The 144,179-nt window shown below is 39.6% G+C and overlaps 7 protein-coding genes across 10 annotated transcripts in view; 5 read left to right on the plus strand and 2 right to left on the minus strand.

Annotated features, from left to right (window-relative positions):
* The first annotated feature begins 1,315 nt into the window (after positions 1-1,315).
* Positions 1,316-31,127, plus strand: atosb (atos homolog b). Of its 3 annotated transcripts, XM_085367467.1 has the most exons (11): positions 14,572-15,154; positions 19,145-19,287; positions 21,751-21,929; positions 22,177-22,407; positions 22,835-24,143; positions 25,349-25,407; positions 26,110-26,209; positions 27,884-28,042; positions 28,792-28,860; positions 29,165-29,370; positions 29,633-31,127. In XM_085367467.1, exons 5-11 carry the CDS (start codon positions 22,989-22,991, stop codon positions 29,784-29,786), a joined length of 1,902 nt encoding a protein of 633 aa, XP_085223593.1. In that variant the 5' UTR covers positions 14,572-15,154; positions 19,145-19,287; positions 21,751-21,929; positions 22,177-22,407; positions 22,835-22,988; the 3' UTR covers positions 29,787-31,127. The 3 variants fall into 3 exon arrangements, with proteins under 3 accessions (XP_085223594.1, XP_085223593.1, XP_085223592.1); XM_085367468.1 differs by lacking the exons at positions 14,572-15,154; positions 19,145-19,287 and adding an exon at positions 1,316-1,662; XM_085367466.1 differs by lacking the exon at positions 19,145-19,287.
* Positions 31,128-32,896: 1,769 nt separating this feature from the next.
* Positions 32,897-41,983, minus strand: naaladl1 (N-acetylated alpha-linked acidic dipeptidase like 1). Its single transcript, XM_085368636.1, has 19 exons — positions 41,574-41,983; positions 41,250-41,422; positions 40,710-40,831; positions 39,125-39,244; positions 38,511-38,703; positions 38,281-38,374; positions 38,082-38,186; positions 37,728-37,813; positions 37,522-37,641; positions 37,359-37,444; positions 37,164-37,227; positions 36,840-36,907; positions 36,380-36,468; positions 35,721-35,814; positions 35,319-35,400; positions 34,875-35,048; positions 34,570-34,657; positions 34,374-34,466; positions 32,897-33,739 (listed from the first exon to the last, which is right to left on the minus strand). Exons 1-19 carry the CDS (start codon positions 41,981-41,983, stop codon positions 33,541-33,543), a joined length of 2,460 nt encoding a protein of 819 aa, XP_085224762.1. The 3' UTR covers positions 32,897-33,540.
* A 3,468-nt stretch (positions 41,984-45,451) lies between these two features.
* On the plus strand, positions 45,452-54,889 carry erap1b (endoplasmic reticulum aminopeptidase 1b). Its single transcript, XM_085368638.1, has 19 exons — positions 45,452-45,489; positions 45,800-46,310; positions 46,658-46,796; positions 46,982-47,116; positions 47,303-47,423; positions 47,758-47,912; positions 48,355-48,468; positions 48,680-48,811; positions 49,034-49,165; positions 49,292-49,375; positions 49,510-49,667; positions 50,457-50,536; positions 50,649-50,832; positions 51,094-51,250; positions 52,686-52,870; positions 52,964-53,125; positions 53,229-53,369; positions 53,668-53,749; positions 53,881-54,889. Exons 1-19 carry the CDS (start codon positions 45,453-45,455, stop codon positions 54,049-54,051), a joined length of 2,880 nt encoding a protein of 959 aa, XP_085224764.1. The 5' UTR covers position 45,452; the 3' UTR covers positions 54,052-54,889.
* Positions 54,890-59,073: 4,184 nt separating this feature from the next.
* Positions 59,074-61,746, plus strand: LOC146621589 (uncharacterized). The gene is made up of 4 exons (XM_085368639.1): positions 59,074-59,111; positions 60,502-60,598; positions 60,840-61,104; positions 61,218-61,746. Exons 2-4 carry the CDS (start codon positions 60,570-60,572, stop codon positions 61,329-61,331), a joined length of 408 nt encoding a protein of 135 aa, XP_085224765.1. The 5' UTR covers positions 59,074-59,111; positions 60,502-60,569; the 3' UTR covers positions 61,332-61,746.
* A 9,164-nt stretch (positions 61,747-70,910) lies between these two features.
* LOC146621590 (uncharacterized) lies at positions 70,911-83,943 on the plus strand. The gene is made up of 12 exons (XM_085368640.1): positions 70,911-71,107; positions 73,436-73,867; positions 79,169-79,216; positions 80,526-80,570; positions 80,767-81,141; positions 81,387-81,419; positions 81,571-81,621; positions 81,744-81,848; positions 82,694-82,792; positions 82,904-83,017; positions 83,180-83,279; positions 83,379-83,943. Exons 1-11 carry the CDS (start codon positions 71,063-71,065, stop codon positions 83,240-83,242), a joined length of 1,410 nt encoding a protein of 469 aa, XP_085224766.1. The 5' UTR covers positions 70,911-71,062; the 3' UTR covers positions 83,243-83,279; positions 83,379-83,943.
* A 1,705-nt stretch (positions 83,944-85,648) lies between these two features.
* Positions 85,649-117,003, minus strand: gak (cyclin G associated kinase). Of its 2 annotated transcripts, none has more exons than XM_085367470.1 (29): positions 116,682-117,003; positions 112,325-112,386; positions 111,397-111,456; positions 110,874-110,988; positions 110,310-110,452; positions 109,971-110,096; positions 106,872-106,961; positions 106,572-106,707; positions 106,007-106,119; positions 104,167-104,245; positions 102,091-102,208; positions 93,479-93,528; positions 93,191-93,339; positions 92,837-92,959; positions 92,594-92,727; positions 92,294-92,488; positions 92,066-92,183; positions 91,896-91,975; positions 91,528-91,721; positions 91,181-91,342; positions 90,892-91,058; positions 90,488-90,749; positions 90,197-90,391; positions 89,941-90,078; positions 89,739-89,825; positions 89,372-89,638; positions 88,832-88,980; positions 87,483-87,659; positions 85,649-87,298 (listed from the first exon to the last, which is right to left on the minus strand). In XM_085367470.1, exons 1-29 carry the CDS (start codon positions 116,821-116,823, stop codon positions 87,197-87,199), a joined length of 3,933 nt encoding a protein of 1,310 aa, XP_085223596.1. In that variant the 5' UTR covers positions 116,824-117,003; the 3' UTR covers positions 85,649-87,196. The 2 variants fall into 2 exon arrangements, with proteins under 2 accessions (XP_085223596.1, XP_085223595.1); XM_085367469.1 differs by having other exon boundaries at positions 89,727-89,825.
* Positions 117,004-121,318: 4,315 nt separating this feature from the next.
* The window catches only part of aacs (acetoacetyl-CoA synthetase), a 45,124-nt gene continuing 22,263 nt past the window's right edge, over positions 121,319-144,179 (plus strand). Inside the window, exons 1-10 of the mRNA XM_085368642.1 lie at positions 121,319-121,611; positions 122,613-122,716; positions 123,371-123,491; positions 124,460-124,573; positions 132,024-132,121; positions 132,710-132,824; positions 134,622-134,703; positions 134,784-134,937; positions 137,326-137,406; positions 138,136-138,260. Coding sequence (XP_085224768.1) covers positions 121,473-121,611; positions 122,613-122,716; positions 123,371-123,491; positions 124,460-124,573; positions 132,024-132,121; positions 132,710-132,824; positions 134,622-134,703; positions 134,784-134,937; positions 137,326-137,406; positions 138,136-138,260 — 1,133 coding nt within the window. The 5' untranslated portion in view covers positions 121,319-121,472. The remainder of the gene's footprint in view (positions 121,612-122,612; positions 122,717-123,370; positions 123,492-124,459; positions 124,574-132,023; positions 132,122-132,709; positions 132,825-134,621; positions 134,704-134,783; positions 134,938-137,325; positions 137,407-138,135; positions 138,261-144,179) is intronic.

Consider the following 144,179-nt stretch of genomic DNA (forward strand, 5'->3'; position numbering starts at 1 on the left):
TTTGCAGACACCGCATGCAAATTTTGTCGCTTTTGGATAAATGTCTTTAAAAAAAATCTGTCATGACCCCACCTTTGTGGTCCCACGGCCAAAACTAAAAATAATCATGCACCAAAGATATTCTGTTAATGGGAAATTTCAAAAAGAAGTTGAACAAATGATTGATACAGCAGCACTTCCTCTTGCAGTGCATTATAAATACACCAATGTTAAATATCACCTTTATTAACGCAGAACAGAGAGCACTGTGACGGTATCATAACATTAGTTGTTATGTGGTTACCACCATAATACCCATCAAGTGTACGCTGGATCTGAGAGTAATATATGAACAATAACACATCTCTATTGTGTGCCTGTGCATAAAGTTCAGATAACTTTTAAAGAACATAGGAACGCTGATATGATACTCGGAAAAGGACATTTTCTCTTTGCCATGCACAAAGGGGAGTAATCCACTTTTCCTCAACACGTGTGATTATGTGGTACACGCTTTTTAAACTCGTGCATTAATTATTTTTTGACAGATTAGAATTGTGTGGTAATTAAAATAAGAATAAATGACTCATTGACTGATTTAGTAATTTTGAGTTTATTCAGTAACAGACACTGGGTTTATTACTAAGAGATAAAGTACTGAGAAGTAACAGCCAAGAGCATCAAACTCAGTATCCCATAGTCCAGGCGCAGAGCTTAAACGCAGTCTTTTTTATCTTTTTAGGCTGCATCGTCGTCACAGAACAGTATAATCAGGCCCCAGTGTACTCTGGGTAGATGGGCGTGGAGTTCAGTGCAGCTGCAAGGGGATACATGTTGCTGAGCTATTCTTAGCTCTGTGACAACATGCTGATTTAGAGCAAATGGAAGGAAAAGAAGGGGGTTACCTACAGTACTGTGAATTTAACCAGTGCATAAATACAAAAATAACTAAATGAATTACCACGCATCCGTGACAGTAATTATTAAAGTCTTATTTTTTAACTTTAATTTCGTGTCATGTATTATTTTAAACACTAATGGATAAAACAACTGTCGGAGCTCCAGCACAAAAAGCTATCCTTGGCACTGAAGACTAGGAGGGAAGAAAATGCACGTGTACTGGGCGGCTCTTGGGGTAATCCTTAGGCCAATCAGAGAACAGTATGTTTGAATAAATCTGCATAGTTTAAAAAACTACAAGTGATGATTGGTTAAGGGAAATCCAAGCGGCGAATCGCTTAAATGACAGGCGCTCAGCTGGTGAATAAGCCCCGCCTTTGGTATTTTTACACGCAAACCCCGGAAATCCTGTTACTTAAAGGGACAGAGGAGGAATTTAAGGCAAAGGCTGAAACAACGAAAACAGCTGGGAGTGCACGAAAAAGACTGGCACAGAGAGGAAGGGAGTTAGCTTTGTTAGCTAACAAACTATTTGGACTATAGAGTGAGAGGACGAGTTCAAGACTGTCCGAATATTTTACCTATTTGATATACGGTTAATGTTGCTAACGTCTTTTAGCTTCGAAGTCGATTTTCGGCCCATAACATCAGCTACCTAGAAACCGACAACGCAGCAGTCAACACGGCAGACAGACAGTAGAAAGGCCAAACTCCCAGACTGCACGGACGTCACTTCAGACTGCCTGGCTGTGTTTGATAATCTGAGTCTATATTTTTCGTGAGGTGAGTAGACTTCGAAATCTTGAAATGTGGCTGGTTGCCTTCCCTTTAATCTTCTGCATTGTGTGTACTTTAAAGGTAGGGGTGTGTTGAAATGGGTTAAGTTATATCCTTTGCATTGTGATCATGCATAGAGATTCCTTATCATAATTGGGAGTCTAGCAGAAGAATGAGCGAAATCCAGCCTGATCCAGCTGATGACCTGACAGTAGCTTGCATGATGTAGGGGGCGTTCCCCTGCTTTGTCTGCCTTCCTCACACTTTCTTTATGTGTGCACAGTCTGCATTGGTTGGGGACAAAGTGCTAGAATTTCCCAGTGAAATCCCAATGCATAAATCAAAATTAATAGTGTGCGTGGCATTAAAATGATTATGAGATAAAACGGTTTTTATTTTTTTAAATTATTGTAACTGCGCACTGTGCTCCTGGGATTGTGCATATATGGGCCAGGCAAGAAGGATCAACCAGCAGCGGTATATCTGTGAGATTGTGACTGTAGCTCAGCGGGTGGAGTGATGATGAACATTGTACAGCTAATAGAAGAGGGCATATAACTGATTGCAGTCGGTGTATTGTTCCCTTGGATTGCACTTGGGAGTTGCATTGCATCATGCATTGAAGAGTATTGATGATGGCACAGAACCTTTGTCACATGCATATGCAAATAAATAAATAAATATATAAATGTAACAAATCAATGAGTCCTATATTGCACTGTTAATATGCTAGCTGCAGTGCACCATCTCTCATTGTCCTGACAAGCAGAGCATGAAGGCAATGACATACACATTAGGCATGTGTGTGCAGTCTCACACTGCATCATCTATAAAGAACACGTGCATATGGGAAAACAGCAGCTGTCTTACATGTATGGAAACTACAGATTTTTGCACACACTGCAGCACCAAATACAGTTGCGGCTCATTATTCTTCTTCTCTTGCTTGTCCATGCATTGCTCTGACAGCCACCCCCCACTATTCTGTCTGGGAGAAAGCAGTGGGCTTTTGTCCTCAGCTGAGTGTGACGTCATGTAGATCTTTGCTGTATCCAGCCCCGAAGGCAAGATGCATGTTGTTCAGCAGGCCTGGGTCTGGGCTTGTCCCATGCTCAAACACCTTTTACTTAAGTTCCCTCATGCTTAGGTACACAAGGACAATTTAAAAAAAAAAAAAAAAAAAACACAAAATGAATTCAGTCTATTCAGGTGAGATAGAGAAACTTGGATAATCCTCTCACATTCAAAGAAAAGGAAGAGAGGGAGTGATCAAATACAAGAATGGATAAGTGTATCAACCTCCATGCATGAAAAGAAAATAGCCAGAGGAAAGCCCCCGTTGTGTTGTTGGGGTTTTTTTCTGCTTCAAAAAATTTAGCAACCAACACATTCAGCCAAATTAAATGAAATCAAATTGCATGCTTCTGTGCATACTAAGCAGGCAAGAATGTTGAGTTAAGCAAGAGTAGGATCATGAGTAACAGTCTGTTTTTCAATGGTAGTTTGGAGGGCCACCAGTATCTATTTAGGCTAAGGGAATGAATGATTCTGTCGGAAGAGAATAAAATAAAGTCCACAAAAACAACATTACATACTTTTGCATACACTCTATCTTTGAGCAAATCAAAAATAACTTTTGTATCATTTGTCTTATGGTGGTTTTCGTCTTTGATCACGATTGTTCTTTAGCATTTCTACCTGGCAGCAATTTGATTGTCTGTGTAAAAAGTGGGGGTGGCTATTAAATGCGTTGAGCAGATGAAGGCTTGTTGATGAAGGCTTGTTGTCAGCTCTCCAGTGTATCTCAGCAGGATTTGATGCCAGAGATTACAGATGATTGTGTGGGTTAGATCGAGTACTCAGCACTGCTCTGGGGCTATATTGATCTCTAGTGTGTATGTGTGACTGAGTGTGCCCAAGCACGACTGTGCTCTATCCTTATGGGAGCTAAATTATGTTTATTGAATAACAATAAACAAAAAAATACTAGGCATAAATTATTAGCTTTAAGAAAAGAGGAATGCAACAAATAAATTTAGATAATAAGTATGCACAAGAATTTGATGTGACTTTTGGTACTAAACCACAGAAAGCAGTGACCAGCTGACAGGAATAGTGTTTCTCATTTTAAAATGCAGGGAGACTACCACTGTTGGGTCTTCTGAATAGAGTTTTCTTTTCTTCAGTGTCACTTTGGGATTCTACTTGATAATTAAAAAAAATCTATATGCAATGGACAAGATCAAACACAAGGATGAAATCTCTGTGATCTCAGGTCGTCAGGTAGCACTGCACTGGTGGCGCATATGACTCTGGAAATGACTGCATAGGCTTGGGAATACTTCTGACAACCACTATCAGTATAACTAAACATGATTCATCCCCATATGGAAAAGATATATATAAATCTTATAATGTTTGTATCTGTCTTGTGTGAAACTTGTATGAAAAGCATACAACACTGAAAACAGATATAAGATCCCTTGAAAAATTATATTAATGAAACTTGTATGTTTTGGGTACTTACTAAAACAATATATGAAAGTAATGAGAAAGCGGCCACTTTCATGAGTAAATCATACAAGTTTTTACTATTTCTTTTCCATATGTGTCAGTACATCTGAAGTCAAAATTCTACAACGCAAAAGAAAACAATAATAATAATACATTTTATTTAAAAGCGTCTTTTAAGACACCCAAGAACACTTAACAATAGAATAAAACACAGGACAATGTCAAGACAAAGAACAATAAAAAAATGTGAAAAAAGAAAATAAATAAGATCGTCTCTGGGACTGACTTCATTTATAAAGAACGGACCAAAGTTTAAAACTATCCTGTGATTTTAATAACCAAAGTATTCTTCTTTTTTTTTTTTTAATCTGTCATTATTTTTCCCAAGGCTAAATAGGAGAGGCCACAGTTCAAAAGCCAGATTCTGTAACAGCGTATGAATCAATTAGTGCATATAGCCTGGGTAAGTTGCACATCTATGACGGTACCATTAATGCCATCCATATATCTCTTTCAGGGAAGGCCTTCAGTATTGCATAAAGATGATGTACAACCTCACTCAGAATGAGGAAACATTTTTGTTTTTAAATGTACAGTAGCTGGGCTCCTCATTTCCCAAACACTTACAAAGTGTTGTAAAAAGAAGAATTAATGCAACAGAGTAGAGAAACATGCCTTTGCCCCAGCTTTGGAAATATCCTTACCTGACTTTGTCCAGAGAGCATGTGTAAAAAGGGCTTGGTACACACATTAATCAAACTTAGCTTCAATCTTACCATTAAAGGTCACACAGTCCTCCTAACAGTCTACCAGTAAGAGGAAGTGGTTAGTTCTCTTGCAATCATACAGTGTCTCTGTGTTTCTATTACTGTAGTTTTCAGAAGAATCAATGTGGAGGTTATTGAAGAAAATGCCAAAGAATTCTGTGATCCTTGGAACAAGTTGGCAATGTTACAGTGGTGGTCACGGATAGTCAGAACTGTGACAGCTTTGCAATTATGAAGACTCAGGAATTATAAACAGGTCAAGTGTATATTAAATGTTGCTCAAGTTGCTCAAACAGCCTAAAAGTGTTCACATGTTCCAGTTTGCCTTCTTGTCAATCTAAGATTTTACTTTTGATTGCTCTTGTAAAGGGAAGATACTGCGTATTATGCTGGAGTGGCTTGAATGACACATCTAAGGTTTCATCTAGCGTGGAAGCAGTTTGCAGTGACACGGTAGAGCAAAGTGAATTACATTCCACAACTTCAAGTAACTACAGGTGAATTAACTGCTGGTGATCAGTATTTTAAAAAATAAATAAATGATCTCAAATACATGTATTTTTGTTATACCAAGCTGCTTTGGTGTCTGCTCTAAGTTAAGTATGTAACATCTTTTATAAATGACAGACATGTCTCCAATTCTGTGTATACGTGTGTTATATGGGCATTCTAAATAACTATGCAAATAGACAAACCAAAAATTATTGTTGCAGTATGTACAGCTCTAGAAGAAACATAATGATGCATTTTAAAACTACCTTAAATAGTTACCAATTAACTTCACAAAAAGTGTGTTAAGCAATAATAGGAATTGAAGATACTCAGTAGGTTTTTCGACACATGTTGGAGAATTACACAGTTGCGTTTTTTGGCTTAGGGTAAACTCAAACGAACTCCATGATGTTGAGATCAGTGCTTAGGCCTTACCCATCTGTTACAGAACACTTTGTTTTTCTTGCCACCGAACATAGTTTTTATGACACTGAGTGCAGATTGAATTTGGATAAAGTCACAAGCTTCCATGATGGTATTGCATCATCTAAAGTACTTGAAGCATTTGTAAATTACTCTAAGCTGTTCGTCCCACATTGCTGCTTGCTTGCTTTACATCTTAGAGGCTCAACCAAGACAAGTTCAAACTTTTGTTCCTTCTGAGAAAATATCTCCTAACCTAGACCTTTTCAAGACCATTGACAACACAGTTGTGTTGCCAAGTTTGATAAATGACCTAGGAATGACCGTGGTATTGATAGATTGTTAAGCTCTGCAAATATTGGTGTGGCAGGCCACTCCTGTTGATGTATTTGCCTCCCTCCTTGCAATGGAGGTTGCTTAAGTGTCATCAGGCTTTCATAACTAATCTAGTAAACTGTTGCCTTTTTGCTGTTAAACCTCCCAAGTTTCTCCATAGCACTTCTTTGTTCTTTACAAAGGCATTCTGTTTCTGCCTATATCTAGTTTAAAACTAATGTTAACTTAAAGGGAAGCAAGGAAAACTGCTCCTTGTTACCACAAAGCTTATGTTGTAGTAGAGAGTTTTACCCTCTTCTTCACCCTCTTCTATTCTTGGTCCAAGGTGGTGGAATGAGCTATTGGAAACAGATTAATCATCTAAAGCAGTCTGGCTGAGCTGGTCCTGTGCGGTATCGTTTTGAGCTGGTGGCTCCATCCCCAGTATCCCCTGAAACAGGAGGTGAGGCAATACAAAAGAACTGATTGAATCAGGATGGGATACTATCCTGTCATCTGCAGCCACTGCTGAGCCTCATGAGGGTCTGAAGGAGAACAATGGATTTTGTTGCTGCTGCAGCTCACCTGCTCCAAGGTTTGATCTGTTGTGCATTTAGCGATACTCTTCTGTGTATACTGATTGCTATTTGAGTTATTGTTGCCCTATTACCTTGAAGCAATCTGGCCATTCTCCTCTGACCTCTGACATGAACAACAAATTTGTACCCACTGCTAGTCACTAGATATTCTCTCTTTTTCATCATTCTTTGTAAACCGTAGATGTGACTGTGCTTGAAAATCTGAAATACCAGAACAGCCTGTCTGGCACAAGCATCCATCCATCCATCCATCTTCATCCGCTTTGTCCGGGGCCGGGTCGCGGGGGCAGCAGCCTAAGCAAAGAGGCCCAGACCTCCCTCTCCCCAGCCACCTCCTCCAGCTTATCCGGGGGAATACCAAGGCGTTCCCAGGCCAGCCGAGAGATATAATCTCTCCAGCGTGTCCTGGGTCTGCCCCGGGGCCTCCTCCCGGTGGGACATGCCTGGAACACCTCACCCAGGAGGCGCCCAGGGGGCATCCTTGTCAGATGCCCGAACCACCTCAGCTGGCTCCTTTCGATGTGGAGCAGCAGCTGCTCTACTCTGAGCCCCTCCCGGATGGCCGAACTTCTCACCCTATCTCTAAGGGAGAGGCCAGCCACCCTTCGGAGGAAGCTCATTTCTGCCGCTTGTATCCGCGATCTCGTTCTTTCGGTCACTACCCACAGCTCGTGGCCATAGGTGAGGGTAGGGACGTAGATCGACCGGTAAATTGAGAGCTTCGCTTTTACACTCAGCTCCCTCTTCACCACGACGGACCGGTGCAGCGTCCGCATTACTGCAGCTGCAGCCCCAATCCGTCTGTCGATCTCCGGCTTCCTTCTCCCATCACTCGCGAACAAGACCCCGAGATACTTGAACTCCTCCACTTGTGGCAGGAACTCATCCCCGACCCGGAGTGGGCACTCCACCCTTTTCCGGCTGAGAACCATGGCCTCAGATTTGGAGGTGCTGATCCTCATTCCCGCTGCTTCACACTCGGCTGCGAACCGTTCCAGTGCGAGCTGGAGGCCTTCACCCGATGAAGCCAACAGAACCACATCATCTGCAAAAATCAGAGATGAGATTCTGAGGCCACCAAAGCGAAAGCCCTCCGCCACTTGGCTGCGCCTAGAAATCCTGTCCATAAAAATTATGAACAGAACCGGAGACAAAGGGCAGCCCTGGCGAAGCCCATCACCCACCGGGAACGAGTCCGACTTATTGCCGGCAATGCGAACCAAGCTCTTGCAACGGTTGTATAGGGATCGAATGGCCCGTAGCAATGGGCCAGACACCCCATATTCCCGCAACACCTCCCACACGACACCCAGAGGGACACGGTCGAATGCCTTCTCCAAGTCCACAAAACACATGTAGACTGGTTGGGCAAACTCCCATGCACCCTCAAGTATCCTGGAGAGGATAAAGAGCTGGTCCAGTGTTCCGCGACCAGGACGAAAACCGCATTGTTCCTCCTGTATCCGAGGTTCGACTAACGGACGAACTCTCCTTTCCAGCACCCTGGCATAGACTTTCCCAGGGAGGCTGAGCACAAGCAGCATCACCATATTACGAGTCACTTAAGTCACCTTCCTTTCCCTTTCTGTTGCTCTGTTTCAACTTCAACAGGTCATCTTGACCAGGTCTTCATGCCTAACTGCCATAAAATATGGTTATAAGATCTTTACATTTACAAGTAGCTGAACAGATATAGCTAAAGAAGTGGCCAAAGAGTTATCATTTAGCATTTATAAATAAGTCTCCTTGAACAAAACATATAAACGCATTGTATTAATGTAGTCTTGTGAGTTAGTCTTGGAAAGAAGACGTGTAATCCTGTGCATTACATTGGTCACTTATGAGCTTTCCATTTTGTTCTTATTGTGTTGCCATTACTCAGGGGAACAAGTGTAGCATCAAAGCCCTCCATGTGTGCATAGTACATATTCCCATCTGTCTTGTGGATTCTGGGTATGTAGGACACGCCTGACTTGCATGAAATTTTACACTAAATTTAAAAAAATGACTCCAAGGCAGCGACGCAGAGCTGATGTTTGCAGTATACCTGTATAGTGTAATTGGAAGTATGTAGGGTTTAATTTAAACAGTTTATTGTACATCACCTACCAAGTCTTAGGTCTGCCAACATTAAACAAATATCCACAACAGTGTATTTCCTACAGCCTTGAGAGCATTGTAGCACTTTGTGTTGTTTGTATTTCTAAAATAGGCCTATAAGTGATTATCTCTGACTATGCGTACTAATGGTTTGGTTGTGTTGGTATGCCATGAAACAAATGTTCTGTCTGTATGTGTGTATTACTGGCTCACCTTGCATGTCTCACCAGAGCAAGGGAAAAAGCTTTTTTGTTTTCTCCATACTGCATTGATAGTTCTGAGCAGGATCCCTTCTGTGTATAGCCTGATTCAACATGCAGGACAAGCAGCCACCAATTAGGCTGAAGTGGACACAGGAATTATAGCAAAGGAGAGAGCAGAGGAATGACGTGCAGTAAACGTGAGCCAGGAGTCACACCGACGCAGCTTGTGACTTACTCAGCCATCAGGGTGGCTGTCCTGTATGTTTGGTCAGTTTTCTATAGACACTCCACTCCCACTGCCTGGTTGTCTTTGGCAATGGATAATGGTCCTGATACAACTCTAATATGTCCCCATATTTTTACTTTGTGGCATAATATTCACAATATTATTTCCACTCCCCTGACTGCTTTATAATTTGAGTTGGAGTTTGTTTATTGGCCTGATGGGGGAAAAAAAAATTGCTCTTAGTTCTCCTCATTTCTGCTCTACCTACACATTGTGTTTTTACAAAAAAGAAATTTGCTGCTTGCTATTTATAACACCACAGACCCGATGTACGCAAATAGTGAATGTAAAATGGATTTACAAGTGTGTCAGTGTAGAGAGATTATTTTTGATCTCTCTAGACTGACTTTATTATGCTAAAATACATTTTTGGAACCAGATCATGTTTATTTTTAATGAAAGTATCTTAAAGTGGGTGTAGCCTAAAACAGAGAGCTGCAGTTATATTGCCAAAGCTTCTCATTATTAAGTTCTGCTTAATAACCGCAAATGCGTGTGTGGATGTGTGTTAAATTGATCTCAGGATTAACCCTAGTCAGACGTCACTCTCTACTTTACACTGAAACATCACCGACATTTAAGTTGATGAGACGTCCTATGAATGTGTGTCTACCAACATGCTGTTATGCGACTGAATTCAACATTTTTCTCTAAGTCTGTGTGCTTTGCTGCTTGTGTTTTCCTTTCATTCTGCTGTTGATTGCACACTTCCTGGAAAAGGTGGGTGTCAATGACCTCTAAGTGCCATCCTAATCTTCTCAGCCATCCGCTTTGGTTAGTAACCAGTTATCTGTTGGATTAAATGGTTAAATAGTGACAGTATGATTGTTGGATGAACTACGTGGTATTTGTCCCCCCCCCCCCCCCCCCCCCCCCCCTTCACTGCCAAGATGGTACTACATTCAGCCTCTACCAGTCAGAATGGTGCAACACCACCATGCTATGTGAATTTCCTAAGCATGAAAGGCAAAAAAGAATTGGTTCATACTGAAAGAAGATGGACAGGAAAAAAGTACCCGAAGGCTAGGAGGAGGAGGAGGAGACAGAAACACACAGTCACACACACACATTTCCTGTCCTGTGTGAATAGGCAACATATTTCTCTGGAACATTCCATCCTCTGAGCTGGCCTAGCCTGTCACCAAGACTCAGGGTGCCACACTCCTCCCCATCATATTTTCCCCATCCACTTGATTTCTTTCCTTTCATACGTTTTACATTATCTCACAGTGATATAATCAGAGTTCTGAAATGCGGTACGATTGATACACAGGAAATTAGTTTTAAAATGCCAAACAAACCAACAAAGGGAACTAATGTTATTTCAGGAATGATGTATAAGAGTTCAGAATGGGTTAAAATGAAATAAATAAATAAATAAATAAATAAATAATCTTTTTTTTTTAATTTATAGTTTATTTATTTAATTTGGGAAACTTACATTTTTTTTCTACATGCTCTGCATTTCAGTTCAGTTATTTTGAATGTAAAAAGTGCACACCTTGTAGAAGTGCCCAGTCTCATTAGTCCACTGATGTGTAGAAAGATCATTTAATAAGAATGATCAACATACAGTATAGCTGTGTTTAATGTCAATGTTTTAAAACTACTTGGGCAGATAAACGTGTGTATTTTGTGAAATATCCTAAAGCGTTAATAAGCTTCTCAAGTTTTGACCCACTGGCATTAAAAGACATGTTGCATCTTCCCTGCATTCATCAATGAGCTCTTACTCATTGTGGGTTCTCTACTCTCTACTACTCTGGCCTGACTTTTACATGACATTACGTGACTTGAGTAAACAGACTGCCCCTGTACACATCTGCGGTTTTTGTTTTGTTTTTTAATCCTGTTACTTCCGTCCTCCTTTATTGTCATGTTTACTTTTTGACCATAACAATTGTTTGACATCATATCTGTAATTCTGTTGATCCAGCTATTATAAGGTCATTACACTATGGAGCTGTATAATCGAACCATTGTGTTTAATTGGTCATATAGATCTAGCTTATTTGCTAGATCTATTTGCATAAAGTCAATTGATTACCCTACAAACAGAGAAAGCACCTGTACCTGAACTTTCTATCTGTGGTAAAGTCTGCTGTGGAATTATAGCACTCAATCAGGCAGGTAAAGACCTGCTTCAAAAGTGCTGGTTGAAATAAGAGCCGAAATGTTTGAAAATAGGAAACCTCTTATTGTCACTATGTATTTATAAACCTCTCTGCATTTAATCATCCTGTCTTCCTACCCTTACTCCAACTGGTGACGGCAGATGGCCGCCCCTCCCTAAACCTGGCTTTACTGGAGGTTTCTTCCTGTTAAAAGTGAAGGGTTTTTCCTTCCCACTGACGCCAAAGCGCTTGCTCATAGGAGGTCATATGATTGCTAGGGTTTTCTCTGTTGTGTCATCGTAGGGTCTACTTCATAATATGAAAGCAGAACTAAATTCATCTACATACCAATTAGGTCATTAGTTTTGCTTTTAAAGAATTACATTTTACAGCTGAAGTTTTGCAGCACTAAAAAAAGGAGGTTGTATTAAAAAAAAAAAAAAGAAGTTTGAAATTGCTTTAAATGTACCTTCACATTTCACCAGAGGGCAAAAAGTGTGATAGTAATTATCAGCCACCCTACAATATATGTACCTTAGTCTACCCTTTACTGGCAGACATTCATGTAATTGTTACAGTCAAGTCAGAGGCATTGCATCATAAAGTTTGAGTGTATTTAAAGAAGCGAGTCATCAACATGCACCGGTGTTTGTAATACCCTTGCAAATATTATTTGTAAATATTTTTTTTAGCTTTATGCTTCTTAACGGCTTTACTTCCACACGCAGACGTGGACATCAAAACAGGAAGGAGTCTGTGCGTCTTTAAACAGGCACCATGCTCTTCTCTTCACACATGCACACTTCTTGTTCCTCCACCTCCCCTCATTAATCCTTCCTTTTATTCACTCCCAGTTTGAGTGAGAGAGTTAAGGAGCTTGTTTTAGATACTTTGGTTTAGAAACACAGATTATTTATTTTTACGCGTTGTTTGTTTGTTTGTTTGTTTTTTAATGCAGCTGATATGCATTGTAAATGTTGTTCCCGAGACTATATTACAAGCCATGTAACCCATAGAAACCCATTTAATCCAGAAAATGGAATAAACACAGCTGGTGTCACTTTGAGGGGCCTACAAAAACAAGACATGTGTCAAGCAGCATTTCTCTTATCAAGGCTGAAAGTCCAGCCCCCTATGCTGCCATGTAGACATCAAAACAAACACTGCCATGCGCTCAAGTCAAAATTGCATCAGTGTGAGTTTTTGTTGGAATGTGAGTGTGTGTGTTTTCAATGCATCGTTTTCTTTTGCTCCACTCAATGCCATTGAATGGGGGAAGGTGTTCAGAGGGAAGACACACCCCTTTATCGCCAAATATGGAAAGCAACGTTCACTCTTAAAGGGACAGCAGGGTGTAGTTGTCTTCGTTTGTTTGCGTTGAAACGGAGAATCTTAAACAGTAGGAACATAAAATCCCATTACTAGATTTCTTTACCAGCTTTTCTGTGAAAAGCAGCGGACGAATCACATGAATCTCATTTCAATCTTCAGTTGTCAGTTTGTCTTGATCTGTTTCTTTTGCTTCCTCCTCCCCTGTCTACCCCCCTCCGCTCCTCCGCTCTCACCCCTATCCCCACATCTCTATATTTGGAGCTATGTGGCTGAAGACGTGTCTTGTTTTTCAAGCCACCTCTCTGCTAACTTTTACTGTTCACACACTCAAAAAGCCAAAAACAAACAAACCAAAAAACAAGTGCAACCATACTATCACTCAGCCAAGGAACCACCTATGAATAAGTACATGTCAGTACATGGTCTATGAGAGTGGTAGAGATTAATTTTGTATGCAGGTTTATGCACATATTTATTCTGGTGGCAGGTAGGATCAAATTATGTGTGTGACAGATTTTTATTTTGTACAAGGATTTATTTATTTTTTTAAAGCATGAATCATTTGTTAAGGAGCCATAACCTTAGAGTAATTTGTTAAAAGAGACACCACAAAGCTTATGCCCAGTCCACCCTCTTGTAAAACAGAGACAATACAGAAACTCTGCAGTAACTTGGCAGGAATAAATATTCCATCTTGTTTTGGAAACAGATAAAGGGTGTTACAGATGGAAACTGAGTTGGAGGTAGAATTCCTGTAGATCAGGAGTCCTAGAGGGAGAGAATGACAGAAAGTGAATGAAATTTAAAGTGACGAGTAGCTGTCAGTATGTTGGTCTTGCATGTCTCAACCAGTGTACATCTGATAAAAAGTCAACCCAGTGTTCCAAAATAAAAAATAAATAAATAAAGCATAGACAGGGAGGTGTGAGTGTGCATCTCCAGGAGCACTGGACAAAGAAGTGTTCTAAATATGTGTTGAATAAGCACTCGCTCGACAGCCTCGAAGATATATGTTGTGGTCAACTTTCTGTGCAGTTTCCACCCACTGTATGCGTGCTTGTGTCAGTAGTGCACTGTGCTGTGTGGACTTCAACAACACCAAACTGAAGTAGTTCTCGGGTAATCGACATCCTGCTCCTTATTAGCTCACAGATGCTGCAATAGTCACACACACACACTCATAAGCACACAGCTGAGCGCTGCTCCTGGTCCTCTACTGATAAACTTTTTCACATGCACTTATTGCTCTATCAGTCCCACCACAGATAAGCCTTCTGCTTCATGCCTGCTTTTAATGTTCCACAGAGGAGCAAGAAATAGGGAAGCAGAGAAAGGGGGAGGGAGTGATTGCATAGTTATTAGCAGGTTTATTTTCTAAGACATTAACTTCTTTTATTAACTGTTATTCTTTAACCAATTCAAGCACACATGCACAACTTTACATGTGGTTGACTGTACAAAGAAAACTCGTCATGCTTGGAGATGAGTTGTGTGTTTTAATACACACTTTACGCAAAGTGTTCTTAAAGCCTGCACTCTACTTTTGCAGAACATTCAAAGCTTCAGCAGGTGGGAGGGCTTATGGATACTCACACCTCCTCCCCCTTTGCAATCCTTTCCTCCAGCCAATCAGGGCTTCAGCCACTACAGCTGACCCCCCTTCTGGTGAGCCAATCAGTTGGAAGCATCCCCCCCCCCCCCCCCCCCCTCCTCTCCCCTGTATGCCTTCACTGCTGAGTGAGCAAAGCATGCCTCACTCTATCAGCTGAGAGGAAACCAACAGAAAGAAAAGCGCACACACACACAACAGAGAGGATAGGATGGCTAGAAAGCTTAAAAGGAGGAGCCTGAAAGTACATAGAGGAAGAGGAGAAGTGGGAGGTGAGAAGGGTCTGTAGCATGCCAGATCGCTTTTGTATTCAAGATACTTTGGAGGTGTGCGAATGAGAGGAAAAAAACGGGAAAAGGGAGGACTCCGAAGAGAAAAGGCAAGGGAGGGAACCAGTGAGAAAACAGGGCTGCAAGTTTGTTGATGGGTTTTTCATTTGTGTATGTGTGACTGAGAGTGGAGAGAGGTAGACGGAAAGAAAACAGGATACATAGGCAGAGGGATAATTAGTGCATGCAGAAAAACTAGTCTTTCTTGCGACATTACCTATTTAGACGGAAGGAAGCAAAGACCAATGAGAAGCCAGGGAGTTAAGACCAATAAGGCACCCTAATCTAGTAGAAACAGAAATACACAAGAGGACACAGAGAAGAGACAACAGAGTCACCCCTCAAGAACACCTGATGAAATAGAGGAAGGAAGGGGAAAGACCGAGTGAGACAGCAAGATAATCTTTCTGCAAGGGTGAGTGAGACAAGTTCTCTTGGTGTGAAGTCAAGTGTACTAAAGCTGTTCCTGTTGATTGCTGTCATATTGTCAGCTGGGCTCGAATGACTCAATGTCTCCTAAAATGGCCACATGAAAGGCAGGCAGACAGATAGGCAGAGGGAGGGAGAAACAGAAACAGACCCTGTGTCAAAAAGGCATTCTCAGCAACTATGTCACTGAGCCAGCTTAGTTCAGACTGCAATTACTCTCCAGTCAGAATGCTGTGTGTGTCAACTCTAACGCTTTCTCGCTCTCGTTTATCAGTTTCACTGAACTTTACCTCTCTGTTCTGTCTTTCTTTGCCACTTCCTGTCTTCTGCCTTTTGTTTAACATAAACACATTCACAGACTTAGTGAGCTGTCATTCCAGTCCCTTGTGAACTGAGACTATAGTAATCTAATCAACAGCTGGTTGTTTGTAGAAACACCCAGTAACTTTTTCTTGTGGTGCTTTTTTTTTTTCTCTCTCTTCTTTTTTCCCTTCTCTCTGTGTTTGTTTATCAGCCTTTAGGCAGAGTACAGGCATGGGAGTAGTTTGGGTGGGGATCTGCTAAAACTTGGTGAGACAATCAGGACATTTGGGAGGTTACTGACTTCATGCTGATGCTATCATGCCTCTAGATTGACCGAGGACATAAAGAGGTCAGAGTGCATTTGACCACCTAGAGATAGGGTTTCACAAAAGCCAAAAATATTGTGTTACTGACTGAAAACAAACTATTTTACCTCTTTAGAAGGGTGGGCAATTAACCCTATCCCATGGTCTTTTTTTTAATCTTGCAAGCTGGGAAAAAAAATCATCGATTTTACACAGTTGGCATAATGCCACTGTGAAGTCTTTGTCTGCCTCTGGAAGAAGAGAGACTAGAAATTTACCATTAGCTATCCCAGTTTGATTTTTTTGCTTCACACTTTTCTCTGATTCCAAATGAATGAATGAAATGAGGGAGAAGGACAGCAGTGCAGTGGTTAGTACTGTTGCCTCACAGCAAAAAGGTCCTGGGTTTGAATCGAAGAGTGTGGTTTCTGTGTGGAATTTGCGTCTTCTCCCTGTGCCTGTGTGGGTTCTCTCGGAGTACTCCAGCTTCTTTCCAGTCTAAACACATGCAGTTTAGGTTAACTGGTGATTCAAAATTGGACGTAGGTGTAAATTCAAGTGTGACTGGCTGTCTGTCTCTCTATGTTAACACTGCAACCTGTCCATGGTGTATGATGCTTCTCACTCTATGATAGCTGGAATAGAAAAATGTTATGGTAAATGGTAAATGGCCTGTATTTATATAGCGCCTTACTAGTCCCTAAGGACCCCAAAGCGCTTTACATATCCAGTCATCCACCCATTCACACACACATTCACACACTGGTGATGGCAAGCTACATTGTAGCCACAGCCACCCTGGGGCGCACTGACAGAGGCGAGGCTGCCGGACACTGGCGCCACCGGGCCCTCTGACCACCACCAGTAGGCAACGGGTGAAGTGTCTTGCCCAAGGACACAACGACCGAGACTGGATAGCTAAAAAACTAAAACGTGTGCGTTTCCTGTGTTACCTGCAAAAATTCCCAGTTAGCAAAATGTTTGTATTCTAATAAAAGCATTTCTATACTAAAAGAAGTGAATCTTCACAGCCGTAAGAAGGTCAGCTGTTTTTATCTGAGGACTCCACCTATGAGAAATTGTAACTGTCGAAGAGCATGCAGTAAAAATATCTAAAGTATACAGTAGCTTTGTTGTTCTTCAAATCAGTTGAGGGTTGAAAACAAACCCAAGCCGTTGCAGGATTAAATTGCTAGGTTTTGAGTCTGATCTTTGACATCTCCATAGATTTTACTGGGAACTGCTTTTAGGTTGCATGATCACTTGCCTCTTAATGACATCTTTCTGCATTCATTTCTTTATGTATAGCCCAGTGGTTTGACATCCCCCTTGTTATGCCAAACACAGTTCATGCCCCTCACCACACAAAAAAATCAAGCCACAAATCCCACAATTTTATCAGTTTCTAAGAATAAAAAAATATGAATATCCATATTCAGCTGCATCAGGAAACTATTATTGGTTTGTTTTCTCTAAAATAGTTTATTCACCTTAGTTTCAATTCATGTTTTTCTCTTCTATGGGTTGTCTTGACCTTACCAGGAGTGGCTCCACGTCCCAACATTAATGCCCACCCCACCTTTTGAACATGACTGTTATAGCTTAAGTGTGTTTTCAAGGATGTAGTCCATCCATGTGCAGCTTTGTTTGCTAGAAACCACAGGGTGTTAAGTGTGCTTTTGCCTGTTTTGCAGATGTTTGGTAGTTGCCACCCACATTACTGATGGGTGTCTAGTCTCATAAGCTCTGATTAGTCTTTCAAGTGGAACTAAGAGTGTATGTGTAAGCCATATGCCTTATTGTTAGCAATTACCACATCCCTAACACCACCTCCCATAATGATCGAGTCAAACTCTTCTGGGCCTCTTGATGGGCTATAAGTCATCTGACCCAACACTGTTGGCATTCAACCTCATGACCATAATCTTCTTTGCCCTGGAGGATGCTCATAGACTGACACAGTGGTTGCCTATGTGTTGAGTGTTGTGCATTCCAATGAACACATACTTGTACATATTTCAACACACATAACCGAAATGTCTCAAAGAAAAGTAACTTAATACAAACGCTAAATAACAATATATGATAATGTGACTATTGCTTAGGTTGAAAAGTTGGAAAATGGTAATTTTTCCAGGAGGTTTCACTCTGGATCCCAGTTGTTTATCAAAATGAATAGGATCAGTGAGTATCCTATCTCACTGTCCTTTTGTTGTATTGGAAAATTATTTCCTGATTTAATAATAGGCAGATTTCCTTTTAATGTTTTTCCATGCATGACTCAGTCTGCTGTTGCTTTGATCCAGATCTAGGGCCGAGTCAGACAAACTAAGCTTTTTCTTCAGCAATTTTAATTTATTTTTGTCATCCTCTTTAACATTTTACTACTGTGTTTCTTAAAACTATACTCCTACTATTTTAAGTTCATTTTAACATGGATTTGAAGCAAACTGAGTAAAATAATATTAACTTCAGTTAATTCATGACTCATTAGTTGTTTGGGTTTATTTATTATAAGTTGTTTTTTTTTTTATTACTTCATATCTTTTTTTCTTTTCTTTTTTTTTTAGCTTATTTTAAAGATATTAAATTTATTTTATTCTAGTTTTTATTTCATTTTTGCAATATTTATGTTGGAAGATTTTTCTGCATTCAACCATTTTCAAGGAGTGTGTTGTTAGAATTAAAAAATTATATTTGAATATTATTTTTTTTAACATTGTTTTTCCATTTTATATGCTCTGAACCAACTGGCCTCATAACTGCTCGTTAATATGTAGCCATGAACATGCCAGGTTGCCCCTGACACTTGGGGGTGGGGCTCTATTTATACCATCCTCAAGGTCTTTGGTTTGGGTTGGCCTCTCTCGGTTCCCCTCATCCTTTATCTCTTTGCTTTCTCTGACCGCTGGTTGCTGTCAGGTGTTTTTAAGTCTTTTATCTTTCATCTTGGCCTTTTTAATCTCTTTTGTCTGTTTCTGAATGCAGATAGATTTATAGGCAGTGCTGCAGAGGTTATGTTGTTTGCAACTGGCTCACCAGTGATAGGCAACATCTTTATTACTTTTAGCAATGCATTCTTAGTGAAATGTAAGAAATTCTTTAAAAAACAAAGTTTTAATTAAAAAAAAATCTAACAATTCTTGTGTGGTGATAAAAACTCATTTTATTTGCTTATATTTTGGATAAGAGTTAATTTGGACATTTTATAATAAATTGCATATACTTTACGTGGGCTTTTACAGTCACTATAAGTACAGATTTTTGCAATCCGAACTGTGTGAGAAGCACACAGTTCAGATTGCATAGGTCATATGAATTTGAAGCAGATCAGATTTAACCTGTAGATGTGAATATGGTTTTCATAGGTTCTCTGACCTGAACTGCCACCATATCCAGAAACCTGAGACATTTTTGGGGTGAAGCCAGACCTTTCCCTCCCGTTGGTTACTGGATTAAGCCTGAGAAGGGCTGGGCAGCATCTGCCAGACTCCTGCTCCTTCAAAATAAGGTCAAAAATCAAGTGGGATCCTGCATAGAGCCAACTGGGCTATGCAGTAGGCTATGACTATAAATACTGTTGCTGACTCTTCTCTCATCCCCCCCGATTGCTGTGTGTGTATTTGTGTGTCTGTGGGTATAGTTATGTGTGATATAATTACTCGCAGTGAACTTTTATGATGTCTCTTTATCTGACTTGGTAAAAACACCAGGTCTGGTTTGGCACTCCCTACTCAAATATCAACAAAAAATTGAATGACCTTGGCTAGCAGGATTTATATTGGAAATGTCCTGTCATGTCCTCTTGCTCATATTTTCCTGTTTATAGTAAAGAAATCTCACACCAGTATGGGTAGTTTGGCTTGTAAAGAATCAGACTGATCTACTTTGTTATGTGTACATCTGTGTTTACAAACACTTTCCGCTTATGTCGTTTCTTACTGACATGCTTATTAGCAGCATATTGGCTGTTTATTAATCATCTGTTACATTTTTTGTTTTAACATTTTTAGTGCCATTAAGAGGGAGTTATTATTCTTGTGGTGGTGTCACCTAGATTTGTGTTTTATGCTTCGTTTTTGAACTTAGGCAACATTACAGCTTTTACATAAGCGGCCAATAAAGTTACAACCATTCATACTTGTGTATAGTGTGCCAGCATTGTTCTGCACGGTCACTACCAAAACACTAGTTGGCGATATAATTTCTGTCTTTGAGCTGATCCATTTTTTTCCGATTGATTTAAATGATGTCGGCAGAAGTAAGTTATAGTGTAGGGTTTCAGTAGGGTTTGCAGTTATGATGTGCCTTTGGCATAGATTTAACACACAATAAATTCCACTTAAGATCCATAGTGGGCAAATTATATTAAGACTGTGATTTATGTGGAGCAGTTTTCGTAATAAAAGAAAATAACTAGGAAGTAACCGGGGAATACTCTTGATGGTCTTATAGTTGAGCTAATACATATACAGGCTGAAAAGCAACTACATTAGAATGTTTACTTAGTGTCACCAGATGTTTTGATGTAAAAATAAGATAAGCACTCCTCTTTATATGAAGCTTGTGCATCCTGGGGTTTATTTTTTTCAAAATAAAGTAATCCATTCTAACTACAAAGGCTTCACTCCTGACCATGTGATTTGTTGTATGAAGTCATGTATGCCATTAGATTAGATGTTTTGTATATATATATAAACATCTTGTAATGTAACACAGCATGAAGGTTTAGTGAATGTAAAATTTGTTTTTTAGAGCAATAAGAAATATAATACAGTACATGCTCATAAATGTTATTGTTCAGTAATTCAAACACCTGCTGAAGGTCAAGAAGAGTGCAGCCAGTCATATCATTAGATAGTATAGCCTTTGGGGGGATTTTATTCAGCATCCAGTTCCAGCATTGGAAACATTACACCCGTATTTCCCTGTACTGGAAAATATGCATGAATACTCCAGTTCTTTTTTGTTGCTTGATCTTTAGGATTGTGTCATCACTTCTTTTCACGTTACAGATTTCTGCCTGCGTCACCGCAGTTTCATCATAATGTTTTAAATGCAAAAAAAGCTGAAGTACCTGGTTTCTGTAATGTAGGTCTCAGTGGGAACCAACTATACTTCTCTTTTTATATGAGTGCCAGGGGAAGAAAGTCAGATTAATGTTCTTCATTTTCAAGCTTTGAATAAAATATCCAAGCATTTAATTGAACTATTTTTGATAGCTTGATACAACATAGGCCTGTGTCACAGTGGCCTGAAATTTTTAGTTGGCTGGAGAGATTTAATGGAACACTGCTATTTTGTAATGTTTCCCAATTTTTTTTAGATATATATATATATATATATATATATATATATATATATATATATATATATATATATATATATATATATATATATATATATATATATATATATATTTTTTTTTTTTTTGACGAGCATCTTTAGTCCCCCCCGCCACCCCCTACACCCTTGCACCCCCTTACCCCCCCCTGCACCCCCTACCATCCACCCTGTCTCCTTCACTCTCTCTAGCTCAGTGTGTCTTTTTCCCTCTTTGTGGCCAAGCACAAAGGAGTCGTTATCCTTGGACTACTGGTTGCCACGGTGACGGCTCACTGTGCCCCCGCTCCCCCACATTCCCAAATTGTAGTCCAAGTAGGTTTGGAAAGAGCTTCCCCTGGCCTAGCACGATTTAGTGTCAAGTTAGCTCTCCGAATGACTCCTCCTCATTTCATCCTCAAATGGGATATTTTTTTTTATACAGATAAGAGAGTGATTAGACAATTTTTAATCTGTTGACTTTTTGGTAACATAAAATTAATAGTAAAATATATTAAATGGCCTGCTTTTTAATTGCTTTATGCTTAAATATCGACATTCTAACTTACCCGCTTCTCACTCTAACTCACTCGCTCTCTCTCCTTCTCGCTCCTAAATCTGTAATTTAATTTGGTGTCCTGCCTCTTCACAGATACTGGGTGGAATGACCCTGTCATGATGCCTCAGCCATGCCACATCTCACGCCTAGGTGACCAAGGAGGGTGTGTCTGGCTTTCAGCCAATCACAGAGGGAAGCCCATTAGCATTAGTAACAACTTTGAGATATTTCTCCTCAAGAGCATGCTACATCACTGACACTCTCCACCACTGGTAAATTTCAACCTTTGCTGCTCAAATCCAAATCTTATGTCTTTTGCATACAAAGAAGCATTAAGTGGTCCATTGTATATTTACTAACATGGTTTCCCAAGCTAGGCTGTAGTACTGAAAAGGAAAAAAAGCCTTTTTATCCTCATAAATTTGAATCAGCAACTTTGACTATTAAATATATATACCTGTAATGGTGCTGATTTCTTCTGTCACTGACAAGAACACTGACCTTTGTATTTTCTCTCAGGTCTTGGCTCCTGTGCCTACCTCCTTCACTCCGGTTTGTTCTTGACTCCTTGGTGTTTCCTGTTCACATGTTCTGGGATACTGGCTTCATTTTTTTGAGAGCTGCCATGGAGTTAGATGGGTTCCTTTAGTATGCTGTTAGATACAGCTTTCCGATGTTGTGCCAGATACAGCTTGTCCACACAGGGAGAATTGGACAAGGACGGGCACAGAGATGAGCTGTTGTTCTCAGGTACTGGCTTGAATATAAGTCCTCTGGCTTGGTGGCAGGGCAGCCAACCTTAGCTGACTAAAACTAAGATAGTAATCACATTCTTTTAAAAGATTTTAAGCCATTGTGTCTGAACTATTTGAGGCATGCCTTTTCTATGTAGCCAGGATGGGATTTTTAGCATCCCTGCTTAACTGTTTTTCTTTTAAAACTTGAGTCTTTTAATAATTTCTTTTTAAAAATGAGTTTTATTGCAAGTTTTAAGTCGTGTGTGTGTGTGTGTGTGTGTGTGTGTGTGTGTGTGTGTGTGTGTGTGTGTATCAATCACAAAAAGTTGGTTAAACTTACTTTTTAAATGTCAAAGAGCCTAACTTACAAATATTACAAAATAATCTCTGCTTTATTAAACGTTTTCCTGAATTGTAAAATTGTCTGTTGTTTCTCTCAGGAGCTTTGTGGCCAAGTGTCCTGTGTTTGACATCACTGCAAGAAGTGTAGGACTTACCCCTCCTGTGGATCATCTTGCTCTTGCACTTGTGAGGATCTACTTGACCTTGTTGCACAAAACTTAGTTTAGACTCTTATCCTTCAGCCGTCAAAAGATGCGGCACATTCACGTTGAGTTAGCCCACAAAAAGGCTCCACTAGAACTTCCGGCACAGGAGGGGGACCTGCCTCCCTCTTCACAGGGCTTAGACCCTGGTGTCAGACCAGGGGCACCCAGGCACCTTGACCAGGAGGAGTTGAGACTCCAAAAGGTCTACCAGCTCTCTATTTTCTCTCAGTTGGGAGGATTTACCACCGCCACAGAATCCCACACTGATGCCCAGCAGAGGCCTATTCGATCAGGTGTGAAAAGGGGGTTAGAGGAGCCTCAGTTAACTCATAAGCGCCCCCACCTGGGGGACTCTCCAGACAGGGAGGGGCTTGAAGGAGGGATGCTGTGTGGGCCAGTCACAGCTCAAGGTGCAGGAATGGGGTTAGCTGGTGGGCCTAGTGGATCTGGTTCTCTGTACTCTTGCATGCAGATGGAGCACAAAGACCCAGAGGAAGGATTGTTACCCAGGTCTCCACCCCTTTCCCCTACCCACAATCCTTCCCGACGCCCAGCTCAGTACAATCAAGATAGGCCATTTCCTGACGTATTTGCTCCACTCTCACCTAAATCAGCCCCAATGTGTGACCAGGGTCATTCCCTTGGAAGCTCAACTAGGACAGAGATACCTAATGGGAGCCGCACACCGACCCACTCACTAGGTAGCCCTGGAAATGACAGCTGTAGTAATGGGTCATCTGGAGGCCAGCCCAGCCCCCACATGTATGAAATGTCCACATATGAAACTCCTAACCCAGCCAGCCCAACCAGTCCCCCAGGTCCTTTTTCCCCACCACACCATACAGAGATGCAGGAACCAGGGGAGGCAACAGAATGGGAAGTTGGACTTGAATCCTCCCCACCTGAGCGAAGTGCCACCCAGGCTGCCACCTCCTCTAACGGCCTGGCTTCCTGTGAGAAAACTCCTAGCACTAATGGCCACCGTCTCTTTTCTGGAGGCCACTGGCCTGCCAAAAAGAGGTTGCTGTCTCCAAGTGATACAGGGGAGTCGTGTTCAGAAGATGAGGGACCCTCCACATCTAAGAGAAGCAGGCTGTCATTGCTCGCTCCAGGACTGGGGCCCGCTTCATGTCGTAGCACTGATGCTAAAGCTGCCCCTTACTGGAACCACCTGCTGCCCTCTGTTTGGGACCGGCCTAAGGTTAGCACACATCATCTTTATCATATGTCTCGTGGTCATTTTAATGCAGCACACATTAATGAACAGCAGTGGCACATTTCCATGATACCGTCATCGTTTTAAACCAGAGCCCTGTAGAACTTGTATGCAGAGCCATCAGAGATTTTGAATTGTGATTAATGAAATGCATTTGAATAAGTATAGGTAAGAAATCTGCTATTCCTGACAGTCCTGTATAAGGGCTTGAGGTATTAAAAACACAAAAGCTGAGAGAACAACTAAAGGTAAAAAGAATGAGGTGATGGCTGGCTCATTATCATGCCACGCTGGAACAGGGAGAGCAGCTCCAGAATAAAGCCCATTCAGGGAGGGCCCATTGTTCCCCCACATGAGTATGCTGTGTCTCTCATGCTCATATGTATTGATACATCCTGCTTAAAAATGGTTCTGGAATTGAATTTTTTAACACTGGGAGGCCAGAAAGTGCTTTGAGTTTGTGGTATGGCGAGTATGCTAATGGTTGCAATAGGGTTCACTAGTTTCACTGGTTTCATGCAGTAGTGGGATCATTGTGACTGCAAGTGATTAGTGTGTTTGTGTAGCAGGGAGAAACAGATAGACTTAAGAAAACACAAAACAAAACAGGAAAGGGAATCAGTGACAGATGAGGCAGAGTTAAAGAAAAGCAGCTAGGATAGACTGTCACAGGCAATATTTCAGTAAACAAAGGCTGGAAATAAGATATTTTAGGTCATACGGAACGGTGGGACAAGATAATTTTCAAAATGCCGTCTTTGGATTTAACCAAATGTGAGTACGAGCTGACAAGCTGACAAAGAACTTCTAGCTCTGAAGGGAGCAACTATAACCAAGGATTAGCTAGTAACGATAAGTTAATGATGAGTGAGAGATTTTCTGTGAGAAAATGGCTAGCAGGCAGCATGGGTTTGGCCAGTGGCGAGTCACCTGAGAATAGGGTGGCCTTTATGGTCATCGGAAGCCTGGAAATGGGGAATGTATGCATGCGTGACACAACAACCACTAGTCAGTGCACAGTAAGTAGGACACCTGAAATATGTAATTACACTTAACAATTTAGCTCACAGCACCATAGAAAAACAAGCACTCCTTTATGATTATGAGTAGCTTAATGATAAGTCAGGATGTTAACAGAGGGGAAAAAAACAAATCATACTCTTTCCTCTATTTGTCTTCACTTTTTTTAGACCTCCACAGACTGCACAAGATCAGGAAGACGACTAAAGAATGGACTGCGGTTAAAAAGGTGAGTAATCTACTCCATTTGTAGTCAAATATTAATATTAAAGAGACAGCATATACTAAAAATGAATTTAGGCTGTGTTCAGACTGAACGTGAAATAAAATATTTTTGTAAATCCACAAATGTTTGTGCGTAAGAGTCCTGCAGTTTGGCTCACTTTGCTCCAAGGCCTCTCCTCACCGTCCCAAAGTAGAATCATACAGCTGCAGTTGCCCAAAAACTGTAATAAGGTTTAGGCCCATTTCTGATTGCCAGGAGAATCCACAGTCTATGGCTAAAACTGAGCAGAAAGTCTTTCACAGTATTTGGAACTTGCACTGATGGATATTTCCCTCTATTCAAAATGTCTGATGCAAATTTGTGTCAGTCGGCATCTCTGAATAGACTTTGTAAATGCACAGCGCTATTCACATTTGGTCTGAAGACTCTATTAACTGTTTTCACCCACCTACACACATGCGCACACTTATCTATAAAAACTCTCAGCCAATGTCATACTGACTTCACCAAAATCAACATTGGGAAAGGAAGTGGGAGTTAGAGCAGGTCTTCTGTTGTTTTTTAAATTAAAGGGTTTGTGCCTGTACTCGAATATTCAGGCACACTCAGAGGCATGTGACATATTGGTTAAGACTAAATTAGTGTAATCTTAACCACTAACCACCGGTCTCTTTTGTGTGTGTGTGTGTTTATGGTCATATTCAGTCGGCAGCTGCGCAGCAGCAGTCACACAGACACCGGCCGTTCCACACGTTCCAGTGGGCCTACATCGTCCATCAGCAGATCCCTGCTCGGCAACTTTGAGGTGCGAATTCTATTTTATTACTTGCAGCAAAAGCAAAACATTAACAAGGACCAGTTATGATTGTTATAATAGGTCCCCATTATCTTATCTTCATGCATCCTGTCAGCTCATTCTCTATCTGACAGCAACAGTTTTAGCTCTTCTCACTTAGAAAGTGTCCTCCATTTAAACCATTTATTCTTACTGCTTGCCTTTCACAAACAGAAGACTTGAGCTTCTTATGGGAGGAGGCTGCTGTGCCTAAGATGACCATATTAAAGATATTTGCACTTATTGACATACTACACAGCCAAGAGTAGAAAACCTTTTTCTGAAAATGAGCATAAAGAACACTCAGAACATTTGTCTTAAAGGAATTCCTTGAGCGTACACTTTAGCCATGTTTATTATCCACCAGTGTAGTAGTATGTATGACAAAAACCAAGCTGAAACATATTAGGTCTCCTTTAACTAGTAATGTAATGTAATGTGTCCCACATGGAGATGGGGATAATCTTGGTTCTTCTTTGGCAGCATACACTTGGAGAAACCTTTAAGGTACATTTTTGCATTGTAATGTAATTCAGTACAAATTGTAACCTGTAATTCCAACTCAAAGCCATTTGGAAAAACAAAACAAGAATTTTAGTGATTTTTTTTTTCCTTCTCCCCATTCATCTACACAACTTGGGGGAAAGTGTTTGTACCACAGGGGTTTTTTTTGGTTTTGTTTTTTAAAAAACATGTGTAGTTTTAAGGAGCATTTTGGAGGACAAGTCCACATGCTGTAGCCTCTGCAGGGCATGGCCATTTTAAAAGTGTGGCTCTCTGCCAAAACAGTTTTTCCTGAATCCCCCTTAGACTGGAGCCAAGTTTCTCAGCCTTGACAGGCTAAAGCTTTCAAAAATGCAAAATCCACATAATATAAACCCGACAACCTGCAGTCACAGCCCGAAGGTCATGTTTGACAACTTTGGTGGAAGGAAAATGTGATCTTTAAAAAAAATACATATAATAATTTGTTCTTTAATTAAATCCAACATGAGCTGGAATTAATAATAAACCAGAAGAAAGTAGTTTTACCACGACTGCAATGACAGATTTATTTTAATTATGCTCTGACAGTGGATTTTTTCGTACTGATGCACCTAATACGGTGATCATTTGCATTTTGTAATCTGTATAGGGTTCTGTTTAGACAGTTGTGATTTATTATTGACACTTTTTTTTTTTAACTGTTTGATTGTCTGCATGTAAGAGGACTTGGCCAATTAGGCAGTTGAAACAAGGATAGAAGCTGGTTTACGATGACAGGTGTTCTCATGAGAGCACTGTCAAGATGTTACTTTTGTTTTTCACTACAGCCTCTACATTTAATTGTCAATGATGAGAAATGGATTCTCAATCTTAAGAGTTTCATTTGTTAATTAAACAGACAAATAAATAAATAAATATTGCTATTTCACAGTTTTATGCTCACAGTGTTGCTGGTAATCAGATGCATATTTTAACACTGTCCAACTGAGCTTTGGTTTCAATTAAAATAAACAAAAGAAATGTGGATCTTTATGGATTTCACAGTCATGGGTTTATCTGATTCACCACCCAGTTTGACTCGTGAGTCAAATTGACATTTACAGTTTTAATAGACTCTCTAAGTCTACAACCCATTTCACCTTCTGTTGTGCTTCCCAGGAGTCCATACTGAAGGGGCGATTCTCCCCCTCAGGCCGAATTGAAGGCTTCACAGCAGAGATCGGTGCCAGCGGCTCCTACTGCCCACAGCACGTCACCCTGCCTGTGCAGGTTACATACTATGACATCTCGGAGCACAGCGCACCCTCACCCTTCCTGGTCAGTGTGTTTGTGTGTGTGTTGTGCTATGTTTTTATGTTGTTGTGTATATCCTTAGTCAGGAAAGAAAAAAAGATAAACGAAATGTTTGCTGTGGTTTGTTGGTTGGGGAAAAAAATAAACCCAATTTAGAGATCAGAACTACCAAAACAATGCACGTGTCTGATTGATGTTGATTTGCCTCTTCACAAGCAGATGTGGAAAATGTCTTTCTGTGCATATGCTACGATGCTGTTCTTCAGTTCATCGGGAAATAATGTACATTTATTGCATATGCCAAGAAAGCATTTTAGCAGTGTTATGAGGAAGCCCTGATGTGCTTTAATCCTGCTGGAAAAATGGAAAAGCAGCTGTTTCACTTTTAGATTAATTCCTCATTTCTACTTTGATCTGCGGTGTATAGTGAAGGTCAGGCCTCCTTTGATTCACTTCTTTGAACTCTTAATTTGACTTTCCATGCAGCTGCCTTTACAACTGCACTCTGCTGCAGTAGTTTTAGAGTTCATCAACTTCATTTCTGAATTTCCTTTTTTTTGGTTTTACATGTGTTATCAATACAGATATGCAGATTTCATCTGTGTTTTGGAACAGAAATGGAAAACTACTGCTGTCATACTGCTGCGCTGCCACCTACATTTTATTTCATGGCGCATAGTCTTCGTGTAGGTTTTAAGTATTAAAATGTTACAGATTATTTCATCATTGCAGTGACTGAGGATATGTATTCTGTGTCTCTTTTTTTCTCACAGGGGGTAATATCCCTCGAACCCCTTGGAAAGAAAGGATACAGCATACCCAAAGCAGGGACCATCCAAGTGGTAATTTTATGTCATTCTTAATAAAAAAAAAAAAAATATATATATATATATATATATATATATATATATATATATATATATATATATATATATATATATATATATATATATATATATATATATATATATATATATATATATATATATATATATATATATATATATATATATATATATATATATATATGAGAGACATTTTGGTCATGTTTATACTTTTAAGGGTCACATATCTGTAATTATTATAGCTAAGCCATTGAATTTAAATCATGCTGAGCTATCTCATCTATTCCTGTTGTGTCCTCAGACCTTATTTAATCCCAACAAAACTGTGGTGAAGATGTTCCTGGTGACCTACAACTTTAATGACATGCCTGTTAATCATATGACGTTCCTGCGACACCGCATCTTCTTGGTGCCAGTAGAGGAGGGAGCTGAGGGAAAAGGCGAGGCGTCTCCAGGAAGTGGAATGCTAGATAGGAAGAAGATTCTCTGCTACCTTATACATCTCAGGTACAACTAAGGTTTTATGTGTTTTGCTTTGTTTTTTTTACTTTTTATGCCAGAAAAGGCTAAAATGCTCCATTATCACGTGACTTTAAAAGCTTAGTTGAAACGTCTATATACTAAAACATTAATAAAACTTTGTGTTATATAAATTTTTCATTGAATATTTAAAAGTTTTGCAACCTTTTTTGTGCTTTTAGTCATATTCTTGGCTCAAGTGGAATGTATTTGTTTTGCCAACCTCTGTTTTTGGTCTGATTTTTCTTAGATTCCAGAGCTCCAAATCTGGAAAGATATACTTGCACAACGATATCCGGCTGCTATTCTCCCGCAAATCCATCGAAGTGGACACGGGGATCCCATATGAGCTGAAATCTTTCACCGAGGTGCCAAGAAACCCCAAATACTCCCCCCGTGTGTGATCCCACCTTGACCTTTTGACGTTCCGTAATGCCAACGCAGTCCCTCGTGTGCTTCCTAAAGAGGAGAGGGGAAAGTGACTTCTAGAATATTGGATATAAAATTTTGAAAAGACTCATGAGAAATACCAGAAGCACAGAAGACACATGTGCACATATGTCACAGTGTTGGTATTTGGAAAAGACCTGCTTTTTATGCATTTATTCTCCACTGAGAGCCCACATGCAGATCGAAAATGTCACAGGAACAAGCATGGGTTTCTTTGCACCTTCAGTTGCTGAAAAGATGAAATCTTGGTGTCAGGGTAGTCTAGCATGGATGGTATTAAAAGCAGGACTTTTCCAGGACCTTAATCTGTTTAAAAGAAAAAAGTAAAAAAAAAAATGCACAAACACTGACGCAGACACACAAACACACACCAAAACAGACTGACAAGACTCATGCCCGGGACATGATACAAGCATAACAGCAGAAACACTTCTGGTGGTGACTCTGAGTTCAGTGTTAACATGCATGCCTTGTGACTTAAACACCTGAATTTTCCTCTAGTGCCGTATCACACTGTCCTTCACTCTGCCTGCAGCTCCAACTGCCTCATTGGACCAATAATTGTAACAGCAATTTTAAAAAAGGAAGAAAAAAAAGCCGTAAACAACAGTCCCATCCCCTGATCGTGAGTGTTATTTACCTTCTGAGGAGCAGAGAGGAGATGAACAGAGACACAAACACTAGTGAAAGCAAGGGCTGAAATTGAATCGGCCACTTTGATTGGATGTCTCATGTACAACACGACATGACAACAACACGGCGACATGATCTGACCAAACTCAGGACATTTGTTGAAGAAAGGAATTCTCTTTTTTTTGTTTTGTTTTTGTCTATCTGTCACGGTACAGACCACTGTGTATACATGCGAGTTTAAAAAAAACAAACAAAAAAAACCAATGAAAAAACTAAAACTTGGGAATCCACTTCATTGTATGTAGCCAGACTGAGGGACACTGTGCTGTTTTCTTTTCTTTTTTTTTTTTTTTAATTTCCTCCTGTTTAGATACTGTTCTCTGCAGTCAGATGTTGGAGCAGAAATTGGGGGGGGGAAGACAAGCTGTAGTTTTGTTTTTTTGTTTTTTTTAATTTATGTTTTCGCAAATGTCTTAATAAGCAATATGCTGCACAAAGTAGAGTGTGTTTTTCAGCCAGACAAGCTTTCTCTCTGGAGGCAGAACAAAGAAAGCAGAGAAATGAGGGTGAGGGAGGGGAGGAATAATGAGGGAGGACGGGTTGTGGGGTATTTAATATGAGAACGGGATAGTCTATGTATATTTAAAATAATAAACTCTGCGACTGGCAAGTAAAGCCCCAGCGTCGTCTCCTTGTTTGAATGGCATTGCGAAGACACTTCGTTTTTATAACATTATGGCTGATGTTCACACTCATACTGACTTTGCCATGTGAAATGGTTAAAGGTCGGGATGTAACTATAGTCTATATCAAAAGTATCTGTGAAGGTTCTCAGTCATCCAGGTCATCGTAGTCTGAGCTTGGAAAGAAAAGCGTCTGGACTTCTTTAGGTTGCTTGAAGACGTTTCACCTCTCATCCGAGAAGCTTCTTCAGTTCTAGGGTTCAAAGGGACTAAATAAGTCCAGACGCTTTTCTTTCCAAGCTCCTTAGACTATATCAAAAGTAGTTTTCCTCATCAGTCACAATGCAAATGGGATGTTTAAATAAGGGGTTGCACTCATAGATAATACTGTCGGATTTATCACTGCATGTCAGGTGTTCAATATTTACTCTCAACTGGCATTGCAGAAAGTATTCAACTTTCCGGCAGATCCCTCTCTAGGGTTTATGAAGAGCGGTCTGAAAAAGAGCATTTCTCTGAGCAAAAAAAATGTCCGGGAATGCCCGTATACTATATAGTATACGGGGAAACAGCTGAGTAGAGGTTGCAAAACAAAGCCTGAGCATAGTTATTTCATCCATCTGAATCCAACGCTTGCAAAGTGTTTACTATCCTGCATGAGAGAATTCTTCAAGCTGTAATGTGCTGAGTGGCTAAAAACAGACTGCCTTTGCTGTTCTGGGCAACTCTGCAAATATGAATGTCAAACTCTGTGAATGCTATTCACACAGCACTACTGAAGGAAAAAAAAAAATCCATGGCTTGTAAGTATTCCCCTGGTAAAAATACTGAAGAACCTCTATATATATCACACCAACAATACAAGCAATCATTCCTGAAATACACTGGTTATAGTGTGGGAAGATTTTGGAGAGGAGAAAAAAGTATGCAGTGATCCTACACCTTATTCAGGAAAACACTGAGTGTCTGCACCTAAAGAGTTTATTTGTGCTACTGCTACTGCCTATTACCTCTCCCAAGGTATGGGCTGCCAAAGGTAGATCTCCAGAGATTTTAATCCTTCCTTACGGTGTCAATAAATACATTAAAATTAATGTGGGGCATTCAAAGGCAGCTTGCCTCTTTTCCACATCGGTTTGAATGCATCTTTAAACATCACAAAGCAGACAAATTAGATTTACCTCCGTGTAACTTACAACAAAGCATATTGGATGGATTAAATGAGGGTGAATAACACTGTTTAAATTTTAACCAGATTTTATAATTTGGCTAAACTCTTTTTGATTTTCTTTCTTGTTTAATACATTTGCAGTTTCAGTTTTGCATTGTGAATGAATTCCTGGAAGAATCCCTGAAGGAGAACGTGTGAAAGTACCTCTTCAGCCTGTTTCACTGGGTTTGCAACACTTGTGTCAAAGTATTTTTGACCCCTGCTGGTAGGGGTCAGTACTGCAGCTCCACCATAGGCACTGGCAGGAGGCCTATGAAGTGCTCAGGTTTTCATTGACTTGTAGCTTGTCAGTACGATTCAAACTAAACCACGTATAGATAACTTCAGAATTTCTTTTCCAGCTGTACCTTGCATACAAATGATGTAACCTCTTTAAAACTCAGATCATCATCTTTTATTTTATGCCGATTGCCATAAAATCCTTTATAATTCTTATGTTGCTGATAAGATAAGATAAGATAAGATAACCTTTATTAGTCCCACACGTGGGATAGGGACTCATCACACAAACCTTTGCACCAGTATTTCCGAGTAAAATTTTATTGCTCCATGTGCCATTACACCATCCAATAGCATCAATGGAAGTTTTTTAACCATTCCTTTATGGGCCTTAAATCCAGTTTACAATACAGCATTCTGTATGTTTGTTTTTCCTAATTGTGAGACAGTTGAGAAGTTCAGGGGTACAACTTTGTGGGGCGCTTAACAAATAATAAAGTCTTGGCACATTCTCATTACATATGTTCAGCTGTTACTGTTGTGAAAATATTACTGACAAATGTGTGGGAGGAAAGTGGCACCATATGCTCAAGACTCAAAGCTTTCTTTTGAAAAATAAAGACAATATTTATATCATACATTTATAGGATACAAAACCTAGTTTTCTACCAAAGAAACCAAAACCATCTTTGCATTTGTAACCAAAAGAGAAAAATTAAAACTGTGGTCTAATCTCCTTTGATAAGATGTTCCTGCCTCATGGTGACTAGTGCCCCAAACACATTTGCCTTTCAAGTTTTCTTTCCTCCATTTTTATTCATTCATTTCTGAAAGACTGCATAAAGTAATCAAAAACAAAACCAACCTCTATTAACAACAGCTGGTATACTTAATCTTGCTTAAAGCCATTGGCATTTTGATTAAATTCCTGAGTTAGTGCAGTTACTTCCTCCAAGTTTGAGTCTGCATGTCATCAGTCAGTGTGCTGGCGGCACCCAGTATGGCTTGGCTTAATACTGACAGGTGGTAGTGAACTTTGTCCCAGTCGCTGGCCTGCCCTGATGACTCAGCATTAGCATAGGCATCAGCTAGACCTGGGAAGGTTTGTTTGCCAGCACTGCTTGAGGCCCAGATAACATGCCTGTGTAACACACAACAAAATAAAGATTAGCTCAACAGTGTTATCAAATGTGTTTCTGAGTTACAATGAAACAAACAATTCACTACACTTGGTATCTCTTGTCAAAAGACTACTAAATGTAACAATCAACAGAGCGTAACAGCAGCCGGCCAAGATTTAACCTACTGGCACTGCCATATTCAAATCACTAGTACTGTTAAAACACATTGTCTTAATTCCATGTGTTTACCTTCTGCATATTGTTCACTAGCTTCTCCCAATGGCTCCTTGCCCCAGAAATGCCGTACTACTGCATTCCATGTTTGTGTATCACTGTTACTTCTTTCACTATAGGTATTAACAACTATGCCAGCTCCAGTGGCTCCATAGACTTTTGCTGTTTGTGAGGGTTAAAAAGTTACTTAAGGCCTGAGGCCTTGTCCTGGTCCTATTTAAGATAGTAGGCATAACCATTGTAATCATGTCTTGATTAACATGTTATATTAACAGTGGGACTTCACTAACCCCCACAATCCTTCTTCTCTCATTGTGTACTGTGTCCTGCATGACACAGAAGACTCCACTAGGCACTATAATTTTATTATTTTCCAAAGCCACAGAAATCTCTGCGCAATCCACTGGGCCACATTCTTACCTAAATCCATATTTATCTGGGAAAGCCAGAGGGTCCAAGAAAGCTCGATCCAGAAGCATGAGTTGGTCATTGATCCATCTAACCTTAAGCGGCCTGAGGAAAAAGACATGGTAAAGCAAAGGGGGCTGGTATTCATTTCTGTTTGAATGGATGTGGATATGACTGTGCACATACTGTATGTAATGTGTGCACCTACGTTTCATTTGCCAGGTCTGGACTTTGAATCACCTTCTCCAAATTAGAAACTGCAGCACGAAAGCTGGTCACTGCATGTTTAAGGGGTTCTGAAACGAGATACAGATGATTGCTGTCACCCAGTGATGATTGTATTCTTTTATTCTCTCTAATTACACTTGATTATTGGGGTAGAACATAGATATACAAGACAAAACACAGATGCACAAGACACTTTCAGAGGGTATCATTAAAGTATAAGATGTGTTACCTAGCTCCAAAAAGATCCCCTCCCCCCACATCTCTCAAAAGATCTCCTGTACTTACCCATTGAAATGTTCATAGTTTTAAGTTTCTGCTCATATAGGTTCAAAGCAGTGCTGAGGTATTCCTCCAGACTTTCAGCATAGTCAGCGCAGTTTAATGGCAGGATCAAGCTATCAGCCAGTCGGATCAGGACATTTCCTGCAGTCCTGGCTACAGCTTGATGACCGACAAAGCCTACAAGAGAAGGTATGAGCTAATGTTATAAAGGAATAATTTGATTCTTTTCAGCTAATTATTTATTTTCAGTGATCAAATCTGAAAACAGAAAAACCACAACTCAGAAAATATTTTCTTGAGAAATGCAACGCTTTTTCTTTTTCTTCCATTGCTGGCAAAATATTTTCCTGTCATAGCACTATGACAGGAAAGGGGTTAGACAACGATTCATTTATTCTACTTACTGTGCAAGAAGTAGACTACTAGGGGGAAAAAAAAAATTCTCACCAGGATCAATGTACTTTGAAGCATAGTCAAAAGTGTCATATGCTGTGTGATATGCAGGATAAATCCGAGCATTTGTTTTAGTCTGTGTGAAGACAAATATATATACAATAATAGTTACAATATTATCTTAATGAGCTCAGTTAACACCTGCCTTCTCCTAATATATGTGAATGCCAAAATAAAACACTTTTTGCAGCTTATTTTGGTTTAAAATGTACAATGAACAACTGGCTTCAATGACCAGAGCATTTAACTGTATCTATCATTCTTATTTTTAATACACAATCAGTACACGCTAGTTAAAGCACATTTACTGCGACTGCACAAAAAGGCTCTAAAAGCAAAACTGTGCAGTATTATTCTGTCTATGTGTCAAATCGTGCAATCGTACATCTTTAGTACCTTGTCATATGTGTATGACATGTCCATGGAGGTGATTCCTAGATAATGGCTGAAGGGAGCATAATCACTCCCTGCTCCTGTCAGATATCCCATCCTGTTGAAAGAAGATAGAAAACATCACATTGGGAGCACATTCTGAGATATTTCAGCAGAGAGACATGGGATAGAATTAAATATGAATATATATAATGAAAACACTGCAAAATTCTGTTAAAATACATATCACAAAGAAAGTAGGACTTGGCCAACCAAACCAACTGTCTGTTAGATCATTTAAATGATTATGATGACATAGAACCAATAAAACTAAACAAAAAATCAAATTCTGTATCTCATACATTATTGTAAATACACAAAATATGCAAATTGCATATCTTAATTGCTTCTGATTAGGTTTTAAGCTCAGATTGTGTTTTACAAGTCTTTTACATTCTAACAATGAACCAGCTAACACTACTGTGGCCACTGGTAATTTAAAAAACTAATATGTTTATACCTGAAACATGCGGAATAAAATCTATGATGTCAATATAATATCTAGTTGTTGTTGTTTTTTTTTAAACTTTCAAATAGAGAAAAGTGATTTTGAATAGAATCCTAGACAACTGTTCTTCCAAGATTCAATGCAAGATTAACAAGATATGGCTGCAGTTTATTACCTGGGAATTAATCCATGGGTGGGGCTGGTTTTGTTTGTGTACTGTAACCAGTTGTCATACACAGATTTTTCGTGGCCAGGTGCTTTAACCTAGAAAACAAAGGTCAGTAATTCATATGATAAATAATCCATCTTGATTGACAGACTATTGCAATGTAAAGTCGGAAAGATACTCTAGAATAGTCTAGGACGGGTAGAGATTTTTGTAAAAATGGATAAGTGCCTGTAAATAGGACCAATACCTACAAGTACGAAGACCTATCAGATGCTTATTGGGTTCAAGTTTCACTAAAATCTAACCAAAATGAGGAAACTGTAACGATTCTTGTGAATAACGGTATTGGCGCCTCACTATCACATAAGCTCATTGATTCTTAATTGATCCAGATTAGCTAAAAACCACACTTCTGAGCAGTAAAAGTCTTGGTTTTGTCTAGATAGTAGTTAGTCAAAGGGCTCACCTGTTTTGAAGCTTTAAAGATGACATTCTGCATTGATGGCATGCCTGAAGCTCCGAGAGTAGCATTAGCTGAATAATGCAAGACAACAATTGTTTTGCAAGAGCATCACTATTAAACCTATAAATTCATCTTAGGTGTGTTAACACAGCGTTTCATTTCATGCAGACTATGTGCAAAAGAATCAGATTTAGATTTATATTTTTAACATTTCTTAAGAAACTCCAGGAGCATTTTTTTTTCCTGTTAGCTGTTTGTGTCGTACTGGCTGATTGGAATACATTTAAATTTACTTCTGATGTACAGGTGCAGTGTGGAGCTTCTTACCAAATACTGCAATGTCCACGTTTATGTAAGCAACACTTCGTTCACTGAGTGCTGCAAAGTATTGCTGGAGCAGAAACAAGAACGAGGTCAAGTGTAGAAGAATGTGCACTTTATATCTTTATATCTTTAACACAGATGGCCATTTTACACATTGCTTGGAGTTGTGGGTAGTCTTGTGGATAAATTGCAAATCACCTCTGTGTATTCTGCAGACCCAATAAGGCCAAACTCCTCAGCTCCCCAGCTTCCAAAAATAATGGACCTGCGAGGCCTCCAGGTGCCTACAATAGAGAGCCACAGAGGTCAGCCTTTATCGAGAACTCTATACAAACAGTCATTCATTCCAGCTCCTCCTCACCCTGTTTGACCATCTTGCCCAGCACCCTGGTAATTTCCAGCATGACTGATGTGCCGCTGCTTGGATCTATCGCACCATGAACCCAACTGTCCCTGTGGTTGCCGTATATCACATACCTGTCTGTGGATATAAACACAGCACTTACACAAAATAATCACAACATCAAAACAGCTGATCTTAAATTGCCGATCCAACCTTGGTCTCACCTGGCTCCACACTTCCTCTGATAAAACCCATTACATTAGAGGAGGGTTTCACCTCTTCATAGTTGTAGATGTCCAGTTTTACATCACTGACATGAAAGGCAACACAGAAAAGGGACAAAGAGGCTTTAACTGCTGCTCCAAAAACATGTATTTGTATAAATGGAATTGGTTATTCAAGTGTAAATCATCTGACATGAAATTGTATAGTGAATAAAAATGATCAAGTTGGCTGGCAATTAAATGTTTACTACACTGATTCTAAATTATCTAATTGAATTATTCAAAAATAGTTAAGTTGAAAAGGTCTGTAAGGTTTTTTACTTTTTAAAACTTTTTACTTATACTGTTGGTTACCTGTTGGTGAAACTGGATGTAGGTTTGAACCCTGGACCACCAAAATTGTAGGTACAGTTGAATCCTCCTTGCCATGCATCTGGAGCTGGTTCTCCTCCCAACTCACTGAAATGACCAATGGAAAAAATATATTATTAAAGTAATCATCACCTTTGTTAGGCTGTATCAGTTACACATGCAGATCTATCTTGTCACAAACCAGATCAATCGATAGGCGTCCTCAAATCCGATTGGTTGAGTTGGAATAGGAGGAATGCCTGTAATGTCTGTGGCATTGATTCTGTATGTTTCCTCTGTAAAATAAATGATTACATTTAAGAATTGAAATAATAAAAAAGGAATTAAACATGATTTAAATTTCCATAGTGTATGTGTTTGAAGCTATATAGCGTGTATCTTTTTGGCGTGTGGAGAAGTGCAATGGTTAACCTTTGGCAGCCAAGTGAGGTGTCAGCAAGTCTCCAAAGTCAATGTTGTAGGAACCTCTTTCCACGCCACTGGGTGGCATGTACCAGGAGTGAGGATACGTCTCATTGGCGTCTGACATGAGACCATCGTTCATGTCCAAAGGATCTGTATAGACAAGCACTCCAACGACGCCATATGGTGCTGCATTGATGGCCTGGATGAGACACATAATGCATTTTGTAAACAGTAATTTGTTGGGTTACACTTTTATTCTTTTATAATTTACATTTCAGTTGTCATCAAACCTGTCCACTCTAGAGGAATTTGAGCTGCAAAAGTGCTATATTAATAAAGTTAGAATTTACTAGAAGTGTGTGGCGGTAATCTTCTTTTTTTTTTTTAGCTCACGTGATGTCAGCGTATCTTAATATAAAAGTTTGTGACTACAGAATAGTGTTTATGTAGATTAGATAAAACAATTATGCCACTTGTTAAAGTAAGAGTTTGAACTAACATGTAACTAGTGGCAATAAGAATTAACCCTGTTGCTTAGTTGATGGTTTTTGCTTATAACCAAACAAAATTGGGCTTAAAATGTACAAATCGGTGATTTAATGATGCATTCTGAAACTCACTTTAGCCGATCTTCCTGTGCCACCATATTTGGTGATAGCAATAGTTCCTCTGAGGTCCACTGTCTTGTTCAGTTCGCTGTAGTCACTTGGCTTCCCCTGATTGGCATAAACCAATTTCCCCTAAAACCATGAGAAATAGAAACGCTCTGTGAGCAACAGAAACTCAAAAAAGTGAACTGATATGAAGAAAAGGTGATTTAAATCTTTCTGTAACCAAATTTTAAAACATTTAATGTTTATGTAATGGTCTGTTAATGCTCCTCTTTTATTTGCCACTTACATTTTGTATCTTTGCTAGTTTGCTTCCTGTCTTTGTCTTTTTTACCCCTTAGTCATTCTCTGCCTTTCCCTCATTGGCTCATAGTCCAGAACACTGTTATCATCAATATCAATCTGGTATCAATCTGGTTGTTAGTAATCAGTTTGTGTACTTCACAGAATCACTGTATGTCCCTGTTTGAACCTTTATGTAGCTCTTGGCATTCAAGTGTTTTACTATTATCTTAACTTTGCTTCAGTTTCCCCTGACTTTACTTTTGCTTTGCATTTTGCTGCCACCTTCAGTTGGAGTTCGTTTGCCTGCATGTATTTTGTATTGTCTCTGGGGAAAGGTTTTTATTATTATTATTATTGTGTGTTCTGCATTCATAAAGTGAGTCGGGCTAGAACAGTCTATTTTCCTAATCAGGGTATCATTTTTTTTACTGCCATGAGAAAGCTTGACAGTGATACAAATCTTTACAGACTGGCTCTTGACGTTTTGCTAACGCAGTCTACATCATAACTCGTGAAATTATCAGTACTTGGCAAGTCTATGAAAGACATTTTAGCCTTGAAGTTGATGTTGAGAAGTTTATGGCACCAATAAACAAGCGCTATTGCCTAATTTACTGAAAAGTGTGACACTAAAATAATCTGTGATTGTAGCATATTCATTCATTTATTTATTTTTCCATTCAATGTTAAATTTTCCCATAATATTTGTCAGAAGTAAATCCCATCTCTTTTACACCTGGAAATATTTGTGTCACATACTCATTCCCTGTTTGTTTTTAAGGTTTTCACATAAACACTCTATGTGAACTAAACCCAACACTGTTAGCTTTTGTTGCACGGCAACTTAATCCTTGTTCAGAGCAGAGGTTTTTAAACATCTTTCTTGAATATTCAGTCATGTAGCTGCAACAGTTAAAAGTATACTGACTGTATTTCAGTAAGCATACAATGTGCAGCCTCAAAGGTTACAACAAGTAAGCTAATTATGACTATCACGTGATTTTATTATTTTATCATTCTTTCAGTAATTTAATGGTCAGAAATGGTGTAGGAGTTCCATAGACACAGAATATTTCAGTGTTTGTGCACAAACACACAATAAAACACCGGAGGTTTCTTTGAGGACTGTTTTGCCAGATTGTCCCATTTCAGAAACAGGATGAAAGCTGTTGGTCAACTATGTTTGGTTAATGAGAATAAAGCAGATATTTTAAATGTAATATAATTGATGTGTCTTCAGTTTTATTTTGAGTGATTTGCATTTATAAGTTAAATTTAGTGCTTGATGCGTAAGGCTGTAGCTTTTTACCTTTACATGTCCTGCAGGGGAGTATGCTGCGTACGGCTGAACCACCTCAGGATTGCTTTGGTCCGGAGTGTAAGGCTTTTCTTTTTCTCTTATTGTGTGCAGCACCGTATTGGTTGGGCTCACTGAAATTAACAAGTCATGGTGAAAGGTCTGTTTGTGAGACATCAGGGCGCTTGCAGATTGAAGAGCTTCTCAGTGTTAGAAAGAGTGTTAAATACAGAGAGTGGATAGTTTTCGCTTAATACCAGTTTTCTTGGTATGTTGGATTGAGTATGGAATGGAACTTTCTTAAAAGACAAAATACGTATGTATGGAAAAAAAAAAATACAATATAACCAAAACGTAACAATGTAAAAGTACTTAAAGGATTTTGTCTTCCATGGAATAATCCTATGAATGCTGATGGAGCAGCTTTCACTGTAGTTAATCATACCGCACAAGCTAACTAAACCATTCCTTCTTATACTGTAATGTTTACTTTGACCAAGATAATGTAACCATTCCCTCTGTCATCATGCTTTTCACAAGCATTTCACTCACCTACAGTGACTGTATTAGGGTTATTTTTGTCAGGGAAGGACAGGTAGACCCAGTACTCCTCTCTCCAGGCCTTGTCTAGTCCAGTTTCAGGGTCTTGCCATCTCTTAAGCATTATCTGTACAGTCTCCTCATCTCCAGCTGTGGTAGCCATATGGGGCACTTTTGTCAGGCTCCTGTGAAGGAAGATGAAAGATAAAACTTCAATGGCAATTTAGCCTTTGAAATACTTGAATGAATGGTAATGGTATTAAATTATACTCTTTGGATTTTAAATGAGGTGCTGGTGAGATTTTATAACATTGTTTAAAAAATAAGGAAACTGACCTGAGATTTTCCTGAATCTGAATGTTGTCCACCTCCGACATGAACTTCTCAATGAGGCTCTCATCCACATCCTTGGCCACATCTTTCAGCCACGATGGTGCAGAGGTGCCGCTCTTGGCAATACCAAAGTGACCAATTAGGATGCCTACGGTCAGTACGGCAGCACCACACACAACCCCAATTATCACCTGTTTTATCATACTCTTCCCTGAGATGAGATCCTCCTGTGAAAAAGTCTCTTTGGACCTGAACCCTGACAGTGAGTCTTCCCCAAAGATCTTTTTTTTGACCTGTAAGCTTTTTATGAATCCCGTCTTATGTAAGACAGCATTGTTAATTCCTGAATGTAATGACAGTGCAGCCCCTGCAGTCTCCTCCCATAAGACATGGTCATTGTAAAGTTTACTCATTAATGTTTGCAGATGCGATGGACTTTATCCCTTCATGTGTAAATGTGTGAGGGGACTGAAAATCATTTATTTTCAATGTTTGCACACCTAAATCCTTTTCTGGCTCAAGAGTTGGGCGTTCGCCTTGTAATCGGAAGGTTGCCGGTTCGAGCCCCGGCTTGGACAGTCTTGGTCGTTGTGTCCTTGGGCAAGACACTTCACCCGTTGCCTACTGGTGGTGGTCAGAGGGCCCGGTGGCGCCAGTGTCCGGCAGCCTCGCCTCTGTCAGTGCGCCCCAGGGTGGCTGTGGCTACAATGTAGCTTGCCATCACCAGTGTGTGAATGTGTGTGTGAATGGGTGGATGACTGGATATGTAAAGCGCTTTGGGGTCCTTAGGGACTAGTAAAAGCGCTATATAAATACAGGCCATTTACCATTTACCATTTATAAACATGTCATTCTCAACCCAATTCTCAATTTCTTAACTTAATTTCAAGTCAATTTATGTATGTATATTTATATTTAAAGAATTCTTAAAGTAAAAAATATATAAGAGTTAGAATGTTGTTAAAATGTAATTTAAAAACTATATTAACAATATAAAGATTACAAGACAAACAAAAAATATCACCAATAAAGGAAAATCCACTGAAATCATTAAATCCACGTAGGGTTTAATGCCGAAGTTGTACCAAAATGGGAATGTCCAAATATTCCTAATACACAAGAGATGAGAGACTGTTGCCTGTGTCTATAAATAATGAATGGATGGATCTTGTGAGACTACGGTGAGTTATTTGGTATCAGTACTAAATAAACACAATCTTTGTTGGGACTAATGACTTTCATGCATGACTTCCTGTTACTTAACTGCATCATGATAGCACGCCAAAAAAGGAACCTGAAAGATTCGAATTTTATGTGGAGAACAAAAAAAAGTACACAGTAACGTGGACCGATTAAGAAAATTGGTCACATGGAACTAGAATAAACTTGAACCTTTTGCATGCTTTGTTTCATTTTAAAATGTACTGTTTGAATTCAGAGGTAAGGAAAGAAATAAATGTGTGTCAAAGATATGCAGAAATCCTTCAGCCCTTAATGTTGTCGTACAACACATTAACTAAACATGCTTTGCATGCAGGCTGTTTTCGACACTACTTTGTAAAAGTCTTGAACAATTCCTCATTTCTTTATATTTTGCAGGGAAGATGTGAATAAGTGCAGTGATCTATTGAAACAGGTAAACATAACTGGAAAAACAGTTTATAAGGCAAAAACAGAGTTTATGCTGACAAGCTTGAAAGTCTTTTTGTACAACCACCTTTATTTTTCAATATCCCAAATATCACTGGCTGAAATGCCAAATGAAATGCCAAAATGTGCAACTTTGTAACAAGAAGCTAGTAACAAAGTGCCTAAAGATGCAGTGGGTTCTTTATTAAGCTGTCTGTTATGTGCATAAGTCAGAGTTTAGTGGCATATGTGGAGGTAGATTTCTTTTCTCATGTATTAATCACATATTTAATCATATCACATTAGTTATAGTAATATCACTTTCTCACTTTACTATAGTAAGAGCACTCCTGTCACTAGTTTGCATGCATGTGGAATGTTAACACAGTGAGGCCATTGTAATGGGAGACATTATATAGATAGTGAGACTACTTCTGCTTATCAGGGATGTAAATCCTTAGGTGACAGCTAAGCAGAAAACAAGGTCATAATTCTCTCTGTGAGGGAGAAGGTATAGCCCCCCCCCCCCCGTGAGAGAGGCCAACATGTAAGAGTTTGTGGAATGTTCTGTTCTGTCTCTGTATATAAGATGTAAAGGCAGTGGCCACAATTCAGAGATAGTCCTAGTGTTTCACTGGGATGCTCTCTCCACATTGCAATGTGTTTATTAAACCCACTTCAAATCAAGCTCACTGGGTGTGTTGCAGGTTATTGTTTTTTGGGGTTGTTTTTTTTGCCTGTCCCATTTGGTTCTTTAGCTGTCAGAATTGTTGTCTGAAGACCAACAAGAATACCCAATGAATTTACTTTACCAAGTGGATCATCGCGGCCTTGCCGTATTGGTCCATTTGATCGACCTTTGTTGTTATTATTTATTTTATTTTATTTTCAGTTGTTACAGATGGGACAGACATGACTAGGGGATAGGAAAGGGAGAAAGAAAGATGAAGGAAAAGAAAAACAGAAGGGAAGAGGGACAGTGAGAAAGGGTGCTTAAAAAGAGAAAGGGAGAGAAAAAAAGAAAAAAAAAACCTCCTGGATCACCTGTTGAGAGGAAAAGAAGAGAAAACAAGCAAATAAACAGAGCAACATAATAAACACAACACCACCGCATTAATCTAGCTAAGTGTAAACAGCAGTAAATACTAAATATTGAATGTTGTGGTGCAGCACCCAGGACCGACAGCGCACAATGTGCTTTGAGGTAGCAGCCAAGAAAGGTGTAGTTTATGTCTATGGACAGTGAACATCTGTGTGCACACCTGTGTGAATCAGCGCGCTTGTATTCAAAAGGTTTCCCCATTGCAGGTTATTGTTAAATTTTCCACAACACTTGCAAATCTATCAGTCACACACATTTATACTCAGATGAATGCATCAGAGAGCAACTTGGGGTTAGTATCTTGCCAAAGGATATTTAACATACAGCCTGGAGCAGCCAGGGAACAAACTGTCTGATCAGTAGATGACCTGCTCTACCTCCTTAGTTACAGCCACTCCATGAGCTTGAGCTCAATTAATTTTAGTATTCATGACTCATTTACTTTACTTGTCATGTTCAACCAGAAAAATGCTAACAATAATGAAAGATTTATCACTCAGTGACATACACTGACACCCAAAGGGTACATGTGGTCCATAACTGTAGACCTGTAGGTGACCATAGCGTACACTACTATTTTCTGTCTGGAACTGATCCTCACTGAGGATGGATCAGTGTTCCTCAAAATAAATAAACTTTAACACGTTATTTAATCTCGGATTCTTGCAAAATGTTCGACGAGGACCAACTGAAAACCAAAATACAAGAGAGTTGAGACAGTAAGCGCACGGAAATAACCGTTAATCGAAGCAACGTTGCCCTCTAGTGGTTAAATATATTTACTGCGGGGGCTGTAAACACGGAAGTTCCTGTTTCCGTCCATTTCCTATACAAATTGCTCGTGCGTTTTGTCCCCTTTTATTGTGATGGTGGTGTAACACAGTCAGTAGTTTAAAAATGTGCACCAGAAGTGTTTGATAAAGAAAAAATAGGCGGTATGTTTTCATAACTCACAGCTGGAATATAAGCATGAGCTGCAGACATGACAGGATACCCTGAATTTTAAGCGTCTTTATCAGGTCTTAGACTCAGAGTTACAGCCACAGCTGTAAGTGAAATGACCTAAACTGACACCTCAGCTTAGTGAACCTTTCCTTCGTTTTCTCCCAGCATGCAATTCCCCCCTTTCTGTGTTTCACTTTCATTTTTCAATGATTTCTGCTGAAGCTGCGTGCAGGAGACGAAGCGGTAAGTTAGCAATTTTTTACATATAGCTCACATAATTTATAAAATAATGAGAATATAAGATAAGATGCTTTATGGCTTCTGAAAATCTGAGTCATTTTGACTGCATTGTAATGCATGATTATACAACGAATCCATTTGTGTGAAATCGAAAGGAATGCTTTTCCCGGTCCTTTGTCATGTGTCATAAAGTACCATGAGAAGCAGTAGTTTGTTTGACAGTCCAGCTATCCTGAGATGTTCGGTGTTTGCTGTGTGACACTACAAGTAAGCGGAGAAATATTGCATTTAGTTTTCTGTGTTTGTATTTCAGGTCCCGCCTCTGTTGTCACCATGTTAGTGGCTCCTCTCCTGCTGGTGCTGTTCGTTCCCTTTTCTCCCTCATCTGGAGCACAGTTACCAAATCAAGCCAAGGCCAAAGACCTCCCTATTGCCACCAATGGTCAGCCCTTCCCCTGGGACCGCATGAGACTTCCCACAACCGTCACTCCACTCCACTATGACCTGGCCATACACCCCAATCTGACCACCCTGGACTTCACTGGCGTTGTTCGTATTGAGCTTGATGTGCATGAAGACACCAACACTGTCATTCTCCATGCCAAGCAAATGCAGATATCCGATGTGTTCCTCTTGGCACCTGAAGGCATTAAGCGCCTTAAGGTGTTGGAGTATCCTCGCTTCCATCAGCTAGCCTTGCTGTCAGACTCGGTGCTCATCAAAGGTAGGAAGTATGAAGTTCATCTGGCATTTGCTGCCAACCTGTCTGACAGTTTCCATGGTTTCTACAAGGGAAGCTACCGCACCAGCAGCGGGGAGGTCAGGTAAGGCCACGAGGCATTTTGAATGTTCTCTGTGTTTATTTTACTAATAATACTAAATTTCTCTTTTGACAAATAACTAAAATAACTGAAGAACGTCAGAGAAAAAAATGAATGGCATCCTTGTTCACCTCCATTTTATTGGCTGTTATCGGATACTGAAGTAAAATCTTCCTTTTTGCAACAGAGAACAAAGAGTTTATTGTAAATGTAGTGCAACTTTGGAATTGGCTATAAAATCAGTGCAAGTAAAAGCTTAAAGTTCACCAAAAAAAGATTATTTAGTGCTGAAAGCTCCTAATCACACCAGCTTTAATCCACTTTCACTTTGTGCTTAATTACATTTTCAGAGTCCTGGCGTCCACGCAGTTTGAAGCGACTTTTGCTCGTGGAGCCTTCCCCTGTTTTGACGAACCCGCCTTCAAAGCCAACTTCACCATACGAATTATTCGAGAGCCACGCCACATAGCCATATCCAACATGCCAATGGTAAATGTAGACTGACCAGTCCCAGTTTACTTTAAGCATAAATGAGTAATTACCAGAAATATGGATTTATTAAAAAGAACAAAATAGCAACATGCTTATATACATATGACTATATATGCACATCTGCAATATTATGGACCTCTCCTTTCTTTTCTTAATTATTAAAACACACCTGTGTTTCTCAGGTTAAAACTGTGGAGTTGCCAGGTGGTTTGCTTGAGGATCACTTTGACACCACTGTGAAAATGAGCACTTACCTGGTTGCCTACATTGTGTCGGACTTCAAGTCTGTGAGCAAGACGACCCAGCATGGTGTCAAGGTGAGATGCACACCAGATGCTTCTTATTAAAAAGACTTTTTTTAGTCAGCAGTTTGACTAAAATACTTTGCATAGGTACTGTATACATCTCCACGGTGTGAAGCATATCAGACGTGTCATCTAATGACTGTTGTACTAACTGAGAAAACTTGCTTGTTCTTTGTTCTTTACTGTGATTCCCTTCAGATTTCAATCTATGCTGTCCCTGAGAAGATCGACCAGACAGCCTTTGCACTGGATGCTGCTGTCAAGCTGCTGGACTTCTATGATGACTATTTTGACATTCCTTACCCACTTCCCAAACAGGGTCAGTGGAAATCACATTGTGTTTCCATGTTAAGAGACAGACACTGGTGTAGCAGTTGTTATTTTGTAACATATTACAACAGCAAGAAAAGACTTGATGAGTCATAAGTCTCTGTCTGCTTCTGATCCTTTACTCGCCTGTGTGGAAACTGTGCTTTGTGCACACATTCAGGATCACATGATACCTCATATCTCAACGCTTTGACAGGACAAATATGTAAATTTAGGTGTAGACTGCTCTGTAGATGTATCAGAGGAGAACGTAAGCCATACCTAGTCGAACCGTGAGGTGACATGACTGTACCACATTATTTGTGACTGTGTTCCCTCTGCAGACCTGGCAGCTATTCCTGACTTCCAGTCAGGTGCGATGGAGAACTGGGGACTGACCACCTACAGAGAGACCGGCCTCCTCTTTGACCCTGAAAAGTCATCAGCTTCAGACAAGCTGGGCATCACCAAGGTCATCGCCCATGAACTTGCGCACCAGGTAGCTGCACTGATTCTGTTTGTTTTAAGTTAAAAGTAAAGCATTAGGGGATGGCTAGGCTGTGCAGACAACCCATGTGCTATAAGGCTAATCCAGAGGTCTGGGTTTGAATCAGTGCCGAGGCCATTTACTGCATGTCTTCACCTGGTCTTTCTCCCAGCTTTGTCTTTTCTCTTCAATGTTCTGTCACAATAAAGGCTTAAAATCTAAAAAATAAATAAAAATAAACTCATTCGTGTCAAAGTTCATCAGTCTGTACCAAGTTTTCCAAGTCAGAGCTTTACAAAGAAAATTTGCTTAAATTTATTGTCAGTATGATTGAGCGTAGCATGTGCAGTAGATACAGGTTTGTTTGACTTTTCAGTCGTTAGTACAGTATAACAACACTAAAGGTGAAAGAGCATGTTTAATGCTGTTCTTGCATGTTTTCCTACCTGTCCAGTGGTTTGGAAACCTGGTGACGATGGAGTGGTGGAATGACTTGTGGCTCAATGAAGGTTTCGCCAAGTTCATGGAGTTTGTTTCTCTCGACATCACGTACCCAGAACTTCATGTGGTGAGACTTTGAAACTCTATTTAAAACTGACTGATCCCAGGTCCTATTGGAACATACAGATCAGTTAAAATGATTTACTAAAAACCAGAAGGACATTAAAGTCACAGTCTCATAGTTTTAGTAGTGTACATTAGCTGAACAACTCCTATGTTTTGCTGGATAAGGCTACAAAGATGTGCATAAACATGATTCCATCCTCTCATTCTTCCAGGATGATTTCTTCCTGGCAAAATGTTTTGAGGCTATGGAAGTAGACTCCCTCAGCTCTTCCCACCCAGTCTCCACCCCTGTGGAAAATCCCACACAGATCCAGGAGATGTTCGACGATGTGTCATATGACAAGGTTAACCTCGGCTGTTACATTCTGTTTCATGTTTCTGTACTTGTGTAGGATATTGAAACTAACAATCGTCTCAGTATTTCATCATCATGTAAAATCTGTTAATATTTGACATAAATTCCCAAAGCTGAACCCACACTGTGCAGTTGAATCAAAACACTGAAGGACTTATCTACGTTTCATATTGTTCCTTTTTTTAGAAGCATGTATGTATTTTGTTTTCAGGGTGCATGCATTCTGAATATGTTGCGGGACTTCCTCACTCCTGAGGCTTTTGAGATTGGCATCGTCCGATACCTGAAGCGCTACAGCTACCAAAACACTGTGAACAGCCACCTGTGGGAGAGCCTGACCAATGTGAGTGATGTGTGAGCGGTCTCTCTTTTAGAGGACTGATTTTTCATCAGTCATTTTTCTTCTTATGTAACTGTGAATGCTGAATGTGGCTCATCATGATACGCGTCTCTGTTAAATGTGCTTCAGATCTGCAGCTCACATGATCTGGATGAAGGTCGCCTGAAACACACAGAATTCTGCTCTAAACGCAAAACTCAGTCCGGAGCCTCGGTAAGTTGTCGTTTGATGCTTGGTAGCAAACTTGTTCAACAAAGCTCTCTGATTGTGAGCATATTTTAGCAATTACAATAAACTCCTGTGACGTTGTTGTATTTATACAACATTATGTTTGTCTGTATATACAGAAGTGGTACTCTGGTGATGAGCTAGACGTCAGGGCCATCATGGACACCTGGACTCTGCAGGAAGGCTTCCCACTGGTCACGGTGGAGGTCAGAGGTCGGGAAGTCAGGCTCAGTCAGGAGCGTTACTTGAAGACAGACGACCCCTCCCCGAGTGAAGGGTATGCTGTCAGGAGCGTTTTCTGTTACAATGCAAGTTTACAGCATTAAGCTGTCTTCAGCCTGGAGCGTGCGGGAAGCAGGGTGCAATATTTAAACTGTAGTTTACTGAACAGTTCCTGTAACTGTGTAGCTGTCTTTGAAGCTTACAGTGAAAAATCATCACTTTCATTTCTCCAGCCAATAATAGTCTTATGTTTTTACCCCTCAGCTGTAAAAGGTTGATGGGGCGGTGTGGACAACTAAGTTTGTGAATGTGATAAATCGAGAATGAGGAGACGTTGGAGCTTTCAATTGATAACATAAGTGTATCTACTAAGAATATTGGACAACTTAATATCTCAGTGACCTCAACTTAAAGGTCAAAGGTCAGAGATCCAATTTTCCCAAAGTATTGTGAATGTGATAACTGAAGAATACAGTAGTGTAGGATTTTAAAATTGATACCATAGTTGCATCTACTAAAAATCTCGGATGAGTTCTATTCTCAGTGACCTTGATTTCAAGGTCAGTGACCTCTGACCTTGAACTCACGGTCAAGACTTGAACTTGACCTAAAAATGAAAGGTCAGAGGTCAGGTTTTCTGAAACTCTTGTGAGTGCAATAACTTGGCAATGTAGGATTTTGAAATTGATACCATAGGGGTGTCTGCTATGAGGCAGAGGGATCACCCTGGCGGTCTCCAGTATTTTTATTGTCATAATAAACAGTTTGACAGTTGCTTATCTTGATTTAATCATGATTAAACAAAGACATTACCTTTTAATTAATCATTATTTTGTGTGTCTAGATTCCTGTGGCAGATCCCGCTGACGTACAAGACCAGTGCCTCCAACACCGTCCACCGCTTTCTGCTTAAGACAAAGACTGGTGAGTACTTGATGACATTGAGCCTTGGTTTTCTTTTAAACGGCAATATTCATTTAAATTTCACGAGTCATCATCACTTGAAAGCTTCTCTTTACTCTTCTGTCTTGTTCAGATGTCCTGTTCCTGCCAGAAGAGGTAGACTGGGTGAAGTTCAACGTGGACATGAGTGGTTACTACATGGTTCATTATGCAGGCGAGGGGTGGAACTCTATTATCAAGCTGTTGCAACACAGTCACACAGCCCTGAGCGGTAATGACCGTGCCAACCTCATCCACAATGTCTTCCAGCTTGTCAGGTCTGTTTAAACATTGCATATTAACACCAAAATTAGCTGTCTATCCTTTGGTATCTAGTTTAAGTGAAGCAGTCTGATATATTGAGCTTTGCAGGAAAACAAAGTATTATACATTCCACATACATTGCTTTTTCCCTACTCTTTGTTCTAAAGCCAAGAATTTTGAAATATATCAGCTAAAATTATGTTTAGATCCAAGCACACAGTATGCTAGAAAGGAGAAAAGGGGAGCAGGATGTTTACCTGACATCTGTCTTGCAGTATAGAGAAGGTGAGGCTCGACACGGCTTTGGAGCTGTCGCTTTACCTGTCCAGAGAGACCAAGATCATGGCTGTGACTCAGGGCTTTGGAGAGCTTGTGCCGCTTTACAAACTGATGGAAAAGAGAGACATGAAGGTGCTGGAGAACCAGATGAAGGTTAGTTTGCTGGCACATTACTTGGCACATTATACCAACATATGTGACTCAGTGACATAGTGCGACCAAGCTCAACAAAGCACAGGCCCAATTAGGGAAAAAAAGAATAACCTTTGCCTTTACAGTAGTTTAAGGTAAAACTATACATTCACCCATCTGAATTATTGACTTCAGGTGTTCCACGCATATCAACCACTGGACTGAAAAAGAATAAAAAGGCTTTGACTTTGCACATGTTTTATAAGCCGAGTGCCCCAGAGTGCAATATGATATGAAATATTATGATAAAATTTATTGTCCAGTCTGGGAAATTTGTCATGGACTCAGGTACTCAAGATAAGTTATCTTGAGTACCTGAGTCACGAAACAAAAGTGCTGTCCCAAAATCAGTGTAATGAAAGATTCATTTTGTATATAATTTAGTTTATAATGTGAAATGTCTAAGAAGCAGGGTTCACACTATATATAATTTCAGTTTGTTAGAATTTTACAATGGATGTGAAAAGAGAAGGTTTACAAGATGGTAGTGATGTTGGGAGACAGTGATACTTATTAAAGAGACAGGAGGCGGAGATGAAGAATGGACCGTTTTAGAAATTTCACTTCTTAACTCAAGCAGTTTGGACACAAGGATAGAAAGGTAAGGCTGAGGTGGTTTGGACACGAGCAGAGACGGTATAGTGGATATGTTGGAGAGAAGATGCTGAAGCTGCCCTGCAGAAAGAAAGAGGAAGACCACAGAGAAGATTCATGGATATAGTTAAGCAGGACATGCAGAGGGTTGGTGTGACAGAGGAGGATGCTAGGGAACGCACGAGATGGAGGCAGATGGTGTGCTGTGCTAAACCTTAAAGAAAGCAGCTGATTTCTGTCTAGTCTTGTCTAATCTATACTCATAAATACAGAAATGTGAAAAAGTGAGCAAAAACAAAGTCATGCTTTTGATTTATTAGTGACAAAATATCATATTTAATATCTGTTAAGAGCTATTTCGCTTCTTAATTCTTTTTATTTATGTCTCCACATTATTAAGATGAATTTGTAGTGATAATTTTCTATTTCAGAAATGACTAAAATAATTAATATTCTGTTAAAAAATTGAAGGTAAGGTAAGGACCAGGAAAACCCTGATACAAAGGTATCACTTTGCTAGTATACCCCTGAAGTCATTCGCTAGTCTTACTGCATACACTAAAAGCAGTGAATCTATGGTACCTTAAATGCATTTTCCTGTTATTTTCAACCATGTCCATTGTGATTATGCAATAAAACTCCAATTTAGAAAAACTGGTTAAATTTTTTTTTTTTTTTTTTTGGTTCAAACATCGTTCGAGGGGTGCCTGACGTTCCTCTTTGCAGGAAAACAAACATACAGTATGTGGATTGTAACTGTATACTCTCTAAGGAGGATTTAATGTCTCTTTTTGTTTTTTAGAGCTATATTGTAGATTTGTTCCAGGATTTGATTGACCAGCAGGAATGGAATGACTCCGGCTCCGTGTCTCAGCGAGTGTTGAGAAGTTACCTGCTGCTGTTTTCCTGTGTCAGGAACTATGCTCCCTGTGTGACCAAAGCCACCCAGCTCTTTAACCAGTGGAAGGACTCTGATGGCACCATGAGGTTTGGAGTCATAGTCAACAATAGCACAAGAAAATCTGATTTTACTATGTATATACATCTGAACTGAAAGCCTCCTTGTTTTTGTTTTTTTAGCCTTCCTGTTGATATCACCATGGCTGTGTTTGTGATTGGAGCTCGAACACCAGAGGGCTGGGATTTCCTCTTTGAGAAGTACCGCCATTCGCTGCAAATGTCGGTCAAGAGCCGCATGAAGACTGCCATGGCTGTTAGCCCACTGCAGGACAAGCTCAAGTGGTGTGTAGATTATGGGAACTGGGACACATCAGTATTTCTTAGCTAAAGCTAAGGGGATATAATTACCCCTGCTCTCCCTTTACTGTTCCCTTTGTGTCTGCAGGATGATGGAGCAGAGCCTCATCGGTGAGATAATGAAGACTCAGGACCTCCCAGACGTAGTCGTCTCTGTCAGCAAGAACCCCCATGGCTACCAGCTGGCCTGGGACTTCCTCAGAGCCAACTGGCACACTATGATCAAGAAGTCAGTCAGCCCATCACACACATGTTTTATCATCCACAATACACCATCAGCCTTAAATCCTCAGTCTTGTCAGTTTTGCACATATTGATACTTTTGTTTAGCCAGGAGAGAGCACCGCCTTTGCCAAGAGTATTAAAATTGGCAGAATAGCCTATAGTATAAACTTTATTTGTATACAGAAAATGTTGTTTGTTTTTTATTTATATATTGATATGAAGTTATTCCCTAACAAAATAGGGAATTCTATCACTGGTTAAAAAAATTTGAACTTTGGTGTTTGTTTGCTTTGATGTCACAGGTTTGACCTCGGCTCCAGCACTATATCATACTTGGTAACTGGGGTAACTAACCAGTACTCTACTAGAGAGATGCTAGATGAGGTAAGTATGGCTGCATTTCGATCAGAAGGCATGTCCGTATTTCGGATAACAAGAATATTGCCTGGATCTAAATATTAAGGACGCTGCATCTAGAATGTCGATCAAAGTCTTCCTCCTTTACACCGACTCAGGTACGAAGCTTCTTCGGCTCCCTGACAGAGGAGACGGGCTCAGAGATGAGGTGCATCCAGCAGGCCTACGAGACCATTGAGGATAACATCCGCTGGATGGACAAAAATCTTCCTCTTCTGCAGGCTTGGCTGGACAAGCGCAACCGACGAGTGTCTCATGAGGATTTATAGCTTCAGGAAGGTTAAAATAATGAATAGTGAATAATTACAAACAGAAACAAATCTGTGTAAACTCAAACCACAAAATAGATGAAGTTGATCACAATGACGGTTGTTTTTCAGCTCAAGTTTGTCTATAATAGCAGTAAGTCCTGACTTAAATTGGATTTTTTTTGTGTCAAAATCACTTTAAATCTCTACCCAGTCCCACAAGTTTACAAAAAAATGAGCTTGCTTTGGGAAAGATTGTGGGTCATTATAAGTATTATTTAATACCCTGAAACTGACTGACCACACTAGTGAGTTTTTTAATTACACTTGTTTAAACTACAGCCTAAAAAAATGTTAAACAGGTGCATTTCAGATCCAAACAAAACTAATGAACCATTCTAAGAACGTCCTAAAAGTCAGCTCGCTCTCCAGTCCAGCTGCATTTAACCCTCTGTGACCAGGTTTGCTTCAGTTTGCTTCAGCATCTCTCCCTCTCTCTCTCCCTCCCTCCCTCCTTCTCCCTCAATCTGCTGATGTGTGTTTGTGTTTTCCTCTCAGTTTCCAGCACACCTGCTTTCCAAAAAGTTTCACAATGAAGTTGATTTTACAGTTTATATGGGCTAATGGGAGACTTTTTTTTGCATGGAAACCAATCATACAGGAGTCCAACTAAATCACATGTGAGATCTGGGGCCTAACTCTTAAAGTGAGCACAGACACAATATGTTTAACCATTCATTCAACAGTGTAAGTGTGCCAGGGAATGTTACACAATGATCAAACCGGTCAAACCGTGCACAGGCATGGTGCAAAACAACATGTGAGCACACTAACATAACAGTCCTCAGTAAGGGGAAAAGCAGCCTTAGCATATAACATAATTATTAAATGAACCTATTTGTTGTTTGTAATAGTCTCCTTTTTTCTGAAGAAAAGAGCTTGTTTTTTTCCACAGAGATGTTTGTGTGTGCTGAGTATGTCTTTGTGCAAGTGTGTATGTTTAACTGTGAAGTTTAAATTCTGTTTTGGCTGGATGAAGTCACAGTTGTTGCTTTTTAACAGTAAATGTTGAATTCTGCTTCAGTGCGAAGCAGCATAAAGATTATACGATGTGATATAAATAGTGCAAAAGAAATGCACTGAATGTCTGACTTAAGTTTTTTTGATGAAAAAAAAACTAAAAATGTGGGCATGTCTGCGAGTGAATGCTGCAAAACCAATGAAACAGACAATGTAGTGCGCTGCGCTTAATATATTTTTACAGTTTATTGGTTGTCGTTAAAAGATTAGATTACACTTCTGTACGTTTATATTTTTCCACAGTTTGGGTAAATTTTAATACTGAGGAGCTAAACATGGATTCCAGCGGCGCTGGTGTGTGTTTTGGTACAGTTTATTTAAATGAGTAAGCTCGGCAAGACAAAAAGCACTGTAAGAAAAAATGTTTTATGTGTGTGTGTGTGTTTTGTTTTCTTTTTGGTTTATTGAACAGAGTAGCATATTTCCATTTTTATGCTCCTGTTACTAAAACCGTTGTTGAAAATGTAAAGATGTGTGTTGGTTTGATTAAACGTTGGACAAATAAAGTTTTTCTTTTGAACTATAATGCATTTTTTCTAACAGCATAGTGTTCTAATTATATTAGTAGTTTGATAAGGGTTATATGTTCGGTCCCTGTGAGTTTTATGGATATAACCTTTGTATCTCCTCATCCCTCTGATCAGCAGGTGTTTTTCCAGTTTGGGAGTGTTTCCTGTTGAATTTTGGGCTTTCTTCTCAGACACACACCAAAAAGATTTTATAAATTAGGATCAGCGGTGTATTAATCCTGCCTATAATAACAGCTAATATTGCTGCTCTGAAAGACTCACACAACAGTGAGTCTTTATAGAAGTGTAAAATAATTGGAATAAACCTTTTAACAAGACTCGTCATGACACAACACCTGAATGCATAGTGAAGGAAAAATCTGATGTTATTAAGCTAAGTGTGTCCAGATTAATTACAAATTGTTACATATTTTAATATACCTTAAAATGACGACTAATGAATCATCAGATTTAACTTCTCTTGCCCAGAGGTGACAGGAAACACGATACTATTATAAAAATGTTTTATTCCACTACTTTCCTTACTTTCATTTTTTCTTAGGCAGTAAATTTCAGCTAAGAACTTGTAGATAAACGTGTCTCTTTCTCTTTTAAACTTCTAATGCTGCCATAAATTCTTTGGAGGGACCTTTAGAACATACTAATAAAAGACACTGATCAACTGACAAAACAGAAATTCATAGAAGTCTGCTTATAACGGGTAGGCAACCTTTCTGATGACGAGTGCCATTTAAAATTTCCTCAGAAGTCAGTGTGCCATATGATTGCATTAGCAATAAATCTAATAACGCTCTATATTAGGAGTCGGCAACCCTGGGCACGCGTGCCACAGTTGGCACGCGAAGGGTTAAGTGATGGCACGACCATAGCTGGACTGGCCATCGGGCATACCTGGCATTTGGTCGGTGGCCGATGATTTTTTTTTTTTGTAACGGTATATAATGAAAGTGGTGGATTGGCCAGATGCTGGTCGGTGTGTAAAAAACGAACTCAGTTGTTTGGTGGTGGCTATGGCGAAGCTTCCACAGATTCATTAACATTAATAAGTGGTGGATGCCAGCAGGCGGATGAGAGAAAGGGGAGGCAAGAGGTCCGAGTGTCAGGTGAACTGAACTTCAGGTAAGAAGTTATGACCTGCAGTCTACCTGGGTTCTAAACCAACTTTAGGTGCAGTTTATTTTCGTTGTGCAGTTACAATAACTGTACTGCTAGCATGACGGAGAGTCTATACAGCTGGGTGGGTGCTATGATGTTACTGATAGTGAACTTTATTTTATTCACAAGGTTACTTAGTAGAGTTGCCAACCATCCCGTAAAAAGACGGAATCGTCCCGGACTTCAGCTACAATGAAAAAGACATAAAGCTGGAGCTGCACAGCTGCCTCTTCTTCTCTCATTCTCTCCCCTCTCTCTCTCCTGTTTCTACTTCAATCATGAAACTGATCAATGATCAGCTGATCGGCTTTTCTCTCTTGTTTGTTTATCGCCCACTTTGTGCCAGAAAGAGGAAACCGCCGGATGTCGCGCTAAACTACAGCAGAATGTTTAAGCTTGATCAGCTGTTGTTAGAGTTTATTTAATATTTCTTTCTAGTAGCTGATGTTTGCTGGAGCCACAGCTGTAAAACCTGCTGGTCATGATATCGGTCTGGATATGTGGTGAGAGGGAAACATGCAGATGAAACCAGGAGATGTCCTTACTGAATCATCAGAGCTGAACAGGTGATGGAGAAACAGGTTTACCTTTTAGGTGACATGAATGAGTTGAAGGGTTGGGTTGAATATTAACAAACATGCCATATTAGCCCAGTTTATTTCTCTTATCAGTGGTTCTATATATTGTGTAACTGTTCATATAGAGCGTTATTAGATTTATTGCTAATGCAATCATATGGCACACTGACCTCTGAGATAATTTTAAATGGCACTCGTCATCAGAAAGGTTGCCTACCCCTGCTCTATATGAACAGTTACACAATATATAGAACCACTTTATAGAATTATATTTGTTCGCAGATGTTGGCAGCTATCAGCGAATAGTTATCAGCTGTTTTGAAACAAAAAACAGACACTTTTTATCCATAACAAGAACTCCCCAACAGCAAATGAACTGTACAACAGAAAATACAAATCCTATTTATGGTCTCCTCACAACAATGATAAGAGAAATAAACTGTGCCAATATGGCATGTTTGTTAATATTCAACCCAGCCCTTCAACTCATTCATGTCACCTAAAACCTGTTCAGCTCTGATGATTCAGTAAGGACATCTCCTGGTTTCATCTGCATGTTTCCCTCTCACCAGATAACCAAACCGACATCATGACCAGCAGGTTTTACAGCTGTGGCTCCAGCAAACATCAGCTACTAGAAAGAAATATTAAATAAATTTTAACAACAGCTGATCAAGCTTAAACATGCTGCTGTTGTTTAGTGCGACATCCTGCGGTTTCCTCTTTCTGGCGAGAATGACAGAAGAAGAGGCAGCTGTGCAGCTCCAGCTTTATGTCTTTTTCATTGTAGCTGAAGTCCGGGACAAACTGCGTCCCTTCTCAGCTCAACACCAAACGGGTAATATTTTCTCTGGATGCAGGACGATTCCGTCTTTTTACAGGACGGTTGGAAACTCTACTAAGTAACCTTGTGAATAAAATAAAGTTCACTATCAGTAACATCATAGCACCCACCCAGCTGTATAGACTCTCCGTCATGCTAGCAGTACAGTTATTGTAACTGACTGTAAAAAGTCAGCACAACGAAAATAAACTGCACCTAAAGTTGGTTTATATCTGACCCAGGTAGACTGCAGGTCATAACTTCTTACCTGAAGTTCAGTTCACCTGACACTCGGACCGGCGGCTGCCTCGGGTCTCTCCTCTTGCCTCCCCTTTCTCTCATCCACCTGCTGGCATCCACCACTTATTAATGTTAATGAATCTGTGGAAGCTTCGCCATAGCCACCACCAAACAACTGAGTTAGCTTTTTACACACCGACCAGCATCTGGCCAATCCACCACTTTCATTATATACCGTTACAAAAAAAAATAAATAAATAAAAATCATCGGCCACCGACCAAATGCCCGGTATGCCCGATGGCCAGTCCAGCTATGGTCACTTAACCCTTCGCGTGACGACTGTGGCACGCGTGCCCAGGGTTGCCGACCCCTGGCTTTTATTAACAGATATAAGTTTTTGTTGTGTGTGTGTGTGTGTGTGTGTGTGTGTGTGTGTGTGTGTGTGTGTGTGTGTAAGATGTGCAGAGGTGAAAAACCCTGGTAACAATTAAGAATACTACGATTCTCAGTGTATTTCAGGTGATATTAAACGTGCCTTCTTTGCACTCGCCCCCATGCTTGAACACACTGTACACACCGCCTCTTATCAGGACACTCATAATAAAACTGCACTCTGCTCCAGTGAGTTTTCCCTCCCAGTCTCATACGTGAGAGAACTTGTGGCTGGATCGAAGGTAAGAGCACAGAGCTGGATTTTTTTTCTTCTGATTCCTTGTTTTGACTATTCTGCTCAGTTACAGGAAGCTGATAAAACTGAATCTAATAACAAAAATCTGAAAATACTAGAAGCTGTTTGTTTTAGAAGCGCAGACTAGGCCGCTTTCCCGCTGTGCTTACCGATCATGTGCTCACCTCGCCTACTTCTCATGTGATTGTTTTAGGTTCTCTTGTTCGCTTTTGTTTAATAATTTATTAAAAAAAAAAAAACTTTTAATGCTAAATCACCTCAGTACGGGCAGAGTTTTTGTGGCTTTACTATCACAGTTTCATTATGTTGAAAATCTTGTAATCTGTTGCCCTCCCAGCATTTTACATTTAAGAAAATAAAAATATAATTTTGGGAAAACCCTAACTTTGGCAACTGAGCCAGCCTTAAAAGGCATGTTTAACACAGTGACCTACTTTTCTCAATTCAAGGCTGCGAATCAGTTAAACAGACCTTTCTTATTGTGGACACCTTGATTTGATTTGTGGCTTGGTGCAGCAGCTGTATTAGTATCTTGTGTTTTTAAGCCTTTGATAATATATTTGTCTTTCCATTCCATCTGATAGTGAATGCTTAATTATTTGATAAACAGGTCTAATATTATGATTTACTCACGAAAAAGGAACTGTCACAAATTGAATTCAAGGTTTATTTGTCAGACACTTCATTCTTATAATCGTGTTGTATAAAAACCATGTTTTCTGAGTAAGTCATGGTTTATTTACTTCATTTAACATGACTCCACAAGTCAGAATTTGGTAACTTATGGAATCACTCATCCATCTCACCTCTCTGATTCACAGTTTTGAAATCCACGCTCACTAATATGTCAACAGCCTAAAATAAGCTAAGATTTGATTTGCTATCAGGCTATGAAATTGATACCTATTTGTAATCAATTTAATATTTCAAGTCGTCACCTGATTGCTTTATGGGCATCATGGAACAAGTGCAGTCATCCCGTCTTTGCGAAATATCACTGACAGCAATAGTTAAACTAAATGACTGCAAATTATATGAGGCTACTGTAGGACAAAGTGCTGCTTTGTAAGAAATCTTCTTCCAGAACCTACCTATCCTATCTTATCTATCCTAGTACAATCAAGACAGGCAATAAAAGCTCCTTGGAGATTTCATTTTTTCTATGACAAAACATTGGGTTTAAAGTTCAAAGTGTACACATTTTCCAACTGATACGAAAAGATCTAAAAATGGAACATTTTCATTGAAAGGGTGACCACATAAGCTCGTGAAAGCAAGATCTTTACATTTTAACTGCACTGTTTTTAGATCACTGATGACAAAAAAAAATAAAAAATCTATTTATTTTCTTTTTGTTTTACATGTTTGCCTTTCAGGTTCATTCAGTGGTTTGTTACTCCACTGTCATTTTGGCCCATTAAGAATTCATCCACCAGATTTAAGGATGTTTTCGGACTACAGTGTCTTTCTACAGTAAGACCCATTTCTTTTCATTGATACTTTTCTATGATAATTACTTTCCTGTGCTGTGTGTACTATGTATTATTGGCTGAAAAAGAATCCTTTTTTTCAGTTTCTTTTATTCTATTAAAACAGCAAACTAATAAACTGGTAACATCTTCCACCACCAGGGAAGGCTGAGAGTTTTCAAACTGTGCCAGAGTTGTTAGATAACCTGTTCTCTGCTTTCTCCACATCTTCGTCTTTCTCCAAGGATCTTCCTGGGCATCCTGGGTTTTGGTCTCGCCATGATGTTCTGCACCACTATATGCAGACTATGCCATCGCCAAAGGGATGACCCTATATCACGGAGGTCTATAAGACATAGTGACCAGGGCAGGCTCCCGCAGTCCATATATTTCATTCCCTTCCCCAGGAGCATACCACAGCAGGACAGCGAAGATCAAGGTGGTGATGCCATGAGACCACCACGATACAGCACAACAGTCTACTCAGGACCCCCACCTGCCTATAATGAGGTGATTATGATTTTCTCTGCATCTCTTTCTCTTGCGCTAACAAAATAATGCACCCATATATCAGTACATTTAGGCTATTGCTAAATTATAGCTCTTTTTTTCTCTATCTTCAGCTGGAATTTAAGCCTGATGAGCTCCCACCTGCTTACAATGAACAAAGCATTTCTATGTATCCCATAACACCCCCACCGCCTCGCCCAGACATGGTTCAACCACAGGCACAGTAACAACCATAAGGAAAAATCATTATTGTGTCGAGGTTACGGACACTCACGATATTGCACTGCCTCGTGGACATAAGTAACGAGAAGTTCTAATCTTTTAAGGGTTGGTTTTATTGTTAGACTTGTTTTCTTTATTGTTTTAAGGGAGTTGATGCTGGCACGAAGAGAATCAAAGTTGCGGAAATGGAAAAGGTTTAAAGTTACAACACTGTAAACGTGTTTCTGTTTCAGCTTGTTCTCTTTGTGTTTATTAGCAGGATATCAAAGAAGTGTATCAGGTATCAGGTATTTATTACGTTTAGCGCAGAGCTAAACTGAAATACACGTTGTTTTGGTTTGCACTCAACATCTTGAGGACGAGATGCATTTTTTTTCACCACTTTTACAGACTTCATTTCAACAGACAGTAAAGGGATGGCACTCATGGCATTTACAATAACACTGTGAGAAACTGAAATGGTTGCATTTTGCTTGTTCACAATCTGTATATTTACTAAAATGGTTTAGATATTCGCTATTCATTCTTTCATCAAAATATTAGCTTTGGGTGACTATTTTGGAAAGCATGTATTCTCTGGTTGCTTTTTAAGTGATGTTCTAAACAAGCACATACAGTGAAGTACATGATATTGAAGTGTGCCTGACAAGCATGTATTTTCATATATGTATGCTGATTAACTTATGCGACTGTAATAGCACGGTTGCAGTGATGTTGTATTCATATTGTGCTAGAAGAGGCCTTTTTCACTCATGACAGGGACTGCATAGGTGTAACTCATTGTTCAGCCGTTGGTTATGGCCGAACAATCAGTTAGTGCTATTTATTACAGCTGTTCACGTACCATTCAATTACTGTTGTGATTTCTGAGAACTTGCTTTAAGACTTTAATGAAACAGTCACTTTACTTGAAATGAAATGTGTAAATAGACAAAATTCGCAAATTAATTGTTCAAATTGTTCTCAGGAAAAAAAAAGTGAATGATATTTATAGTAGCTGGTCTACTTAAAGTTCTCTGTACAGACTGAACGCTCCAACAAAGTCTGTAATATGAACCTGGAAACAGAGGTTAGAAAAAGATTTCAATGTTTAGGAAATTTTTCATGTAAATGTATGTTCATAATAATGATTGTATCACATGTACATATTGTGGATACGTTTAAATAAAGAAAAACACTAAATCAAGCTTGTCATAAATTTTAACAAAGTTGGAATAAAAGTTGAAATGTTTTACAAAGATTCACTTCGGTGCAACTTAAAACATTGAAGAATTTCCAGTTTCTTTGGCTTAAGAAACTCTTGAGGTGCTTTTGCAGCAGGTTTTTAGTCATTATCCTCTGAAGTGCCATTAAGGGTTATCCAATTAGTTTGGCAACATTTGGCTGAATCTGAGCAGTCATACAAGCCCACACCATAACATTGCCTCCATCATGTTTGACAGATGATCAGGCTCTAGACATCCAGATGGGGTCTCTGGATGTCTAGAGCCTGGATCTCCTCCATACCTGCTTCATGCCCTGGGGGGCGGGGCTATGGCTCCCCACACCCTCTAGCAGATCGTTACATGAAGGAACCTTTTGGATTCTCATGCTCACAGGTGTACACACGGGTGCTCACAGACACAAACTACACCTCTTTTGGCTGCTACCTCAAAGCACACTGTGTGCTGTCGATCTTACGTGCTGCACAATAATATTCAGTATTTAGTATTTACTGTTATATACACATAGATTCTCGCGATGATGTTTTTTATTATATTGCGCTCTTTTTTTTGTTTGTTTTCTCTTTTCTTTCTTCTCAACAGGTGATCCAGGTGATTGATGTATATGTATTTTTGTCCCCCCCTTTTGGTGTGGCCTTTATCACTGTTCCTCTTCCCCTCTGTTTTTCTTTCCCTCCCTCTCTTTCTTTCTCCCTTTCCTTTCCCCCATTCATGTCTGTCCCGTATGTAACAACTGAAAATAAAAAAAATATAAACAATAAAAACAAAGGTCAATCAAATGGACCAATACGGCAAGGCTGGGATGGTCCACTTGGTATAGTAAATCCGTTGGACATCTTTCTTGGCCTTCAGACAATAATTCTGATGGCAAAAGAACCAAACGGGACAGGCGGGAAAATAAATAAATAAATAAACTGAATCTGAGCAGTCATACAAGCCCAGACCATAACATTGCCTCCATCGTGTTTGACAGATGATATGGTATGCTTTGAACAAAGAGCTGGTCCTTTACAACTTTTCTTGAGTGTAGCCATTAGTTTTTTGTTTTTTTGTCGTTGTAAACTTTTCAATTCAATCTTTTCATTTTCCCAACAACAACCGCCTCAAGTCACTTTATATAATAAGATAAAGATGCTACAATAACAAAGAGAAATCCCAACAATCAGATGACCTCCTATGAGCAAGCACTTGGCACAGTGGGAAGGAAAACCTTTTAACAGGAGAAAACCTCCGACAAGCTCAGGGAGCGGCTGTCAGGGGTCACGTGTGGACGCGAGGAAGAGATGACCCAAACGCAGGACTCACGGTGCAGGATCAAGGGTGTTTAGTGTAGTGAGTGGATGAACAGAACAGTAACGAACGCTGACTGGCTGGATGACTGAATGGCTGGCTGAACTGAAAACACACATGGGAACGACGGCAGTGACGACATCAATGACAAGACAATGAGCGAGTGGAAACTGAGGACTTAGATACACAGACTGATGAGAGACCGGTGAGTACACAGCTGAACTTAATCAAACTAACGACACACAGGAAAGGAACTGGCACAGCAAGACAGGAATTGTGAACGAGTGAGAAATAAACTGAACGTGAACGAACTGAAAACACTGGGTCAACGACCCAAGAACCCTGACAGCGGCAGCCGTCTGCATGACCAGATGGGGGTAAGAGGAAGAAGACGGGGCAAAAGGCACAGCTTGTAAACCCACTGCATTTCTATTCATGAAGTCATCTCTTGAGAGTCTCACTCACCTCCTTGAGAACGTTTCTTGATTTTGCTAGATGTTCTGAATGTTTTTTTTTTCTAACCAAAGAAAGAATTATTCTTTATCCCACTCCTACAGTTTTTGTTAGCTCTCTGACAGGTTTATTTATTTTCAGCCTAATGATGGCTTCCTGTCACTTGCACTGACATGTCTTTGGATCTCAGTTGCAGTCAAAAACTACCACATGCACATTAAACACATTTCCAGGTTCTTTCATCTGCTTCATTTGTCACAGAATAACAGGAATGCCTCTGAAAATGGGGTTCTATGTGTAAAAATGGTTGCAATTCCTAAACAGTTATTTTTGATGAGCCCCCTTGAATTACAGTTGAAAGTCTTCACATCTTGATTGTTTGATCTAAAATCCATTTGTGTGGTGTACATAGACAATGTGCCATTGTCCATATACTTATGTATCTAACTTTGCCTGACAATTGTAGTTTTGTTCACTTTTGTCAATGAATCCTTTAATACGTTACACTTATGCTTATTTTATATATAAAACTACATATCAACCACAGTCATGGTGTCTTTATGTCAGCTTTTAAAACTTCACAGCAACAACCCACTAACCTGCTGCACGAACTATTCTCTGTCAGCTTCCTGATAGCAAAATGACTAATCACAGGTGAAGCCAAAGTCCTTCTTTTATGACAGTATAATATCACATAGGGAGTGTCTCGTCAAACGATCCAATCTAACAGTGACCAAACTTAACACCAGGGGGCACTCCAAGCGTGTAGACACTCATGCTTTTTTGTTGTTGTCATCTTGTAGTTTCCAGGTCTTTCTTTACTTTGCTAAACGTACATTTATCTGTTTTGTTATAATTATATAATTTTGTTAAAAACATGGTCACAGATCTGTTAAAGGTTTATATTACTCTAATCTGGTTATTTTTACTTCCTGCACAACCACATTACATTTTGTGAATAAGTATCATACTAGAAGTATTAAATAAGCCTCTTACTATTAAAGACTTTGAAGGAAGCAGTCTCAGATTAACACCTGGAATGTGTATTGTCAAGCTCTTACAAGGTCCCCAAAAGGCAAAACTGCTGTTGACCCTTGTGTGGACACATCTACTTGAGTCCTGCATGGGTGAGAGTGGATTTGCCCTGCTCACACAGCCCCACAGTTCACCCATGGTTAGGTCTGCTAAGGCGTGTTTGCTGGGATAATGCTAGACTATATGGACTGTTAAAATAAAACCCTGTACGTTCACTTACTGACACATCTCTTTAAAGGAGTGATAAACATGATTGCACAAGGAGAAATAAACTAAAGGAGGAGATTTTGACATTTCTTTTGACAGCCTTGATAGGAGTCAGAACAATAACCTCCACAAATGGAAAAAGTTCTGCTTCTCTTCCTGCTGTTACACCGTGTACGTAATCCCACCTTTTCTCTTTTTCTCTGTCTCTGTTATTGCCTTTATTACTTTATACTTACAATACCATGTTTTACTATTTTCTTTTTTCAAAAAGCAATAATGTGCAGATCCAATCATTGTTTAAATACATAAGAGCAAAGTTGTTTGGGATTTTTTTCCGTGTTGCAATATATTTACACGATTAGCTGTCTGTCTTATTTGTGAAATATATATTAAAAGGATAAATGACTTGTCTGCTGAATACTAACTCTGCCTAAGGGGGTAAACAAAACAAAGAAACTTGAATCCAAGCACTCTCTATGCTCCTCTGATAGAAAAATTATTAAAGTTATGCAACACTCTCTGAAATTAAAGTTACAACACTCTTTTCAGTAAACTGAAGTAAGCTCTAATCTGTCCTTTTCTCAGGCCTTGCTGTGGCTCTTCTGCTAACTGTTCTCCAAAGCACACCTAGAATCATGGGCGGATCTACTGCAGTGGCATAGGGTGGCATTTGCCACCTTAAAATATTCTCTTGCCACCCCTAGTGCCACCCTAGTTTTATATCTTGTACCACCTTGTACCTGCTGAATTTGACATAGTTTTAGCCATATATAGTGCATATTACAGAATGTAACACCTGTATGTGTGTAAAGAAATGGCTTTGATTATGCCACCCCTGGTTAGAATCAGGTCTAGTACATCATGTAGCTAACTGTTTCTCTGTAAGAGTGTCACACACTTATCTGTTCCCAGTATAACACTGGAAGAAGTGTATAAATGAAACTTGCGGGAATTCACCCCTGCGGTAGACTGAAGCTTCACAAGGCTGACTTCCTATGGGGTTTGGTAATATAATGTGCCCTTCAGCTTTCATTTAATTTATTTGAAAGACAATGAGAAATGCAGTATTTTTTCTTCCCTTGTTTAGTAAACAATTTTGAAATACAATTTAAGGAACTCAGCTGCTGGTTTAAGTAATTCTTAGCCTCCCTACATGCTACATGCCTACCTTGAGGTGACTTCTACTGTGATTTGGTGCTATATAAATACAACTGAACTGAAAGAATTTGATTAAATTGACATGTGGGCAGTTCTGGAGGTTGGTCCTTCAGCCAAACTGCAAAGAAATCCGCTAAAACTGTTTCAGTCCACTTGTGTTACGTCTTCACCCTGTTTGTTCTGAAAGAGAAATGTGGGATGGATTTCGAGAAAGAAACTCCCTTGAGGCTGCACAGACAGAGAGGAGCATGCAGATAATATAAAAAGGAATGCATGGGGATAGATATGTGAATGTGACAGTGATGGAACAGAAGTTTAGAGCAAGAGAACTGCTAAGAAATGAAAGAAAATATTCTGTGATGACTGACAGTCGTGTACAGTATCCCTCTCCCCCTGCTTCATTCTCTTTGTCTGCTGCTTCTCAAACATGCACTGGAGAGTCCCTGGCATTGCTCTGTCAGGTCTTTCCTTGTGCTGCTATCTTTGTCTGGCCTCTGTCATCAGGGGACTGTAACTCTTAATGAACACTCCCTGCACTATCTGTGAACTCGTTTGCTAATCACAGTAACTGACATTCGCACTGACACATGCCACCTCCGATCCAGGATACTGAGTTGCAGGAGATCATTGTCCTTTTCAAGCTTCTTTCTTTTTTCATCTTTTTAAATTCAGCTGCCAAACTTCTGGTTGTGTTTGTATTCTTCTTCATGTGAGATTAACCCGTGTTTGTAAGGTGGACTTAGCAAATTTACCAACAAACTCTGAGTTTGTATTGCTATGCTACATCACTGAACAAATAGATGACAAAAATGACTTCACTGTCCAACTAAGTTAGAAAAAAAATCCAAAAGAATAAAACAAGCTTCACAAAGGGAAAACCAGCTAATATGGAATTCCTCCAGTAGTCTTGTGAATGTATGATTAATTCATGATTAACAAGATGATAAAACTGCCCTTGTTCACAGCAACAATACTAAAATACCAGATTCAGGCAAACACTCATTACTGGATCTGCTTCAGAACTCCAGAGTGCTACTTGTTGTACCAATCGCTGATATGTAACCAAACCTAACCTGCATTTGAAGTCACACCTTAAACAAAATTAACAATCAGTTCAGTTCAGTTTAGTTCAATTTTATTTATATAGCAACAAATTACAACAACAGTTGTCTCAAGGCGCTTTATACTGTAAGGTAAAGACCCTAAAATAATAGACGTGAAATCCATGACAGTTACAAAAATAATATTTATACGTATAACAACCCAACACAGAATTTTTTATATACAACATGTCTGTCATGAACTTTCAGTTTTCAGTTTCACTTCTATAAAACTCTGAAATTCCCTTGCAGTTGCTGACAATTGAAAGGGAAACGTTGTGAGTTATGTTATTGACGTGCTACTTATTTACTATCTTCATTGTTAAAATGAATCTTCTCTGTTCTACATCAAATACAACATTAAAGAATCATAATTACGAACAAATTATGGCAATCCTTGTTGGATCCCATTTAAATTGAAATGAATTTGTATGTTATATGAATGCTTCAATTAAGTATCTGTACATAACTCTGCATTATTGTATCTAACTGGTAACCAAAAATATCTCTTGGGGCGTGGGTGAAACTCCCAAACCTAAAAATAGCATTGGGCTGTCTTTCTCTGATGTGTCTGCATGTGAGTATGCGTTAGTTTCATTAATAGTACAGGACTGGTGGTTACCTGGAGCCAAGCTTCGGAGGGGTGTTGTTGATGCACAACATTCAAGCATGTGCTGACATGATAACCCAGTTTATCCCAGGTAAACACTGTGAATCTATTTAAAGATGGTGATTCACTTCTGACCAGCTGATAGCTAAAGTGTGTCAGCCCTTGTTGAGGGGCTCCATCTGCCTTAACGGAGAGTTACCATCCCATTTTCCTGCAGTCATAGTATGCCTATGGATGACACTGCAAGGTTTTGGAACTAAAATCAGCTCACTTAAATTAAGGGCATCTTCTAAGGCTGAAGACTTCAGCCATTGGAGAAGTAGCGAAAAACTGCAGACTACTTTAATAAAACTATAGACAAAGAACAGCCTGTCCAAAAAGTCTGTCCTATGGCTTTAATGAGTATTTTATGTGTATGTTACTTTATAACATACACAGTTAATTTAAATAATAATTTAAATAAATTAAATAAAGGTTAAATAATAAAATTTAAATTGTATTACATAGTGGATTAAAGTCAGTGGCAAGGAGGGAGTTCACACAAGAAATTCACTTAAATATAAAATAACTTGTTAAAGATAACCTAACCAAGACACAAAGCTGATGTAAGGTGGAGTGAAAGAGAGAGACTAAGCAGGTTATCTGGGCCAGCTTGTATAGTCTGTAAGACACAGGCGACACAAATTAGCTGATCCTCTCATGCCAGCCAATCAACAGCAGACCATGGCTTTAATGAGTGTGGGAGGGTCGTAACAGTAAGCCTGTCATCCAAATATGGTCATGAAATGCAGAGTCTTCAAAATGTCACCATGTCTTTGTTAATCTGTTAAAGCCTGGAAAGGTGGAGGTGTGCTAAATAGAAAAAAGGAATGAAGCAAGACAGAATGCATGCGTGCAAATGAGATGAAGGCACGTGGAAAGATGATGATGCAAGTATTAGAGAAAGTGAAGCTGGACGTTCAAATACCTGTGATCAACCATGCAAATACCATGCAGGTAGATCAGAACAATAGCTCAGGTCGAGAGGTTTGGAAACAAAGTTATAAAGACAAAGCTGACGTTATTTGGACATGAGAGAGGATATATTGGACAAGGGATGCTGAATTTGGAGCAGGTGGAAGAGACCACAGAGGAGGTTCATGGATGCAGTGATGGAGGAGATGTAGAAGACTGGTGTGACAGAAGTGGATGCCAGGGATAGGGTGAGCTGGAGGCAGCTGATCCACAATATCTTCATGAACTCTCTCCCTTGAGAAACATTTGGTTGTCTAAGGGGTGAGAGAGAAAATGTCTGTATGCTGTCTGGAAATACTCGGCCTACTTCATCACTTTCTTGTCGAGACTGAACAACAATTGACCAGTGGTAATGGGACCGTAACCTAAAATCTACTGATATTTGACTGCATGTCTGCCTTACAAATTAGCTAAGAAACCTAAAATAAAACATACAAGAAAAGCACAGTATATTTATTATTCCCTTGGGCTTTTTAAAAATATATATATATAATTTAGTCAATGTAATAAACTTTCACCTACACTTAATAATCTCAGATTATTGTAAGATTTGCTGTTTGGTTGGTGGTTCCTGTTCAAAGGTCGAGAAAATCCACCTTACTGACTGAGGTTTTCCAGAGCTACAGCAACTTGAATGGAAATATTAGCATAGGCATGCTTCTGGTAATAAAATAATTTTTTGCCTGTTGCACTCTTCTGCACACTCTTGAGGAGTAACTCAAGCAGCAAGGCTTCAGCAAAAACTGCCACAGTGTATGCTGTCAAATTGCTTTATCAGTTTATTAGCATCGGCCAAACACTAAAATCGTTCTCAGATAAGAAAACTGAACGCAAACATCCATATCAGTGTAAAACATACGGGAAGTATAAAATATGTTTATGGAACTTATGCATTTAATTAAATTGGACAATAACTGGCACAACGCTACACAAGGAACTGGAAACAATGGGTTCTCACAACTGATGCAGGGACCAGGGGGGTGGTGGGCATAGACACATGTACAAGCTTTGTTTCTCTTTATTCTCTGCATGAAAAACGAGCACAATGAACACTATTATTTGGCTTCATGATTTTAATGTATTCAAAAAAGACTGACAGAGGCTGTTTTCACTGTTTTCTGCACAAGCCTGACTGTATTTTCCTCTTGTGGTTGTTCTGTCAACAAATATGGCTTTTAGGTTATAATGATTGTTGATGTTTTTTGTTCTTTTTATGTTTATGTTCTGTTCCAGAAGCGACACATTAAAAGTCTCACAGGACAGAAAACTATAGATCAAGTGCGTCGGTGTTCCCATTTGCGTCAAAGTATTTCTAACAAATCGAGAGGAGGGGGTGTGGCACCGCACAACCTCGCACCTCTCTCTCTCTCTCTCTGCTTTGATGGAGTGGTTACATAACAGAACTCGACATCCAGCTAGGCAGACCAACTCCAATACAAACAACTGACTGAGCTCTCGTGCGCGCGCTCTCTCTCTCTTTCCTCTCTCTTTCTCCACGCCCCTATCTTTCATCCAAGTCCTCCTATAGGTTCGGTACAGAGGTAACAGAAAGACAGTCGGCTTTATAAACATCCACTTTGTTCACTCTGCCTCTCTGCTTGTTCCATTTCTTTGGTTTATCCTCGTTCTCCTCAGCACGCACCAAGATGCCCAGCAAGAGAAAGAAGAACAAGCGTCGTATGAGAAGGGTGGTAAGTGGTGGCATGCGCACGTCAGGCGTTTATTCTTAAATTAAGTATAGAGTATTATGGGATTTCTTTGTTCAATTCACTGTAAAATAATGGTCTGCAAAAACATGGATTTAAATGTAAAATACGCCTTTTTGCCTCTGTGAAAAAATGAATGAAGCGAGTGCTTAAATTGTAAAACAAATTTCGTTTACATTTTCTTTCCTTTTTTGCACATTATTTTATTTTTGTTATACTTAAGTCAGTTTGGTGATTGTTTGGCAGATTTCCACTTTGTCGTTGCTTCTCTCAGACGCTCCGTAACCCGTGCGTAAAATCTGGCAACGACAAAAGACCGTACCAAAAAGGTACCAAAACTGGACCTAAATAAATAACATATAAATTTCACACATATTTTTTATTTTGACGAGCATGCTTCTGGTTTCTATATTAGAAGAAAGAGACAGAGAAATTGTTGATTTTGTGCTCAGCTCCTGTGCGCAATGGATGTTCTCGGTGCGCTCTGTTAAGGTTACGGATAGAGATTAAACGTTTATGCACATCTTGAATTTCTTATCATAAAATGCGATAAGTTCCATTTTCTAGTATTTTTTAAAGATACTACGAAATGACCACTTGCCTGTTTTTCATGTTCTGGACCAAAAATACAGTAAGCCACACAATGCAGTGCAGTACACAGTGTACTTCAATACAGTGCTGCTCTTTGTAATTCAGTATGATGAATTCGCTTTGCCAGTTGTACGCTAATTCAGCCGAATGACTGGAGACATGTAACTTTTCAACATTCAGTGCCCAGAGGAAAAGGGGTGTGACAGAAAAGGTGTGTGTGTGTGTGTGTGTGTGTGTGTGTGTGTGTGTGTGTGTGTGTGTGTGTGTGTGTGTTGGAGGGGTGGGTGTGGAGGGAGATCAATGACGCCATACTCCATAACCCAATACTGTTCTTTAGCATATGTTTAATCATTAACAATGTATATTAATAAAAAAAACAACAACTAAAAAATAAAAGCATGCACTGATACACTGTTGAAGCCCAGTCATCCAGCTCTGGTAAGCCTTTTCAGTGCAGACTTCTTCTGGCATCCTTCCTCATTGCCTCTGCCCCTAACCCCCACCAAACTTAAGCTTCTGGCTGGCTGACCAGTGCATGACTCTGAACACCACACATCTGTATTTGGTAATGTGTTGACTGAAGGAATGTCTTGCCCCACTTTAGCCAGAGTGGACTCTGTCTCTCTCATTCTTCCACAGTCTGGCAGTGACAGATGAAAATGACCCTTAAAGTCATTCACAATTCAATTTTATCATTGCTTTACCTCAGAGGTATCAGAGCACAGGAAGCGAACGTGTTTTTGGAACTTTCAGACATATAGCTGAATGATACTCAGGTCACATATGCCTTTGTATGTGTGCATATGTGTGTCAGTTTCACAAAGACTGAGAAATATGGTTAAAACTTTTTATCATTGGAAACAATGTATTACTTTGTCATAGGGATGTTTACAGGTGATTTATGGGCAAAAATCAGAAGTTGTTTTGATTGTGTCTAGCTAGATACTCAGAGATATATGCGCTTTCATACACATGAGCTTTTGGCTTACAGCATGGGTGCAGCACTGCGAATACCTTACTGGCCTTCAGCCTAACAAAAGCATTTTCAGGGAGTGATTGTAACCTGATTATAACCTGATTATGATGTGATTAGCCCCACTGTCTGGCCCGCGGGGCACCCATCAGTGCTGCTGACTCGCACGGTTTCCGTTCCCGCTTCACCAAACCTGTCAGGACCGGTCTGATTCAACTAATTAGCTCCCATTATCTAACTAGCTTTGCTGTGTCTACTCCCAGTTTCCCCCTCCCTCTAGTGGTCTGTACTACTAAAACCTCCATCAAAGCCTGAGGGGGTTTTGTCCAAAGCTAAAAAATATGTTGGACATGGCTGGTATGGCATGCCTGGTATTCCTGGGTGCTAAAGTGACAATAACATCAGTATCTGAACACGATAAAGCCTCAAGAACATCTATACCTCATACACTGTCATTTGCCTTTCTTTGTATTTCACTTTTATCTTTTATTATCTTGTTTTACATACTGAACATGTCTTTGAAGCCATTATAAATGAAGTGTCACTTTTGTTTTGCTTGGAAAGGCAAATGTTCGCAAACTTTGTATTTTCCAATAATCACTTTTTTGAGAGAAAATATCAGTTCATGTTATCATGAGCCAACTACATGTCAGGGTTAAGATAACTGTATGCCCAAAAACTTAAATAATGCCTCTCATACTACTATCAGAACGGTAATCAGATGTTATTGTGTCTTTCCTGCCCTGCAGCAAGCCCAGAGAAGAGCACTTGAAGAACAACATGCTGCCAATCCGCCGGTGAAAGCCAGCCGGGGGATTGCAGTGAGTGCACCCCCTGCAGGAACCACAAAAAAAGCGGCTAAAGCTCCACCTCCAGCTCCTGCTCCTGCTCCAGAAAAGATCTCACGGTCCATTCCTGCTGCTGTTCCTACTGTAGAAACTCCCAAACTAGAACCAAAAGCAGAACCTGTTGCAAAGCCCATTCCAGATGAAGTACAGGCACCAGAGTCTGAGGTTGTGTTGTTGGAGCAGACTCCAGTGACAGCTGAGATTGAAATCCCAACACCTGTCACTGTAGAAGCACGAGCTGTTGAGACTCCATCAGTGAAGCCCTCTACAGTTGAAGCTAATGTAGTGCAAGAGCCTGAACCCAAGATTCCTGAAACAGAACCAATAACTGAGGTAAGAAACAGATATCGCAGCCATAAGTCTCCCATGTGCCTCTGTATGCAGAAATCTAAACTTAAATCATGTCTACAAATATTTCCAACATTTCGCATGCCAGAGTCAACAGTTCTAATGTTTCACCCGGCATGGGGATCACTGCCTCCGCTACTGCAGCTATCCCACCTTAGGGAAAGATTGATCGTTTGTCTTTTCTGGTTTTAACGTCAGACATTATACATTAAGCTTCAGTCACAAAGCCCTCGAGACCCTCTGGCAACTTTGGGTGAAATTTGTGTTTAACGACCTGGAAAGTGATTTCTGGAGGTTGCTAATTCTAAAACTTTTACTATAAAGGTGAATGGGTTGTGTTGTACTTTTTAGTTTCACTACTGCTTGGTGAGTAGTTTACAAACAAGTGATCGTTTTCCATGCACACTGCTAGTAGCTTTGACAATCTGCTAGGGACTAAAACAATCTTGGTCGAGCACCATATACCTCTTTGCCATTGCCAGCAACCATTTGCCAACTGGTTGCAGAACACACAGATTTCCCTACAGGCCAGCAGTTGTCTGGGAGCTGCTGACCAATCTCTAGGCCTGAGTGAATGGGGCTTTAGCAATCAGCAACTGTCAACATCTTCTACAAGCCTGGTAAGTTGCAGTAAGAATCAAATTTACCAGTGTGCACGTTTCATCAGAAATATAGTTCTATGGACATATGAGTGAATGAGGTCCACTCATAGGTGAATGAATGCTTCCTTTAAATGAATGTCACTCGGATCAAAATTACATATTGTTTGTATGAGATTATATGGAAACAGGCTGTTTTTGTAGATGGTTTCTCTCTATTTCTCTGATGTTGCCAGGTCAAATAGTATTTGCTGTGTTTGGGGCCTTATGGGAAAAGGGAGCTGGAATTGTTGGAGGTAGTGAAGCGAAGGGAACAACATGTTCTATTTAGCAAAAAGGTGGAAAGTAGGAGAGAGACTGAAACACTGGGAACAACTTTTTAAATGGCCATTATCACCTACACTAAAACAAAATAGTGACTCTGAGCATGCATGTTTTTTGTTGTTGTTGTTTTTTGAACAGGCTTATTTGTTATCACAGATATTGAGTTTGTTATCAGTTACTTGTTTTTGGTTACTATCGTGTTGTGAGAAAATCTTTAAAACGTTACATCGTGTGCATTCGTTTTATCTTTGCCATCACATAATGTGGTTTTGAGTCAGAGAAGATTGTGGATACAATTAAAAAGCTTACAGTATATGGATGGCTGTTGTCAGTTAATTTTAAATAGTTGCAATTTTTTCTGCAGTTTTCCTCTATGCAGTAATGTTTTCTCAACATTGTTTCTAGCTCATCTATAATTTACTATTTGCAGTTTTAAATTGTAAGTTGAGCTTTGTGCCTTGTAGCCATCTTGCACATATTTTGTGAACAGGATGTTCTGTTTTAGTCAGTAAATTGCACATGCATGCAAATCTGTGCGGCTTCTCTTCCAGCAACTGAGCAAAACCTTTTCCCCAGTATTAACTGGGCTAGATTTCAGCCCTACTCTACCCTAGTTAGATAAGCAGTTTTAAAAAAATGTCTGGATAGATAACAACCAATGGTGTACATGTATATGCTCACATGTGTGCCTAGCCTAAAATCAGAGGAGAGAGGCAGTGCTACAGTATTTATAGCATGGCCTTTTGTTAAGACTTCACTCAGAGTTACACTGTTTCCCAGTTTTCCAGTGGGTCCATCTTATTCACTTCACTTGTGCCATTCAGTTAGGAGTTCTATTTGTAAACCCTCTATGGGTTATGCCCACTGAACCTTACAGGCAGCATACAGACATCTCTACAGAATGACTGCCTGCCATTGTGTAGTTATACTGTAGTGCTGTGGTCATTTCCACTGTCTCAGGACTTTGCTTCCATTCACCATGCCAGATTCAGGTCAGATAACAAAAACTGGACATTTATGCAAAATTTTAAATGTATCATCATTGACTGTCATTCTAATAATGTAATATTTAATGTCTATATTATGAACTTTTTTACATTTTGAGACAATTTGCAAGTTATTCTGTTGAGATTTATCAACGTTTGTTCGCAGACAACTTTTTCACTTGCACTGTTAAAACTATGACTTTTATCTGTAACATCACAAGTCCACAGATGGTGACAGTTGGTCAGCTGACTGACCAAGAGGTTTAATGGGGCTTTAACTCAGGTGCCCCTTGGGCCCAAGAGGCGCCCCACCACCTCTGGATGTGGCTGCAGAAAGTATAAACTCACAGCGGATTCTACAGACTGACTGAGTGCATTTACATTTTTGTGGCCTGAAGCAACAGTCAGTGCAACTCACCCTCTGTGTAGGCTGAACATTTTGTACCTGGTTCCTCTCCTATGTTCTTCCACTCCTCTCCTGTCCAATCTGCTACCCCTCTTTTCCTCATAAATCTGCTCTGCCTCTACACTTTCTAGCCTCTCACCACTTTCTTTATGACTATTTCTCATTCTCTTCTGCCTTTTCTCTTCTCCTTCTCATTTTCTTTCCTTTCCTTTCTGCATGCTGCTTCTCCTCACTTCTGTTAGTATTCTGTGTCAGCTTGATCCCTTATGAACTCGTGTGATTTGAACCTTTACATGTTCCATGTCTAATTGATTCTTTGCTGGGTGGGCTGAGAGCTGGAGAATACTGAATATTTAATTCAATGCTGGGAGGAAATTTGTCTGTTTGAAGTGTGTCTGTATATGTGTGTAGTTTGACCTTTAAAATGAAGAAAATATTGTACATACAAATATCCCATCCCCTGTAAATGGACCTATTATGCTCAATTCTAACTTCATGTTTTCGTTCCATCACTAGTGATGTTTTGCATAGTTCACAGTTCCAAAAAATAAAAATTATCTGTTATGAATCATTTCTAATTGATTTAGAAAGACTGTTGAATTTGATCTTTGTGCAAATCCATTTAGTACTTGCTGTTTTGTTGCTGGAAGAAATTGTTCGGCATGTATAGACACTGTGCAACCACTGCTTTCTTTCCTCAGAGGCTAGGTTGATAATCTATCAGAGTTAAATAAAAAATTGTTAAAGTTACTGTGTTCAAAATCTCACAACTAGATGTCAGTAAAATGGAGACTGAAGTCATCTGAATTCTGTTTTCTTACCTCTCCCAGTTCAAATGCATAATCCTAGCTATGGTAGCCACTGTAGGACAAACAACTCTGGCAGTAGATCATCTGTAGTGAGCATAGGCTGTCAGTTCCCTGTTTACCTCTGCTGGTGCCTATGTCTGTTTACTGTGGAGGAGGCAGTAAAAGGAGTCCGATATGACTTGAAGCTCACTCCTCTCTGATGATAATGATTCTGAGGTGAGTTAGCATGAACATGAACTTCTCTGTTCGTTAGCATTGCTGTATTTGCCACTGTTAGTGGAATTTTGTTTGAAGTGGATCTATGATTGTTGGACTTGTTGTTGGACATTACTTGGATAATATTGGTCTACAACCAGCTGCTGTTGTTGTTTACCTGGCTTATTGACAGTACCTGGCCAAAGACAGTAGGGTCAAACATCTAATCTGCTGACAATAAGTAATTATAATATCTGCACACATAAAAATGCACATTTTTGAGCGTTTGAGTGCTGGCCAGTTCAGGAGATGAGGCTTGAGATGAGAAAGAAGTCTGACATTTTATGCAGGTCATCTTGTCGCTTCTTTGGTGGAGGGGACCCCTTCTAAAGAGGTAAAAGATAGGTACGATTCTTCATATCTTGAGTCTGAAGATAGAAATATGAATTAAAATTTGCCTTGAAGGTGCACAAACCAATACGAGTTCTTTTTCTCCTCTGTCTTTAGCGTACGACATATGTGGCCAGTCTCTAGCCACATATATAAATTAGAAGGAAACACGATGTCCATTTCGGGCGGGGCAACATGGCGACCTCCAAAAACCGGTGCCAGTTCCCTTGTATTTTCAATAGATACATTCAGAATTCATGAGCATGCATCTGTTTCTTTAAGGACATAATTATACACTTAGCAATGTATAATGTACAAAATTATTTTTTAATGAAATAAAAAAAATTTTAAAGTTAAAGAAATGACAGTACCTGGAGGATGGAGAAAAACGTGGAGGTAGTAAGATATCTTTGAATGTTATCAGGTTGTTGTGTGTCACTCAATGTCCAAATAGATCAGTTTGAGTGATTCTGGACAAAAAAAACACTCATATTGCTGATTAGCAGCCTGCAGTAGACTTTGCCCTATATTGAAGAAGAACTGGCACAAGACAGACTAAATAATTGAGTCAGACTATGAAGATTTAAAATATTTATACGCCGCTCTCTGTGACTGTCACTATAGCTCAACACACTTGGTTGCACAGTTGGTGTGCCACTGGCCATTGGCAGCATGGCTGCAAGATGGAAAAATATGGATGAATTCTATCACTATGTGAGCTGTTTGGTGAATCATTGTCTGGAAAATAACCGCGCCTATGAGTAATATAACGATATTGTGATGTGAATAATAAATGGTTGCAAATCAGTGTAAACTGCAAGACATTTATTGTATTCTGGTAAACATGTAATCATTCAAACACATTTCAGTATTAAAAATATCTGATTGTTTTTCCAGTGGCAACATGTTCACAGTATGTAGTTTATAATAAAAAGATGGAACCAAACATTTTTAATATTTAAAATTTTAGTAGTTTTGTATTGAAAGGATTTGAGGGAGAACACAGATTTCATGATGTGAATGTGTTTTCTGTTGCAGGATTATACAGAGGGAAGCAAAAAGAGGGAATAACTGTTTTTCATGGCATTGGGTTGTAATACCCCTGTAATTGCCCAGCTACAGCTATGCTCACACAAAGTGTAAGGGGAGTGCGTATGTTTGTGTTTGTGTTTGTTTAGAAAGCCAGTCCAAATTCCACTTCTAATTTTGGTAAATATTTCCATTTTTGGGTACAGAAAAGACTCGAGCTGCAGTTTATCCTCAGGCCCATCACAGCTACAGATCTGCCACATGAACCGTTTTATAGAAGATTATTTGGCTCTGGGCACATTTTTAGTACTGCTGCATATGGGTGTGTGCCCCTCCCAAAGCTCAACCTTTAAAAAGTCAATACTGGCTCCAGTGCAACAAGAGGCACATATTTTTAACTGCCTGATATACTTGTTAACGTATCCCAGAGTGCCTTTTTTCAGGTTATGTTCTTTTTTCCATCTACACTCTGTTTTGTTGGATGAAGCATGTGTATTTTCATGTTTTGCTAACTTGTGAATAAACTCTTTAACCTCTTGTGCTCATAGGTCACACCCTCATCTGAAGCTTCAGTGGTTGCTGCCTCTGAAACTGAGGTAAATCAAATGTGTATTTTTATTCACATACACCCTCTTTTGTCTCCATTTAAACCAAACACTAGTGTGTTGTATCTTTAGGCTAAGCCAGAAGCAGACTAATCATGTAACAGTTGAACAAAAGCTGAACTTGATGATTTACAAGTGAGCTAGACTTTGATTTTTGAGCTGCTTATGTAGATACTATAGAACATTTTTCTTCAGTGGGAGCTAAAAGAATTGGCACATCATGGAAATGGAATTCTTAGGTTAAAGGTCCCCCTGGAGGCATTTTTCACACAAACATGCTCTGTCAACTTTTAATAGACAAATAAAGCACACTGGTTTTGTTAATTAGTTGCAAAAATTTATAGTTTAAAAAGTAAAATGCATAGATTAAATACAAAGTTTACATTTTACAGACACATAGATCTGTGTATGTGCTGGTTTTGCTGACTCCTAAACAGTTGCAGAAATGATGGCATGCATAAAAACAGTCTGACGCACAGTTTCCACTCATATTTTACAAGTTCATGGCAGCAGTCACTGAACAAGAAACAATTCTTTCAACAGAAAGGTGTTGAAAACTCCTGTGACTTAAGCCTCACATCGAATAAATAGCAGCTACGCTTTTTCCTTCAGGACAATTTCCTCTTATGCAAGCACTCAGATCACAATCTGACTCAAGAACAAAAGTTTTCAGAGAAAAGAATCATATTTTTCTTTACAGTTTCATTGATCTGCAAACAGCTTAATATACGAACGATATAAATGAACTGAGAAATGAGAAAATGGGAATCAAAACAACCCAAGATTACAGTTATTCGGGCTTTTTATATATCATACACACTGCAGTTGTAACTATTCATTTGAACTGCAGGAGTAAACATTATGATAAATGTGATAGATGGGGCGATCGTGGCTCAAGAGTTGGGAGTTCGTCTTGTAATCGGAAGGTTGCCGGTTCGAGCCCCGGCTTGGACAGTCTCGGTCGTTGTGTCCTTGGGCAAGACACTTCACCCGTTGCCTACTGGTGGTGGTCAGAGGGCCCGGTGGCGCCAGTGTCCGGCAGCCTCGCCTCTGTCAGTGCGCCCCAGGGTGGCTGTGGCTACAATGTAGCTTGCCATCACCAGTGTGTGAATGTGTGTGTGAATGGGTGGATGACTGGATATGTAAAGCGCTTTGGGGTCCTTAGGGACTAGTAAAGCGCTATATAAATACAGGCCATTTACCATAGATTTAACCTTTAACCGTGTTCTGATTAATTCAGTTGTCAGTCATTCATAATGAAAGTTGGCTGTTAAGTGTCCTTTTCTTGGTTCCTTTCCAGATTCACACAGTTGATTCTGCGATCATAAAAACTGAGACGCAGGAGGTAAAACATGTCTTGACATTAAAATTGCATCATCATAACGACAAAAATGATGGTATATTTTAAGTAAATGTACTTTTGTTCTGTATGAACTGTACTCTTTAAACTGACAAAAAAAAAAACAAGAGTCACTGTTTCTTCTCTCCGGTGTCGTGTTTTATGTTTTTTAATGTGCTCTGTGTTGATTTTGCACATGGAGACAGAGGATAAATGTGAGAGACCGGAAGAAGCTGAGGCCCTGGCAGAGAAAGGTGCTGTGACTGAGGTCGAAGTGGAGGTGGCTGCCACAGAAGATATTGCCGTACCAGAGCCTGTGACACGAGCCTCTGAAAAAACAGTGGGAGATGCAGTTAGCGGTGGCCAAGTTTCTGCTGAAGGAGAGCCTCCTCTGGGCAAGGTGGTTACAGAGACTGTTGCTGAATCAGTGGTGGAGGTTGTCACAGATGTACCTGAGAGCGAACGAGTGACTGAAGCAGCTGTCAGTCCTACAACCCCAGCTGCTGAAGATGGTAAAGAGGTGTTGGCGGAGGAGAATGCACCCGAAGTCCCTTCTGAGACTGCTATAAAAACAGAGGTGACACCTGATGAAAATACTTTCTTCTTCTCTTTTTGTGTTTTTAGTCTTTACAAGAATACATTGACTTTTTCACATTTTGCAGCCATCTTCTGTTTGTATAGCATGTGTCCTATATATTAATGAAAGGTTTGTCATAAGCAGAACAAACGATCACAAGGGTAAGGTTTTTTTTTTTCCAAAATTTAATAGCAAAGACTAAAGATACACTCTGTCCTGTTTGTTTTTTTGTTTGTTTACATCAGCACACTCCTGTTGATTCTGTGGAGGCGGCTGCAGTGAGTATTTTTCCCTCTCTGTCGATAAAAAAGTAAAGTAGAAATTCCCTTATTACTTGTGTTTTAGATTATTTGGCAGCTTTTGCATGGAAAAAAAAGTACAATCTCCATATATGACATAGCAATGACATCAGCACCTGTGTTTCACAAGGTACCTGACACCAGCCCTGAGGCTACAGCACAAGAGGCTAAACCCAAAGAGGTAAAAAGATTTTAAATGTAATCCTCAATACAGAAATGTACTGCTCATATGCTAAAAACCATTATTTTAATTATTTTACAAGAACAGTTTTCTCTCTTATCTTGTTCTCCTTTGACATTCAGGATGCTGTGGCAATGCTGATTGATGCCACAGCAGTTGATGAGTTTGTTGTGACAGAATCCGTCTCGGCAGTAGAAGTTGCCACTGAGTCTGCTGCTGTCCAGCAGGTGACAGCTAAGCAAACAGGAATTTACCAGTGTACATATGAACCGTTCAGAAAATCACTGAAGGCTGATCAGGTCAAATAAATTAACTGAAATTAAAGGAGGCTTACAAGTGACTGACACAAGAAGGAAAGGCAAACATTTATAGACTAATCCTGGGTGTTATTTATGGTAAAGAAGGTGGGGATATGTTTCTCCATCATATGAAGCAATCTCATTGCTGGAGTGCAGTTTAAATGTATCTTGTAGTAAATATTTAAATGCTTATGTACTGTAGTAGTATTATTATAGCGTGATGCTAAATTAAGTGTAGTTCCAGGTAATGAAATTAGATTTTCAGACTGTGGACATTTAGGATCCGATTTAAGTCTTTCTTGAAATCGTATCTACACACTTGAGACTACAGAATTAAACAAATAAGGAATAAGAACATAAAAATATATGGTTAAAATGATACATTAAATTATAATACAAGGATTTTTTTTTTTTAAAAACGTTAAAATTATTCTGGGTTTTTTTGTTAATTATTATGAGCAGTTGCTCAAAAACCTGCAGTATAATGTTCATGATAAAGACAGAAAAACTGCCGTTGTTCCTGTTGTTACATTTGAACACCATGTCACAAGGATGCTTTCTTCCTTTATTTAAAATTGTGCCCAGTTGGAGTGTATTGAACTTGAGTTTTAAATTATTTGGGTAGCTGGTTCCATCCTGATGCATTATTTTCATTGTAAGTAATTTTTCTCTTTTAGTCTGTTCAATGGAATGGGCAGGAGGATTTTACTGTGTTTCATTCAGAAGCTCAATTTGTTTAGCCATCTAACATACCCTTCTTCTGTGGCATTTAGGAAATCTTACCCGTGAATGACACTTTGAGTGCCCAAACAGACTCCGTGGATGTGACAACTTCTGAGTTTGAACCTGCTGCTGCACCTGCAGAACACACGGTAATTATACTTTCTTAACATTCACATACTGTAGCTTTGTATGGAACGCTGTCTTCTTAAGCATATATTTTGGGAACTTCCCTTAGTTTTTCTCTCTCTCTTCCTTTACAGGATGCCGCAGAGTCAAAATGTCTGGACAGGCAGTCAGAAGCGTCAAAGTCAGAAATCCGTGATGTGGAATGTCAGATGGAAATCTCTGTGGAGTCTGTGCAGCTCAGTTCAGTGGTAATACTTTTTTTTTTTTAAGGAGCATTGTAAATTTACTGAGTAGAATTAAAGTTAAAAATGAGACATTTCCAGTATGGCTTTTCTAAGGTATTCAGAGATGAGCGATAGCTTAATGTTATTAGTTGTTAGTTGACATTGTCTTGTCAATACTATCAACAGGAGATGCCAGTGGAGACGGCGCTGAATGCACACATTGTTCCAGAGGTCTCTATCGAGGGCTAGAGCCACATCACAGAGATCAGAAGATCTATTTTTATTTGTAAGTCTCTCAAAGTACATCATTAACCTGGACTCTTATTATTTCTTTTTATTTTATTTTTTACTTTCTGATCTTCAAATGACTCAGTGTCTCTTTCAGAGTCCCCATTTTTTCTTTTGGAGGACTCGAAGCTTGCAGGGAGACAACCAGCTGACCTTTTCATTTTTTAAGGCTTAAGACCGGACTGCCAGGAAATCGAAGAGACATCCACACTTTGAAGTGCCTTTTCCTGCCCTGGTTTCTGTTATAACATCAAACCAGATGTCAACATGCAAAAAATGTCTGCATTCAAGGGAGCAGAAGAATAAAACATATTGTGGCTCCTTTTATACAGCATTTACCCCCAAAACCACGTACAATGATTTTGTTTTAGCAGTGGAAGCAGAAGTGCTGCAGCGGTGATAATTCTCTCAAATCATACTGGACAGGCTCTGATATTTGTCAGCACGTCTCCATCTCTGTAGAACATCTGCTTCCACACATGCATGTAAATACTGTAGCATTTAAGAATGCACCTCCAGTTTTTCCTTAGGCCCATTTTCAAAACGTGTTGTTTTTTGTTACTTGTTTCAAAATCACTGACTTACTGCTTAGTAGTATTTTTCCACCATATGTGATATATACATACAGCTTTTTCTCTGTCCTTGAACTGTCTCTGTCTCAAGTAAGGGCCAGCACTAAGGTTAGTGTGATGCTAAAACTACATCCTGAAGTTTTAGGTTTACTGGCCACTGGCAGATTTTGAGTGGATGAGGTCAGTTTCTGATTCTTTCTTTTTTTTCTTTTCACCTTTTCCTATTTGCAATTCATCGTATTTAGACAACATGATGTGCTACAGTTTCATGTTGAAGTCTGTGTTCTGGAGGGGAAATGTAATTGGGTTGCTGTTGGGCTGCTGATGGGCATACCTAAACTTTGAAATAAAGCTGTACCTGATTGGGATGTCTGCATTTTACTTTATTATCAGAGAATCAGTCAGTGCTGGACTGACAAGAACTTCAATTTTAAAATCTTCCAAAAACGAAACGTCTGTATAGGGTTTTATTTTGTGACTGTTAAAGAACTTTATGCCTGTTTTCTCCAGAAAATTATTAGTAAAACTTTTTTTTTTTTTTTTTTTTTTTTATCTCTTGAGAGTGCAGCTGAAAAAGACAAATAATAGAGGGACTAAAGCTTCAGAAATTGCATTTGGGCCAGAAGATGTGAAAGAATATTTGCAATAAATAGCATGAAGTCTGCAAGCTACTTCAACCTGAGCTGCACGTCTTTGAACATGGCAACAGTAACTCAACAGTAACTCAAATAAGAACAGGAAACAGGTTACAGTCACCAAAACTGGATAGCAGAAGATTGGAAAAAACACTTCCTGGTTTGCTGAATCTCAATTTCTGCTGCAACATGTAAAATCTGGCATAAACAATGGATCCATCGTGCCTGGATCCCTTCTTCTATCTTCTGTTGTTGGCTTCTTCCAACCGGATAAAATCCTGGCTTCAGTTAAATATCTTTCACTTGTGTTTCCTGGAGCTCCATCCTGGATGCATGCCCAGGCCTAATTAAAGTTACTTATGAGCTTTTCCTAATTTAGAAGACTATTTGGTTCTGAATGTGAAGGCTCCGCTTACCCCACCAAAAAAGAAAGAAAACAACCAAATATTTGCCTCAGGTCAAAATGATTTTAATTTTTTTGTTTTTGCAATGAAATCTACATTCATATTAGTAGGATGTAATTTGGTACAGCACACTGCCGATGCGATGTGTAGTTTTGTTTTTTTGCCATCAACACTCTTTATACTGTTATGTCATATTGTGGATGAGAGACTCAAGTAAACTTCAAGCATCAAAATAACTTTTACCTCTTTTCATTTTGCTGGCCCCCTTGTTTGAATGGTAACAAAATTTCAAAATGGAAAACAGAAGCAAAAATTTGAAAAGTTGTTTTAAGAGGAAAAAAAAAAAAGGCAAATGAATGGACAACTGATAAGCACATAACAATTGAGAGGATATATATATTTGTAAAAGCACATTCGTATTGATATTTGATACTTTGGAATGACAGTAACAAAGAGGCTCACTGTGATCAAATAACCACTTTCCCCATTTCAACTCATCACATTCCACTTATATATATATTAGGTCAATTTGTGTCATTAATATGCACGAATACATGTTACCAACCCCTCCTCCCTCCCTCTCCCCCCCAAAAAATAGTAATAAATAAGAAAACAGGTGATTTGATTGGTCCATGAGGTAAAATGTGAAATACAAAGAAAGAAAAAAAAAAAAGAAAAAAACAAAAAAAACAAAAGGGAAAACAAGGTAAAATGAGTTGGAAAGAGTCGTGAACCCACAATAATAACAAAGTGCGGGACAGGCTGAGAATTAAATTAAGAAGAAAAATGTGGTTGCAGACAAGAAAGCATTTTATCCAACAAGGTTTCTTTATGTTCCACACACCCACACACAACCATTCACACAACCAGCCATGAAGCTAAAAAAAAACAAAAAAAAAAACAGCTCTCTTAACCACCTGATGGATAGTACTTTCATATTTACACTGAAGTGATGATTAATCGACAAACAGACACAGAATGGACCCCCCAAAAAAAACAAGAAAACACAGAGCAACTAGGTTAAATCACCATTTTCTCTTTTTCGATCCTTTAGTTACTCCTCTTGCAAAAAACAAAACTAAATGCTGGAGGTGGGCGAAGTTTAAAGAGACAGAGAGGGCTTAATGACAGTTACGATGGAGATCCCTTCTCCATTTCTGCTACAAGAAAAAGAGCACTTCATCCAAAAAAAAAGAAAAAGAAGAAAAGCTGCTGCCCATGTGGACTACCCTGGTTTAAAAAAAAAAAAAAAATCAAACATACTACCTCAAGTTGTTTAGAGGTCTGGTGTAGGAGAGCATGCAGTTAGCTACATGGTGTAGCTTGAGTGGGAGGGATTAAAAGAGCACTTCAAAAACAACAGACTGCCCACTTGAGTTTATAGCATGATTTAACATCAATCTCAGGAGTGTGTGCAGCAAAATAAATTAGAATGGTACAAGCAGCACTAGTAGTGTTCAGCAGGCAATTGTCTGGAGAACAAACTCCAAAGAAGCCTTCACCCCTGAAGGTGCAGCAGTACAGGTAATACAGGTCATTTTCAATAGATCTTATGTTTAAAAATCCTGGGGAGATTTAAATCCTACTTCTGCATTACTGCAGGATCTTTATAAAAAAAATCCAATCCCTGCTACAGCAAGTATGATTCAGCAGCAGCATTGGCTCTTTTGAGGCAACTAAACATAAAAACTTATTTTTCAGGACAACATTTTGCAAACGTTCATGTTGGCTGACATGCTAGCTATTTTACAGCCACACTCAGTTCAGGTTTGCCACTCAGCTAAGGACCGGTTGTTTGCACAAGTGTCGAGCACAAATGAATTAACTATTCAGCTACAGCTAATGTATTAGTGTTGGGGTGTTTTATCTGAATATCACTATCATGATAGTCGTCTTGATAATTTTAGTCCTTGTATTATCTGATTTTGTTCCCACTTTGTCTTCTCAGTGATTGTTGTTTAATCCTTCCTCCTGATGTTTGCAGCACCACTCAGGCAGTCATGCAGGTAGGCAGTGAGTTTAAGACCGATCACAATGTTTATTTAACTGGCTGTTTATAGACCAGCAAGGAAACTTTCATTACAGCCAGACATGAGGCAAAAGGTCTTTTTTTTTGATCGAAGAAACAGAAGAAAGTAAAGGAGGGGGGAGGGAATGGAAGAGAGGACACCTCTCAGAGGCTTTTTGCCCCTAAGGCCCAATGTGGGCTCAGTCCTGACCAATCTGGCCCAGTCTCCTGTTTTGTTAGGCCAAATCCAGTCCGGCCTGGTCCGGTCTGGTCTAGCTGGAATCCAGGCCAGGATTTTAGAAGAGTGCTTTGGATCCCTGGTTCTCAAACTCTGACCAGGCGTCGTTCAGTTCCATAAAGATCATCTTCGCATACTGTTCGTAAGGCTGGCCCGTTGCCTGAAGAGAATTCAAAGGTTTGGAGTTTAATACTGAATTAAAAACAGAAAAACAAGAGCATTCATACTGAAAGAAGACCGTAAACTCATACTCGAGATTCATCTCATTTCCTGTTGTTTCACAAACAGAGGAGCTGCACCTTTTTTTAAGTTTTAAAGCACTTTCACAGTATTTGATACTGTACCTTATCAGGATGGACAACCAGCACAGCCTTCCTGTAGTATTTCTTCACCTGGTCAGCTGACACCAGGTCTGCCATGCCCACAGGCTTCCAGCGCGTTTCACCCTCCCACAACACTGTGTGTAGAGTTGACAGCAGTGCTCGGATGTTTCGCTCCTTCCCTTCGATCCAGTCCAAGATCTACAGCATGATAACAAAACAAATCTTTACTACTTGGAGGCTACTGTATGAGTGAGCTGATGAAAGCAGAGTTTAACCTGCCAAAAGGCATCCTAGCTGTACCCAATCTTATTGTTGTTTAGTAAAATCACCTGCTACATGTGTGACGCAGTATGCAAAAACGTGGCCAAGCCCAAAATGTTCATTAACTCAGAGATGTCCAATTCTGACCATTCTTTGAATCACTCTTTTTTAATAACAATGCAAACAGATTTTGTAATAAAAAAAACAAAAGACAACTCTACCACGTTTCCAAGAAATCAGTTGATTGCTCACAGTACACACCGCATTATTAGCACAGGCTAAAGATGGAAAAGTCACCAGTAAGGGGACAATTTTCACTGGGTGCCCAGGCATGTTGAATGATGATTTGGAGAAAAGTAGTGCACTGCTGTTTGCAGTTCATAAACAGATATTGCATATAGATGGGATGACATTGCAAACACTGGAAAATCTGGTTGTTTTTGACATTATCATTGCTTGACTCTTTTTTTCTATGAAACCGAGATTCTTGGTCGTCATCCTTGGCTGGCTTTTTGTGTCAGTGGACAATGGTGACTCTTTTCACAAGGATTAGATTTTTCTCCAGGGCCACACACTGTGTGTTTGTAAGTGTCCAACATGCCCTTCACATATTCTGCCACAAGTCTCTTAGCTCATCCTCCCATCATCTCCTGTTAGCCCACCACTACTGCCTAAAAAGTGACTTTCATTGTTGTCTGCAGACATGAAACAGATGAAACATAATAAATCATATTTAACAGCTGAAAATTTCAAGCCATTTCTAAAGATCTGCCAATTTTTTGCTGCCTTTAGACAAGTCTCTATCATTTTTGTTGATGTTATAAAAGCTTAATTAGTTGGTTACTGTTTCCAATTTTATGCATTCATTTATTTTTTAATAATTTAATTCTATTATATTTGAATGTTTTTGTAAATGCATTTATTCACTTCTAATTTTTGCTTTCCTTTTTACTGTAACCATGTTTTTAGCACATTTACCTTTTAACTCTTATGGTTGCAGTCATGGTTATGTGAGTTTTAGATTTTATTTATATCTTAATGCACTTCTGTTTTTAAATGTGGCATATAAATAAAAGTGACTTCACATATGTGTTCAGTTTGCTACCTACCTGTAATTTGAGAGGATCCATGTCTTTTGTGATCTCCTGTCTCCTCATTTCAGCAATGGTCCTTGGTCCCTTCTTGTCAGGTTTAGAAGCAAAACCCTGAGTTGAGAGCAGATCCCCGAAATCATCCTCCTTTACCTTTGGCTTGGGCCCTGAGTGTCAGCAGCACAGATAAAACGAAATTATTTATGATATGGAAATTTTATGGGCATTTATTAGGGTTAGTCATAAAATGAGAAGCCTTTTATGAGAAGACCAGGGAAATATAAAATAATAACTGAAAATCAGCAAAGTAATGAACATAAATATTCCAAATTCCATCTTTTTAGTTTCCAACCTCTGTTTTAAGCTGCTGATGGTCTCCCCTGCTTACTGCTAATTACATACAGTGCAAGGCAAAATTCTGGACAAACTAACTGAATCAATCGGTTTTCTACTCATTTTTAATTTTCTAAATTATAAAAACTTAATTTAACTTTGTAATATCACCGCTATTGTTTTGTTCAAAATAGATAACTAGTATTGTAATCATGTCTCTCTTACCAAATCCAGGCCCACGAACTCCTCTCTCTTCTCTCCCACCGATCACACTGGAGAAGTTAAGGTTGTAGTTGGGTTTAGAGGACTGGGTTCCTGCAGGCTGAGAAGCTGAAGACCCTTTGGGGCCAGATCCAGATATCCAAGGTTTGTTCTGGGCTGAGGTGGGTCTTGCAGACTGCCATGGCTGAGCTTGAGGCTTAGCAGAGGAAGAAGAGGAAGAAGGACCCTTTGTGCTGAAGGATGGCCCAGAAAGATTACTGCTGGAGGAACCTATAGGAAAAAGATGGAGATGAGATAAATGTAAAGGCTTATAAGATTGACAGTCTTCCTCTTTTATGGAAATAACTCCTCAGCTTACCTGAGCTCCTACCTGGCAAGTTGGAGCTCAGGTTTCCTAGGTCAGCAAAAGGATCAAAGGTCTGAGACTTGGCCTTTGACATGGATGGCATACCAGAAGCTAAAATGATCAAAATATACAAGTCAACACTTTTATCTGGTTTCAATTTTGATTTTGGCTTTAAATCTCAAAATTTTTCAGTCACCAAAAGATCTGTAAGAAAGGTTTCTCCTACCTGTGTTGGTATAACTTGGTTTACTGGCAGTGGTGCTCATGCCAGCAGTGGTTCCTTTTGCCCAGCTGTCCCACCCACCCAGCAGGTCTGGTTGGCTGGCTGATGATGTCATTTTAGGGGTATCATTTACAAGCTTATCTGTAATAACACAAACATCCTAAGTGTCAACAATGGACTCTTTCCAGTGTAAATACAAAATGTTACCAGAAGAAAGAATATGAAATCCAGCTGGACGTCAAGGAACTGATGTACTTACTGAGGTTGAAGAGGCTGGTGTTGGAAGCAGGAGTGGCGTTGCTGTGAGCTGAACCAAATCCACTGGTTGCTGAACTATCAGAACCCAACAAGTCTCCAAACAGGTCTGGTCCAGAGGCTTGTCGAGATGAACCAACGCTGGAGCCAACACCAGAACCCGACCCCATCCCAAACGGATCAAAAAGATCCCCCATGGCTGCAACACAGGCAAAGTGACAGGAAATATTTATTAAGTGCAACCCAAGAAATCTCAGAATAATGCAGTAAGCATGTGTGAAGCCTCAGCTTTTACGTTTTTGGTCTGGTGTGGCTCCACTGGCTGGCCCACTGAAGAACAAGTCTTCCTGCACTGCTCCAGTCTGACCAGCAGGAGGTGCAAATAAGTCATTGAGGAGGTCGCTGTTGCTAGAAGCAGCTTTCATTCCTCCCTGATCTCCGTGTTGTGGAGCAGAGGACGAAGTTGAGGACATGGTTGGAGGTTGAGGGTCACAGTTCAACCCCAAGAGGTCAGCTGTGTCTTCAGGAGGAGCCTCCTGTGTTGCAGGAGAAGCCGTCTGAGAGGAGACAAGGAAACCAAGAAAATAAAGAAATGCATGGATGCAAGAAATAAAGAATTTTGGTAGTAATTAACAGTGTGATAAACGGGGTAATAGTTTATTGATAAAATAATACAAGCCAGCCAAAGATTTTCTGCACCTGAAAGTCAGAATCAAACAGCGGCTCGCTGTGGTCACGTGACATTGGCTCTCCACTGGTGGCAGAGTAAGAATAGGACTCTCCTTCTGACTGATCACTCAGATCCTCCTGGTCATTCATATATCCTCCTTCTTGACTGTCTGAGGCATCCTGAGCGCTACGTACATCTATAATCACAGGAAGCTAGTCAGTGAGATTTTCCAGAGAGAAAGGTTTGTAAGAAAATGCTACACGGATTAATAGAATTACACATTACAGATTAACAGAACAGAATATGACAGTACATTACCTTCCCAGTCTAGGGTCTGGAAAAAGTTGCTGGAATTAGTATCATTGCTCATCGGAGACTCTGGTTCTGTTGCACTGGAGCTGTCTGGGGTTTGAGCTGGCTGGGCCGACTCTGAGTCATAAAACGCTGAAGAACCTGGCTGACGAGGCAACTCGGGCTTACCTGCAGTGATAAAGGATCCAAGTTTATTTCATCTGTAGAAGCAAACTTAGAAGAACTTAAAAGCACCTTAAAGCCACGTAAGAAGTAAAACATCTAATATACAAATAAAATAAACAGATGACAACACTTTTTACCAATGCTTCTCCACTACTAAACTAACATTCAGGCCAAGTAAAGCCATGTACCAAATTTGCTGAGGATCTCTTGCTGCTCATCACGAGAGGAGAAAAGGATCTTGGGGTTGAGGCCTTTGGTTTGAAAGCCCTCCCATGGAGGAGTCTTGGTGCTGGGCCTGTCCCTGGGTTCAACCTCAATGTCCAAGTTGACCTGGAACAAGTCTGGGTACTTCTCCTGGATGTCACAGGCATCCAAATCATACCTGAAAAACAACAAGCAGATAAAAAAGAAATAATGAAGAAAGTATAGTTTAAATTACTTGTTACAAGCAGTGCAGCTGTAAAAGTTTAACAATGAAGACCACATTCAGCTGTTAATAAATAATAAGAAAATATAACCTGCAGCAGTATGTTATGGATCAAGACAACATACGTACTTGGCAAACTTGACAGTCGTTGCATTTCTTGGTACAAAGCCTGTGTGGAACTGGATCTGGAACATTTTCATGGACGCCATCTGAAAGACAATTATAAATGCTCTGAAAAGTGCATTTCTTCATATTCATTGCCACCTCGAGGCTTTAAGCAAGGGTGTCTGTATTTATACCTTTGCCTGCAGACGTCCTCCCAGCGTAGATCTTGCATGATAGATCACCACCAGCACGTCTCCTTGAACGGTAACATTGAGAGGAATCTCCGCTTTCCCATCTTCCATCTTAAAATCCCTGAAACATGAGATTGTGAGAGGAAAAGAGTAATATACATGTTAGATTGTTAAAATAAAGGGAAACTTGTCAGGCCATCCTTGTACAAACCAAAAAAAAAAAAAACTTACTGCATCCTGTCATACTCCTGTGATGTGGTGAGCACCCTCTCGTCCCCAACGTAGACTTCGCAGAATGGCCGGCACCCATTACGCTGCTTGTTGAACAGTGGCACTGGTGTCATGATGATGGAGCGAATAACTACAGGCTTGCTGTGAGGGATGATGGGCTCCTCTGCCATCATGTCACACATATACTCTATATACCTGCAAAATTGAGATCATGTAGTATTTGATACATGACCTACTAAGGATGACCAACACACACCAGTCCTCTTTTCTACACATTTTAACTTGAATATTTTTCAATACCTCTTGTGTGAAGGTGCTATGCCTGGTGGACAGCGTTTCATTGAGAACATGTAGACTGCTGCCTCAGCAGTGGTGAAAAGGCGGCAAAAACACAGGAAGGAGCAAACTGCCACTGCTGATGCTGCTCTGCCATCCTGCACACAGAAAGGGTACACATTAAATTTATGACAGGTGACACTCCATTCAATTTGACACCATGTACTCCTCTCTACAAGCGCAGGCTCAAAGGACTGACTTACTTACCAGACAGTGTACCACACAGATGTTCCTCTGGTCCTGTTTGAGCCATAGATGCATGTTCTTACATACGCTGTAGAGACTGCGGAGGTTAGGGGCACGACGCAGCTGCCAATTACACTCTGAAACCTGCGCGCGCACAAATAATGCAAATTACTGAAATAGTGACGTAACAAGGACACATGCTTCAACAATAGCTACTGTTGTGGCAATAATAAGCTTATGCATGACAAAAGCACAGAGAAACACTACTATACCTGTGATCATTGAGAGTAAACAAAGTATAACACAAAGCTATAATTTAGCCTTGGTTTAAGTTATTTCCCACACCAACACAACCTTGTATCACAAAGTGCATACCCTGTTGTGGAATCGAGAAGGCCTGTATGATCGTTTGGAGAGGTTGTACACAGCGTAGTGGCCAGCATGACGTGAATCGAGGAACAGACGGACATCCTCAATGTTGTTCTTTATCGCAGACTCCACCCCTTCTGCTGGGAAAGACATGACTGCACGCGCACACACACGTTCATTACAGGCATGTATGAATCGGGTAACCAGTGATGCTATGCTTGTTCTGTAATATTAAATTACTTGACAATCAAATAATAGTCACTGAATGCTAAAGTGTTCGGGCACTTTACCTACCTGCAATTCTGGAGGTGATGTAAGAAATATCCAGGTCCCCTTTGGCATAGCTGTAACAGAAATGACAAGTGCCGTTATAAAAGCAGTATGTAAACAAAGTTAGAAGCATAAATGATACATTTAAGAAAATAGAGGAAATTAAACTGGTGATTAATGTCTGGGAGACTGGAAAAAAAAATCCAACGGATGCAAGCTGGACAAAAACTTTTCAACTCTGGTTTTGAATCTCAGATGTTGAAATATTATTAACTGAAAATATTAATCTCTGCCAGAGCAGCCATTCAGTACAAAGTTTTAAACAGTTTTGATGAATATTGCCTCAATAATTATGCAAAATCGATTAAGACAGTCCCCAGTTTATCCTTCCGCTGAGTCTTTATTATAGCACAAGCATTTGGCAGATGCTTGTTGTCAGCATTCATTACGGCAACTTTCATTACTACAAATAGTGAGTATTAAGTAATACTGGCAGTAAAAACTTATGTAGTTAGGTTTCATTGGATCTTACTGCACATGCAATCATACTGGAACAATGACAACAGGTAAAAGAACACAGCCTGATTTCTACTGCACAGTTTAGGACAGACAAACAAACCATAGCTCAGTTTCTTTGCTTAGCCCATCTATGATGATTAAATTCATCTGTATTAATCAGTATTAGGATAAATAGATGATGCAAATTAAGACATATAAGTGAAAATGATATTAGGTAAGTAGTGGAACCATAATAAAACTTCCAACATTCAGTCAAACAGTCACTCATACTTGTATACCACAGCCTACATATAAAGTTGCGATTGCAATTATACATTTGCAACCCATGCCAAAGCTACTTTAATTAAAACAATATGGACATTCTGAGTTAAGGTAAACCCTAAAAGGAAAAAGACAGCCAAAAAACAAAAGCAATAGCAAAACATGCAACTGAATGACAACTTAATTAAATGTGATGATTCAGATAGCAGATAAAACGGGTTTGAAAAGAGAAATGTAATAAAAAGGTGAAACAGATGAAAACAGTCAAATGTAAATTAAATAGCCTTTTTGATTTTTGAGCTGAAGTTAAATTAAAAGTAATACTGGATATCATGGGATTCTCCATGTAGATCATAAAAGCACAGCTGAGTCAAGCTACACCAAAACTCCAGTGTCAAAACGACAGCTTCCTGCAGTCATGTGACTTTGCATTTGTTCTCCAGCAAATATGCAGTTGTATTGGATGGTTTTCTTTACCTTCCTTGTAACTGTCATTTCTTCATTACATTTCAGTAAATGGAATATTTCAAGCTGGATGCTTCTTTTGGCCTACTTTTGTATGGATTCATTATCTTCAGTTCCAGACATAGTTACTCAGCAAGTCCATAGTTAAGTGTTGTCACATGGTTTGAAGAATCAGAGACGAAGGCTCAGGCTTAACAAGTCATTTAAGCTCTATATTGTTTGTTTAATTACTGCTTAATGTTAAGTCCATGACATCAGTTTTATACAGATATGTAAAAATTAAATTATTTTTAACATGTGAATTTTTTTATGGATATGTTAGTGGAGTTATAAGATAAAAGTTATCTAAAAGTAAGAAATCAATTGAACTAAATGAGCTATCACACTTGATTTGACAAAAATAACAAGCAAAAATCAAAAGGTTGTTGTTGTTTCCCTCAGACAGAAAAGAAAAATGCATATTTTTTAAACTTTATAGCAAGAAATATGATTGCTATATTAAGGGCCATTTAATTGAAGTTAATGAGTACTTTACCCTTTTAATCGAAGGCCATCACTGCTATGCTACCAATTCTAGTTATCTTTAAACAAAGTTCTCATAAAATGAGTTTACATTTGCAGAAAATAGTTTCCTGGAAAACTCACGGACAGTGAGTCTGCCCTACTGTGTCATTCGCTGATATAATTTTCCAGTTATTTCACCAATATATATGGGAATTTGTCCATTCACATCATGCTCTGCATTCACTCAGTTGAATTACTGAATGTGTGATGTTAGGATCAGAAAGCTAGGATGGTGGGCACTGAGCAACAGAAGATGTGCAACATTTCTTTCCTACTAAATCAAGCACACACTACAGAACACAGAGTAACGCATGGACTGACGCATTCCGCTGACCCATATTTACCTTGGGTTGCTAGGAGATGGACACATAGTGGGACCATGAGGGTTTGAGACAGAGAGGAAGAAAAAACAAACAAAAACAAAACAAAAAAACAAAATCATCAAAAAAAAGTCAATGGCAAAACCAAATGAGACGGCAAATCTTTAAAGATGCGGATAATGGGACTATGAAAGGAACACTTTGCTGTTTAATCTTTCTATACCTTCAGCAATCATTACCATTTTCACTGGCCAGTGCAGCCAAGTGTAGCAGCCCAGAAAATCCAGTGACTTGCTTGTATAGCAATGGTCAATAAAGGGAGGACAGATGAACTGTGTGTCATTTCCTGGGACCTTACACATGAAATCTGAGTGTAGAACCACATTTTTGACCAGCAGACAACAAAATGTTCCTTTTAAAGGTAAATCTGGGATCAGGGTATGAGTGAGAATGAGACATACGCAGACAACTGCTTTCACATTAGGCCTTTGCAACTATGATGAAACATGATAACAGATGATGACATGACTGAGAAACAGTATTGCTTAAAAATGGTTGCCATTTGCTGGATGTCTGAATTAAAAATTTGTTATAGGACCAAAAGTGCATCCTTTCATTACGGGAAATTCAAATTTGTCAGTGCCAAAGTAAATACCGTAGTGGAACTATTTTAAGTTATAATAACTGTGACGGAGTGACCCGTCTCAAGGCAGAGTCCGCTGAGTATGGCACCGCCACCATTAGATCGCCAATCGTGCAGGGTGACGCAAGCCGATGGTATGGGGGTGTGGGGTTTAAATAATGAGTTCACGTGGGTCTGGACCGTCATGAGAATGGCCTCATTACGTGGGCCGTTAATGTGTATATGAAGTCGGGTAGACTTCCGGGAAATAGTTGAGAGCCTGTATCAATGTATATGTTTTGTGAGTGTATAATGAAAAAGAAATTCTGGGGGAGGGAGACGGGGATTAAAGTTAGAATAAAGAATTGGTGGTGACGCCAAGGGGGAGGGGTTACGGGATATAAGAGACGGCGAGCCGGATATGAAGGGGAGTGTGTTGTAACATACAGGCTGTGTAGCGCGGATCTCAGTTTTATGTCTTTGTAACCATCTTTTTATGCACTGGGGAGGCCGTTTCAAATAAAGTATCCACACTAATACCTTACCGACTACGCCTGTGTTTGTCCGGGAGAGGTCTGGAAGGGGACCCCGTGACATATGGTGTCAGAAGTGGGATGGCTAGTCGGAAGAAGAAATCGCGTCTCCCCGCTAAGCGCACAGGGCTGCGGTCCCAGCAGCCTGAGGTTCTGACGGAGCGGACAGTAGAGGAGGAGGCTTGGGAAACGGTGCCGGCGTCGTCGTCGTCAGCGGAGGAGGAGGTGGTTTCCGTCCGGGGTGGCCCCGAGGTGGCCACGGGGTCGACCGCGGCACGGGACCCTAATGGGGAGCTGCTTCAGATGATGAGGGACTTCCTGGCGGGACAGCAAAGGAGAGAGGTGGATTTCCTGGCTGAACTCAGGGGGCTGAGGACCGTTCCCTCTCCTAATGCGCTGTTGCCTGCGGATTCAGCTAGTCAGCAAAGCTCAGGGCAAGTGTTAGCGGGAGCTAGCACTACGGCCGCTACGGCTACACCGAGCACGGTAACAGCGAGTAGCCCCAGGATGGTGCTGCCTACCCCGGCCCGGCAGCGAGAATACCGGCCGTCGTTACTGGAGGAACCGGCTCGCCAGTCCCTGGCAACGACAAGCAGCCTTGACCAGACGGGCGGAGAGTGGAGGCGATCGGAGGGGCCAAAGATTCCACCGTACCAGATGGGGGAAGATATTGAGAACTATTTGTTGCGCTTTGAGCGGGTGGCCAGAACCTGGAGATGGCCGGAGAATGAATGGGCCTGTCGGCTAGTTCCGTTGCTAGCGGGGAAGGCGTTGGAGGCCTATACCGCAATGGATGAAGAAAGAGCCCATTGTTATGAGGATTTTAAAAGCTGCCTTGTTAGTTAAATTTGACATTTCCCCGGAGACGTATCGGCAGCGGTTTCGCTCTAATATTATTCCACCTGGGGAGAGCCCCACCGAGACTTACTACCGGCTGAAAGGACTGTACCGGCGCTGGCTTCGACCAGAGCAGCATACGAAGGACGAGATGGGAGAAGCGATTATTTTGGAGCAGCTAATTCGAGTTCTTCCAGGGGAGGTGAGGACCTGGGTGAGGGAGCATGAGCCCGCGGACGGACTGGCCGCAGCCAAGTTGGTGACGCAGTATTTCAATGCACGGAGAGGAGCGGCCCCGGTCCGCTCAGCTGGGACGCCACAGCGATCGTCCCCGCAATCCGCGGGTCTGCCGAAGCGGGAGAGTAACCCCGAGCCATCCGGGGCCCCCAAGGTATCCACTCTACGAGGAGCGGGTAAGGACTTTCTTTGTTATTACTGCCAGCAGCCAGGCCATAAAGCCTCGGTGTGCCCCATCCGGAAGGCCAAAGTCACTGGGGCCTGCTATGCACCTCGGCTGGAGGCGGAACCAACAAAGGTCCAGCCAGCTGAGGGGCAACGCTATAAAACTGTAATGGTAAATGGGCAGCGGGTTACTGCTGCTGGACACTGGTAGTTTTATGTCATTAATTAAGCAAAGCTTGGTACCAGTGAACTGTGTGGACTATAGTCGACAAGAAGAAGTGTTATGTGTGCATGGTGACAAACATCCCTACCCAAAGGTGGAAATAACAGTGACTATTAATGACCAGCCATATTTATTGTCTGTTGGGGTGGTACAGAATTTGCCAGTAGAGGTTATTCTGGGGATGGATGTGCCTGTGCTGATGGATTTGTTGCAAGAAAAAGAAGAGCGGGACACAGAGACAAAAGGGAGGGAAACGGGGAATGTTCAAATGAAGGTGTTAGGCCCAGTGGTCACTAGGGCCCAGGCGAAGGCGGGATGCCAACCCCTGCCAGACTTGGACAGTAGTCTGTGCGAGGGTGGCACGAAAGGGCCGAGAAAATCTCGTTGCCAACGCCGCTTTGAGAAGCAGCTATGGTCCCAGGGACCGGGCAATAAGAACATGAAATGGGATGTACCTGAAAATATTTCTGTGTTGCAAAGGGAGGATGAGACGTTGGAAGTGTTGTTTGCTAATGTGCCTGAAGGGGGAACAGGGAAATGGGGAGGAAAAGAGAAGTTTGTGGTTGAGAAAAATGTGTTATATGCAGTTGATGGGGACCACCAGCGGCTTGTGATCCCTGCTAGTTGTAGACCTCTCATTCTGCATTTAGCTCATACCCTCCCCTGGGCAGGCCATTTGGGTCGCCAAAAAACCTATTTACGGGTTAGTACGCGTTTCTTTTGGCCGTCAATGTATACGGATGTACAGAAGTACAGAAGTACTGTCGTGCATGTGTCAGAAAACTTGCCCAGCGCGCAAATCGGATCGGGCTCTGCTACAACCCTTGCCGGTCATCTCTATCCCCTTCCGTAGGGTAGCTATGGACATTGTGGGTCCGTTAGTAAAAAGTGGTCGGGGTTATCAGTACATATTGGTGGTGTGTGATTACGCGACCCGTTTCCCAGAGGCGTTTCCGTTGCGAGCAATCACAGCCCCTAATGTTCTGCGCGCACTGATACAGTTGTTTTCTCGGGTGGGGATACCTGATGAGATTTTGACCGACCAAGGGACTAACTTTACGTCGAAGTTAATGCAGCTCTTCCACACTCAGTTAGGCGTTTCGGCCATCAAGACGTCACCGTACCATCCACAGACAGATGGGTTGGTGGAGAGGTTTAATCAGACTCTCAAACGGATGTTACAGAAGTTTGTGTCAGACACGGGAAAAGATTGGGACCAGTGGTTACCCTTTCTTTTGTTCGCGTATAGAGAGGTTCCACAGGCGTCCACGGGGTTCTCCCCCTTTGAGTTACTCTATGGGTGGGAGGTACAGGGGCCGCTTGATCTCGTTCGAAAGGGGTGGGAGTCTTCGACCGTGGCTCCAAATGAGAAAGGGGTGGTGCAGTTTGTGCTGGAGATGAGAGAGCGGTTGGAGCGGTACCAGGCCGAGGCCGAAGCCAATCTGCGGGATGCTCAACGAAGCCAGAAGATCTGGTATGACCAACAGGCCCGGCAACGTGAGTTTCAGCCCGGACAAAAGGTGCTGTTACTTCTCCCTTCTTCCAACAGTAAACTGCTGGCGAAATGGCAAGGGCCCTATATCGTGCTTCGCCGAATGGGACCAGTGACGTATGAGATCCATCATCCGGGAAAAAAGAAACCGAAACAAACCTACCATGTGAACCTCCTGAAGGAATGGGTGGAGCAGCCCCGTCCGGCTCCGAGGGAGGCACTGATGGCCAGGGTGGTGCAAGGAGGAGGACAGAGTGAACCTGAGCAGGCTACGGATCCAAGGTCTCCTGTATTGACTCATCTGACCTCACAGCAGGCTGCGGAGCTACTGAAAATTCTGCAGGAGACGCCTTCGCTGTGTTCCGTTAACCCAGGTCGGACTACCTTGGTTGAACCCGTGATCCGGCTAAAAGAGGGACAGCCCATCCGGCAACGGCCCTATCGGGTTCCGCAACACTTGGTGGAGAAGCTGCGACAGGAGGTGGAGAAGATGCTGGAGCTTGGAGTGATCGAGCCGTCCTGCTCCGAATGGTGCAGCCCGGTGGTCATTATCTTCAAAAAGGATGGCTCTTTACGCATCTGCATCGACTTTCGAAAGCTAAATGCCATCTCCGAGTTTGATGCGTACCCCATGCCGCGAATTGAGGATTTACTGGAGAAGATTGGGGCTGCCCAGTATATCACCACTTTGGACTTGTGCAAAGGCTACTGGCAGGTGCCACTGGAGGAGACGTCGAGGCCGTACACTGCTTTCAGGACCCCTGCCGGGCTCTTCCAGTTTACCGTGATGCCCTTTGGCCTACATGGGGCACCGGCTACCTTCCAAAGGCTGATGGACAAGTTGTTACAGGGCTGTGATGGTTATAGCGCCGCCTACCTGGATGATGTCGTCATCTTCAGCCACACGTGGGAGGAGCATATGCAGCAGCTGTCGGAGGTCTTGGGAAGAATTCATAAGGCCGGGCTGACTCTGAACCCCTCGAAGTGTGAATGGGCGCGGCAGGAGACTCGCTACTTGGGCTACCAGGTGGGACGAGGAGAGGTGCGACCGCAGCTGGATAAGGTGGAAGCTATCCAGAATTGTCCTCGGCCTCGCACCAAGGAGGTGGTGCGGGCTTTCCTGGGACTGGTTGTTTGGTACCGAAGGTTTGTGCCCCAGTTTGCAACAATGGCGGCGCCGCTGACGACATTACTGGGGAAGAACCAACGAAATCCGGTCATATGGACCGCAGCATGTGAACAGGCGTTCCAGGGACTGAAAACTTGCCTGTGTTCGACCCCCGTGCTCTGGAGTCCGGACTTTAAGAAGCAGTTTTTGGTCCAGGTGGATGCCTCCAAGAGCGGCCTGGGAGCCGTGTTGGTTCAAGGGGACCCGGGCGAGGAGCACCCGATCCTATATCTGAGCCGCAAGCTGCTGCCGCGGGAGACCAATTACTCGACGGTGGAGAAGGAGGCTCTGGCGATTAAGTGGGCGCTGGAGAAACTCCGGTATTACTTACTGGGAAGAGAGTTTGTGTTGGAGACTGATCATCGGGCGCTTACCTGGATCCAGTCCATGAAGGATCATAATAGCCGACTTACACGCTGGTACCTCTCACTGCAACCTTTCAGGTTCGCCATCCGGCACAGACCAGGTACACTCAATGTGGTGGCGGATTACCTCTCTAGGTTGCCGCACATCGCCAACCTCCGGGGGGAAGGGGATGATGTGACGGAGTGACCCGTCTCAAGGCAGAGTCCGCTGAGTATGGCACCGCCACCATTAGATCGCCAATCGTGCAGGGTGACGCAAGCCGATGGTATGGGGGTGTGGGGTTTAAATAATGAGTTCACGTGGGTCTGGACCGTCATGAGAATGGCCTCATTACGTGGGCCGTTAATGTGTATATGAAGTCGGGTAGACTTCCGGGAAATAGTTGAGAGCCTGTATCAATGTATATGTTTTGTGAGTGTATAATGAAAAAGAAATTCTGGGGGAGGGAGACGGGGATTAAAGTTAGAATAAAGAATTGGTGGTGACGCCAAGGGGGAGGGGTTACGGGATATAAGAGACGGCGAGCCGGATATGAAGGGGAGTGTGTTGTAACATACAGGCTGTGTAGCGCGGATCTCAGTTTTATGTCTTTGTAACCATCTTTTTATGCACTGGGGAGGCCGTTTCAAATAAAGTATCCACACTAATACCTTACCGACTACGCCTGTGTTTGTCCGGGAGAGGTCTGGAAGGGGACCCCGTGACATAACCAATGTCAAATGTGAAAAGTTTAACTGAAATGTATGTTAACTCCCAAAATAAAAAATACATACATAATGATGAAGATTAACTGAAAGACATATGACAAAAGTGCAAAATAAATAAATGTAGCAATAATACTCCCGATAACGAGAGGCTTCTTACCTAGCTACTGACTGGATGACCTTGGAGGAAGTATCCTTTATGTTTGTCAAAAAGCGTTCTGTTCCTCCCTTTAAGATATCAAACAGGCCACTGCCAGACTGATCGGGGTCATATACACCTATAAGAAATGGTGAGGAAAAGAAGAATATGGTAAATATAATGACTTTAGAGCGATGCCTGAGATTAAGCACTTACAATCGGTTTGGCTGGTGAAAGCACACCCAGCACCTATTAGCTGCAAGAGGAATGACACTTGTGACAAATGATCATGCACATATAAATACTTAATTACATTCTGGGCTTCATCAAAAGGGCTCAAAAGGAAGCGTTTTACCAATTAATATTTCAGATAAAATCAGTTTATTTTAGCTGCAATGCAGCTGCCTGATGCCGAGGTGCAACAACAGGCAGTTGGAGCCACTCCTCACAGGAAAGAGCAAACATATTCTGCCTTTCGACAGATGGTTGACAGGCAGTGCAGAAATCCTCTTAGTGAGTGGACAGGAGACAGCTTGCAGGTCTGTGTGTGTGTCTGTGTGCGTACAAGTCTGTGTGGATATTTATGTGAAAAATAAGCCTATTATGCTCACTGAGATAAACAGACAGACACAAATATAATTTTCCCAACGAGCACTTAGAGCTTATGCTATAAATAATCTAAATCTTCTTCCAAAAAAAACAACACGTAAATTAGTTATTTTTATATCCTTCATGATTTACTTCATTTAAATGAGACGTTATTGTATGGTGGGACAGTCACACTGTTGCATACTAATGCATGGTCTCTATATGTAATGTTTATTTTTTTCCTAAGGTGCATTTGAATCAAATTATCTTTTGCAACAGATTCACATACAAAAAAACAAAAAAACAACTTGAAATCTGAGCACACCACTATCAGCCGTGATATAAACATTGCTAATTATACTACACAAGAGGCTCTTAGCAGGTTAAGGCTAATGATACATCAAAATTAGTGTGTTACAGATTGAAAAAAATATTGTTGAGAAACATTTATAGTGACTGTCTGACTCATTATGCCAGGAACCTGAACAGATATTGTAACAAGTAAGAGGATTTGTTCTACCATTAAAAATAGCTGGTTTCCTGACAGTACATCATACTGGGCCCTCGTTCAGACAAAGAGGAACCCTTTACTGATCTCACAGGACTTTGTATATGCAAGACCTGGCATGTGTATGAAATGTGTCAACAGCTGGATGGTGACTAACATACCAGCTTACCGTGTTTATTGCGTGACTTTCAGGGATACGGTTGAGAAATTAAATGTCATGTTCAATCACAGCTCAATGATAAACTTTATAGGAAAGATGTGGATTTAGCAGTTTCTAATGGTACCTGCCCACAGGGGCATTTTTCAACAAAAGGAGTCACGCATTTTCTCACCAATAGACATTTGACTGGTGTTCTACCAAACAGCGACTGACAGGTGCTCTCTCTTTCTCTCAGCCTTCTACAATCAGGCCTGAGACCTGAGTACATTTGTGCTAGGGCTGTTTGTGCAGGGATTTTAAACAGAAACCAATAAACTGGCTTGCCTGTGAACGTCTATCCGAAAAACAAACCAGCCAGAGTTGTTTTTTAAACTAATTTTTAAAAAAAGGACTTATAGAAACCCCGCAGGTGCTCAATCTGTGTTTGTTTTAAAATCAGCAACAGGTAGTTTAGAGGATTGCCTAGATGTTGACGTATGTAGGTCATTACTGATTTGCATTATGTGGTACAGAACTCAACTTTAAGTAAATGAGCAGTAGGCAGTTTCTCGAAACATAATGCAACTCTACTAAAATGCACTGCACAGCTGGTTATACAGATCATGAATATGAAATGTGCAAATAAAGATGTTGTGACATTTCCATTTAGGAAAGAATGAAATATCAATAATATAAAAATATCGATAATAGTGTTTTCAAGAACTTCAGTATTAGTCTCCTATACTTTAGTGTTAACACCTGAAACAAATAAACAAAATAAAAACACAAACTAACAAACACTGACCCAAAACCCTGTCATACAACAACAACAACAAGAAAATAAATGTAAAAAACAATTTACCTGCATTGTTATGGCTGTTGTGGATCTGCATTGATGGCTGTGCTCCATTGTTGCCAAAACCTCCGTTCTGCTCCAGCAGCTGCAGACATTCATATCCATCATACACTGGACGCCAACAGTAATACGTACTTAACATTGCAACGAGCAGGTCAACAATATTTTAAAAAGTTATGATGAAAGAAAGATGTTCTGTGACCTGGACTGTCTGTGTTTAAAAAAAAAAAATACCCACAATGGCTAAACCACCCCGGGAAAGAAAAACATCATCGAAAATATCCAAAAAAAGAAAAAAAAAAAAAATCCAAAAATATACAATTTTTAAATATATAAAATAAAAATGGAACTTGATAGAAAATGAACAGTCAGAGCGCCTTAAACAAAGGAGGAGGAAAAAAAATGTGTTAAGCACACGTCAGGTCCCTGAATGAAAAAACAAACAAACAATAAAATACAAATCTGTAACTCCAAAAAGTCGATAAATTACAACAAATTAAAAACAGGCTGTGCCAGATGATCGCTGTCGATCTGGGGTTTGTGTTCAACAGCCAAATAGCCTCTGTGTAACTGTCTTGTTTATTTCCCTCTCAGTGTCTCACTTCCCTCACAAGTTTTCTCCTTTCCCTCCTCTCAGCCTCTCCATATGTCTGTGCTGAACTGCAGCAGGGAGAGGAGGAAGAGGAGGAGTAGAAGTCCGAGGATTATAATCTCCTTACATCCAGCAGGGAAACCCCTTCTTAACCCTAATCAGATCAGCAACCGCCAAATCTGCCTTCACTCTGCACACACTTACCAGCCTTATCAGGATTCAGTTTAGAGAGAAATTTGTAGAAATGTAAAAAAAAGTCTATCTGCCTTGATTTGCTAATTTCCTAATGATTAAACGGTACTTTAATATAAATTTAGTTCAGGATACTGACACTGACCAACTCAGCACAAAACAAGGAAAATGCAATGAAATCAGTGTAAACCTGGCAAATGTTGAAACTGAAAGCAGCTTTATGTCAATCACAACAATGACCGAGGATTTAGTGATAAGTACCTGGATTTTTAAGGATTTGCGGTAAGAATCATAATGAGTTGGGGCTGATAGGTTGAATATGGTCAGCCATCATGCAGCGTAAAACGATTTCTATTCCAAAACCCTGATTAAATCTTAAATCTGATTGTGCTCAATTAGCTACTGTGGTGCAGGTGACAAAAAGCAACACCGACCATGCCAATGAAAACACAGTGTTACCACTGAACTGTTGGTATCACTTCATGTTTGCTTTAAATTTCAGTTCTCTCAGTCTTCACCTCTGTGTGTCTCTCTCCCTCTTTTTTGGCCCATTAAGACCTTACCAGCTGGCAAGAGAGGCCGCTGGGAAAGAGAATACAGACTCCTTTGTGCTTGTGTGTTTGTGCGTCTGTGTGTGGTGTATGTGAGGCTTAGCAAATGTAACCGCATCAGCAATTTGAGAGTGTTCAAGTTGTGTGTGTACATGTGCACATTTACACAAACACACACAGAGGAAGAAGCCGTGTGGTTGGCCTGTCAATAGCCTCTTCACAGGCTGGCACACACTGAGGATGAGACTCAGTGCCCTTAACCAATCATGTTGTTTACTCTAAAATACTTGTGAAAGCTGTCAACAATTCAAAACCGATACCTGGAGCAGAAACGTTTTAACTGCTACCAACTCGTCTGATGAACTCAAGATGAAGATTCAAGAGCTACTTTACACGTATTAAAGGATTAGACATGCAAGCCTTACCATAACTACTGTAAATGTGCAGTGTTTTTTTCCGTATTATCACATCTTACATCAATGACGAGGGTACTTTTAGAACACGCATTTACCTCAGTAATGGGGGACTTGGGGTTGACGTTGCGTGCTGCTGCTATCTCCTGGAGCTGGTTGACCAACTCTGTAATAGACAGACGCTCCTCTGGGTTCACCTTCAACATGGAACCTGAAGAGGAGGAGAATGGGTAGAATGTGGGTTGAAGTTAGTATGATTATAAAAAAGATACAAATAAAAATTTATGATAGCATAACTGATGTTTGTGGACAACACAATTGTAAAAATATTAATAAAAATGGCAGAAAGCTGATTAAAATTAATTAATAACAGATTGGTCATCAATCACATACACAGAAATTAAGGTGAACAAAGAAAAAGAATCCGACTTTTACTTTAAACTGTATACTGTTTAACCAAACTAACATTGTTAAAAGTTTTTAAATCACTAATGCATTTTTGTACTGCATTGAATTGCATGACATTTCTACATGAATGCTATTGTGCTAAACATCTGGCAGTCTGGTAAAGGTATAATGTGGCTTAAGGCATCAGATTTATCTTGTAGGCATTTAGCTGGTATCGATTAATAAATGGACTGGTGCCTGACGGGCAGTACATACGTATGAGGTCGTGATACACAGTGTATTTCATGTCGTTCTGAGGCATGGAGTACTTTCCGTTGACAATTTGTAGCTTGGCTCCATCCTCAAATGGATGCTGCTTAAAACACAACAGGTAGAGGATGCATCCCAGAGCCTGCATGTGAGACGACACATGATCAGTACAATAATCAAACTCCTTTGTTTACAGCAAAAACACAAAAACATGCATCAAAAGACAATCAAAACAAAGGCAGAAGAAGAGAAAGTCAGTTGTGTCTAAATTATAAATGGAGGTACACTAATGTGTAAATGACTGACCCAGATGTCTTGCTTCTCATTGATGGGAAAGTTGGAGTAGAGATCGATCATCTCTGGCGTTCGGTACGCAGGAGTGGTGTTCCTTGTTATCTACAGAAAAACATTTTTTAAAATGAATTGACATGAAAGCAAATATCAAGCTTAAGTCATATGTTTGTAAATCTTTGTAAAATTCTTTCTCCCGATTAGACAGAACTGAAAAAGCCATGTGCGCTGTACAAGAAGTGCACAAGATGAGTACATTACTCACATCTCCATAATTTCGTTGTAGATGTACAACGACAATAAAGGGCTATTCTATTCTATTCTATTATGTGCAACATGTGCCTGGTAAACAAGAAGTCTATTAGATTTACAAGCCAAGACCTCTGGTGTTCTGCATTCGAAATTCATCTGTGGCAAAGCTCCAGTGTGTAAGTGGGCAGCTGTGTGGTTATGGTACAAATATAATTTACATGATTGTTTAGGGCTTCCTGGACCTCTGGCTATTAATCCAATTAAAGGTTTCTGGTTTATGCTCAACACCATATCAATACTGCCACTGACCCACTCTGTCTTTGTACGTGTATTTTTGTCTTCTCAATTAATCATCCTACTTTTTACAAAGCAACTAAAGGAAACAAAATGAAATCAAAGTGGCTGCGGTTTTCCTTTTATGTTTTCTTTAAAAAATTAAAACCATATAAAATGTCTACCTGTGAAGCAGATTTCAACCTTTAATCTCTAATCACATATTCAAGGGTATCAACACAATCTTGTGATCAGTGATGAAATTACTATTTACCGTTTTCATTCGCTGCTTATCTCTTGCTTTTAGTTCACTCTGAGGATCTTTAATAGCATTTTTCTTTGTCTGTCATGTTTTTTTTTAATTTTAAACTTTATGGATACTTTTGATTCCTTTCCTTATTTACAGTACTGTGCAAATATTTTGAGCTTCCCTCATTTCTTTGCATTGCTAAGAAAATGGGAAATGCACGTTTGAATAGCAATTTATTGAAACGTGCATTTCCCATTATGACCACCTTTATTTATGCTATCAAGTTTTCTTGCAATTTCATTAGGAAATCTTCAAGATTGGAATCTCCTTCATGAAACCTGAAAAACCAAAGTTCTTTAGATGTTTGCTGCCTTTTGTTCTGTTCTCTGTCAAAAAGATCCCACACTGCCTCAATAATGTTAAGGTTCGGGCTCTGGGGAGGCCAAGCTATGACTGATAGTGTTCCAGTTATAGTGCATGTTTTTTTCAGATGGTATTACATGGTGAATCTAAATCTGACCATACTTTTATTCCTTCATAATTCCATCAATTTATAAAAGACCCCTACAGTCTGCACTGTTTTACACACGACTGTAGACACTCATTGCTGTACCTTTCTTCTGGCCTTTTCATTCCATAACTGATTTTCAATCTAGCTCTTGTTTAATTTGCCATTTTCTCCTGGTTTTCTTAAGAATGGCTTCTTGACAGACACCCTTCCACTGAGACCGAACAGTAGAGAGATCAACTGAGGAGACAGATGCATCTCTCAGGTTCTGTGCAAGGGCTTGTCTTATTTCTCAAGGACACAACTTTGAGATACTGTTCATCTCCTGAAGATAGCTTTTTGGTTTTTTCTTACTTTTTTTTGTCAACTAAAGAAATGAGAACAAATGATGTGCTATTGAGACAGGCTGCTGGTAACAAATTGCCTAAGTTGATTCTTTGCTAAGTTGTCAGTTATGTTATATTTAAGTAATTTTTTTAAGCATGAATGACTTGTAGATCAGTGTTAAGTGGCTTAAAAATATATTTCCGATTGAAAGGAGCCAATGCCCAAAGACAGACCTTCAGAAAGCCTGGAAAACTATTGTAGAGAACTATTGCTAAAGATCACTTAAAAAAATTAAAAGAAAGTCTGGCACCATGGAAACAAAATTTCAGGAAATGAGAGGTGACTCCTCCTCCTGTTGTTTTAAATCTGCTTTATAATAAGTGACTTAAATCAAATAACTTTAGAATTCATATATTAATCCATCTATATGTTCAAAATCTTAGATAAGACTTCAATATTAATGAAACTCAGAAAATATCATCTCATATAATACCCAATACAGCTTAACAGCGCATGTACTGTATAAGCAGTATTGGGGAGTAACGGAATACATGTATCGCCGTTACGTATTTAAAACACAAAATATGAGTAACTGTATTCCGTTACAGTTACAGTTTAAAAAGGTGGTATTTAGAATACAGTTACTTTGTTGAAATAAATGGATTACACTGCGGTGGTGGGTCAGGATTGTTTGGGTTTGTTTGACAGCTACGTTCTGTTGTTCCAGGCGGCAGCGTTACGGTTGCCATGGTTACAGGACGAGGCTCTCTCTCTGCGACTATGTGCCTCCTGGGTGAGAGAGCGCCTTTTTGTTGTTGTTGTTGTTGTGCTAAGCTAATAGGCAGAATGCTACAGGCATAGCTCTAAAGAACGTAGCCTCATGGGCAGTGTAGTCCGTGCTACAGGGAGAATGGACCGCCATACACATTATGTGTCTGTGAGCAAGAGGAGGGAAAAAAAAAAAGGATAGTGGAAAAGTACGAGCTGTCACCGAGCAAAAACGGGAGCTGGAAGCATGTAAATATAATAATAACCACTGCACCTATTAAGACTCGACTGTACACTGTGTTTGTGTTTTCCTCCGAAAACAATAAGTTCCGCTGGAGCAGTCTTTCAACGCCTCTCTCTGTCTCTCGCAAGCAAAGTTGACCCACACAACAAAGTAAAGCTATTTTTCGGCTACAAGCCCGACATGGAACCTGCCGTATTAGTCAGAGGTCCCTTTACTGCGGTTCGGAGCCGCGGACCTTCGGTAATAGTAATAAATCACACAGCAATAGTACATTCACGTAGTTGTAAAAAGCATGATAATATATTAAGTAATCCAAAGTATTTAGAATACGTTACTGTCATTGGGTAACGTAACGGAATACGTTACAGAATACATTTTGGGGCATGTATTCTGTAATCTGTAGTGGAATACATTTTAAAAGTAACCTTCCCGACACTGTGTATAAGCAGGTCACTGTTAAGATCACCAAGAACTGTCTGCATGCTTAGGTACCTCATCCTCCACCATTGACCTCTTCTGTGCGGACCAGCTGTAGTCTGGATAATGTGACACTGTGGTGGCGCTGCCAAAGTCACACAGCTTGATGGTGCCCTGGTTACTAATCAAGAGGTTCTCAATCTGCAACACATCAACCAAGCAGTGAGTTAGCATTTCATTTAATTGCCATAAGTAAGACTTCTGAGACAGAACAAGGGCAGCAGCACATGATATGATGAAAACGTGGTCATAAGTAAAAGCACCAACTAAATAACTGCACTGTATATTGTGCATTTTTCTTTATTCTCCTCTCTGACACATCAGTCATCCTTTAAATACCAGAGGCAGACAAACCTTAAGGTCTCTGTGTATCACGGGAGGCTTCTGTTTGTGCATATGCTGAACAGCGCGGCACGCCTGATAGAAGATTTTTAGCACAGTGTCACATGATAGAGGAGCCTTCTGCTCTACCCTCTTAATAAAGTCCACCAGCTGACCTGAGGTGAAAGAGGTACAAAAACACAAAAGAATGTGAAACTGTAGATAAAAGTCTTGTATTTAGTAATAAAATTACAAAATTAAAGAAAAAGTGCTTTGCACACATCCTACAAGTGATTTATTTCTGTTAACATACTTATTGTGGTAAGCAGTAAGGTATTTGCTCAGAAAGCTGAAAAACTGCTGAATGAAAAAAACCTTGTCTGCTGTAACTACACAAAAAGGAAGCAGAGCAGGAAACGAAGGCTACAGACAGGAAACTTTCATCATGAATGCCTTTCAGTGGGAGTTACTCAGAAACAGTTCCAGCACCCCTGAATTACTGCATGTGCATTTCATGAATGAGTAAGAACTGATTCAGCACTAAAGAAACAAAACTGGGAAAAGTGCCTTTCTGTGTGTAGCAGTGTGTGTTTTTACCTTTACACAGCTCAGTGAGGATCAGAAACTCAGCCTGCCCGGTGTCTGACTCCTCTTTACTGATGGAGGCTGCAGAGCAGAACTGAACCGTATTTGGATGACCGGACAGCTTTTTCTATAGAGCCAGCAGGTGAAGGAACATACAGAATAAACACTGCTGCTGTGACAAGCCTCGCCTTAAATTTGCCTTTTCATAAATCACAATCATAACCAGTTTCTAGTGGCAGAAGCTGCTGGTTTTCACCTGTCGCATGTCAGCCTACTTTGTTTAAGCTATCCGCAGTTTTAGATTACAGCAGGTGTCCAAAAAGCAAACTACTCAAAAGCTGAAAAAAATTAACCAGATGCATTTTAAGAGAGATGTGATGACGAAGGAAATCCTGAATAGAGAGATATGGCAGATGATCTATGGGTGTTTAGTGTCAGCTATATATTAACATTAGGTGTGAAGTAAAAAAAAAACAAAAAAACAACTTTTTACAGAAACACTTTTGTGCTTTACTCATTAATAATTAAAGGATACCATGAAGCAGACTTCTTGTATGATTTCTTTGTTCTTCTCTTCTTCATTAGACAGCAGTCTCTGGAAAAAAATGCATACAGACCATTGCTTTGTTCTGTGATCAACATAATACATGCCTAACAGGACTGAACTAGCATACTGCAATAGACGGCCTATAAAGTATTAGCTTCAAACAAAATAAATATTAATAATAGTAAAATTACAATTACTTTAAAGATAATTTATGTGGTTATCTGATAAATACACTCAAAGGACAATTTAATTGTTCAGCATTTGAGGTTTTTATACTTAAATGAGAAGCTAATAAATATATATATATATATATATATATATATATATATATATATATATATATATATATATATATATATATATATATATATATATATATATATATGAATGATACAGCATGAACAGAATTGAGTAAGTAGGAAACGGTGCAAACATAATTGTTTGGAGCTTCATCATTCTGTACAAAATGACTTGCAATAATTGCATATTGCATATGAACAACAAACTACCTGGTAAGCGGCCGTCCACATTGCTAAGCCTACATTTTTTTAAGTTACTGTCTCATTAGTACAGCTGTATAGATAAAAAGGGAAAATCTTTCTGTTAAGGGACGCGTCCAATGGCATGTTTTGATTCAGCAGTGTAATGCAGACAATAATGCATTACACAAGCTGACAAGTGCATGTACTAATAACCTGCAGTACTTTGTCTGTTTTGCATATTAAAAGCAGGTGCTGAAGAATGTAAAAATCAATGTAAGGAGAGCTAATGTGCCTGATTTGATGCATTGGGTAATACAGTGCACACAATGACACGCACATTAACAAATACATGCTCAGTGATGAGCAACACAGCCAAAACGTAACAGTGGAACATTTTTAACAATGAGGGTATGGGTCAGTACACCTCATCTTACCTTGAGGGCGTAGTCTTTACCACTGCTCATGTCCTGGGCTTCATATACAAAAGCAAATCCACCTTAAAAAGAAAAAAAAAAGAAAAAAAAAGAAGAAGATGAGGATTTAATTTACAGTTTTTTATGATTTAGTGTTGGGTTGACGATTCTCAAATGTTCAGGATACTGAAAGAGTTTTATGATACTCCCCAGGATATATTCTAACACTGTCTAGTTGATGTCCTGGATTATTATCAAACGTCTATGTTTAAATTATTCTGAAATTAAAATGACAAAATCACTTAATAATTAATTAATAAACCACGTGGGAAGACATGTTTAATATTTAAATTCATTATTAGTTTTTGTATTAATGCTGTGTTCAAGTGCTTGTTTTCCTTTTTAACTTGGGAATGGAACCATTACAACATGCACCACTTGATTTCATGCAATACTGACTGACTGTAAGCCCTACTGGGTATCCTGTTCATTGAAGATGCAGCTAAAACCTTGACTGCTTATAATGTCGTCAAATCCATTTTTCTATAATAATCGCTCTCCATATATACACAGTAGAGGGCTGTTTTATAAATTACAATTAATAAAACATTAACAGCTATGAGTTTTCTGTGTTACAAAAAGTGGCACAGGTTACATTCAGAGTTTTGGTCTAAAGTTTTTACTTATTCTTTTATTTACAGCAAGTTTTAACTGTAATATAGATTTTCTCCTATGGGAATATGTGTCATTTCTGCAGCTTGTTAAGCTGCAACTTAGTAAGATCACAAATGAAGCCCAGCTGTAAAGTTAAAGCAATGCAAACTGGACACCTGCATTCTCACTGGAACATGTATTCATTTGGTGATGCAGGAAATGTTTAAACCTTGTTATCCTTGATTCTAATCTGTTGCTAACTCTCTTTTACACTGCTAGAATTGCAGCAATTATAAAACAGAGAACACACCGAGAATACGTATTCAATCAAGAAAATGTATTTTAATCTGATGTGCTGACAAATTGATTTTGTCAAATAACCTAATTTAATGTTTAAAAGTATCGAATTTAAACTATCAGAGCTCTAAAGAGCACCTTTCATGTTAGAAACAATCGGCAAAGTCACCAGATTAATGATTTTCAGTAGCAATACTTTGTCTTATTTTCAAGAGTGTTGCAATTTAAAGTTTCCCCATGTGTGGGACTTAATAAAGGTTTATCTTATTTTATCTTATCCTATCAATTTACTGTTCGCCTATTGCTGTTCTTTTTAGATTATCATTTTATCTGATAGGATCTCTGCCTGTGTGGAGGAGTTGTGACCTATGAAAACACTCCTTTTTATGTGAGCACACACAGAGCCTGAAATGGAAAGCATGCTTAAAAGAGAAAGTTGATAACCACTGTTGTGAGACCCGTTATCTCCAGCTATGGCTTAAGGTTTTGTTGAGCCAGCTAATGCTAAGAAAGCCTGACGGTGTTGAACTTCCTTCGTAGTATACCGCTCTGTAGACACTACTGTCATAGGGAACAACACCATTCTCATCATAATATATTTTACAAAAAACTTCTGTGCTGCTTAAAGCCAGTCACTTAAACTGACATAACATTATCAATCTGGGATTAATAAAAGCTAACTGTCTAAACAGCAGATGCACTTGTGGAACAATGTTTTTTTTTTTTTGGGGGGGGGGGGGGATTTTTGCATTATTTTGATTTTCTTTTCCCCGAGTCACTGTGACTAGTAAAGGAGAAACTTCAGTCTGGGTGTGTGTGTCTCAAATACTTCTACTTACCAAGCCTCAGCCAAACAAGGAAATGCCAAGATTACCACAGACATGAGTAAATCAACTACCAGCCTTCTAATCTTTAACAGGTTGCTTTGCATAGGTCCATGCGCGTATGGTGGTCACTTCCCCAGTTCTCATAAAACCTCTTTTTCTGGGACTCTCACCAGGGACCTCGTGCCTGCCTACATTTATTTATTTATTTGCCTGTGCTTCAACTCTCAACTCACACAAAATACCGCAACAAAGCGTGTTGTTCCTTACAGGTTATGTTGTGTTATGCAACTCATTTTGATAACCTCCCTGCGGAGATTAAATGTCTTACACAATTTTGTAAAACAGAAGGTAATTTTCTCTGCTCCAATTTCCAAACGAGTCTAAGAAAAAAATACAGAAAGGTATTTAAAAATACCTTAAATCCTTCTTTATCAAACACTAATTTATTCAATCTCACTCTGAAACAATATGTGTGCCTGGGTTATACAATTGTAGGACTATAACTGGTGTAGTAGACAAAAACAAAAAAACAGAACCATCTGGTTACAGCAATCCATTGTTTTTGTCTCAGCAAAAGGTCCTAACAAAGACACCTTTGAAATTGCATGACGGGAGTTTGAAACAGGCAGCGCTTTAGTGTAAAATGATCTCCACTCCATTTGCTTTCATTTGGAAGGTCTTGTGCGTTTCCTTTAACCTGTTTGAATCGAACTATTGTGGACCAGGAAGTGAAATCACAATACTAATTATACTAATAAAGAGAGAAAGTTGATAGTATATCTGAAGAACAGTAGTACAGTGGTTAGCAATGATGCCTCACAGCCAGAGGACTCCTGGTTGTGTGAATTTTGCATGTTCTCTATTAAAAAACAAGACAAACTACGACTTAACTAAAGTCTTTTATCACACTAGCTTTGCATATTCAGTCAACTTTAAATCGATGTGACAAAACACGTAGAAATCAGCCGTAGACAATAGTAAATGCCATCTTATTTGCCAACATAGTCATGTTTGCTGGTGCACACCATACAGGAGGCAAGACAAAAAAAGAAAAAGATAATTAAAGGAAAAGTGGAGCATGTTTATTTGAAGCCCACCCTTAACCCTCAGAGTGAACTGCTTTCCACAGTTTCTAAATTTATAGCAGCTTTCAGGGGGCATCATACAAAATAAAATAATATACCATGACCACTCTACTAGAGTAGGTCAAAGAGTAGGTTTTTAAAACAGATATATAGAGATGTGTTCCAAGACACTTTTAAGAATATAAAAGTGTATTCAATATAAATAAAAAGATGCCCTATGTAGATTTAAGGGTTTTTGGATGTCTGGGAAATTGCTATGGAAGAAATGATATGCTGGCTTTCCAACTGGAGGTTATAGTTATACAGTTGGGAGATTGAAGCTATAATCAGCCAAAATTTTAAGCACTTTTCTGCAAGTCACCAGGTGGAGATCACATCAGTAATCATGGATCTAAATATATTATTTGATTGTTTGTGTGAAATGTTGGAGTAGATCATGTTGTGTAACCTGACAGGGTATGCCATGTTCTCTTCTCACCTGCTCTCAAGAAGCAGAATATACCACTTCCAGACACAGCAAAAACAAATAATCAGTGATACCTCTAAAAATCAGGAACACCAGATCAGCGTTTTCCTTTTTGCCTCGGAAGACAATTTCTATTTAGTTTGTGAAATAAAAAACCAAACTAATCGACTAATCAGATCACACTAAACTGTTGACAATTACCAAATTAAGTGCTTTGTAATGCTAAACTATCAGTCCAAATTGGTACATAATTGGTCTACTCTGATATATTTATTACACGCTCAAAAAGCAGTAATCCAGGCAGCAAGACCCTTCCTTGCTGTCACAAACCTACCAGTAGGTTTCTCCTTATGGCATCTGTGATATTCACTTGTTTCTACTGCAGCCCTAACCACAAACGTGGGACGATATTTTTATACTTAACAAAAAAAAATTCAATAAGCAGGCACCAGTGCTGGCACAGGAATGCCGCTCTTGTTGACGTCAGAAGAAACAATCCAGCAGAATTTTCAAGTGCTCTGTTTCGACTGAAACTTGTAAAGAGTTTCCAGCCTGCCCTGTTACAGATAATCAATTGGTTTGGTAATCAACAACACCGTCATCACTCATATCTTCGGGCCCGGCAGGCCTGACTCACACTTTTATCAAGTCTTTCTCATGAAGCAAAAAGTGCCGTGTTTCCAAGAAAGACAGACGGTAAAGGTGGACACGTAAAGCGCAGCTCTGCCTGCACACACACAGCATTCAGTGAGGTGTAAAGCGGTAACACAAAGCAGACACGTCAAGTTTAACTTTGAAATGTCTATTCCGTCTCCTTGAAGTACCTAATTCTGGAAATTGATTTAGCGCTTGTTAGATACAGTCCAAACCAAATTATCACCTGGCGTTTGCTCGGTGGCTCACTGTCCTGCACTTGCTAACTATATTATCACTTACTCCACTAGAGGTATTTCACAAATGCTAACATGTTAGCAAATTCAGCTAACTAGCATTAACTAGCCGCTGAAGACGTGACCAAAATTTATTGTTGTGATGCGCACGTATCTCACCTTCCGCGATCACCCTCCTGATTCTCAGCTTCATGTCACCGAGTTCAACGACTTGTCCGACGAAATCATTTTGGTCCCGACTGGCCGCTCCGGAGGAGCCGGGCCCGGCTAAGAAATCTAGTGCCGACTGGAATAGAGACATGTTTTCGGGCCGCCTCCGGGAGAGGGAGTGAGCTGTCTAAATCTTCACCGGGTCCGCAGAAAGACTCTACAGCAGTTCACTACGTTACAAAGATGTATAAGCAGGTGATATTATTCTTTCAATGGAAGCAAACATCCTCTTCCTGCTGCTACATAAACGGGGACACCATCATCACCGCACCGACTTCCGTGAAGGGTGATGACGTCGTGACACGATTCAGTCATATGACGTAGAAGGAAAATAAAGGTAGGTTTGACTTTTAAGGGTCGTAAGAAACCTTTAAGAACTGGTAAAATTAACATTTGTTTAATTTTTAATGGAAAAAATATTTATATTATCTTGTTTTGAGATCCCCATATAAATCAGTTTTAAAAAAAAACTGTCCCTAAACGTTCTGCATGAATGGAATTACAATTTTGAGTAGGCTAAATGAAGCGGCCATATAAAAAGACGTAGCTTTCTCCAAAATGAGGGGGGGAACTGTAAAAGTTAAACAAAAAATTATTACAAACAAAACTATTAGTAATCTTATTTACGCTCGTTGTAAGCAAACCATTTAGAATGTTTCTTCTTGTATGCACAACAGGCCTTTGTTAAGTTCATTTATTTTCGGGGGAAAATGTATAAATAAATGAATATGAAGGAATATATAAATATTATTCACACAAACAATAATAGGATTATCACTGGATACAACTTCATGATATTAGTCTGCCATCTACTGGAGCAATGTCTTTTAAGATAATAAAGTATTTTGTATTCGTTCACAGTTTATGGGAAATCAACCTTACGTGAAACAGGCTTATTAAAAGGCTTTTTTTATTTTTTATTTTTTACTGCCCATTGGTTTCTGTATGTAATTTGGACAATTGTTGTTTTGTCATCGTGTTATTTCTGGCCAATAGGTGGCACTTCTTTGCATTTATATTCCATTTTAGAATAAGCTGGGAGAATTTGATGCTTCCAGTTAGAGGGGCACTTTCTTGAACGTGCAATTTGCATTGTGCAGATATTTCTTTACCTTTGTAATAGCTAAAGAATGAAAATTTGGACATTTCTCTCTTTCATATGACTCTCACTGATATGATGCACTCCTATAGCTCTTATCTCTGACTACAAGTCTCAAACATTTGTTCTAATCCTTATAAAATGATTTCAAATTGAACTTTAAATCAATGTAACAAACCTCAAACTGCCCTTTGGCAGCATACTAAATGCTGCTCAGTTTGTCCAAGGTCTTGTAATCCAAGTGGACTTTGGAACGTGATATTCATTAAAGGGAGGCTTATAAACTCAAATTTAAGACCTAACAGTTTGAAATCCAAAAGCTAAATGCTCAAGGTGTTTTATCATAATATATTCACTTGACATGCATAATGCAACTCAAACCAGCCAAATCACATGGCTAAACCTGAAGATTACACATGAAAAAAGCAAACAATTTTTTTGTACTTCACTCTAAGAAAATTCATTGTAAAAGCTCTACATACACTATGTCATCCTATGTCAGTCTAAGCTGGTTAACTTGACAAAAAATATTTTCAAAATTAGGGTTGGTTATGCTGTAGTTAACTATAACTATATGGAATGTGTTACTTGTAAATTTTATGTTGCACAATCCAAAGACCAGTCATTGTGAAATAATTAAAAATAAAATTACAGATGTGGTCATAGCTTGTTACAAAATATGGCTGGACCACGTTAGACATACAGAGCCAAAATGTGATTACGTAGATAAAGGAAACACTGACTGTGGCGTGATGACAGGAGTCCATTTCGGGTCAAATTCAGTGACAGAAGGTTTGTCTGACTAACAATGAAGCAAGCTACCTAAAGGTCAACTCTTTCAAGTCTTTAAGGCAATCTCATATCTTGGCACAATATTTTACAACTGGACAAAATCCTTTTCAAAGCCAAAATCCACTTGATCGTGGATTTTGACCTTTAAAACAAGCAATTTAAACAAAAACAAACAAAAAAATAGAAAAGAAGAAAAGAAAAACTACATAGAAGTTGGGAGACTTTTCTTAAGTCTGAATGAAAATGTTCGTCATTGGTCATGATTTGATATCATTTATTTAAAAAAAATGAATGAGGGATATTACAGATTTTATGGAACATATATGTTTCATATGGGTTTTTAGACATCAGTTTTTCAATCTATTAGGAAAATATTGAAAAAGTTACATCTAAATACAACCGTCTCCAAATGCAGTGACATTTATGCATTTAATTCTACTACAGTCAAGCTCCCAAACCAGTAATATGTTCAACTGAATAGCAACCCCTGATCACAGAATGTTTGTATAAGTTATGCTGTTGCTTTGATTCATGTACTTTCCCCATGTGAATAAAGCACTTTGTAGGTTTACGAATACATTTCTATACAACCACAATGCAAGCTGAATCTAAGTCTTATACAGTTCTGTGAAAAGTTTCCCTCCTTCCTGATTTTTAAAAGAATTTTTCTTTTGGTTTTTTGTTTTGCATATTTGTCACACTTACATGTTTCAGATCAATAAACAAATTTCAATATTAGACAAAGACAACCCAAGTAAATACAAGATGCAGTTTTAAAGCGCACATCTATCCAAACCTAACCAGGCCTGCATGGACAAAGTATGTGAAAATTTCCATTTGCTAATTGTAAACTGCCATGGAAAAAATGAATATCCATGCTTCTCAAAATGTGTAAATTCAGCAACATGTCCTTTAACCAGACTTATAAACACATATGTATTCACACACACACAAGGACACATTCGTTGTCCTTCCCTATTTGTTTTTGCCTTTTATCAAGGTATACTCAAGGCATGTTGCTAAGAGACTGAGATATAAATGCAACAAATCAAAAGACACACTGGGGCTATTCAGAGCTCCTCAAGTATTTTATTGTCTTTGTTGGCTCCAGGTAGAATGGCCATGAGGCCTTTGGTATTATAATCTGGACTCCAAAGCTAGGAAACTAGAGATTTTGACTTCATGCTTACTATCATGTGTACATGGATATTTTAAGGCTATAGATTGACATCAGTGGATTACAATTCATTTTGGGCTTGGGGATTAATATCAATATACAAATTAGTATTAATATAGTAACAGAAAAAAAACTATTGGTATATTATGTAATCTAGACTAGAACAGTCAGGACATGATACAACTATATAGTAGCTTTTCCATCACTTAATGAAAACAAGGTTGGATGACACCACCACGCAATAAGGAGTGTCGTTATTTCTCGATTCTAATTGGGCACACCCCTCAAACCGGACCCCAACATTCTTGCTCTTTGACTGGTTCAAATGCTTTTGAAACCACATCGTGAACCTAAAAGACAGCCTTCCCTTGACGCCTAGAAGCCAGTCCGTTGACAGCTATGCGCCTCCCACATAGAGCGATCTGTCGGCTGATGTGGAGCCAGTGCCCTGAGGACCAATCGAAAGCCTTCGCTTTGCGTGCGGGAGATGTTCAAGATTTCTGCAACTGCAGCTTTTGTGCGCGGGTTAAAGAATGATAACTTTTAATGAAAAGAGGCATAAAGGGCCAGTGGTGGTGGTCAGCTTTACCTCTCCAACTCCAAACTGCTCAACCCGAGCTGTCCCTCTAACATACTCAATTCTCTCAGTCTTGCACACAGCCAACAAAATTTTAACATCTTCATCTCTGCCACCTCCAGCTCTACCTCCTGTCGTTTTGTTAGCGACACTTTCTCCAAACAATACACCATAGCAGGTCTCAGTACTGTCTTGTTAACTTTCCATTTCACCCTTGGTGCTATCCTTCTATCACAAATCCCCCTTGACACTCATCTTCCACCCTGCCCATTGTCTCTTCAGTATCCCTCTTCAGCGCTGTCTATTGCTTTGAATGGTGGAATTAATGGCTTTAAGATAATTTTTCTACCAATTTTAATCCTTGGATCTTTGACTGGCTGTCTAAAGGTGACTTAAATTCCTCTCCTCTCCAGTGCATACCTCCACCTCTCATGGTTTTCTTCGGCCTCCTTGATCATCTCATTAAGTATCAACATTTTGTCTGCAAACATCATTAAAAAATATCAACACAATAATGTAAATGATTAAGCATGAACAACAGCAGAAGGACCGTGGCAATCTGATAAATACAGTCAGTCAATGATGATGTGTTACAGGTGATCAGAATTTGCTTGTTACTGTTGCATATTTGCATCATATCAACATTTTATTTAACATGTATTGATGAAAAATATAATATTTTGGTCAGGTGTAAGGCCTCCTTCTTCAGAATCATCGTTATTTATTTAAGATAGGATTAAAAGTGTGCATATATGCCTATTGTGACGTCTGAAAGAAACGAATTAGGAACTGTTGCTTGCATTCTTCGTAACACTATCAAACACTTGTCAACCAAAGTCGATCTTGAACCGAACTTGCCCTGCTACGTGACGACGCCGGGGCGTGGCCTCTCAGTTTTCCTAGGCAGCCCCACGCTCTCCGCTGACAGTGAGCGTAGCTACTGTCACGCACTGGAGTGTGGTGCCATTCAATCTGAGAGGTTAGCCTGTGATCTAATTTACCCAGAGCAGTCACCTCAGGAGCACTTAGCTTTTATACGACGCTCGGGACTAGTTTTAACTCGTTGTTAACAGGCGACAAAGGGACTTGACAAAGATGTCCAAAGACACGGAAGGAAAGAGTGAGAGAATTATGGATATGGAGAGCAAGGTTCTGTGGTACCCGGATTCTAAGAGGAACACACAGATGGATAAGTTTAGGATACAGGTCAACCAGGACTACGGGCTTAATCTGGGTGAGTGGGGTCAGAGGGAGGGAGCCAGACAGGCTCCAGAGTAGGTGTGCTGGAGAGAATACAAGTCGGATTATTGAGCCTACGAAGCTGCATAACTCAGCCAGATAGAAAAACAGAAACGAGCAGCATCTCTCCCTTTTGCTATGTGTCAGTTCATGTTTTAAAGGCAGTACGTTACCTCACAATCGGCACAGTGTAGTGATGGCTTGCGTGGAGCATTTCAAGCTAGCTTATTGCCATTTGAACACATGTAAAGAACATGTATAGGCGGTGAATCAGCATAAACAAATCTACGAATTTATTGTCTTAGAAGAGTTTTATTAAGGATGACCTACAACCACTCTGACACTCCCTGTTCAGTAATTATTAGCCGTTTACAAGCCTGTGGTGTTTGAATTACTTCCAGCTCGGAACTGAAAGACTGCGCCTGCAGAGCTGCCAGGATGGAAGAGAGCGGCCTGTTTCAATGGTCTTTCTAGTACCGTGACATTTTAAAGAAACAGGATTAAAGGAATGCTGAAAAACATGGTCAGCCGGCTAATGAATAAGTAGAGAGGAGACGAGGATAGGATTGATACATCAGTGTAGATAGCCGGAAGGAATGTGTAATTGAAACAATAAAAATAGTATCATCCTATTTTCAACGTGCTGATATCCAGATTTCTATTTTCCTTAATCTGGTGTTCCTAATTTCACCAGGTGTTCTGATCCTTACAGTATTCCTACAGTGATTAAGTAGATCTCATGGACAGCAAAACCTTTCCTGTAAATAAAAAGATCTAGTTTTCAGGAATAAGGACCACTTCTCTCTGCTGAAGGTTTTCCCAGATAAATTGCAATTTTATTTTGAGTAAGGATTTAGGAAAGAAGAGATACCAAAATGTTTCAGTTGGTCTAAGCCTAAGGGGTGCTTACACTAACGTTTCCTCTTATCTCTACAATAATACAATAATAATTGGAAACTTTTGTTCTCAAATAATGACGAATCTTTTGTCTTCTAGCCAACTACAGTGACCTGTACCAGTGGTCAGTGGACTCCTACCCAGAGTTCTGGGGAGAGGTTTGGCGCTTTTGTGGAGTCGTGAGCTCAAAGCCATATGAAGAGGTGAGTCCAACCTTCATGTATGGCATAACCTAAAAATGGGAATAGAAACATGTGTGTATTTCTTATCCCAGTTTTAAAGCCAAAGACTACATTTCTAAACAGTTTAGGTCACTAAAACATATAATATTTGATATTTTACTGTACATCAATATAATGGTCATGCTAAACTGAAAACCCAACTAGAATTGAAGTAAGGTTCAGTGATTTTAAATTATGATAATTATATAATTTCCTGTTTCATCGTCTTAATGCTGCTTAGTTCCAGGATATACCCTCTGACGTGGGTGTGTGAGGTGTAGTTCACACGCCCCTTCTGTACACATGGTTAATGTTTCCTCTTCACTCTTTTGTCTAAGCAGACAATAAATAGAGGACAGGCAAGCAATTAGCCAGTCAATCAAACGTTTTGTTACAGTCTTGCACTGTGGGCTGCACTGTTATATCCCAGTGTTGTCTTGGAGTTTTCTAGGAAATTGTTTATCTTACTTTTTAAATTTTGTCCGCAATTCTTAAATTTTGTTGCAAATACAGTAAAAAAACAGAAAAGGAGAGCATAGCAGTTGTGAAACATTATTGTCTGGACAATTTCACGAGAAAGATAGAAAGCATCAGAGCTTCTCTGATGTGTCGCTCCCCTCCGTGTGTTTTTATCAGGTGGTGGATGTATCCAAACGCATCTCAGATGTTCCCGAGTGGTTTAAAGGAGCTCGGCTCAACTACGCTGAGAACCTGCTCAAACATGCAGACCATGACAAAGTGGCTCTCTACGCTGCAAGTATGTATATACTTAAGAGTATATTATGCTGATGAAGGTATAAGAAATTAAAAAGGACAGTTCTGCACCGGGATTTATGATGCTTTAATGGGGGATAACTTCCCTAATCCTGGCGCCAACTCCACACATGTTAATGGGAATTTTTAAAATGACACCACAAGGCACCGTATCACACAGATTGTAATTACTTAGTGATTTATTTGATTTTCGTGTGTGTTTGAGCTTTTTTTGTGGAGAGTTGGGAGGGTAGTTGGGCACAGGATTGATGCGTTGTTGTGCATGAAGCTTCATACGTCACTTTGTTATTAGATTAACGGTTCTCTGTCAGGTACTAATGGATAGGTCTGCTTTTATTGCTATGTGTGCATATATATATGAGGCGAAGTGGGCCCTTGCTCCTGTGTGCAAGCTCCCTCAGGAGCTGTAACACAATTATAAGAAGCCCCATTGGTCACAATGCTGTGCAGCCTCTAAATGTCAGTAAACTATTACTTAGAGAGATAAGAGGACTCTTCCTGTCTGTGGTACTGGATGATGTTGCTCTTTCTTTCTTTCTTAAAAATCTTATCTTACCCATATAACTCAATTTTCTGGAATGTGCGAGATGCCAGGTTGTGACATCAGATACACTGGGCAGTCACTACCAACTTTTTTTTGAATGAGAAGGATAACAGGTGCAAAGGGGCATGTGATCTTCTTGTTCTACCCTAACCAAGCAGTTGTAAGAGGCTAAACCTAACCAAATAGTTTTAGTGCTTAAACTCAACCAGTGGTAGAAAAAGGCTTTTGAAGCTGATAAACCTGCAATATGTGCACCACTCCTCTTGCAACTTTATTGCAACAATATCAAAAATCAAGTGATTAAATTCCTGTTTACTGATTTGCATATTAACCTTTTGGATGTTACAAAAATGTATTTTTGTTTCTGTGTAGGTGTCTTAAATTTACTTTGTGTTTTTGTCTATCAGAGGAGGCAAATGAGGAAATTGTGAAGGTGACTTTTGGAGAACTGAGGCGTGATGTGGCGTTGTTTGCTGCAGCCATGAGGAAGATGGGAGTCCAGACTGGAGACAGGGTCGTAGGTGAGTCTCGTGTTTAAAGCCTGGTAGCCACACACTGGTTGATAGCTCATAAATTAGTTCACTGTGATGTATTAGTTTGTTTCCATTTAACTCCTGTCCTTTACAACCTCTTCACTTCATCCCTTACTTCTCTGTCAGTGTGTTCCATGTACTCACTGGGAAGGTTGGCTGGCTGTTTTGGCTCAGGTTGCAGCCTCTTTCTGAATGGCACCATTTATTTTTTCAAAGTTCATATTTGTATAGGGAGGTGCTTGGTTTTTTTCAGCCACCACCATTAAGTTTGCTCATATAGAGTTAAGAGTTCAACCTTCCAGTGAACAGTAATCTTAAAAGTTGTAATGCAGTTGTTTACATCTCTCAAGTCATTTTTTTAAATTAAGTATTTTATTTTTTACAATCTGGGTTTCTTTTGCAAGTTTGTCTGTATCACTGCTGCTGGCTGCAGAAACATACACTGGGCTATCTGGCGATTAGATACGTTGGAGTTTTCAAGCACAGACTGTGGACTTGGTGTGTGGCGAACTTATTATCAGCATCATTCCAGTCTGATTATAGCTGTTGTAGTACTTATGATTAATTAAAAAAATTACATTTACAAGATCCAGATGAGTATCATTAAATAATGAGACTACCTTTTGTTTTGTTTTGGGGTTTTTTTGCCACCATAAAGTTTTTGAATTGTTCGTCATTTCTTCACCTGCAGTGGGTTCATACTTTAAAGGTGAAGCATGGTTCGCTACACTGAGCCTTATCAGTCACTGTCTGTGTTTCATTATGTGGTATGTAACAAAAATCCAACAATGACACGGCACTTGCCATTTTCTTAGGTACATCTGTTCAACTGCTTATTAAACCAAATATCTAATCAATCTCCCAATCACACTGGAGCAACTCCGTGCTTTTCAGCACGTAGGCATGGCCAGGGCAGCCTGCTGAAGTTCAAACTGAGCATCAGATATGGGAAGAAAGTTGTTTTAAGTGACTTTGAACATGGCGTGGTTGCTAGTGCCAAAAGGTATTCCTGAGAATGTCTGAGTATTTCAGAACCTGCTGATCTCCTGGGATTCACCCACACAATCATCTCAAAGAGAATGGTCTTCATAGAAAAGGGGGGGAAAAGGGAACATCCAGTGAGCGTCACTTCTGTGGGTGAAAATGCTTTGTTCATGAGAGAGGTCAGAGGAGACTGGTCAGATTGCTTCAAGCTGATGGCAAAGCAAGTCAAATAATCACTCATTTCAACAAAGATATGCAGAAGAGCATCTGTAAAAACGTGGAACCTTGAAGCAGCTTGGCTACAGCAAGAGAAGACCACAGTAGGTCCCACTCCTGTCTAAGAAGGAAGCTAAGAATAAGAAACTGAGGCTACAGTGCGCATGGGCTCAGAAAAATTGGACAATAGAAGATTGTTTAAATGTCAGAACATATCTGAGTATTGTTGCTGACTGTGTCCATCCCTTTATGGCCACAGCGTACCCATTATATGATGGTTGCTTCCAGAAGGATAATGTACCATATTACAAAGCTCAAAAATCTAAGACTGTCTGAATATAACAGTAAATTCACTCTATTCACCATCAGATCAGATCTCAGTCCAATAGAGCACCTTTGGGATGTTTGGGATGTGGCAGACTGGTAGATGTCATGGAAATGAGTGTCTATTAACATGTCTATACTGTGGTATTATCAGGGAGTTCAGTTATGCTAGGATTTTTCAGATCTTAGTATGTGTAACAAAATATTCTGACCATCATCAGTAGGGTGCTAGAATCCAAAGTCATAAAATAAATCAAGGAGGGGTTTCTGCTTTTGTTACAAGGCAACAATGTGGTAAATCTCTAAGACTGTTTATGAGCTTATTGTTTGGTTTCTGAGCTGGTCCTGTTGAGGAACGGTCAGGGTGTATATGAAAGGTTCTGGCTATGTGTGTTCAGAAGGAAGACGAATATTGCGGTAGGGAGATCCATTAGCTAAATGACCTGTTCTCTATGGGAATCTCATTAGAAAGACGAGAAGGATGGAGAAAGGCAGAGGGGGGCTAGAGAAACAGGGAAAAGGAGAGAGACCAGCTACATCATTCCTTTTTTCTCCTTTATCCCAATTACTTTCCTCGCATGTCTAAACAAGAGTGTGTGTGTGTGTGTGTTCAAAGTGTTTAAGACAGAAATGTCCTTGTCCCCCAAGTTGTGACTGAAATGTCTTGTCAGTGTCTGTAATCCAGGAGATATATAAGCACTTAGCTGATGAAGCCTGGCATGCTTTATAGTGGACCCTGGGCCACACACACACACACACACACACACACACACACACACACACACACACACACGTATTCTCCCTTTCATGTGCTTTTCATTGCTCTCCTTGGTCGCTTTAACTTCAGCATAATCCTACACTCTGTTAAGAAGCCCCTGTCTTGCATGACCACCATTCAGCCGCTACTTCTTTTGATTTTTGTGTTATTTAAACACATACTAAAACTAAACTAAGTATACGGAGAATAAGTGTGTTTCAGTTCTAGCAATTGCAGTGTAGTTGCATTTATGTATTAAGCTAAAACAAACAGAAGGTTTAAAAAAAATTGCTATTGGCTACCCTGTTAGACTTCCTTGTCCAAGAATAGTTTGGTTTTAATTTGGTTGGTTTTAATACTAATATTAATATTAAAAAAACAAAAGGTTCTTATGTTACCTTACTACTACTGAGAAGTATTAGATCACATCTCTAAAATAAAATTTGTTTTATTTATTTTTATTTTATTATTGTTAATTGTAGTAACGTCTCTGGTTTTACAGATCAATTTTGACTCGTGCGTATTTACTTTAAGAAAAGGGTTTTTAAAAAAAGTGTTTCTATTTTTTAAAAAAATGTTTTGTTTTGGACAATATTAAACACCAGTGTTGGTGTCTATAAAAACACATGTTGAAGAAAGTGGAGTGGTGTCCTTTACCTGCAAAATTTCAGGGGGCAGCTCAGATTAAAATCTATTTGCTTGGTTGTGTTTTTATTTTGCTCACCATGGTACGTTTCCTCCTGAGAAGTTCTTGTCCAACATCATAGATGGCAAACAAATTGTTACATGTGATATTGTGACCCCTGCAGTCCAGTAGTCATATCAAGGACTAGACGTTTTCCTTTCATTTTCTCAAGGAATGCCACTCGCAGGTTTGCCTTTTCCAAAACTTCCAGTCCTCTTCAATTCCATGCATAGCTGGTTTTTGATTGCATCACATTATGTCATATTCTCCTGACTTGCTGAGCATTTATTGCCAGAAGGAGCATTTTCCATGGAAAGGGGCAAAATATTCATCTACTGTCACCTATGGTTTTGGGTTGAACATCAGTGAAAGGAGCTGGATCCATCTCTTCCGTATATCCCTAATGTGAGCAAGCTTGTCAGATGTTGCTGTTGTTGTAAAATCTGAGGACGCTTGATATTATTCTAAAGGTCTGAAGTGATATTGTTGCCTGGAAAATTTGGTCTTTAAGTGATGATGTATGAACACTGCTTCTGGGTCCAAACTACTCTGTTTATTAAGGCTGTTGTGTTTTTAACATGTTTTAATGCTCTGTATCTTGTTCTATTTAATCTGAACAAGCCCCTAAAAAAAGGCAGTAATCATTGTTGGCCTCTCTCGGTTTTTATTACCACTATTCATTTTAAAGCTCAGTTTTTAAAACCTTACCATGTAACTACAGCCCAGCCCATGCAGCAGTAAATGAATGACTAACCTCGTCTTGTGGATGGATTATCTCAGTTGTTCTCCCGACTAAATTTTAGTCCGTTTACAGCATCTTTTTCCTGCCATGCAATTACATTTGTCCCTAACCATCGGGAACCCTCACGTTAACTTTTACTGAATGGAAAAAAGTTAGTGTTCATCCTCATGCTTCACTGTGTTTATATGAATGCTTACCATAGCTGTGTAGCTATCCACCATGTAGCACATCATTATAGACCAGCTACCTCAACTTTGGTAGCCCTACAGAACGTCACCGTTGTTTAGTTTTTTATCTTCATTTATGCTGGAAACAATATCAGAGCTGTACGTTTTAAATTTTTAAGAAATCCCTCAGTCAGATCATTGTATGTTATGTTTGGGTGAAAACTAGCGATCCAACTCCCTGCTAACGTCTAACTCCGTTAAATTTCATAAATTCTGTTTTCGAGGATGCCTGGATGTTAAACTTGATCGTTACACCTGGTGGAGCAGCCTCACTGATCATTTTTATTAAAGGTGAAAAACAGTTTTTAACTCTCAGTGATGCTGCAGTGTTTGTTTGACTTTGGGACCTGAAGTGGAGTTTGGATCCGGAAACAGCTCATGAACTCAAACTTAAAGACCAGATAGTTCTGCCTGTTGATGTTTCCCAGTGATTATCAGTGGTGTCGTTGCTGGATCTGTACATTCCATCAAAAGGAACACCAGTATAGGGCTTCAGGTAGGGCTGTTCGATATAACGATATATATCGGATGATGTCTATCGTTTCCTAGCACGCTATCGTTAGTTTCGTGTTGTTGCAAATAAACTGTTTACAGCAATATCTTTTCATCGTTTTGATCGTAACTGTAGTGGCTATATTCATTTCTTAAAGTTCTTTCTTTCTTATATTTAATATAACCACACTACAGACGGACAAGCACCTGTTTTTACGTGTTGTCGTTAGCAACAATGATGGTAAAACCATCGCGTGGCTCCGCCGTCCGCTTGTTTGTTTTCCACGTAAACCTTTCACTATAAAGCTCAAGATCCTGTTGAGACTTTTCAAAATAAACTGAATCCGGTGATTGAGTATGCAGAGAATTTACGGATGAGAAGCAAAAAAGAGCCGTCAAGTGCTAAAAAAATAGACTCAAACGTTAGAACAGGCCTTTCGCCACAGTACACCGTGTAATAAATACTCACAAAGAAAACGGCGGCCGTTACAACCTATGTCTAAAAATGTGTAGTTTCATCATGCATCAGTTAAAACACTCGACTCCAGCTACACGACGCCCATCTGGAAACACTTCATGCAAGTCGAGCTGCCCGAGATTCACAGAATTTACAGAAAATGTTACATTTTTGTGATTTATATCGTTGTCAGGACGATAAATGTCTCATATCGGGATATGAGATTTTGGTCATATCGCACAGCCCTTTTATTCATCATCACTGTCATTCTAAATGTCGCCATTGACTTTTTTTCCTTCAAGGTCTGTGATAGCAGTGGTGACTTTCTTTGGTGACAATAGCATAAACCGATCAAAACATGTCTTGGTGTCACTTATTCTTGTCACAGCAAACTGGGTAATGCCAGGGGTCATTTGTACCCCTGGCATTACCCAGGGGTACATGTACCTCCTGGCTTACATGTTGCCCTGCCATGTAAGCCAGGAGGTACTGGATCCAAAAGATATAACCACTTGGATTTGTATGTTTCAGCAGAAGCAGGAGCAGCTTCAGCACCTGTTACCTCCTTATCAGATGTATCTATATTTATCTAAATCGTCGTCCTGCTCAGAAAGAGGGTCATCCATATTGCTGTTGATGCAGAAGATATGATCCAGAGCTTGATTTGTTGTAAATCTTCTTATTTTTGTATGCTACAGCCTGGAGATTTGTACTCTGCAAGTCACCAACTAAACTGAGTTGGTCCGTACATTACATATCTGTACATTTCCATCTGGAGATTTTCAGTGAGGCAGTGGGGATAAAGGGGGCTGTTTGTTCAGGGAAGGAGACAAACAGGTAAATAGAGAAGCCCCTAACTTCTCTCTGACAGTGTTGGTGAGCTCAGAGTGTGTTCATGATTTCAGTTTTAGCACTTTGATTTTTTTTTAATAGTGTTATATTATAACTGGTTCAAAACCGACAACACAAATATCCTAATTTTCACCAGAGGATTTTATAATTTAATGAAATTGTTCTTTTCTTTTTTTGTTTTGTTTAAATAAAGTTTAATTTGAGACTCCTGACAAAGTCAAAAAGCCTTGATGCAATAAAATGAATTTAAAAAGCACTTATCTACAAAACTTAAAAACGGGAATCACTTCACTCAGCAATTCCCAGCTTATTTAAAACCTTGCAGGCTGTATTCAGTATATAGTTTTCAGTTTTACCCAGGTATTTACTTAAATAATTCTTTTGTTTTAGAAAAGAAAGCATCATCGAATCCTAGTATCCAGTGTGGTTAAACAACTGCATCACACTAAAGTGCTTATTGTCAACATGAGGAGAAATTTGTCTCTAATTCATTGCCAACATGCACGTATACTTGACAGCTTAGCATGCATGAATAAACAGGTAGGGCAGTGTGTTACACTGATGCGTAAGCAATACTCTCACAGTGTAACAAAGTAGTCTTTCATAATAACAGCCACAGAGGTCGTCAAACAGGATTTTGTAGTAAGAATATGATCCGTGACGTAATTTGCTCCCGGCTAAGGTAAGGAGATATTAGTCTAGGAGCCAACATAGCAGGGTGGTGATCTGTCAGCCCAAGATGTTATCAGGCAGTATCAGCATCCTTGTTGCAGCAAGAGTATGCATAACAACCATAAAAATCAATTTATACATGGAGATTATCAATATAGTTGCTATTTGTCTTTGACCAGTCAGCTTGTCTAGCAGGAACTACCAGTTGTTTTATTTTTTATTAGTTTAGATAAGACACATTATGAACAGCTCTATGTTTAAAGGTAGCATGGTAGCTCCAGTCATGTGTTTATTGCTACTTTGTCATGCATGTCATAATGATCTAGCTTTTTTCCTGCTCAAATGAAACATTGATCACCAAAAATCAAATGCAGTAGATTTGGTAATTTTCTGAACTTTTATGATGACTGGAGGCTGGAGGGAAGTTAATTTGAACAGTTTACAGTGGGATTGTCCCAAAAACACAAAATTAATTATTTCTTCTTTAATTATTCTCTGTGGGCTTGACTTAGTCACCATTTCACTTATTGATCTGGGAATATGTCACTGCAAGACAGTAGTTATGGTCTCAGTTCAACTTGTTCAGAATGAAATATGCCAGAGTATTTCCTCGCTCTTCTTTGTATCCAGATTGTTTTATTTCACTGTCTCTCTCTCTACACGTGTTTCTTCTTCATTTCTTTGATGTTTTCCAATATTCTGTCATTTAAGTGTGTCATTTATGTGAACTGACTGTGAAGTTTTTCAGTATGACTACAGATAAGACTACAAAAGACCAGCTGTTTTATTGTACTAATTTTGGATAGCATATGACTACAGAGCTTGACAAACAAAGCTAATTTTTGCTGCTTTGAAATCAGATTAATCTATGTGCATTCTGTCTCTGAAGTGTTCACTGTGTACTTTTACTACTTTTCTATATCTTTATATTTTTAAAAGTCATCATATTGATGCAAATTTTTTAATAAGGAAACCTTCATTTAAAATTCTGCACTGAACTGTATTATCATCCTCTCTCTTCCCGTGTTAGGCTACCTACCCAATGGTATCCACGCAGTGGAGGCAATGTTAGCAGCAGCCAGCATCGGAGCTATTTGGAGCTCAACATCTGTTGACTTTGGAGTCAATGTAAGGACTTTCCTTTATTTCTTAATTTATATATATTTGAGTCAGACTTTTATTCCCCTCTGCTGTATTAAAGCTGTAATAAACCAGCTGTATTTAATCTGACATCTTAGATGTAGTTTATATATTTGTGGATGTAAGTTAGGTAGTAGTATACCTGTAGCAGTATTAGGGTTGTTGTATTATATTTCCTCTTGGTCTTTCATCTGCTCTTATTGGAGGATCGGGAAGTAAACCTTGCCTTTGAGATTTCTTTCCCAAAAGTCTTTTTTTGCCTTTGGTCTCGGTATTTTTTGAGCTTCTACTCCCCCTACTGGCAGATCTGAGAATTACCATTGCAACCATGAAACAAACCTGTGGATTTGGATTCTGCTCTACTCTTGTTTCCTTTTTGTTATAAAATGTTTTTATTTTATTATGTATGTTATTATTCTATTTTATTATTGTATTCCATTATTATTCTAGGGGGGTTGTTTGTTTGTTTATATGTTTGTTTTTTCTCTGGAAGGTGTGTGTTTTTCTCAGAAATAAGGGTTTTATGTATATTTGTTAAATTCCTAAATTTGAACTCTGTCCTTCTCTTTTTTTCAGGGTGTCCTTGACAGGTTTTCTCAAATTCAGCCTAAACTGATCTTCTCTGTTGCTGCTGTAGTGTACAATGGGAAAACACACGACCACATGGAAAAGCTAATTAGTGTTGTGAAAGGTTGGTTTTCATATTGGAGAAAGACATTTACCAGCAAATTATGTATATATATACATGTATGTACAGTGGGGCAAAAAAGTATTTAGTCAGCCACCGATTGTGCAAGTTCCCCCACCTAAAATGATGACAGAGGTCAGTAATTTGCACCAGAGGTACACTTCAACTGTGAGAGACAGAATGTGAAAAAAAAATCCATGAATCCACATGGTAGGATTTGTAAAGAATTTATTCGTAAATCAGGGTGGAAAATAAGTATTTGGTCAATAACAAAAATACAACTCAATACTTTGTAACAAAACCTTTGTTGGCAATAACAGAGGTCAAACGTTTACTATAGGTCTTTACCAGGTTTGCACACACAGTAGCTGGTATTTTGGCCCATTCCTCCATGCAGATCTTCTCGAGAGCAGTGATGTTTTGGGGCTGTCGCCGAGCAACACGGACTTTCAACTCCCGCCACAGATTTTCTATGGGGTTGAGGTCTGGAGACTGGCTAGACCACTCCAGGACTTTCAAATGCTTCTTACGGAGCCACTCCTTTGTTGCCCGGGCGGTGTGTTTTGGATCATTGTCATGTTGGAAGACCCAGCCTCGTTTCATCTTCAAAGTTCTCACTGATGGAAGGAGGTTTTGGCTCAAAATCTCACGATACATGGCCCCATTCATTCTGTCCTTAACACGGATCAGTCGTCCTGTCCCCTTGGCAGAAAAACAGCCCCATAGCATGATGTTTCCACCCCCATGCTTCACAGTAGGTATGGTGTTCTTGGGATGCAACTCAGTATTCTTCTTCCTCCAAACACGACGAGTTGAGTTTATACCAAAACGTTCTACTTTGGTTTCATCTGACCACATGACATTCTCCCAATCCTCTGCTGTATCATCCATGTGCTCTCTGGCAAACTTCAGACGGGCCTGGACATGCACTGGCTTCAGCAGTGGAACACGTCTGGCACTGCGGGATTTGATTCCCTGCCGTTGTAGTGTGTTACTGATGGTGACCTTTGTTACTTTGGTCCCAGCTCTCTGCAGGTCATTCACCAGGTCCCCCCGTGTGGTTCTGGGATCTTTGCTCACCGTTCTCATGGTCATTTTGACCCCACGGGATGAGATCTTGCGTGGAGCCCCAGATCGAGGGAGATTATCAGTGGTCTTGTATGTCTTCCATTTTCTGATGATTGCTCCCACAGTTGATTTTTTCACACCAAGCTGCTTGCCTATTGTAGATTCACTCTTCCCAGTCTGGTGCAGGTCTACAATACTTTTCCTGGTGTCCTTCGAAAGCTCTTTGGTCTTGGCCATGGCGGAGTTTGGAGTCTGACTGTTTGAGGCTGTGGACAGGTGTCTTTTATACAGATGATGAGTTCAAACAGGTGCCATTCATACAGGTAACGAGTGGGGGACAGAAAAGCTTCTTACAGAAGACGTTACAGGTCTGTGAGAGCCAGAGATTTTCCTTGTTTGAGGTGACCAAATACTTATTTTCCACCCTAATTTACGAATAAATTCTTTACAAATCCTACCATGTGGATTCATGGATTTTTTTTTCACATTCTGTCTCTCACAGTTGAAGTGTACCTCTGGTGCAAATTACTGACCTCTGTCATCATTTTAAGTGGGGGAACTTGCACAATCGGTGGCTGACTAAATACTTTTTTGCCCCACTGTATGTATGTATGTATGTATGTTTACTGACAGTAGTTACAAATCAGAATTTCTGCGCAACTTGCTGGCTTTAACTATGTTTGAGGATTAAAGAGAATATAAAACATTAGCCTTTTTCGCTCTTTCTTCTAGGTTTGCCAGACTTGCAGAAAGTCATTGTGATTCCTTACGCTCGCACCAAACATGAAACTGACCTTTCCAAAATCCCCAACAGGTGTGTGTCTGTAAATATAATTACACTGTTTTTAAACTGAGAAACAAAAAGAGACATGCTCTACGTCTATTTTTTCACAGTGTATTTATGGATGACTTTTTGGCATCTGGGCGTGGCGAGGGTGACCAGTTCCCTCAGTTGGAATTTGAGCAGCTTCCCTTCAATCATCCTCTTTTTATCATGTATTCCTCTGGAACCACAGGAGCTCCTAAATGTATGGTCCACTCTACTGGGGTAAGAAACACAATGGCTTGCACTTGCTCTGAATTAAAAGTCTTTAGTTTAAATACACAAATACACAGTATTTTTCACATACATAAACACAAGCACACTGCTGATAACTATATAATAAAAAAAATCACAATGCCATCACTGATTAAAGCCCATGGGTTGCTGTGTATGCTTGTTTGTCCTTGTATAACATAAAACATAATTGCTGTTTTTGTAGCTCATGCTTTGTTAATGCTCCACAAGGGGTAGAGGCAGAGGCAGCTGTCTCACTTACTTAGAAAAAACCCACTCTGGTCACATCTGTTTGCAAAGCTCTCCTGGGCTGACCCATGTGTAAAGAGTCTGATCCTCTCTAAAAGACTAGATTAATGTTTTCAAGAAGACAAATAGGGAAAATCTTAAGGAAGCATTTGTTCAGTAAAACATCACATCATCATTAGTCAAACATCAGCGCATCAGTCAGCAGATTGCAGATTGATGCCCAGTTGTCATGAGATTATGGATTGCTGGATTTCCATCTTGTCAACATTGAAAGCATTTCTCATTTATGCTGTTAAACTTTAAAACAGAATAAAAAAAAATCATTTAGTTGCTGGATGATTTGTGATGTGTGCTATAGAAATAAAATGTCCGCGATTACACACATCCTGCTTAATATGAGAAAAAACTGTTTTTATGACTTGGCAAAATATGAAGGCTTATTAATGTTATGATATTCATTGTGTGAGTGCAGATTACTTCATAGTCTTATATGTATTGTTCTTTTTTGAAAGGGCATTAATCCAATTTATTATTTTTTAATGCTGTTGAACATCTTACTGAGATCACTTTTAGCATCCTAACAAAGCAGCTCCAGTAAGACATCTGCTGAAGTGGTCTGTCGTTTCATTCCGCTTCCCAACACAAGGTGGCAGCAGACCTCCATCAGCAGATCCTAAAAAAGGTTACTTGCTCTCCAGAGAGTGCATGAATGACATTTCCCTGCAACATACCACATCAGAGGTAGGGCTAGTGTGAGAAGAATATTTGATTTCAAAAAGACCACTGGACTTGGAAAGCTGGAGCACTCACCATTTCAAAAGGTTTAACCCACTCAAACAAATGCATTCATGCATTTTCACTAAACAGTTGGTCTTGCACTCTGTCTGTCTGAGGGAAGTCTCCCCCCAAAAACAGAATTTTTTTAGGACTTTTTCCGTTATCTTGTAATAAAATAATTGCGACATAAGAATACAACAGTGAGTTAGGCTCAGCATATGAACCAGAAGAAATGGAAAGCATACTCTGAGAGAATGTGAAAGGTTTCTTACCGAGGGCTCAGGTACACTACAAGCCACATTCCAACAGCACTTTATTCTTTAAAGGCTTTTACCTGTCATGCACACACTCACATCCTGATGGGTGCATCAAGAGCAATTTAGGGTTTGGTATTTTGCCCAAGGCCAACTTGACAGCCGGGGATCAAACCACTGACCTTCCGATTAGTAGATGACCCGCTCTACCACCTGAGACACAGCTGTGCGGTTCTTAAAAAAGAAAAAAATTCAATTACATTTTTAATGGGCTCATACTTTGCCTCTCTGCACCCAGTTTTTTTCCTTTCGTCCTTTTGCTGCTTCCAACTTGGCTTTTAGTCTCTCACCTTCCTTTCACATTGGTTTTATGCTCTAAACTTGCATTCCTTTTTCTTAGTTCTTCTTTTAAGATCCTCATCAGGTTAGTTTCCCTCTGCTTTCCCTTCTCTCTCCTACAGTATAGCTTCCTTTTCTTTCTTTCCCTTATTGTCTCTCGCTCTGTCCCCTTCTCTTTCCTTTGCCCCCACCCCCCCTTTCTCCCCTTGCAGCCGATAATTGGACAGTAATGCGTTGGTGAAAACATTTCATACTGTGACGCTGGCAGTCCTCTCTGGCTCAGCCAATTAGCCTGGGTACTGTTGTGCTTTCTGCTTTGTTACGGCTCTGTTAACATGCTGTCAGTAACAAGATGGCACGCACCAAAGGATGGGTATGGCAGCTGAGTCCAGCTAAAGACTATATGCACACACAAACACACGAATACTTGGAGCACCTGTATCTATGTAAGGATGGGCTCAAAACCGAAATACACGGTCAGATACTTGCGTACCCTTCACCAGCAATAATAATGTACCCAGCTGTGATGTGCTGGAGACTGTAACACTTAACCACAAACTTCCCTTTTAGTCTAAAAATAAAGTGTCATGTGTCGAGGCCTTGTCAGAACTGTTGCATAGAATTTTTTAAATATGAGTGACACGTGTCAAATTTGTGTCAGCTCAAATGAACTAAACTTTACTCACAGATAATAATGAGATAAATCGACCATTAGATCATTAGATTACTCGTTAGTCTCTAATACTTGTTGTCTTTTTAGGGCTCTCTCATCCAGCACCTGAAAGAACACATTCTCCATGGCAATATGACCAGCTGTGATGTCATCATTTACTACACTACGGTAAGCTCACAACCTGTTCAAAGTGACACACTCATGGTTTGAATATTTTCAAATACCAGCTGGTGTGTAATGTTTAAAAGTTTAACTTTTCATGTGCAAGTCGGGTTGAAAAGTCTGAGATTACTTTCTTTTACTCATGTTTTTTTTTAAAAGTATTCATTGGATTATGTGAAAATCTGACAGTTTTTTTTTTGATGTGGTGTCCAAGCGTGCACCAACTTAAATTTCAGTGAAGTTCCAGCTATTGGATTCAAGTAATCTGTTGAAATATATACATAACAATCTTTAGTCGATGTATCTAAATAGCGTATTTTATTCCTAAAAAGCAGTCAGAAGGACAAATGATAATTATTTAGAGCAAGTCAGAAGATAAACATCATGAAAAGCAACAACTCATCAAATGTTTGGCAATACCGGCGTAAAATAAATTAAACTTCTTGAGACATTTTCTTTAAACTGATTAATTTACTGAGTTTCAGCAGTTTCAGCGGTTTTGTAAAAGTCTCTTCACTGACAGTTTTTGTGCAGCAGAACCAAAATTCACTTTATTCGCATGTGAAGACAGGTGCCAAAGCAGTATCTCAGCATGCAGTAAAATGAGAAAAATAATCAGGTGAATCACAGTCTGCTGCAGATGTCCATTTTGCTACACTCTGCTTTATCCGTGTTAAGACGAAAGGTGTTTTATACCAGATAAACTGACCACTGTGTTTGCATGTGTGGTCTTAGACTGGCTGGATGATGTGGAACTGGCTGGTATCTGCACTGGCAGTGGGAGCCTCTGTTGTTTTGTATGATGGTTCACCACTAATGCCGACTCCCAATGTACTGTGGAACCTGACAGACCAGTTGGGGTGAGTTAGCCGCACACGCACGCATGCATGCACGCACGCATGCATGCACGCACGCATGCATGCACGCACGCACGCACGCACGCACGCATGCATGCACGCATGGGGAGGATAAAAAAGGAAATGACAGTGGCTAACTGTGCTGAAAGAGGATATGCTCTTTGTACTTATTATATAAGTTGTTTTTAACATTTTTGTTTATATTTCTTAGCGTTTTCAATGTTTTGACCTGCTGAGACTGTACTTTAGTAAGTGAAGCTTTAGGTTTTGGCACCAGGGCTGAAATGATAAACCATTGTGCCTTAATTGTCTAAAAAATGGACACTCCAAATTCTTAATAGATCGTACTGACATCTATTGTAGCTTTACTGGACCTGAAGTCTGGGAAACACAGCATTCTTAATAAGGGATAAGAACAAGTGAGTTTTCCTTTAACTGTATAGTGCTGAGAAAATAGATCTTAAGAATACAGAGAAAATCATACAGTTTTGTTTTTTGGGACCCTTGTAAATGTTCACACAATATTTAACATCAGCAGCAGCACATTAATATTTAACAATTAATATAACTTATTACTTATGAAATTAGAAGAGATAAAGGAAAATCATCTCAAAACGAAGGATTGTTTGTAAAGGAGGAAATGGAAGAAATGAAGGGAACATATAGTGGTAATTGAGATAACTGTTATATTTTTGGAATATTTTAAACAAATTTATATGAATAAAAAAATATGTTTGAAAAACAAAAAACAAACAGGTTTTTAATATTTCCCAAAACTTGTCATGTCACAAGCCACCAGGCAGCAGCTATGTGACAGTTTTACCATGTGATGTATCGGTATTTGGACCAAACATAATTATAGTTTCACATATCTCAAAAAGAAACCAGCTCAAACTTACAAAAGACACCCCGAACTCCATTATTGATCGTCACAAATGAGCTGCCTTGCTGTCATTTTGAAAGTGCACAGTGAAGTGTTGCGCTCAGCTGAACAGACTGTTCCAAGTCAGCAGGGTCAGCAGTCCTTTAAGCTTTTTGATGTGGAGATTGATGGTGATGTTCATTTGGATGAACCTAAAAACCCATGCAAGACAAACGCAGATACCGAAACCTGGATCTGGGTATTCAATTCAGAGGACGTTCACCTCAAAGGATGCACAATGTGGATCATATTAAGACAGGAATTTCATTTCATTTTTGAATGTCATGCCCACATTGGAAACATGGTTTAGAAGCTCGTCAAGATTTATCAAATTCAGAGATTCAATGTTTTTTTTTTTTTTCCCACTGTAAATTTGCTTCATCGAGATAAATTGATAATGTAAAACAAGATTTAAAGGTGAGTTTGCTACTGGGATTCGAGAGTTTGACGTTGTTAAAACTGTCTAGTCTACAATGTCAATATTTCCAGCAAATCCTCTATCTTGGTAAATGTCCTAAACACACCTCCCACCACCACTATTAGAATCAAAAATACTAAATGTTAAACTGGGTATTGATCCTCTGTAGAACTGGATGATCTGCTTCGTAGTTCAGTTCTTCTGTCGTTGCCCTGTGACATCAGCGATAACCAATAGGATCGGCGTCAGAGAGGTTAACATACACTCATTAGGGTAACACCTTTAGCCTTTTTATGCACGCTCTTTACTTTTCCCTTAGATCTAATTGACTACATTGTCAACTTATTTTTTTCTGTGTAAAATATCTCATCTGTCTGTCCTCCACTCTGCATTGTACTCTGATGCTGAAGCAGAGTTTTTGTTTTTTTTATGAAAAAAAAAATGGTGCGGGGCTAAGAAGTGATAAACAAATGTATCTGCAAATCTACACACATTACACTCCAATTTAAAAATTAAACGAGCAGTCAGAAATATCCTTCTGTTTCTCTCTCATTTGATGATTATAATGATGATGGTGATGTTTATTGATCGGTGTTGTTGCTCCACTCTAAAACTTAATTTGAAGGCATGCAGAAGTCTGGGCATGAAGTTGAGAAGGTGTGTGCGAGTGTCTGTGCACACAGAGATACATCTGTGTTGCACGTGTCAGTTATTTGTAGATATGCAACATGAAACTACAGCAAGGCAGAGGAAATTTATTATGGATCTTATAATATTTGTATTAATTTAATGCATAAATTGGCAAGCAGTTGCCAATCGCTTTGACCCGTGTTACTCCCTGACATCATCATCCACCAGCACAACCTTAAACCCCTGTTATCATTTGACTGCAGAAGGGATAAAGACCAAGGATTCAAGTGTATGCATGCAGAGAAGCAATTAATTGATTCAAATATGATAGAGAAGATGGTCAGCACATATTTTTCCTCATTGTTTGCTATGTAGATCTTCTCAAAAGCTATGCAAGTGCTCTGCTCCAGTAGATATACTCATAGCATTTCCAATTAAAATGCTAGTTTTAGGACATGGCATAATGGTCTGTGAGAAAGTGGAAAATAGCAGGGGATAATTGCCTGCAAAATACAATATACAAGTTTCCAGCAGTAGTATGATATGCTATTTTGACCAGCAGTATATTTGATCATCCACTGGAAACAAAACTGATATTGAGTATTTTTGATAGATTCTGAATACAGTAATTTATTCATTAAAAATAATATATGATAATGGTCTCTCTGTAATAACCTACTGCCACAATTTTAAAGAATTGAGATTATAGTTAGAAAGTGTTCAAAAAGTGAAAGATAGAGATGATAAAGATGATAGAGTAAACTGTATTATGTAACTTGCCCCAAAGAAATGCCCAGTAACACTTAATGGTTTATTATTACACCAGAAATATTTGCTTTTCTTATACTTAGTAGCAGTCCATCTACATGGATTGTGAATTGCATTTAATTAAAAAACAATGTCGCTTATATTTACTAGCCTGTATTTAGCATTTTTGAGCAATTGCACAATTTCGAGCAACAGTCATATATTTTGTTATGTGGGGTTCCTGACTGTAACTGTGCGTTATTTTATATGCTCAGCCAGGCTGTAGTTGAAAAAGAAATGTACTGTGGTCAGCAAAAGCAAAACCCTTTAAGGTAGCAGACCCATCTTCAGAGATGGCATATTGCCTTCAGCAAGAATTGGAATAATGGGGAGAACATTTTGACACATGGGGAGTAGCTCAAGTGCCAAGAAAAAGTACTCCTGCAGAAACTATTAACAGGATCAGTATGTAGGTCCTGACACCAAATTTCATTGTTAGTAGTCATTTCAATGATTGGATATATTAGGATCTATATTCTCTAAGTTAAACATTCAAGATGTCAGATTTTCAGTTTTAATTCAGGAGCTTTAACAAATGTATTGCATTAGCTGTTTAGAAATTGCAGCCATATTTGTTCATAGTTGTAACTGGACAATTGACACACAAGCAGCTTCATTGCCAGATGAGGCCTGTGCCCTCATTATTCCATCACAAATTAAACCGATAAAAGATCTGGAGTTGACTCAAAAGTGCAGAATTTGTAGCATACTGGAAATTAGGTTTAAAGAGATTGATGCAATTAAAGAAGGCTCTTATTACTGTAGGTTAAAACCTAAAATAAATAAATCAGAGAGATAGAAAAATTTTAACGGCAAAAGGCCCGAAAGACTACAGAAACACAACTAAAGCAGATAATCGCAGAATTATTTCCTTTATTAAGAAAACCGAAATCAAGAATACTGGTACTCTGAAGCGTATCATTGTCAGAGTCTACAATCAAGAGATGTCTTAATGGCTATAAATAGAGTGCAAACCACTGGTTACAGTCAAGAACAAGAAGAGCAGATTATAATTTGCCAGAAAACATCTAAAAGTGTCCGCACAGTTCTGGGGAAAAAAGAAGCAAAATGACAAAAAAGTAGAATTGTCCAGATGCTTATGGCCCTGTATGTCATGGAACGATTCAATGAGCAAGGTAAGAGTGCGGTTAGCAAAAATACCCACGTAATTTAATGAAAGACTACCACCATGACAGAAAGATGGATAGAACCTTTTAAACTGTGTGAAGATCAGCTAAGAGCTGATGTCAGCGCTATTAGCAAGTTTCTAGTGCTATGTTTAAAACAAAAATCCTCTGGGAAAGACTGACATGAATTTTTTCACAGATTGATCTTCTCAATTCAAGGTGGACATTTTAATTGGGACTAAATCTGCTAGAGCCCCAGGAAGTGTGGAACATACACTGAAGCATCCCCATTTTGCCTTGAGTTTTATTGGTTAGTGTTTCATGATAATGATTTAACAGCTGAATTTATGCTGAATAAAATAATTTTAAATTATAGGAAAAGATTAGCAGTTGGAGCACATTTGCTGTGTTTATGATGTGGAAAGAAAAAAAAAAGGTGAGGGGAGGCTGAGGTTTGTGGAGCATCTCTGTAGAGATGTTTATTTTAATTGGTTGCACATATTGATTTTGAGATGATCCGTAACAAATGTTGGGCATTTTACTAGTTCTTTGTGTACAAGTAAATTGTTATGGTTATGAGGCAGAAAAAAATCTACCACCAATACTTCGAGACCACATTGTTGCAATCCAGTCCACAAAATGCCACATATAAATCACATAAAAATATCTGTCATTAATTCGCTTCAATTTTGATCTCAGTCTCCTATTTTAAATGTCATGAAATTGTTTCTGGGCCTCTAAATTTCTGTTTGTGTTGCTAGGCAACATCCAGATAAACTGGAAAGGGTTGACAAGGCTGGAAGACTAGTTCTGAATTCCACCGCACAATATTATTAAAAGAGTATTATGTTTTCATGTCTCCTCTTTTCTTCCCTGCAGCTGTCCCTCAGAAACATCCTGTAAGCTTCATTAGAGATAATAGTATTTTTAGAAGTCTTCTCTTTCTGCTTCTGAGTTAATTTCAGTGTTGGGATTCAGGCAAATATCAGAGACATTTAAATTCTTATTAAAAAGCTATTCATGTTATCTTTTAGTTGTGGCAGTGACACACACACACACACACACACACACACACACACACACACACACACACACACACACACACACACACACACACACACACACACAAATAGCTCTAAGATCTTTTGCCAAGTATAGATCTTCATAGCCTAGTATCACATTTGCTATCTTAATCCAAAGGTAATACTCTGATTGCAATCAAACTTTCTAGGTGTGCAGTTATGCAGCTGGGTTACTAACCGATCAGAATATCAATGGTCATGAAATGAAATAAAATTCAAGAATTTTTAGAGCTTGGAAGGGAAAATTACCACTAGTAATGGGTCACAATGGGGCTTTGATGAAAAGCAGAAAGCTGTATTTACTTAGGCAGTGGTAAAAACTGCCAAAAGCCATGAAGGGATCTGAATACCTAAAAGGACCCAGTGATGGAAAATGTTCATTTGGATGTCATCTCTAAAGTAAAACATTCAGACAAGCAAGAAATACAAACATTTAATTGAATGGAAGGCATTCCAAGTCTTTCAAGGAAGAAAGTCAGTCACTAAATGTATTACAGTAAGGTGTCATACTTTAGTTGATTTACCAGCCAGAGTGAAAACTGAATTAGCATTATTTCTGAGGAGAGCCAAAAAAAAATTCTATTCAATGGGTTCTATGTATGAAGTGGCCACAAGATTTATTCAAGGGTTTTCCCTTCAATCTTTTGTTCATTATGTTTTGAACTACTATGTCCAGGAAAACTCCTCCTCCACGCTTGTGCCAGCGACTGCCGTGTGGAAGTCTTATCTTTAATTACTGCCAGATGAAATTCTCAGTTATTTATTAATTTTATTCTTTGGAAGAGATTCAGTACAGTACAGACAGTTTAACAGATTGCATCTTGCCAGCTCAGCTACAGTTTTAGACATGTGGGCTTAACAATTAAAATATCCACTTCTTCAAGCTGGATCCATCTATCTATCGTACATGGTAAATAGTTCGTACACAGAGCTTTC

This window comes from Diplotaxodon limnothrissa, linkage group LG12, assembly GCF_057381915.1.
Source record: "Diplotaxodon limnothrissa isolate DT_005_m linkage group LG12, D_limnothrissa_male_GT1.1, whole genome shotgun sequence".
In the NCBI taxonomy this organism is placed as follows: domain Eukaryota; kingdom Metazoa; phylum Chordata; class Actinopteri; order Cichliformes; family Cichlidae; genus Diplotaxodon; species Diplotaxodon limnothrissa.

Coding starts and splice junctions, on each gene's coding strand:
- atosb (XM_085367468.1), top strand. CDS start 22,989: ATGCGGCACATTCACGTTGAGTTAGCCCACAAAAAGGCTCCACTAGAA. Junction 25,408..26,109: donor AATGGACTGCGGTTAAAAAG/GTGAGTAATCTA, acceptor GGTCATATTCAG/TCGGCAGCTGCGCAGCAGCA. Junction 29,371..29,632: donor TGCTACCTTATACATCTCAG/GTACAACTAAGG, acceptor GATTTTTCTTAG/ATTCCAGAGCTCCAAATCTG.
- erap1b (XM_085368638.1), top strand. CDS start 45,453: ATGATTTCTGCTGAAGCTGCGTGCAGGAGACGAAGCG. Junction 46,311..46,657: donor ACCAGCAGCGGGGAGGTCAG/GTAAGGCCACGA, acceptor TTACATTTTCAG/AGTCCTGGCGTCCACGCAGT. Junction 47,424..47,757: donor TTACCCACTTCCCAAACAGG/GTCAGTGGAAAT, acceptor TTCCCTCTGCAG/ACCTGGCAGCTATTCCTGAC.
- gak (XM_085367469.1), bottom strand. CDS start 116,823: ATGTCTCTATTCCAGTCGGCACTAGATTTCTTAGCCGGGCCCGGCTCC. Junction 106,962..109,970: donor GGTCAATGGTGGAGGATGAG/GTACCTAAGCAT, acceptor GTTTTTCTGTAG/ATAACAAGGAACACCACTCC. Junction 87,299..87,482: donor TGGTTGTCCATCCTGATAAG/GTACAGTATCAA, acceptor AATTCTCTTCAG/GCAACGGGCCAGCCTTACGA.
- LOC146621589 (XM_085368639.1), top strand. CDS start 60,570: ATGTTTTCGGACTACAGTGTCTTTCTACA. Junction 60,599..60,839: donor GACTACAGTGTCTTTCTACA/GTAAGACCCATT, acceptor TCTTTCTCCAAG/GATCTTCCTGGGCATCCTGG. Junction 61,105..61,217: donor CCCCACCTGCCTATAATGAG/GTGATTATGATT, acceptor CTCTATCTTCAG/CTGGAATTTAAGCCTGATGA.
- naaladl1 (XM_085368636.1), bottom strand. CDS start 41,983: ATGAGTAAACTTTACAATGACCATGTCTTATGGGAGGAGACTGCAGGG. Junction 35,815..36,379: donor ACCCATGGATTAATTCCCAG/GTAATAAACTGC, acceptor TTCTTTCAACAG/GATGGGATATCTGACAGGAG. Junction 35,401..35,720: donor TGTCATACACATATGACAAG/GTACTAAAGATG, acceptor GTCTTCACACAG/ACTAAAACAAATGCTCGGAT.
- LOC146621590 (XM_085368640.1), top strand. CDS start 71,063: ATGCCCAGCAAGAGAAAGAAGAACAAGCGTCGTATGAGAAGGGTG. Junction 81,849..82,693: donor AGTCTGCTGCTGTCCAGCAG/GTGACAGCTAAG, acceptor TGTGGCATTTAG/GAAATCTTACCCGTGAATGA. Junction 82,793..82,903: donor CTGCACCTGCAGAACACACG/GTAATTATACTT, acceptor CTTCCTTTACAG/GATGCCGCAGAGTCAAAATG.